At 40.8% G+C, this 144,179-nt stretch overlaps 1 protein-coding gene across 2 annotated transcripts; it reads left to right on the top strand.

Annotated features, from left to right (window-relative positions):
• Positions 1-25,511: 25,511 nt before the first annotated feature.
• Positions 25,512-129,985, top strand: plppr4a (phospholipid phosphatase related 4a). 2 transcript variants are annotated; one of them, XM_069936359.1, is made up of 7 exons: positions 25,512-25,589; positions 67,386-67,571; positions 84,008-84,137; positions 87,175-87,370; positions 107,716-107,773; positions 115,361-115,534; positions 128,635-129,985. In XM_069936359.1, exons 1-7 carry the CDS (start codon positions 25,512-25,514, stop codon positions 129,973-129,975), a joined length of 2,163 nt encoding a protein of 720 aa, XP_069792460.1. In that variant the 3' UTR covers positions 129,976-129,985. The 2 variants fall into 2 exon arrangements, with proteins under 2 accessions (XP_069792460.1, XP_069792461.1); XM_069936360.1 differs by lacking the exon at positions 115,361-115,534.
• Positions 129,986-144,179: the final 14,194 nt, after the last annotated feature.

The following is a 144,179-nucleotide window of genomic DNA, read 5'->3' as shown; positions in this document are numbered from 1 at the left end:
TGTACCTTTTCTTTGGTGCACCTCTGTCACGGTGGCCAGTGGAGAGCTCGCCATATAACACGATCTTGGGAAGGCGATGGTCCTCCATTCTGGAGACGTGACCCATCCAGCGCAGCTGGATCTTCAGCAGCGTGGACTCGATGCTGTCGACCTCTGCCATCTCGAGTACTTCGACGTTAGGGATGAAAGCGCTCCAATAATAAATCACAGAGGAACTCTAAAAGGAAAACCACTTTTATAAATGCCATGTTTAATGAATGTGGAATATGCCTTGAAATAAATAATTGATACCTCCAGCCATCAACCAATATCATTAAAAAAATTATTTTTTATAGATAATGCACAGTCTAGATACATGGCTGAACCTGAACAACATAACAAATAATTATTGCACACTTCTGGCAATTTATAAAAAGAAATAAAGTATTATTACACAGTGACAAAAAGACAATTTAAATAGTCTCATAAATTTCTTAGAAAACATGAGGAAATCTGAGAAAAAAAATGTAACAACATGTTAAGTTAATAATCATCCAGATAGAAATGTTTTAAAGTCCCAAGAGCAGAACTTGAGAATAGCATTCACTGATTCACGTCAGCTATGAGCTTTCTGGATTTTGACTTACAAAATCTGTTCAAGGACGCACCTGAACATTTTTTTTCATCACAAGGAGTCTTGCTCAGGCTTTAGCAGGAGGGAGAAATTAAACCAGAGATTTAGGGATGATCAGATATCTCCGATGTGCCTTGTGCATTATTAAATTACCAAGTGGAGAGTGTGCTGGGGGGGTGTACAGAGACCATACGATAAGGCTGACCTAGATCTATTTTACTTACACAATTCTATCTTGATTGGAAATAATTTCTGTATAGAAACCTACTTGGACCCTTATCTTTTTCATTTGGTGAGTTTATCATGAATCAGGAGATTTGCTTGGACTTGCTACATTAGTGCTCTAACCATTGACATTTTGCTTCCAGGCCTTACTTTTATTTCAGGACATTCTGCTCGCCCTGAATACAGTAAAACTCCTGTTATCCAGCACCTATGGTAAATGCTGGGTAAGTGAATTTTCCGGTTGTTTGAGACTGTGTGTGGTGTGATTGGCGAACTAACCACAAGGGGGATCCAATTTTAAGCATACATTTTTTAACCAATGTTTATCCCACAAATTCTTTGCCGGTTGCTTGAATTCCAGATAACAGGGATTTTGCTGTATTTGGAATTTAAAGGCAACAATCCAGAGAATCCACGACCTTAAGCTTAAAAATACCCCTGAGATTGCAGTTAATTCCTCACTGCAACTCATTATGCACAGGACTGCAGAGTTAGAAGAGGGGTGTGCAGTGACAAGTGGGAGAACAGCAGAGAGCAAGTATGTTTCTGCAGTTACTGTTGAGTTCTGAGCAGGGAGATGGCTTTACAAGTTCCAAGAAACTCATAATGCACAGTATTGCAACAGGATACAGAATAATGGGAGGGGAGTGACAAAGAAGTTAAATTGTAGAGTTACAAACCTGGTGTCCTGAATTAACAAGTAGAGGCAAGAATTTGAATCCTATTATAATAGGACTATTATAATAGTTGGGTATGTGAATTTAAATGTGGTTAATTAAGAGCGTGTAGTGGTAGCTACGATGAAAGAGACTCACAACCACCACGTTGCGGGCTCTCACTGACGTTTTTTTCAAAACTTGCGCACGCCCCTTAGAGGGCAGCAAGAACTCCTCCCCCATGTGGGCGATGATGTCATCACACCCCCCTGAGGCGTGCGCTGGATTCAAGCCACGAGGCAAGGAGGTCCCCTAACAGCGCCATCTTCTTGCAGCTGCCCTGCCATCCGGCGGTACAAGCAGGGCCGGTTCGCTTGGGCGGCCAGCCTTGGCGTTTGGGCTGGGCCATCTGAATTGGTTGATTGAGGTCCAGGTGCATCGCCTTGATGCGGTCAACCATGAACAGTTCGCTTTTAACCCCAATGTCCAACGTGAAAGTCTTGCCAGATTGCTGCAGGACTCTGTAGGGGCCTTCATAAGGGAGCTGCAGGGGCATGGTGTGCGAACCACGCCAGACAAAATAGTAGTCGGTCTCATCCAGCTCCTTGGGCAGAGGGGATGGTTGGCAACTGTGGTGGATAGGGGGAGGGGGAGCTAGCGAGGCGAGCTTGCTGTGGATGTCTGCCAACAAGGTTGGTTTTACGGTTGCTGAGTCTGTGTCTGGACCGAAAAACTCCCCGGGTAGCGACAGTGGCGAACTGAAACCCAACTCCGCAGATGATACACAGAGATCCTCCTTCGGGGCCGTCCTGATCCAGAGAGCAAGCAAGTTCCTGGCGCATGTTTTGGCGGAAGTGTCCTTGAGCGGGATGGCATCCGGCCACCTCGTAGTTCGGTCGACCACCGTCAGCAAGTAGTGTGCCTCCCTGAACACTGGCAGGAGGCCCACAATGTCTACGTGTATATGCTGGAACCTCTTGGCCAGAGTCAAACTGTTTTATCAGGGCCTTTGTGTGATGGTGGACTTTGGACACCTGGCACTGCGTACAGCTCCTCACCATCTGGGCTACCTGCTTCTTAAGCCTGTGCCACACAAACCATTCTGCCACTATCCGCACCGATGTCTTGACTGAAGGGTGGGCTAGGTCGTAGACCATGCTGAAGGCCCGTGACCTTCACTGTGGCAGGACTACCAGGCACGGCAAGCCAGTGGAAATGTCACAGAGCAGCGTGTCCGGGCTGCCCAGCAAACGGATTTCCTGGAGTTGGAGCCTTGTAATGGCAGTGAGGAGGGCCTGTGTTTCCATATGCTCCCTCTGGGCCTGCGCCAGCTGGGCGTAGTTTAAGTCAGGTTGAACGTGGTGAACAGTCAGCCCTCCAGGAAGTACCGGAAATGTCTGATGGCCAGGTACAGGGCCAGGAGCTCCCTGTCGAATGCACTGTACTTGAGTTCCGGGGGCCGGAGGTGCCTGCTGAAGAAGGCTAGCAGGTGCCACTGGCTGTTGACCCATTGCTCCAGCACACCCCCAAAGGGCGTGGCTGAGGCACCCACCAAGACCACGGGTGGACCAATTGCGAAAGCGCCCTCTACCTCTTCCAACTATACCAGGACCGTTTCTTTCACGGCGATCACCAAGAATAATGGCTGCATGATGTGGGCCACCCCGGGGATGAACCACTGGTAGAAATTCACCATGCCAATGAACTACTGCAGACCTTTGAGAGTGGTGGGTTTCGAGAACTTGGGCACGGCTGCGACCTTCTCTGGTGCAGGGATGGCTCCAGCCACTGAGATGGTGTGTCCCAGGAATTTCAGGATCTGCCTGCTGAACTGGCATTTGGCCACGTTGACCATGAGGCCAAACTCTGCCAAACGGGTGAACAGGGTACAGAGATGGACCTTGTGCTCATTGTGGTCTCGGCTGGCGATGAGGATATCATCAAGGTAGATGAACACAAAGTCCAGGTTCCTGCCCACCACGTCCATCAGGAGGTGGAAAGTTTGGGCCGCGTTCTTTAATCCGAAGGGCATCTGCAAAAATTCGAACAGTCCAACTGGGGTGAAGATCATGGTCTTCCCAATGACTTCAGGGTGCACCAGGATTTGATGGTCCCCCCGTACCATGTCGACATTCGAGAAGACCCAGGCTCCATGCAAGTTCACTGAGAAGTCCTGGATATGCGGGATGGGATATCGGTCCGGCATAGCTGCATTGTTAAGGCGACGCTAGTCCCCACAGGGGCACCAGCCCCTGGGACCATGTGGAGGGGGGTAGCCCAGGGATTATCGGACCTGCAGACGATTCCTAGCTCCTGCAGGCGGGAGAACTCTTGTTGGTCAGTTTTAGCTTTACCGGGGGCAATTGCCTGGCCTTGGCGTGCAGCGGGGGGCCCTGAGTGGAGATGTGATGGTAGACTCCATGTTGGGGCATGACGACGGTGAACTGTGGCTGCAGGATGAAGGGGAATTCATCGAGTATGCTGGAATACTCGTCCCCGGGAGCACTGATGGCAGCTATCTCCGGCTTGCAGGCTTCTGTGGCATTGACGCTGACGGGCTGAAAGGTGCGGGCATTGACTAATCATTTGTCCTTGATGTCAACCAGCAGGCTGTGCACTCGGAGGAAATCAGCCCCCAACAGCACCATGCCCACTGAGGCCAGCATGAACCTCCAGCGGAACTTGTCCTTCCCGATCTGGATCTGCACTCTGCGAGTGCTGAAGGTCTCGATGGCAGATCTGTTGGCTGCCCTTAGGGTGGGGCCCCGTGCTTGGGTGCGGGTCTCAAGGGCAGTCGGGGGTAAAATGCTCACCTCCGCTCCGGTGTCCACTAGGAAACTTTGGCCAGTGGACTTGTCGGTCACGAGCAGGAGATTGTTCGTGTGGCCAGCCGCCACAGCCATCAACAGCAGCTGGCTGAGTCATTTCCCTGAAAGTCATAGGACTGCCTGCACTTACGGGCTTGAGCCCCCCAGCGTTGGTGGTAGAAGCACAAAGTGGGGTGGTGTTCCTTCATCTTGTGCTTGGGGGCGCTTGCGGCTGACTAGGCCTTGGGCGGGTGATCTGGCTGAGGGCGGCCTCGTTCTCCCGCTTGGTCCACCAAAGGATGACTGCGCAAGTCGCAACTCACCGTGGATCAGAGAAGTCCTCGTCTGCCAGCAAGAGCTGTATGTCTTCGGGCATTTGCTCGAGGAAGATCTGCCTGAACAAGAAGCACGGCTTGTGATCCTCTGCCCGCACCAGCATCTCATCCATCAGGGCCAATGGGGTTCTGTCTCCCAACCCGTCCAGGTGAAGGAATCTGGAGGTGCACTGTAGTGCTGAAGAGGAGGTTCTTGAAGGTGGGGTATTTACCGACCTCCGGTGGATTGTGGATGAGGTCGTCCACTCTGGCCGCGGTTTCCTCGTCGAGTACGCTCATGACGCGGTAAAACATTGTGGCGTCTGAAGAAATATGTCAGAGGCACTTCTGCCTACCTGAACCACGTCTGTGGGTGATGTGTCCAGAAGGGGGGCAGTTTCACCACGACTACATTAATCTCTACAGGATCCAGCTGAGAGGCCAGAAAAACGTCTGGACTCGTCGGGGTCACCAATGTAGTGGTAGCTACGATGAAAGAGTCTCAGAACCACCACATTGGGGCCTCTCAATGACCGTTTTTTTTTTCAAAACTCACGTGCGCCCCTTTAAGGGCAGCTTGAGCTCCGCCCCCGCGTGGGCAATGATGTCATCATGTCTCCCTGAGGTGCGTGCTGGGTTCAAGCCATGAGGCAAGGAGGTCCCCCAACGGCACCATCTTCTCACAGCTGCCCCATCACGCGGCGATACAAGCGGGGCCGGTTCACCATGAGTATGGCCCTTTTACACAGCCTCTTCATTCTGGAATATTTGAGGCTTTATTACGCTGCTCCTCCTGTCTAAAAGGCACAGACACAGAATGGGGGGCTATTCCAGCCCCAACTTTTTTCTGGCAGCAGAGGTAATAACAGTGCCGGATCGCCATCAGTGTTAAAGGGGCGATCCGGCATTCTGGGACCATGACGGGAAAGGATGTGTATGTGTTCCGTATTTTATTTAGAGTATTTACGGGCAAGCACGTAAAGCATGGACAAAACATGGAAGTAGGACAACAGACAAACTCTTTTTAATAATAATACCGCTGTCCCGCTCTCTTCTGGCAGCCCGCTGTCCCGCTCTCATTTGCTGTGGGCTGCTCATGGAGAGGAGTGAGGGCAATCACCAATTGTGGCTGGGTACAACACCAGCTTGGCAAGGTATTATTCCCAGCGTATTACTGACTTGACACTAGGTGTGCCAGGTTGAGCTGCAATTATCCAGCAAAAGTAAAAGGCGGAGTCAATCTGGCTGACAGCGAGTAGTTCACTAGGGAATACCTGAGTAGCAGGCACTTGGGGGTTTAGCCCAGCTTGGATGTCTATGCATGCTATCAAAAATGCAGAGGTCTGAAATGAGCTGGAGATGAAATGGCTGGAGCTGGAGATGAAATGAGCTGGTGGTGAAATAGTGATACATCCTCTACTAGACTCAACATTTCGTTGAGTGGGTGAAGCATTGATGTGTTGCTGGGAGAAGAATGAGAGATTATTTAATTCATAAGTATATAATTTGTGGTTTTGACAGGATAGATGTGGGGTGGCTTGATCATTCATGAATAAGATAAAATGTATCAAAGGGTTACTGAATCTGGAACTCTACAAAAGGAGGGTGTAGATGCTCCATTATTGAATGTATTCAAGACAGTCACTGGCAGACCTTCAGATATTAAGGGAGAGAAGATTAGTGTTATGGAATGGAATTGTGATAAAAGACCAGCCCCCACACTGATCCCACAGCTCCCAGGTGTCTCGAGTCACGTTGTGCTGTGAGCATGCTCATCTGTGGGTTTGTCCTCAGTTTAAAGAGTCTGAAGCCCCCACCATTATCTTTCATTATCTGTCAACAGCCCCCAACGATAAATAGCAGTAGGTGAGTAGAAAGAAAAAGTTTTAAAAGTTTTAATCGTACCTAATTAACTTGTCATGTACACAGTTTCATAACTACAAAGGAAAAGGGCCAATGACAATTTTTCCTAAGCAAAATAATTCAGTAACAATTGGATCTAGAGAAGTGGTTCTCAACCTTTTTTTTTTCCTCACTCACCAACCACTTTAAGTAATCCCTTACTAATCATAGAGCACCTATGGCATAGGGATTACTTAAGGTGGTAGGTGAGTGAGAAGAAAAAGTTGCAAAACTGCTACTATAGATCAATATTTGCAGTAGATTTTCCCATGCTCTTTTGTAAATTGTGTGCATGTGTATTTTATTCCTGCTATGATTTTCGCATGCTCTTCTATTAATTATGTTAATATAAGTAACATTTGATTGCAAACTCTTGGGTCCAGGCTCATCTCTCTCTAACATCACACTTTCTCAACACAACAAAGACCAGTGGGGGGACTGAGAGCGAGCCATTGGGAGAGTCTCCTGACAGCCTGCCACCAACCCCCAGAATGATCCCATTGCCTCAATCCTTTCCCCCTCCGACAGGCCACCACTAGCCCCCAATGATAGATAGCAGTGATGCTACTGAGCCATGAAGAGACAATGATCACCGTTAACGTTACTCACCATTATCGTCCTAATTTCAACTTTGTATATAAGACTGGGAGAATATTTTTGAGCATTTTCTGGGAAAAAAGTGGGTCTAACCTGCCCTAAAATATGGTATGTATTATGTGACACTACACACTGATGCCAACGCTGTTGTGTTACACATCCTGCCTCTTTTGCTCCTGGAATGCCGGCTTGCTGTATAAAATGACACACTGACCCGCCATTATGCCTACTTTGTTTGGATCAGTGTAAACAACCAAAGCTGGCAATATTGCTGGATTTCCGGGTAAAAAGCATAATAGGCTCATGCAACACTGAAGCAAGCCATCAATCCACCAGTCTATGCCAACCATTAAGCATCCACGTACAGAAATCCCACTCTAATTTCATAACATAACATAATATAACAATTACAGCACGGAAACAGGCCATTAGGCCCTTCTAGTCCGCACTGAACCAAACACCCCTTTCTAGTCCCACCTCCCTGCACAATGCCCATAACCCTCCATCTTCTTCTCATCCATATACCTGTCCAACCTTTTCTCAAATAATACAATTGACTCCGCCGCCACTATTTCTCCCGGAAGCTCATTCCACACGGCTACCACTCTCTGAGTAAAGAAGTTCCCCCTCATGATACCTCTAAACCTCTGCCCTTTAATTCTTAACTCATGTCCTCTTGTTTTAATCTTTCCTCCTCTTAACGGAAATAGTCTATCCACATCCACTCTGTCTATCCCTTTCATAATCTTAAATACTTCTATCAAATCTCCTGTCAACCTTCTACGCTCCAAAGAATAAAGACCTAATCTGTCCAATCTCTCCCTATACTCTAGATGCTTAAACCCAGGTAACATTCTGGTAAACCTTCTCTGCACTCTCTCCACTCTGTTTATTCTCCTCACATCCCCGGTAACTCTCTCTAAATTCTACCACTCACTGACACACGAGCGGAAATTTGCTGCGGAAAATTAACCGAATAACCCACATGCCTTTGAAGTATGGGAGGAAACCAGAGAATCTGATGAAACCCAGATAATCACAGGTAGAAATTCCACACAGTCACCACTAGAGCCTGCCCCCTTACACTGTGGCAGTAAGTTCAACTCAAGACCAGCAAAGTGTCAAGAGGACAGCACTTTTCGAGGACAATTAATAAAAGGCAATAAATATTGACTGCATTTGCAAATGAATAAATAAATAATTCAATATAATTTGCATCCAATAAATGGACCACATACAACTGTAGTAAAACTGTATGCTTCTCAACTCAGTTAAAATGCTTTCATACTTGTCTCCCTTTCATACCTGTAAGCCTAAAATTAAAGCAATCGTAGGAAATTTAACAGTGCTGTTGTTTATCTTCAAGCAGCATGGAAGATGGGGTTTGCGTGCTTTTAAGATCATTTATAACTAAAATTAAACCTCCTGCATAAAGTTCAGAGCCAGCCTCTAAAACTTGTTGCTGCAGTTGGGACCCAAACACATTCTGCCGGTGGAACTCAACAGGTCAAGTGGCGTCAGTGGGAGAGGTAAAACAGGCGATGTTTCGAGCCAAAACTTTTAATCCTGAATTTCTCCAGCAGATTGTGTTTGGTTTGACATTTCAGCAGCTGAAGTCTCCTGTGTGTATCTGGTTTGAATGTGAGTTTGTGATGCATTAATAACAAAAGGCAAAGGAGGAAAAACCCAACACCCAACCCCAACCCACCAATTTTCCCCTGCAACCGCTGCAACCGTGTCTGCCTGTCCCGCATCGGACTTGTGAGCCACAAACGAGCCTGCAGATGACGTGGACACTTACCCCCTCCATAAATCTTCGTCCGCGAAGCCAAGCCAAAGAAGAATAAATGGGTAATATTTCTAAGTGTTCAACCAAAGGAGTTGAATATGAGCAATTATTTAGTGCCTACCATTTTTCCAATTCATCCTGAATATGTATTCACATCAAGCTTTGTCCTTTTCATTCTCATGTTATTAATTCATTGAAAATCACTGAGATGGCAATAAGGATGGACAAGGAAACTTAAGAAAGGAAGTAATAAAATAATCACATTTTAAAATTAAAATTTAGACATACAGCATGGCAACAGGTCCTTCCAGCCCACAAGCCCATGCCGCCCAATTACACCCGATTAACTTACAACCCCCGTATATATTTGAAGGGTGGGCGTAAACTGGAGCATCTGGATGAAATCCAAAGAAGCACAGGGAGAACATGCAAACTCTTTACAGACAGTGCCAGATTCAAATCTGGGTTGCTACTGCTGTAACACCATTGCTACACTAACTGAGCTGCCAATTTTAAGTTTTTGGAAACTAGCATCCAAAGTAAACAAGGTTACAGTGATGACTAGGATTTTGCACAAGGCAATGCAGAATGCTGAGCTTTGGATCAAAGATGGAGGCTGGGAGGCCAGCAAAATGTAGATTTGAATGGTGGACAATAAGATGAATGAACATTTTTGCATCTGATAATCTGAAGGAGAAAACAGAGATTATATATTTCCAATGAACATGACATTTTAAGCCTGGACCATAGCTTGAATGGAATGGAAAGACAAGTTTGGATAAAGTTCAAATGGTGGATGGAGACAGGAAGTGGAAACTATTCTTTTGAGTTGTTGGGACTTGACAGTGCAATGGGAAAGGTACAGGCTATATGTTCCTCAATCTCCAACTGGAGCAAAATTGCAACTCAGCTAGATTAAGATAGCTGAGTGGCAAAATAAAACTTATTTTTTGACACTTACCCCAGTGGCGCAGCTATAGGGGTGCAGGGAGAACTACAGCCCCCCCTCCCTCCCCCCCCCCCACAGACTATTCAAATTATTTGATTGGCAGGATATGATTCTTTGAGATTACTCCCAGAATGGATGAGCAGGTAATGCAAGAGGGAAATTCTTAAATCAATTAAAAAAATGTAAAAGATCCTCACAGATGCGCACAGTCTAAACCATCAAGTACAGACCAAGATACAAAAATTACATTAATTAATTGGAAAATAGTATAAAAAAAACAAAATATTCTGAGGAGAAGAGGGAAAGATTTTAATCCTGAAGGAGAGAAATAAAAGTTATAATATGAGAAAAGTTTAAAAAAGCTTCTAAAAAGACTCATAAAATGACATTTGCAGGATAACAGTTTGTTTTGTAGTAATACTGTATGTTTGCTGTGCAAACTTAGTTTACCCATGAATGCATCAGATCCTTCTTTTCCTGGCATGTTATTAGTTAAATAATAATTTATATCCTCGGATGGATTTCCTCAGTGTAGCAGTGTTTTAGGAACATAGGAAGTAGGAACAGGAGTAGGCCAAAAATGGCCCATCGAGCCTGCTCCACCATTCAATACGATCATGGCTGATCTAATTTATGACCTAACTCCACCTACCTGCCTTCTCCCCATATCCCCTAATTCCTCTATCATGTAAAAATTTATCTAACCGAATTTAAAATATGTTTAATGAGGCAGCCTCAACCACTTCCATGGTTAGAGAATTCCAAACATTCACTACTCTCTGGGAAAAACTATTTTTCCTCATCTCTGTCCTAAATCTACTCCCCTGAATCTTGAGACTGTGTCCTCTCATTTTAGTTTCCCTGGCCAGCTCAAAAAACCTTCCTACATAATCCTATATGTTTCTATAAGATCTTTATTGCTTTATTGCTGAGCAGAACAATTCTGGGTGTTGATGTTTATTTGTTACATGCAGGACAAAGAAGTTGATGTTCAGTTTACCATTTCATACTAGAAATATCTAAGAATTCGCGAAGAAAGGGTTAGCCTTCCTATGGAGGCTGCATGACTTGCTGAGCTTCTCCAGCATCTTTGATTATTGAACTAATTTGTATTATTTGTTTGGAGTCACAGAGGCATTCACCTCAACTCATCCATGCTAACCAAAATAGTTCCATTTGCCTGTATTATCCTTCTTAACTATCATCCTTCCGAACCTTTCCTATTCATGTACCTATCTCAATGTCTTTTGAACATTACAATTGTTCCTGATTTGGCAAATTCCACATACCACCCACCACCCCACCCCCCACCCCCCCCCCCACACCCGGTCCCACCATCCTCTGGGTGAAGAAAGCCCCCTCAGGTCCTCTTAAACCTTTCCCCTTTCATCTTTAATCTCTCACCTCTAAGTTTAAATTCCGCTACTACCCTGGCAAAAAAAAAAATTCTGACTCTTTACCTCATGATTTTATTAGCTTAAAGTCTCTCCTAATCTCCTCTGCTTCTGGAAGAAGAGTCCCAGCCTGTCCAGCCTCTCTTTTTTGAAAAAGCTGACCAGTCCTAGCAACATTCTCAAGAACATTTCCTGCACCTTTTCCAGCTTAATGCTATCCTTCCATAGCTTGATACCCAAAATTGTATAGTCTTCTAAGTACTGAGTCAACAATGTCTTGCATAGTTATAACATGGCTTCACTCCTCCCGTACTCAATGCTCTATCTGATGAATACAAGTGTGCCAAGTGCCTTCTTTACCATGTTAACCACCCATGTCACTACTTTCATGGAACTACAAGATTTTTCAGGACCCTACCATTTGCTGCATAAGCCATACCTTGGTTTACCCTACCATGATGCAACACCTTGCAGTTGTCTGAGTTAAACACCATCTGCCATTCCTTGACCTACTTTTCCACTTCTTCTGTATCATGTTATAATCGCAGATACTCTTTTCACTTCACAGCAACAGGAATCATCACCAACCAGGACACACTCTATTCTCGCTGCTGCCATCAGGAAAGAGGAGCAGGCACCACAAGACTCACACCACCAGGTTCAGGAACAGCTGCTGTTCCCCCACCAATGGACTCCTCAACAACAAACTCAATCAGGGATTCTTGCTTTTACACTTTATTGTTGTTTTAATTCTCTCCGTATTGCATGGTCAGTTGTTTACATCTCAATATCTGTTTACAGTTCTTTATTTGCTTACATGTGTACATTGTGCAGTTTTATTTTACACTATCCACAAGTGGTAATTCTGCCTCGCCCACAGGAAAAAGAATCTCAGGGTTATATGTGATGTAATGTATTTAATCTGACAATAAATCTGAAATCTGAGATGCTGCCTGGAATATTATTTCCAGCACTCTGCTTCTATTTTCATGTCAGTCTAATACATTCAAATTTGTGATCCTAATTAATAGGAAATGCCATGTTAATTAAATGCATCAAGTCTTGTGCTTTAACCAAATGTTAGATACAAGGCCATTCCTGCATTTTATAGTATTAGCAGCTCGTAATATTAGTTTACTTCAAAGTTTAAAAAAATGCATTTTTGGTGGTCAGAGTCCACAACTTGGTTTTTACACAGATTCACAGGGAACTTCAGAACAGTAAAAGGTCACATACTGAGCTTAATCTTATAATTAAATTTCCATAGTATGGCCTCTAAAGTACTGCCAAAGAGAAAAAAAAAGAACTGTGGGAGAAGTAGAAATACTAACAAAATAAATAGTTGAACATTGGTTGCCTGGGTTTAAGCATCTGGAGTATGGGGAGAGATTGGACAGATTAGGTCTTTATTCTTTGGAGCGTAGAAGGTTGAGAGGGGATTTGATAGAAGTATTTAAGGTTATGAAAGGGATAGACAGAATGGATGTGGATAGACTATTTCCGTTAAGAGGAGGAAAGATTAAAACAAGAGGACATGAGTTAAGAATTATGGGGCAGAGGTTTAGAGGTTACATGAGGGGGAACTTCTTTACTCAGAGAGTGGTAGCCGTGTGGAATGATCTTCCGGGAGAAATAGTGGCGGCGGAGTCAATTGTATTATTTAAGAAAAGGTTGGACAGGTATATGGATGAGAAGAAGATGGAGGGTTATGGGCATTGTGCAGGGAGGTGGGACTAGAAAGGGGTGTTTGGTTCGGTGCAGACTAGAAGGGCCTAATGGCCTGTTTCCGTGCTGTAATTGTTATGTTATGTTATGTTATGTTATGTTATTAAAACTGGAAAAAAGAGTTTTAACGAAGACCCAGAGAAATATGTAAAAGTTAAAATTACCCTGGTGTTATTGGCAGAGAAATTGTCATTTTCTGGGTAAAACGATCCTTTAAGAGAAACACGAACACAGCACGTGGTAGTGAAAACACAGAAATATTGGGGGAACTCAACAGGTCTTGCGGCATCCAGAGGAGGTAACCGGCGTTTCAGGCCTGAGGTCTTCTTCAAGGTACGAGCAAAATGCTGGCAGGTGCCTGAAGACAAAGGCTGGGGTGGGGGGAGGGGAAGGAGGAAAGGGCGGCGGGGTGAGGGGAGTGGGTGGTGGTGGTATGGGGAAGGCACAGTCAAACAGACGAAAGGCCATTAATGGATATTGTTTGGAGGAAAGGTAGGAATTAATTGGGGGGGGGTGGCTCTATTAATGCACAGCTAAAGGAAAGGAGACACAGGGAAAGGGAAAGAGAGAGAGAGACAGCTAGAGGAAAGGAGAAATAGGGATAGGAGAAGGGGAGAGACGGCAGGGGTGCTGTCAGAAAGCTGAGGTCAATGTTACTGTTACTGCCATTTTGTTTGAGATCACCTGCAAACTAGGGAACAACACCTAATATTCCTTCTGGGTACCCTCCAACCTGATGGGATTAATATAAACTTTTCCAGTTTCTCAGATCAGAAGCATCATTTATATATCTTTACCTCCCATGCATGATCTGCGATCAGGTGAGTTCAATCAGCATTTCTGAGTGTTAACTACTGCAAAGACTTTATTCCAGGAAAATTCATCAACATCTCATTTTTAAAACATTGTGTGATCTTATTTCTGTAAGGCAATTCAGAAGAAGTGCGTTGCCTTCTTGGGATTTGTTTCTCCAAAGAAGAATTAAATAGTTTGTAACTCACCTTGCGACAAATCTGATTGTGGTAATAGAGAAAAATGACCTGATATCTGCCACCAGGAAGATCATTTCCCTCCTCAACTGTCTCCTTCCAATTGCCAAAATATTCTTTTCAGAATTCTGCCCATCAAAAGACACAACATGCGTAATCTTTGCCACATCTTAATCCAAGAAGAAAGAAAATTAGAGCAACTACTGCACATGACCTTTTTAAATCTCATAAAATGCCTTCAGTTTTGCCAACAAGAGGGATTATTGAAGATTTTTTTCAGTATTAGCTCTCTCTAAAAATCTGGCAGTTACTTCTGTGGGCTCTATGATGAAATGCAAGCCATGAGCTCAAGCACCATGTAAATCCCAGAGCAGACTGGAATCAAGCAAGTCTATGTCATTGCACCAATTCCTTGATGGAGCCCAGGCCACCACCATGGTTGAAACCAGAAATGTGGAGGGAGAGCCAGGATCCAAACAAGACTGAAGCTCAGGGAACTGAGCTAGTAAATGTCCAGTCACTAGAGAATAAAATTGATGACCTGAGGGCAAGGCTGCTTTATCAAAGACAAATTTCAGTTGTTTCCTGCCCTAAGACCTGGCTAACAGAGAACACACTGGACCCTGCTATCCAACCAGATGGTTTCACCATTTGTAGACTGGATTAGAACTTGGATTCTGGCAAAGGGAGAGGGGGTGGTGGGTGCTTTATTGTTAATACTGGGTGGTGCATGGAAATTGGGGTTACATTGACCTCCTGTTCTACTACCTTAGAGCAAATCTCGATTAAATGCAGACCCTTCTATCTACACTAAGAGTTCTCATCGGTGATTCTCACCAGAGTTTATATCCTCCTGATGCCAATTACAAACAGGCACTTGCAAAGCTGCATGATGTGGTCAGTTAACAAGAGATGGCCCACTCCGATGCACTACAAATCTTAGTCGGTGACTTTCACCAGGCCTATGTCAAGAAAGCCTGCTGTACCAGAGGTCCCAGCACACTTGCTATGCCAAGACCGTATTTTAGCAAGTTGGATCCCCTAGCCATTCTCCTTCTGTCTTCATTCATACTGACGGAGCCTAAAAAAAGAGGCTCTGGAGGTCAGGACAGGGAGAAGGTAGTTGCAGGAGAGGCTGAAGAGAGGTTACAGGACTTCCTTGAATCAAGAGATTGGGTAGTGTTCAAGGACTCAGCTGAAGATCTGAATGATTACATCAAGGCTGTCACAGACTTTATCAAAAGAGCTGTGGACAAGTTTGTCCCCACAAAATTATTCAGGGTTTTCCCCCAACCAGAAGCCTTAGTTGAACAATGAAATCCAGAACATGCTGAGAGCCAGCTCTGAGTCATTCAAGTCTGGAGATCCAGATCAATACAGAAGGAGCTGGTATGACCCTCTAAAAACCATCTCCCAGGCAAAGGGAGACCGTGTGCCTCAGAACTGCATAACACTATGTACAAATTTGCCGACTATACCATAGTAGAAGTATGTATAAAGGAGGGAGATTGAAAACTTAGCTAAATAGTTCACCAATAAGCAATTTTGCACTCAATTTCACCAAAACCAAAGAGTTGATGTTTGATTTCAGGAAGGGTAAACCAGAGGGATACGGTTCCATGATTATTGGAGTATTAGAGGTGGAGAGGGTGAGCAAATTTAGGATCTTGGGAGTCACTATCTTGGAGGATCTTTCCTGGAGCTAATGGCACCATGAAGAAAGCACATCACCACTTTTACTTCCTCAGGAGTTTGTGGACATCAGAAAGCCTGGAAAATTACAACAGATGTGTGAAGGAAAGTGTGTTGACCTGCTGACCTGGTGCATAGGAAAACCAATTCCCCTGAGCATAAAGCCCTGTAAAATGTAGTGGACACAGCCCAGGACATCACAGGCAAAACCCTCCCCACTCAGGATCACTGCTGTCGGAGAGCAGCAGCAATCATCAAGGATCCATACGACCCAGCGTATGTTCTGTTCTCACTGCTACCATCAGGAAAGGGGTACAGGTGCCACAAGTTTCACACCACCAGGTTCAGGAACAGCTGCTACCCCTCCACCATCAGACTCCTCAACAACAAACTCAATGAGGAACTTATTTAATCACTCATACCTTTGCACTTTATTTACTTTTTTAAAAATTCTCTCTGTATTGCACAGTCAGTTTGTTTATAGTTCTTTATTTTTTGCATGTGTACATTATTCAGTTTATTTTTGTACTACCAATAAATGGCAATTTTGCCTCGCTTGCAGGAAAAAGAATCTTAAGGTTGTATGTGATATCATGCAGGTACTCTGACAATAAATCTGATAAATCTTAAATCAATCTGCTGGAATATTTCATTTTTTTTATTTTTAATGATAGAACACACAAAAATCCCATTCTGGCCAGTGTCACCCAATTACACTCAATTAATGTTTTGGAGTGTGGGAGGAAACCAGAGAATCTGGGGAAAACCCATGCAGGTCATGGGGAGAATGTGCAAACTCCCTAGAGACAGTGCTGGATTTGGGTCGCTGCTGTTGCAGTAGCATTGCACTAACAGCTACACCAACCAGACTTCTAATTATTAAGGGAAACTGTTCAAACTTTGTTGCTTGAACTCCAAATTCTATTGACACTCGTCCTTCGATCAGGCAATTACAGTGTACAGACAATGCTTAATATGTGCCAGTGAACTCCAAAACCATAATTGATTCCCTCATGAAAGCATTATACACAAACATCTGGAAAACTAAAGCCTGCCTCCACCTCAAAATTTCATTCGCTAACATTAAAAATCCATGATAAGATCCAGGTCAAATTGGATCACTTTCTACATAACCATCTCTCGAGGCTTACATCAACCATCTGTGAAAAAAGAAAGCCGAAGATCTTAAACTCAGCTACAAACTTGTGATGTTCTTCACCTAACCTAGATGATTGGAGTTTCAGTGAAAGAGCATTTTGTAAATGATGATCACAATTCAGGATCAGAATTTATTGTCATGAACAAGTCATGAAATTCAATGTTTTGCAGCAGTAATATTATAGCCATCTTACAATATTATTATATAAACAAAATAGTGCATGAAAAGTAAGGCAGAGCCTATCATTGATTATTCAGGAATCTGATGGCAGCGGGGAAGAAGTTGTCCTTGTGCCACTGAGTGCTCGTCTTTAGGCTCCTGGACCTTTTTTCCCAATGGTTGCAGAGTAAAGAGGGCATGGTCTAGGTGGTGAGGGTCCTTGAGGATAGAGGCTACTTTGTTAAGACACCACCTCATGCAGAGGTCCTCGATGGAGTGAAGTTTGGTGCCTGCAATGTCGCAGGGTGAGTTAACAACCCTCTGGAATTTATTCTTGTCCTAAGAATTGACGCTTCTATACCAGGCAGTGATGAACCAGCAGAATGCTCTCTCTGGTAGAAGTTTATGAGAATCTTCGGTGACGTACCGAACCGCCTCAGACACTTCACAAACTCTAGCTGTTGGCAAGCCTTCTTTGTGATTACATCAACATGGAGGCTCCAGGACAGATCCTCGGAGATGTTGACACCCAGGAATTTGAAGTTCTTTACCCTATCCTCAAGTGAGCCCATGTTCATCTGACTTCCTCTTCAAGTCCACAATCTTCTCCTTTGTTTAGCTGACATTGAACTCAAGACTGTTTTCATTACACTATTCAACAAGCTGATCTATATCCCTCCTGTACATTTCCTCATTGCCGTTTGTGATTCTGCCGACAACTGTGGTGTCATCGGCAAACTTTTAGATAGCATTGGGATTTTGCCTGGCCACACAATTATGGGTGTATAACAAATAGAGCAGTGGGCTAAGCACACATCCTTGGGGTGTGCCTGTGTTGATAATCAGTGAGGAGGAGGCACTATACTGACTTTTGTCTTCCAATGAGAAAGTCAATGATCCAGTTGAAGAGGGGTACAGAGGCCCAGAGTTTGTAACTTCTTAACCAACAGTAAGATAATAATGGTATTGAAAGCTGAGGTGTAGTTGATGAAGTGCAGCCGGATGTATGAATTGCTGTTTTCGAGGTGATCCAGAACTGAGTGGAGAGCCAGCGATATTAGATCTGCTGTGGAGCAATAATAATGATAGGTAATTGCAGCGGGTCCAGCTCTTTGCTTAGGTATGTGTTAATTCTAGCCATGACCAGCCTCTCAAAGCATTTCATCACAGTAGGTTAGTGATACTGGACAGTAGTCATTGAGGCAGTCCACTCTACTCTTCTTGGGTACCGGGATGATTGATACTCTTTTGAAGCATGTGGGAACCTCTGACCACAGCAGAGGGAGGTTGAAAATGTCCGTGAACACTCTGGCTAGTTGGTTGGTGCAGAATTTCAGTATCTTGTCAGGTACGCCATCAGGGCCTGATGCTTTGCAAGGGTTCACCCTCTCGAATGATATTCTGATGTTGCCCTAAGAGACAGATATCACAGGGCCCTCAACCTTTTCAGGGATTCTAGTCGGCACCATTTGGTTCTTTTCAAAGCAGGCATAGAAGGTGTTCAGCTCATTGGGTAATGAAGCATCACAGCTATCTATAGTGCTCATCCTTGCTTTATAGGGTGTAATGGCCTGCTCTCACTGCCATAGTCTCTGTCTCTAGCTTCTTCTGGAATTGCCACTTTGCTTCTGAGATGGCCTTCCACGGATCATGCCTGGACTTTTTGTAAAGATCTCGATCCTCGGTCTAAAACACCCTTGTTCTCAGCCTCAGCAGGTTGCAAATTCTTTGATTCATCCAGGGCATCTGGTTGGGGAACACAAAGTATGTGTGCATAGGCACACATTCATCCATGCAGGTCTTAATAAAGTAGTTGACACCTGTTGCATATTCAGTCAAGCCTATGGATGAGTTTTTGAATATGTTTACCGATTCAAACAATCTTGCAGATTCTCCTCTGCCTCCTTCAACCATACTTTTGGTGTCTTCACCACTGGTGCTGTGGTCTTCAGTCTCTGCTTGTACACCGGGAATACAGCCAGGTGATCAGAATTGTCGAAGTATGGTCGTGGTATGGCTTGGTATGTGTTCTTCACGGTGGTGTAGCAGTGGTTTAGTGTGTTGTTTCCCCTGGTCTCGCATGTGATGTGTTTGTGGTAGTTTGTCAGAGTCTTCTTCAGGTTGGCCTGATTGAAGTCTCCTGCAATGATTGGGAAGGCATCAGGATGTGTTATCTCATGGCTGTTAATCACAGTCCTCAGTCCCTCCAGTGCCATCTGATATTAGCCTGGGGAAGAATGTACACTGCGAGATCTTAAAATAGTTATGAATTAAGGTAAGCTTAGACCTCACAGGGAAGTAGTAAATTGGTGGACGGCAAATTACAGTATTATTAAACTGGAACATTGTTCATTGGGAGCAGGTCTCCACAATTGATATTTGGCATGGTTAATGTATCAGTTATCGCAATGCTGATACAGTGCCAGTGATCAGGTTTTGAATCCGGTGCTATCTGTACTTGTGGATTTCTTTAAGGTGCTCTGGTTTCCTCCCATCCTTCAAAATGTACAGGGGTGTGTGTGTGTGTGTGGGGGGGGGGGGGGGGAGGGGAGGGTGGTGGTTGTAGGTTAATTGGGTTTAATTGGGGCAGCACAGGTTCATGTATGAAAGGTCCTGTTACTACGCTGAATGTCCAAAATATTAAATTTAAATCTTAAAATGTGGGAGTTGTTTCAGGATAAAAGCTAATCAGAATCCAGGGCTGGCAATTTACAGGAAGGAGGAAGGACAGGAATGACAAGGCAGGAAAACTTTGGATGATAAGAGAGGTTGTGACCTTAGCTAGAAAAGAAAGCATACATAAGGGTTAGGAAATCAGACTGGGCCCTTGACATGGCTCAAACAGAGCATTAAGAAAGCCTAAAATGGGCATGAAATATTCAACTTTTACAAAGAATCCTAAGGAATTTTATACAAAAATAAAATGCTAACTAGGGAGAATGTAGGACCACTCAATAACAAAGGAGTGAATTTATGCTTGGAATCAGAAGAAGGGGTGAGGTACTAAATGAGTACCTTGCTTCTTTATACACCAAGGTGTATAGGAGGAGACCAAGAGCAGTGTGAGATATGCTAGATCAAGAAGGAGGTGATACTGGGTCTTTGAAGTGCATCGTGCAGAGACTGGAGCCATTCAATGGGAATAGCCAAGACAATATGTTCAGTTAAATATGTTCAATATGTCAGTAGACTTCTAGTACAAATTCTACAAAACAGTGGATCAGAAGGACTTATTCTTTTCACCAGAACATTATTAGTATTCTTTAAACTTCCAAAAAAATCCCCAAAAAATCAGCAGAATGCACAGTGGAAAAGTTTCTGCCCTGTGTGAAGAATGAGGGGTGGTCTCATTGAAATCTATTGAACACTAAAAGAATTGGATAGAATGGACCTGGAGAGAATGTCACCCATGATGAGAGATCCTGGGACCAGAAGGAACAGCCTCAGAATACAAAAAAAAGTCCCTTTAAAACACAAATAAGGAGGAATTTCTTCTCCCAAAGGGTTGTGAATCTATAGAAATTAGTGCTACAGATGGTTGAGGAGGCCATCATATTTAAGACAGAGGTAGATAGGTTATTGATCAGAAAAGGAATGAAGGGTGACATGGAGAAGGTATGAAAATGGGTTGAAATAGTATATCAGCCTTGATTTACTGGTGGAGCAGAGTTGATGGTCTTGTGTTTTTTTGGTCTTATGCTCTTCACTTGTCCAGATGAGTGGCACTGCAATTATATTAAATAAGCATTACATCATCCAGGGCCAAGATGTTTGCCTAATTGTCAGTCCATCCACTAGCCACATCTGTTATTCCCACCTCCATCATGGCAAAAAGGCTGAAGTGTGCATCATCTGTGAAATGTATTGCCAATAATCCTGTAGGTTTTACACTCTCCCACACCCATGGCCTTCATTCGCAGAAAGGACAAAAGCAGCAAATGCAGCTCAACACCACTCTCTCTGGGTACCCTTCCAACGGACACACCATCCCAAACTGGAAACGTAAAGTTTATTGTCAATGGGTTTAAATCCTGGGACATGCTACTCAATGGCATTATGCAAGTACATTCTCCAGAAGGACTATACTGTTTCATGAGGGTGGCTCACCACCACCTCCTCAAGCAATCAGGAATGGATAATAATTGAGGCAATGCCAACATCACCCAACCCCTTTTCCAAAGGTGAATAAAAATCCAAAGTTTTAAAAGAAAAAGTGTTGATTGATAGCTTTTAAATGAGAAACAGTAGAGTGAGTAGGAAGGATAGAAGAGTAATGTGCTGTGTGGATGCAGATTTTGTGGCACATCAGGAACAGATCAGGTCAAATCATAAAAGTTTAAAAGCACAAGCTTGCTTAGCTGAGATAATCCATTTGTCTGTGTATGGTCAATATCCCTAACCTTTTCCTCTCCCTCCACAATTTCCTCTGGCAGACTGCTCTATATACACACCACTCGTTGTCAAAAATGGTGCCCTTTAGGTCCCTTTTAAATATTTTCCTTTTCTCCTTAAATCTATGATTTGTAATTTTATGTACCTCTATCCTGGGAAAAAGGCCTTCACCATTTTAGAACAGAATCAGAATTTATTGTTATGAACAAGTCATGAAATTTGGTGTTTTGTTGCAGCATCACGATGTAGCCATCTTACGACATTACTATACAAAATAAAAATAATAATGCATGATAAATAAGGCTTAGGTTCATTGATTATCCAGGAATCTGATGGCAGCAGGGAAGAAGCTATCCTTGAATGCTCGTCTTTAGGCTCCTGTACCTTTTTCCTGATGGTAGCAGATTGAAGAGGCCATGGCCTGGGTGGTGGGACTTTAAGGATAGAGGCTGCTCTTTTGAGACACCGTCTCATGTAGATGTCCTTGATGGAGTGAAATTTGGTGCCTGTGATGTCGCAGGCCGAGTTAACAACCCTCTGGAGTTTATTCTTATCCTGAGATTTGGTGCCTCCATAACAAGCAGTGATGCAGCCAGCCAGAATACTCTCCATGGTATACATGTAGAAGTTTACGAGACTCTTGGGTGATATACTGAATATCCTCAGACACCTCACAAAATACAGCATCTGGTGATCCTTGTTTATGATTGCATCAATGTGGAGGCTCCAGGACAGATCCTCGGAAATGTTCACAACCAAAGAGTTTGAAGTTCTCCACTACTGAGCCCTCAATGAGGATTTGGTCATGTTCCCCTGACTTCCTCCTGAAGTCCACAAGCATCTCCTCATTGCCATTTGTGATTCTGCTGACAACTGTAGATGGCATTGGAATTGTGCCTGGCCACATACCATAGGTATATAACGAGTAGAGCAGTGGGCTAAGCACACGTCCTTGGGGTGCACCTGTATTGCTAATTTACCTTAATTATCTTGATTTTATATACCTCTTTCAGATCCCCCTCAGCCCTCTGAACTGCAGGGGGATAAAAAGACCCAGCCTATCTACCAAAGCCTTTTCTGCACCATTTCCTGCTAAATGACAGTTTTGTTTAATAGTGACGTGACCAGAACTGAAAACAATGTCCTTAGCATCCTGTACAGGTGTATCATAATATCCCAGCTTCCAAACTAGATTGGCATACAGATGTCAAGTGAGTCAAAGGTATTTTCACCATCTCTGTCACTTTCAGATGTACCTGTACCCTCCAAGACTCTCCAGGCTCCCACCATTTACTCTATCCTGCAAGGACACTACCTGAGACTTTGGGATAATTTGTTTTTTGGCAATGTCAATATAAACTAGAAATACCAAAATAAATAAAGTGAGTGTGAAATTAAGGGTCATAAACACCAGCTGGGACAATCTGGAGGGGAACAGCAGTGTGAACATGGAAAACACTGCAACCCCTTATCACTGCCTCGCAGCGAAGTGGATCACCAGAGGGATTCAGATGCAATGCTTCTCAATAAACAACATCAAATTAATCTACCTCAAGTGTGCAGACGTTCACTTTCAAAAGGGAACATCATGTTCTCAATAGAGCTATTATATTTCGATTCAAAATGAATGACAGATGAGCACAGATAAGCAGGCTGAAGCGTAAGATTGCGATCTACCTCAAGAAAGTTTAAGTGACAGAATGAGAAGACGAAATGAACTGACCCAGTGTGTAAAAGTAGATGACACAATTTTCTTGCTTATTTTGATTGTGTGATGACATTGTTTAATGGGTTTAATGTATCATATATGTTGAACGTTGAGTGGGTGGGGAGGGGTTGAAGGAGGGAGGGAAGGGAGGGGGGGAAGGGGAGAGAAAATGTCACTGTGTATATTCAATGGTTCATAGTATGAAAAATTAAAAAAAAATTAAAAAAAGAAAGTTTGTTCTGAAAGTCGTAACAATTCCCAAATAGGAACCTAAAAAATATTTCATGTACTCATGATATCCAAACGCCTCGAACAATTTGTTTCATGTCCGAGTCAAACTCAGTGGACACACTTAAGACCTGAATGAATAGCAAACGTTCCCGCTTAGTTTAATTCTGGAAGGAACATCTTTATCATGAAGTCTCAACGAAGCTAAACTTAAATAATCATTCAGGACTCGCTTGCAAGAACCAATCGAACACCTTTACATTGGAGTGTTTCAAAAATAGTACGAGTTCTATTTGCAGACTTTGACACGTGAATAATGGCAGGGTGGGGAAGGGAAGCATGTGGTTTTCAAAGCGTGTGTATTGGGACTTTAAAAAGAAAATCTCCCACTACTAACACGACTCATCCAAGTTGGGAGCCGTATCCATGAAGATTTATAATATACAGACTTGAAGAATGCCCTGCCTTGTTCTAGCACATGTAAGTCACTTTTTTAATTAAAAAAAACCGTTCTTATAAAATGCGCTTGTTGTATTTTATAAAGTATTTTGGTTTTTATTGGGCAGCAGTTCGATGTGTCCTTCCAGAGACACAGATAAGGACCTATGAGTTAGTGTGGGGTTTATTTTACTGTGGGCACAGCAATAACTTGGGTAAAGGTAACACTTTCTTTGGGCAATGTTCTCGTGAACAAAAAGTGATCTCTATTTCGATGGAAGAAGATTCTAAAAGACATGCACTCTTGACATAGCGCTGAGGACTCCATTCCTGCCTGAAGCTCTCACACCTTATCAGTGATGCTTCAGACAGACGCCTAACCTTACTGTTGTGAGGGATGTTTTGGTGTTTGCCCAGGCATGTAGTGGAAAATTATTGACTTTCGAGTTGAAGTTGTCCGTCTTGACCCCTTTTGAAGAAAGAAGGCGACCTGCGAAATGTGGAATCCAGTCCAATGGTTAGAATGGATGGACGCCAACGTTGAACGTATTGATATGCCCACGCAGCGAGTGGTTGGGGGGAGGGGGGGGCAGGAATGCACTGCCACCCGTGGCACATATAGCGATCAAAGGGAAGCTGAACTCTTTTAAGAAATATACTGTAGGGTGAAGACGGGAAGCGGGGCTGGATTGATTCTCCCGAAGTACAAGCGGTATGGACTCGATGGGCGAAACAGCCTCTTTCGGGTTTTTTTTAACAAAAAGCCTTGTCCTTATTCGCTGGAAGAATTAAATCGCAGCCTGCCACTCTTTAATAAAACCCCACCTCGATAGTAACTGAACGATAAAGTCACACCGACAGTCCAGGCAACTTAATATTGACTGGGCACCATAAGATCAATAATGCCTTGGCTTGATTTGAACAGGTTTGGTGTGTACAGCGGGAGTATTTACTGCTGTAAAAGGTGTCTGGAACACGTGGGAGTGAAATACTTGCAGGGCGATGTGGTTAAATCCGAATGGGTGCTTTGCCTTTACCTGACTGCATGAGACTTGTAGGAGATGTGAGGGCTCGGGAATACGAGCCTGAAGCGCCTGAGGATACTTTTGCTGTAGATGTTTTTTAAAAAAGACATAAGGCGGGTGAAAGAACCCTGAGACATTTCTATCTAGGAGTCTACGTGTCCTGTGATATGTGTGGCTTTAAAATCTGTCACGGTGGTAATGTGGCATTATTAAGTGTGTGTGTGTGTGTGTGTGCGTGCGTATGTGTGTCTCTGTGTGTGTGTGTGTGTGTGTGTGTGCGTGTATGTGTGTCTGTGTCTGTGTGTGTGCGTGTCTGTGTCTGTGTGTGTGCGTGTGTGTGTCTGTGTGTATGTGTGTGTCTGTGTGTGTGTGTGTGTGTGTGTGTGTGTGTGCGTGCGTGCGCTAAACCCTGGGATTTAATATGCACGTTAAATAACTGGAGCAGATTAATGCTGCCACACGCATACCAATCACGCAAAAATGGGGCAAGGTATCGAAACGTAGCAGTGTACAGCCAACCTCCTTTGGATCTCCCGAAATTTATTGTGTGGTCTGGTTTTTTTTTAACCCCTCTTTCTGCACAGCCTGAATATACGGGCACTTGGTTAACGGAGAGACAGCGAGGGTGGTCGAGCCACGGGAGACGTTGGGGATTGTAAAGCAGCGAGCAAGCCTATCGAGATCGTGGAGCCGAGGTGGGAAGTTCTCCCGTCCGCGGCGGTGTGGGGAGCACAGGTCTGACGGCCGGACATGTCTTCAAAGGAAAGGCAGAAAGCTCGGCTGACCAAGGAGAGCATTACCCTGTTGCCTTGCTTCTATTTCGTGGAGGTAAGTCGACGCCGGCTGGGCAGCCGCAGGTAAGAAGCAGCGATGCCAAGATGATGAATTTACCAGCAATGCAATTCCCACTTCAGTGATTCGCGACCTCGTCCCGCAAATCCCCTCCACCGTTCGTCAATCGAGAGACGACCATTGGTACTTCATTTTAGACCATCGCGCATGGAAGTGGTGTCCACTGTGACAACAATGTATTTATTCATCAAACAGGCATCGATCCAAAGTGGCCGAACCTCCAGTGAGTGCAATATTTCCAGTGTTCCCTTCCCAGTTGTTAAGGCAGTGGTTTGATTAACGATTAAAAACGTGAATAGGTGTGGGGGCAGGATTTGGCCATTGAAAGATTTTATTAGGAAAAACTGCAATATCAAGCTGTGTCCCATTTATATAATTTACATAAATCGAAATAGCATCATTTCTGGGTGGATTTTATATTCACCTCCCACGGGTGCCCTGCTGTCACTGTCAAGAAACATTTCTTCTCCAAATTGATGAAGGCACTGGAAACCAGCCCAAAGGCATTGTCGGGTGTACCTGGGTGGAAAAAAAATGCTTTCGATGAATTAGCAAATGATTCTATTTGACAGAAGGAGCATAGAATTCCCCATAGTGGTGCAAACCATTATTTTGCAGAGAAAATGAGGTTCAATTCATCATAAATTACTGCTTGGAATTATTTTTGTGTTTAGTCTTACCAAAGCAAAAGAAAATGCTACCTTCCCATTTCTCTGGTCTGGCTTTGGCTTGATTCGCCCACTCAAAGGATTGAAGGAACACAGAATTTGTGACCCTGACCTGCCATTTATTGGAGCACCCAGACAAATGAAGAATAAAAAGCGTGAAGTGTCACTCCTGTAGCATGAAAAAATATAGTTGTACCTTAGAATGAAAGTTAAATAAAAATCAGATGCTTGAAATGGAAAATGCTGGAAATGAACAGCATCTGTGGAAATCGATAAAGGATTAAAATTTCAAGTCAAAGACTCTCAGTCAACAATCCAAACCTTTGACCAAAAGTCTTCAAATTTAAACATTAATTCTCTTTCTCTTTCTCCAGAAGTGGTTCGCAATGTTAGTGTTCCTGTTACCAGGCTACTTTTCTTGATCTTGTTCTAGGGCAGTGTGGTGTGGTGGGGGAAGGTTGGATTGAGGATCTTGGCCTTGTGGATATGGAACAATTTCCATTAGTTCTGAAGATTAGCTCCATTCCCACAAGATGTTTGCTGGAGACAAGGAATGAAATGGTGGTGAGAAAGAGTTGGGGCAAAGACGCAGCTTTGTTCGACACAGGTGGTGGGAGACCCACTGGTTTGTGTCATGGTTTGTACGCTGCCGTGGAGCAAATGTAAGATAGGCACATAGCTGAGGCTTTCCACAACCCCTCCCAACTATTGGAATGAAGACAAAGGTTTTAGTAGCGTCATCGAATGCCTCGTGCAATGCCTTCCAATTTTCTTGGAGCTGTCATGGAACAAGGCCAAGAAGTATCTCTGTTTAGAAGGTTGTACATGATATCAGTAGGTATTAGGCAATAAATGTGGAATTTCAGCTTCCTTACTTTAGCCTAGTTTGAAGGACATCATCAGCGGATGTGAATTCTCGAATTTTATGTGACATTTGGAAGGAAAGATCTATTTACAAACACCATCTCAGTCTCTGCTCCTTTTTTTAAATATTTCTTACATTAACAAGTTATATATTTTATATAGAACATAGAAACTACATCACAGTTCAGGTCTGTTGTGCTAACATAATAACCTATATCAAATACCTAGAATTTCCCAACTGTGTTATCTTCCATTTTGCCCAGTTCCATGTACCTATCTAATAGTCTCAAGATATCCTATTGTCCCTGCCTCTACCACCATAGCCGACAGCACATTCCACGCACCCACCACACTCTGTGTGAAGAACTTACCTATTGTGTCTCCCTGTTCTTACTCCCACTGACTATACGGGCACTTGGTTAACGGAGAGACAGATGCCTGTTTGATGAATAAATACATTGTTGTCCCACTGGCAAGTAAAACTATGACCCCTGATGTTATCTCCCTCAGAGAACAGCCTCTGGCTATCAATGCCTCTCCTCACCTAGTATATCTCTATCTGGACCCATGCCAACCTCTGTTGCTCCAAGGAGAAAAGACCAAGCTTACTCAACCCATCCTCACAAGTCGTGTTCCGCAATCCAAGCAACATCCCTGCAAATCTCCTCATCACCCTCCCGGCAGATCCACATCCCTCCTGCAATCAGTGAACCAGTACTGAACACAACATTCCAGGTGGGTCCAACCAAGGTTCGACACAGCTGAGATGTTACATCATGGCCCCTGAACACTTGAATGGCTGAAACTTTAAACTGCAGGGAACAAAGGCCCCTTGTTTCTGTTTTGTTTTGGTGGGGGGGGGGGAGGGGGGTTAAAACATGAGCTCCACTAACAAAACCTGCATTCTTTTCCAAATGTTTCCCCTGAGAATATAAGAGCATGCACCCTTCTTGATTTGCTCTCCAAGATGCTCTTGCAGTAATATTTGGTTGGATTTAGATGCAGCAGTAACAAACAATATGAACCATGTATTTCCCTCTCATGATCATGTGTTACAAGGAATAAAAACTATGGATGCTGATGTTCCACTACACTTGCTGCCCTTGTCCCACCAGGCAGTGGAAGTCATAGGTTTAAGAAGTAGCTTTACAAGGTCACTGCAGTGCTCATTGAAGATAGTACACGTTATATTGGTGTTGCCCCAATGGAGGAAATAAGTATTTAATGGGGTGAATTGAGTTGTCTGCATTGTTAAGGCTGATGTTGACTTGCATTAGTGCACCTGGAGCCTCAACAATACAGCGTCATAGAGCATATTCCATTATAATACTGATTTGTGCTATGTGGATGGGGGTTAGGTTAGGAGGTGTCACTCGACCACTCAACATCTAATTAACTGACTTGATCTGGCAAGTATTATTCATGATGTCCTTAGGTTGCTGATAGAGGATACCATGGGGAAATTAGATCAGATCACAACAGACTTGTGTCTTCCCATTTATCTATTTTTGTTCAAAATCTCTTGATAGCCATTCCTCACTAAAAATCTATTAACCTCGATTTTTTGAAAATATCAATTAAACTGGCATCCACAGACTACAGGGAAGGGAGATCTAGATTTACATCATACTTTGAAAAAGTGCTGATATAATTCTTTTAGCCAAAATAGCCCAGCTCTAATTTTCAGGCAATTTCTTCTTGTCATTTCTTCAGAGGAAATAGTTTTTCCATTTCTCAAACTTTTGGAACACATTAGTGGATCAGTTTTGTAAGCCTTCAGCTCCCACGGGACTGATATCCTGATGCTGAGCTCTGTTGACCAGGAGTTTTATAGGGTTATGATCTACACATGATGCTTATTTGCCTTAACTCTCACATTGGGCCTCCCCTTTCTCTCCAAAGCCCCTAGAAGAGTTAGTGCCACAAAAACCTGGGTCTATCTTTCATAGTTATCAGTGTTTGCAATGATCTCATACAATTTTGCTCCAGCTACATTAACAGAAAAGTTAGTAACAAAGCTACCAATCACATCCATGTAATGGTGAGAGTGGCAATCTATCCCTCATCATTGTTTTTGACCTGCTTGCCTTATGGGTGGCTCAGTTAGCTTAACGGTTAGCACAATGCTATTATAGTACCAGTAACCTGGATTCGAATCCAATGCTGTCTTTAAAGAGGTTGTACATTCTCGCCATGTCCACATGGGTTTCCTCTCAATTTTTTTGTTGGTTTCCTCCTCCTCTTTAAAATAATTGGGATATTTGGACGGCATGGGCTCATGGGCCAGATGGGCCTGTTACTCTGCTCTGTGTCTAAACTTAAAAATTAAAATCAAATATGGTATGCTTAACTCCAGTATCATCATCCAACACATCCCACCATCTTAATCTGGATCAATGGTTTTCAATCTGCCTCCCTAAATTCACATTCCACCTGAAGCAACCCTATGCCATAGGTGCTCTTGCCATTGGTAAGGGATTGCTTCAGGTGGAATGTGAATGGTAAGGGAAGGTAGAGAATCACTGCTCTAGAGTGAAATATTTTGCTTGAGAAAAATTGTCATTGGCCCATTTCCTTTGGAGTTATGAAACCGTGCACATAATGAGTTTTTAAAAAATATTTTATTTGTTTAACAAAATATAAGACTCAATTAATATAATAACAATAATACATTGAAAATAAAATCATAGAAAAACATCCACTAGGTCTGAAAAAAAAGAAAATTAAAGTCCATCTTCTCCCAGCACCCTATATTCCCTGCTGTCTGTCCCCTTTTCTTTCAAATCTGGGGTGGGGGAGATAAAAAGAAGGAAAATAGAAAAGAAAAAGCAACAGGAGCAAGGTTCGACATCTCAGTTACATCATTTAAAAAGTATTACATTTCTAATAAGGAGTAAACTAAATGACAAATATAAAAATGAATTATACAATTTGGGCATTTAAGCAATCTATATAAGGCTGCCAAATGTTGATGAACAAATTATATCTATTCTTAGGTCTATAAGGAATCTTCTCAAGGGGACCTCAACTTTCCACTTCCATGTTCCAATGATCAATGTGAAGTAGGGAATCGGATTTCCATGTTACCACTATGCATTTCTGGAAATTTTAATACATTTGGATTTAGTTCTGGAGAAGTTAACTTTTTTATAACTGCAAAATTCCCCAGAAGAAACCATTCCAGGTCTAGATGGAAGTTCATCCGCACAATTTTTGTCAATGCTTCCCCCAATTAGGTACGATTAAAACAGTGGTTTTCAAACTTGTTCTTCCCACTCACATACCACTTTAAGCAATCCCTTATTAATCACAGAGCATTTATGGAGTAGGGATCGCCTAAGGTGGAATGTGAGTTGAAGGGGGCAGTTTGAAAATCACTGATCTAGGTGAAGTCACCCTTAACATGTTTCATTCTTCTCTATTCAGTAATAGTTAGACACCAGCATTGCGCTCTCTTTTCCTAATGGCATCCTTGCCTCTAGTGTCCTCCCCCAAGTGTCTGTCCTTCTTTCCTTCTCATCTATATATTGTCCCATCACATCATTCAAAAACTCAGCTTCGTTTATCAAATTCATGCTGATTATACACATCTCTGCCTCAGCATTGCCTTTCTTCATAGGACCATAGAACACTACAGCACAGATATTGGCTCCTTTGGGCTTTCTAGTCCATGCCAAGCCATTATTGTTGCCCAGTCCCACTGACCTGCATTCAGTCCATAGCCCTCCATACCTCTTCCATCCATGAACCTGTCCATGTCATTGGTCAGATTATTGCACTGCATGCCAACCATTCACTATGGGATTAAGAGAATTTTGGTCCAGATAAATAACTAATCTTTGCTGTCTCTATACCTACAGTAAACCATCTATTATTATCTCTGTGACATTGTCATTCCTCACTTCCATCTCAATCTATCTATTGTTGGGACCTTCATGCACATCTCTGTTCCCTCCTTAGCCCATATAAGCGTGGTAGGACAGATTCAGAGGCATCTGGTCCAGCTTATCCATGCCAAAAAACATCCCCTTTTGCATTAGTCTCACTTGCCCACATTAACCCCACATGCCGCCAACCCTCTCCCATCCAAGTAATTACCCAAATGTTTCTTAAAGGAAGCTAAGGAACCTGCCTCTACAACTTTGGCAGCTTGTTCCATCGACATGCCCATCACTCTCTGAGTTAAGATCTTTCCTCTCACATCCCTTCCAAATCCCATCCCCTCACCTTATGAATTCTAATTTGCAGTATTTATTAGGAAATATGCTCTTCCCTCTTTTGAAGTAACTACTTAAAACTTACAGCGGGTGAGCTATCAAAGCAACAGACTAATGCTAAAGTAAAATTGGAGAATTGTATATAATTTACAGCAAGAAACTGGTCAATTGGTCGAAGCCAGTGTTTATGCTCCATATAATCTTTCTCCTACATCATAACCAATCAACCACAATCTTCTGTTACAATTGGGGATTAACCTTGATTAATGTGTGTATATGCAATACATGTAAAATGTATAGTTATGGTGAGAAACCTGGATGAAAATAAATTACTTCTTTTGGATTGCTTATATTTGAATGATAATAAAAATATAACTGTTATATAAATTAAAACTAAATGATTGATACATTAAAAGAAACTAATATTTTAAAATAAATTCCTTTAATATTTAATGGATTGAATTGGAGCACCTAGTATTTAAACAATTTCAGTTATGTCCCAAGGTGCACACCCTCAAATATAATTCAACCGCATGATGGCAAATAACATCTTTAATCTTTAGAGTTAGGGAGCATTATTACCAGTTGGAATTTTATACATTGTACTTGTGCATGGGTTGTTTCAGATTGAGGAAGTAATAGAGTTAAAAAAGAGAGTTTAAGCTTACTTATCACAAAATACCTATAGTACCATGGGAAGTGTCGCTCTCCGAACAGAAAAAGATTATTTGTAATAATCATAGAGTTGTGTGAAGAGGCACAATTTACAGAGTAGAACATTACAATGAAAAAGAAGGTCAATGAGCACCAAGCAAGGGCTTCAAAGGAGGTTGCTGCCCGCCGAACTGTGAGGCGCCAAGATGCACGGTTGGAGGCAATATCAGCCCACTGGCGGAGGTCAATGTGGCAGGCACCAAGAGATTTCTTTAAGCAGTCCTTGTACCTCTTCTTTGGTGCACCTCTGTCTCGGTGGCCAGTGGAGAGTTTGCCATATAACACGATCTTGGGAAGGCGATGGTCCTCTATTCTGGAGACGTGATTAACCTGTCTCTAAACCACTTGTACATTCTCTCTGATGGAAGGAGTGAGAATCTTCTGGCTGCCTTTCCTAGACAGTGGGAGATGTCAATGGAGATGTCTTTGTTGAAAATGAGGACAAATAATCATTCACATGTGATGATCAGTGAGATGCAGGATTTTGTGAAGGAATCCTAAGATAGTGCCATTCCTTTGGATGTGTTGTATCCCTTATTTGTCACTTCAATACACACTAAACGCAAAATTAGATTTCAGATCAATCCAGTGGCACCAATTTCCTCCTTCCCAGTTGCCACTTTATGAGTGCTGTGGTATGCTAATTGCATCTTCAAATAATGAAAAACATGTAATGCAATGACATTTTTAACTATGAGAATAACCATATTGGAATAGAACATATGGTAATCAGTTAAAACATGATATATCACTGCAAAAGCGATTTACTGGAAGGTGCCAAACTGGCATTTTTCCAAAAGCAATCGCAAAGCCAGTCTGAAAATTTACATGATCCTAGAGAAAAATAACTATAACCCAATTCAAAAAACAAAACTGGAATGAAGGTGCTTTCATCTGTATTTGTTATAATGATGAAGTAGTGAATATTAAACAATTATATCTTGTCAAGGCGTTCTCTGACGACAACTATAGTAATTTTGACTCTCTTTGAAATATTGCGTGACCGAATTCAGGGAGAGCTCCAGCAATAGACTCTTAGTTTGCATATGGAGTGTGCATTAACACATATGAGAAGTATTTTTTATTTTAAAAAAAAAATTAATGTAAATGCCGATACTGGTAATTTAAAAATTAAATACTCTACTGCTAATATGTACAAAAATAGAAAGACTGAAGTACTTAAAAGAGAGCTTTTGTGATCATTATTCACTAAGAGAGTTATAGAAATTTAGGCAAGATTTTGCCACTTAAAGTAAAATATTTTTGTGTTTACGTATCAGATCTTCTATCATTGTCTGATCTTTCAAGTTCAGTGCTGGTACCGATTTTGGTTGAAGCTTGCGAGCTCTCTTCTCACTGAACATTTATTGATGGAGTCTCACGTCAGGAATGATTGTCACATTGTGCATTGTTGCGTGACAAGTGGACCGAGAACATGCAGAAGTCACAAGTAATCAGCAATGAACTAGAATGATTTTGTTCCTAGGACCTCATAATGTAGTTGTGAGCTGATAATGGATCTTGTCATCCAAGTCAAGACAATTTTATTTATCGTTCATACGTTGCTTGCATGTTAGGATGAGGTGGCGTTTCTCCAGGACCATGGAGCATATTTACATAGATACGTTAGGAAAGCAGTTAACACCTTAAAATATTAAGGTATTGAAACGTATACACTGAAAGTCCATGGCAAACTATCCACATTTGTACTGGGACTGCAGGAGCTTGATGGCTTGGAGGAGAAAGCTATTTCCCACACTGGATGAAAGGGCCAGAGTGCTTCAGTACCTCCTGCCAGATGGCATAAGGGTGAACAGTTTACATGCAGGATGTGTGGAGTCTTTCACAATGTTTATTGCTTTCTGACTGCATTGAGTGTATTAGATGTCCTCCATGCTAGAAAGAGGTTCCCCAATGTTATTTTCCACTGACTTCCCTATCCTCTGCAGGGTCTTGTGGTCTGAAGTGAACAACTTCCAAACCAGGCAATGATGCAGTTGCACAGGATGCTCTCAATACATCCTCTGTAGAATGTAGTGAGGATGGAGGGTGGGAGATAGACTTTCTTCAACCTTTGCAGGAAGTAAAGGCATTGCTGGGCTTTCTTGGCTATGGGGCTGGTGTTAAGGGACCAGGTGAGATTCTCTGCTAAGTGCACACCGAGAAACTTGATGACCTCAATGATAGAGCCATCAATAGTCATGGCGGTATGGTCTCCCCGTGCCCTCCTGAAGTCAACCACCATCTCTTTTGTTTTTTCTAGAGTCAGGAAATTAATACTTCATGAAAGATTTGCAGCAACAACTTAAAAGATCAGTGTATTAACAAAATTTTTTTTTTCAAAAGGATTGCCTCCTGAAAAAAAGATTGTATATTATGATAGACAACATCAAGATGGACATAAAAATAATTTCAGATTTTCTGTATCACATAGGAAGTTGAAGAAACATTAAATTAACTTTTATTGAATGTAAGATGTTTACTCCTGAGCCAAGCTATCAGGTTGACTGCACATGTTGACAAGAAATGCGAGCAGCCCACGGTTTGGTTAGCACCACTTTTAAAACTGAAGTAGAGCTCATAGGCTTTCTTAATGAGTGCATTCATGCTGCGTCTTTGAGCTTAAGTGTATACTCACCACAAATGTAACAGGAAGCATTGCAGCTGTTGTAACATTGCTGAGATATTTCTGCTGTATTGAATCTTCCTGAAGACAATAAATGCTATTGTTAGGTTCACTTACTACGCTATTGCCTGAAGAACATTTGCATCAACATGCGTTCAAATTATATCAACATAATGCAATGCATCTGAGAATGTGAGCTGATTTTATAGTCTGCCTGCATCTATCTTGACTAAGCATGTTCAGGCCTAAGACAATATTTGCACTGTGCCTGCACTGAGTGCTTGGACTTAACCAAGCAGCTTGCTTTGTGGGCAATATACCAGTAGAATTAAAATATGTCAGGAAATCACAAAATAGGCTATATCTGAAAAAACAGTACCTGATAGGAAAAAACTAAAGGTGAATTTTGTGATCAACAGCCCAAAATCCATAAAATACACCAAAAAATAAATGTTCAGGAAGAAGAATCTTCATTATCCAGTTATAAGTGCAGATAGTTCAACAAAAAAGACATTTGGCTCTAATTTGTCAATCAGTCATTTTATATCACCTTTTTCATTTGACTACAAATATATTTCAAATGGATAATCCAACCAGAAGCCCTGGATGAATCAGAGAATTCGCAACCTGCTGAGGATGAGAACAAGGGCATTTAAGGACGGGGATTGGGATCTTTACAAGAAGTCTAGGCACTACCTTTGGAAAGCCATCTCTGAAGCAAAGTTGCAATTCCAGAGGAAGCTTGAGACAGAGACAGATACATGCCAGCGATTGCAGAGAGTCTAGGCACTACCTTTGGAAAGCCATCTCTGAAGCAATGTGGCAATTCCAGAGGAAGCTTGAGACAGAGACAGATACATGCCAGCTATTGCAGGGAGTGCAATAGAACCTATAAAGCAAGGACGAACACTATAGATGGTTGTGGAGCTTCACTACCTGGTGAGCTGAAGACCTTCTATGCTTGTTTTGAGAAGAAGAACCAAACAGTGCCAACTAGAATCCTTGAAAAGGCTGAGGACCCTATGATGTATCTGAGGGCGACATCAGAATATCATTCGAGAGGGTGAACCCTTGCAAGGCGTCAGGCCCTGATGGCATACCTGACAGGGTACTGAAAATCAACACCAATCAACTAGCCAGAGTGTTCATGAATATTTTCAACTTCTTGTTGCTACAATCGGAGGTTCCCACCTGCTTTAAAAGGGCATCAATCATCCCAGTTCCCAAGAAGAATAGTGTGAGATGCCTCAATGACTACTGCCCAATTGCACTAACTTCTACAGTGGTGAAATACTTTGAGAGGCTGGTCATGGCCAGAATTAACACATACCTGAGCAAAGATCTGGACCTGCTGCAATTCACTTATCAACTCAATCACTCCACACCAATATGGCTGGCTCTCCACTCTGCTCTGGATCACCTCGAAAACAGCAATTCATACATACAACTGCTGGTCACTGACTACAGCTCGGCCTTCAATAACATTATTCTCTCACTGCTAGTCAAGAAGTTACAAACTCTAGGCCTCTGTACCCCCTCTTCAGCTGGATCCTCGACTTTCTCATTAGAAGAGCACAGTCAGTATGAATTGGATACAGGGTCTCCACCTCACTGATTATAAACACAGGCACACCCCAAGGATGTGTGCTTAGCTCAGTGCTCTAGTCCTTATGTATCCATGACTGTCTGGCCAGACACAATACCAGTGCCATCTACAAGTTTGCCGATGACCCCACAGTTTTCGGCAGGATCACAAATGGCAATGAAGAAGGGTACAGGAGGGAGATAGATTAGCTTGTTGAATGGTATAAGGAGAACAACCTTGCGCTCAATGTCAGAAAAATCAAGGAGATGATTCTGGACTTCAGGAGGAAGTCAGAGAAACATGACCAAGTCCTCATTGACGGCTCAACTTCAAATTCATGGGTGTGAGGATCTGTCCTAGACCCTCCATATTGATGTAATCACGAAGAAGGCTCACCAGCGGCTATACATTGTAAGGTGTCATAAACTAAACAAGTGTACGATGAAGAGTATTCTGGCTGGCTGCATCACTGCTTGGTATGGAGGCACCAACTCTCAGGACAAGAATAAACACCAGAGGGTTGTTAACTCAGCCTGTGATATCACAGGCAGCAGACCTCACTTCATCAAAGACATTTACATGAGGTGCTGTGTTAAGCCTCTATCCTCAAAGACCCCTACCACCCAGGCCATTCCCTCTTCACTGTGCTACCATCAGGATAAAGGTACAGGAGCCCAAAGACAATGGCATGAGGACAGTTTCTTCTCCACTGCCATCAGATTCCTAAATAATCAATGAACCATAGACACTCTCTTTCTTTTCCTGCACTATTATTTTTTATTTTTTATAGTAATGTTGTAAGATGGTTATAATATGAATGTTTGCGCTAGCATGCTGCCACAAAACACTGAATTTCATGAATTGTTCGTGACGATAAATTCTTATTCTGATTTCTTTGGAAATGTCTCTAAAGCCAATGTATAGAGATCATGTTGGAAGTGGGGAAGAGAAAGGGGTATAGTCAGTTGGAGGGGAGGTAGGGAGGAGTCTGAGGTGGCATTAGGATGGAGATTAGGAAAGGGGTTGGTAGATAGAACGTACGAGCAACAAGGATTATGGGATTGGGGGTGGAGCGGTACATGCCATAGACGTGGTGAAATAATTGCAGCTGAAAAAGAGCTGATGTATACATATGGAGTTCTGTTTCATATGGAGACTGTTGATGAACCTGGAAATCAGTCCAGAGAGGAATAATGCAAAATCAGCTTCCTGATCCGAGATGGACTAAAGTAGCATTGTTACAAATTGTCCCTGTTCTCTCAAAACCTAATTCCTTGGCTTCATATTAATTTTGTCCTTAAAACTATTACACGTGGCTGCATGAGAACTCGAATAATTCAACATGTAGGTGTTCCCTTGTATAATGTATAAACATTTTTTGCTATTTCTTCATGAATTATACACTGTTAACTATAATCAATAAATTACTTGATAATATGCTCAATCTTGTTAGTGCTTACATTTAACTTCTTCCCATTAGACACTTACAATCCCTCCTTTTGAAGAGCTGGGATTACTGAGGAAACCAATAGAAATATTGAGCATTGAGCATTGAATGATGTATGTAGAAATGACAATGGGTGGTGTAAGATAGCAACTTCTTGACTTACTGTAGATGATAAAACATGTAATTTGGCCAGCAGAAGTGATATAAAAGGATCAGTCATTGTTAGTAATCTTCAGACAACCAAGTAGTGGAAGGGTGTTGAAAGAAGAAATAAGTAAATAAATTACAGAAGTGAAATGGACAACTGACTGACCTTATGGTGAAAGACCTGAATCATTGATTCAGAGATACGAGTTTATATCCCCGAGGAATTAAAACTAAACTGGACTTGTACTGCAATAAAGATCATGAAAAAATATGCATTGTCATCTAAAAATCCATCGGCTACATTTCAGAAGAGGAAAATTGCAAGTTTGGCCTTTTCTGTGATGGCTACCTCCTCTTATTGAGGCTGTTTATTTTGGGAATCAATTGCGATTGATGATAAACGTAGGTCCTTTATTGGTAAGGACCAATATTTTTTGTCTATCTCTAATTGATTCTTGGGTGAATAAAAACAATCCCAGAAGAACACACCAAAAAGAATATTTCTTGCAATATGTAGATGATTAAAGATCTAAGACTAGCTGATCTGGGGAATAAATACCCTGCATTGATTGGTTGAGTTAAATGTTCTATATGTGTAATGTGGAAAATAGAAGCAAGAATAGACCATCATGACACGTCATATGGTCTTACTATGGCAATCAATAAGATAATGGATGATCCTTCATTTTCTCAGTTACCTTATTCTCCTCTGATTCTTGAAGTGAACAAAACTTTGCACATTTCAGCCTTTAATGCACTCATTAACTAAGCACTCACAACTCTTTCAAGTAAAGAATTCTCCAAAATTTTGCAACTCCTTGCTAAAGAAGATCGTCATGTAATAAAACAGAAAATGATATTACACTAAATTTTCTTTAGTCTACCATAAGCCAGACAAAGATTCATTATCAGCAGTAGTGACCCAGCCCCCTTACAGAGAAAGAGAAGTAATAGGGAATCCTCCCAGGGTCACTGAATGCTCATGACTTCACCTCCAGCGCTCTCACAGTCTCTGCAGCCACACAGACTTCAATCCAAACCATCAGCAACCCAAACTCCAGATGCACACCTCTGCCACGATCAGGAAGCCTCCAGCACCATCCACATGCTATCGCAGCTCAATTCCGATACCCGGTATATCTTCATCCAGTCTCCAGCCAGTCTCCAGCCTGGTGTGAGTCCCTTGACTGCAATCACCAGCAATCCTCAGCCTGCGAGGGTTCCTTGCCCCGATTCACCAATAATCCACCTGTATGTTCTTCAGCCTCAGAGACCCTCGCTGGCACAAAATGATTTGTCTCCTCTACTTCTCCATCTCAAATGGGGGGGGGGGGTCCTCCCTGTTAGCTTGTACCCTGAAAAAGTCGCTTTGCCGAGGTCGGCAACTCCTCACGGCCACTGCCGATGAGAGGCGCCACCATCTTGGGTCCAGACCCTGTGGTTGCGGGATTTTAAAATAAACCACCGTCAGCTCTTTTAACAGACCTTTTAAAGCCTGCACAGAGCTGACAGCAGTTGGACTGGGCATTTGTCCCTGCAGGGGAGCCTTGTGACTTTGCTCCCCGTGGTTCTGCACCAACAACAGCACTGCCGTTACAGCAACTCCAGCAGCGCTACCATTTTTATTCTTCATCTCTTGTGTCCACTGACTGGCTCCTTGTCACAACACTCTTCCCTGAACTTTAAATTTGTTGATGTCAGTAATAAATTCACCACAGTGTCCAATCAGTGATTTTATGATGGGATGATTTTGTTTGCTACATTTTTGATGGAGAAGAACATCTCATTGAATTGGTGTACATCATGATGTCTGTCAATGGGGATACTGATGTGATGTGTTTCTCAGTTCTATGCATTATCTTGGTCTTTGATATTGAGCATCTAGTCAGATGGGAACATTATTTTTTCATTCACTCTTTACATGATTCTTACAGCTTATTCTTTTAAATAAAATATTTGAAGAAAAAGTATTTCAAGGACTTCGTAATTCGCCAATGGAATTTTTCCTTTTTTAGTCTGTAAGGGACTCACATTGACGTTGCTATCTCTTCCTCTTTACATATTTATAGAGGTTCTTGCAATTTTGTTTTTATATTTCTTGCTAGATTACTTGCAGCTTCGAATTCCCCTTTCCCCTCTCAGTATCTTGAATCTCTTTTGACAAAACCAGCCATTCTAAAATGTTCACCCAGTTCCCTTTTGGGTCAAAGAAGTTTTGTGATCTTCAGATCAGAAGGATTGGAGGAGATTTGAGCAACTAACATTGACGGGCACCTTTGTGCAGTGTTGAAGCAGAAACTTAGGGCTGGAATTGTGGTCTTTAAGAAAATAAGTTTGATTGATAAAGGAATCATGCAGGAATTTCAAGAATGAGCGATCTAAGTCAGGTAGTCATAGTATATAGCATGGAAACAAGCTCTTTGAACGAACAAGTCCACGTTGACCTACAAGCAGCAATTACGCTAATCTTATCAATTCTTCCCACATTCCCATTAACTCCCCAAAATTCTACCAATCTCTTACGTATCTGGGGTATCCTACAATAATAAATTAACCTGACATCAATGGCTTTGGGTTATGAGAGGAAACTAGAGCACCAAGTGGATGCCTACATGGTCATAGTGCAAATTCCACTCAAATATCATTACTTCGCTGCCTCGAGTCCTGCCCAATCCCTTAACCTATGTCATAAATATGATGGAGATCCATTCATTTTCTCTTAGTTGCAGTTTACCAATTAGTTAGCAGGTTTTCAATGGTTCTGTGAATGGTCTTATCCCCTGCACCCTCTGCCCATTTGTTCCCCCACTTATGATGGGAGTTTAACAGAACAAATTATTTCTGAATCAAAACCTCACAGACAGCACCCTACCTGATTTCATAATTAGGTTGCATGGGTGAGCAAGATCTGCCAAAAACACCTTCACCAGATAACAAAGCCATGTCCCAGATTTACAGTCAGTCACAGCTGTGAAGATTTTTCTATAAGAGGTGTATGGAGGGCTATGATCTGGATGCAGGTTAATGGAACTAGGTGGAATAATAGTTCAGCATGGACTACATGGGCCTGATTCAGTGCTGTATTGTTCTATCTTGCTATCTCTCAAGAAATAATCAGCTAAATAACAGCCAAATAATAAAAACTACATCTGAAAGCATTTTTAAAAGGATAATACTAATTACAATACAATAGGTTATAGAATGCAACTTATCTTTATCATTTTTTTTACCTTATTGCCATATAATATCTTTCTCTCTATCTCTCTGTCTCTCTCTATCTCTCTCTCTCCATACTGTACATGTCTATATATTTATATAGGCAGTCCTCGGGTTATGAATATCTGGGTTACAATCAAATTATACTTATTAAGGGCTGTTCCCCAATTTGCACATGCACATAAATGATGCCCCCAATTGGTGCATGTGCATAATGTTATCTCGTGAACACTAAATAAGAACCGTAAGTACCTGTTGCGACTTGCGAACAAATTCAGCTTATAGATTTGGATGCTGTGAGAGTACCACATTATAGTAACATATGTCTATCAAGACATATATATATATATAGATAGGTTATAGATGTACTGTACCATTATACACCTGGCAGTGCAATCGCTTTGTATGCAAGAGAAATGAGATGCATGTGTTGAGTCCAGAAAGCTGCTACGTCCCGTTCTCCAATCAGGATTTCTGCTCTATTATAATCTTATGGGACCACAGATGTATTTCACTTGATGTTGCCTAAACGAATGTTATGCAACATATGACTATGCAAATATGTATACACACCAGGGCAGCAATGGGAAACCGGAATAATGTTGGTCCATCTTCATTTCTATCCTTCCGCTGCTCTGCAATAAATAATGGATGCTACATTTCACTATAGAGTCTATTATTATAAAGATTCTTATGCTTTAACTCTAAAATAACAAAATTGAAAGATTCATTTATTCTTGGAAAAAAATGTCTTAGTTTGCTCAGATAATTCCTATTGTGACCAGTTAAAGATCATTAAACGCGACATTAATCATGAAACAAGCGTTTAAGGGCCTAATCTAAACACCATTATGAATTTTCATACTCATTTATCATAGCAATGTAATCTCACCCATGTAGAATTAAGAAACCTAAAAGGAGTTGATAAAAATTATTTTTGGCTTGGTGGTGGGAGGCAGTCTCTGACTGTAAATTTGGGTGCAGAAACTAATATAATGCTTACAAGGCTTTTGAACATCTACTTGGATAGGAAAGGAATAAGGGGTTATGGACCAAAAGCTGGCAAGTGAGATTAGTATAGATGGTCAGCATAGACAAGATAGACTGAAAGAGCCTATTTCTGCTCTGTTTGTTTTATTATTATTTTATATATATATATATATATCTTTGGCTTGGCTTCGCGGACGAAGATTTATGGAGGGGGTAAAAAGTCCACGTCAGCTGCAGGCTCGTTTGTGGCTGACCAGTCCGATGCGGGACAGGCAGACACGATTGCAGCGGTTGCAAGGGAAAATTGGTTGGTTGGGGTTGGGTGTTGGGTTTTTCCTCCTTTGCCTTTTGTCAGTGAGGTGGGCTCTGCGGTCTTCTTCAAAGGAGGCTGCTGCCCGCCAAACTGTGAGGCGCCAAGATGCACGGTTTGAGGCGTTATCAGCCCACTGGCGGTGGTCAATGTGGCAGGCACCAAGAGATTTCTTTAGGCAGTCCTTGTACCTTTTCTTTGGTGCACCTCTGTCACGGTGGCCAGTGGAGAGCTCGCCATATAATACGATCTTGGGAAGGCGATGGTCCTCCATTCTGGAGACGTGACCCATCCAGCGCAGCTGGATCTTCAGCAGCGTGGACTCGATGCTGTCGACCTCTGCCATCTCGAGTACCTCGACGTTAGGGGTGTGAGCGCTCCAATGGATGTTGAGGATGGAGCGGAGACAACGCTGGTGGAAGCGTTCTAGGAGCCGTAGGTGGTGCCGGTAGAGGACCCATGATTCGGAGCCGAACAGGAGTGTGGGTATGACAACGGCTCTGTATACGCTTATCTTTGTGAGGTTTTTCAGTTGGTTGTTTTTCCAGACTCTTTTGTGTAGTCTTCCAAAGGCGCTATTTGCCTTGGCGAGTCTGTTGTCTATCTCATTGTCGATCCTTGCATCTGATGAAATGGTGCAGCCGAGATAGGTAAACTGGTTGACCGTTTTGAGTTTTGTGTATTATATAATTAAACACGATGGCATGGTTATTGCAGCAGTTAGCGTAACATTGTTATAGCTCCAGCGATCTGGACCAGGGTTAAAATACCTTGCTATCTGAAAGGAGTTGGTATGATCTCCCCATGTCTGTGTGAGTTTTCCCTGGGGGCTCTCATTTCCACCCACTGTTGTACTGGGGTGTAGATTAATTGAGTGTAACTGGGTGGTATGGGCTCGTGGCCAAAATGGCCTGTTACCGTGCTGTATGTCTAAATTTTTTTTAAAATTTAAATATCATTCAGTCATCACAGAGATTAAATACGCTATTTACTTCATTTCTCAATTGTACAAAATTCTTTCATTGCAAGAATTAACCTAAATTAAACAGACAATGCTTATAGGTCATCTGGCCAGTTGAGCATGAGCTGCCATTCTGGCTGTGGATTCAGTTCCATTTATCTGCTTGTTCTCCATAATTCTTAATTCTCCTACTCTTCATAAATCTATATTTCTGTGTCTTAAATACTTTAAATGAGTCAGTCTCCACCGTTTCAGTGGACAGAAAATTCCACAGATTCACTACTCTCTGGAAGAAGTAGTTCCTCCTCAACTCTGCCTTAAATCTATCCCCTGAATGTCCCCAGGCTATGTCCCCTGGTTCAAGTTGAGTGTTTATTTTAACCTGTAACAAACTCCAAGCCAAGATGGAAGTTTAGCTTTGACATTGTTATGAATGGTTTTGTCAGTGTTCTTGCCTTCTATTACTGTTGACTTGAGTTTACCAACAGTGCTGTGACAAGTTTAAGTTTAAATTTATTTGTTGCATTAGACCTGATAAACTAAAAAAGTTTCTTCTGCAAGCAGACTAAAAGGTTATCCTTAACATTCATTCAACTGTGAGAAGAGCACAATTTGAATTACAATATAAAGAAAGATTGATTAGGATCAACCAAGGGCTGCATGATAAAAGGGGTTCATTCAAAAGTCTGATGCTGTGGGGAAGAAATGGTATTTAAGTCTGTTAGTGTGTGCTTTCACACTTTTGAGCTTTCTTCCTAATGTGAAGAGAGTGGAGAGAATTTGTTCCAGGTGTGATAGGTCCTTGGCAGTGGGAGATGTTTGTATATATTTTATTTAATATAAAACCACTTACCAAATATATCACAATTTCAAATTTAATCCAAATACATGTGGTATTTTATTAAAAAAAGAAAAAAAAGTAAAGAAATACAAAAGAATGAAAAATCTCCTATGAATCCTCCCAACCCCTCCCCAAACCCTCTACAAACTAAAAAAAAGGAAAAGGGACAAGGAAACAGGATCATTTCACTTTCCGATACTTTTAAACATATAAATATTTATAGAGATCTATAAGAGAAAGAGTATGTTTGAGATTCATTTAAATTTTAATGCCAACAGTTTGTAAATATGGGCTCTATATTTCGCAAAATGTATGATATTTATCTCTTAAATTATAAGTAATTTTCTCAAGTCGAATACAACTCCAAACTTCTGCATGCCATCTATCCATTTTGAGCATGTCTTCCTTATATCAGCAGTGGGAGATATTGAGGGAGTCCACGGAAGGGAGGAGAGAGAAATTTGCATGGCGTGCTGAACTGCATTCATTACCTCTGCAGCTTCTTCTGATTTAGAGAATCAATCTCTATGGGGGAAAAAATAGTATTAGAGAGAGTGAATATGTGTTTGTTTTAAATTTCACCATGGCACTGGAAGTAGCAGGGTTTTTGGTATATACAGTTGCTAAGGGAGCCTAATCAGCTATTAATTCCAATTGAGATGGGCAAAATAATTTCATATTCACTCTTCCATCTTCAGAATGAGCTTCCATGGGTCAAAAATTGTTTTCTACCTTAGGTCATGAGCTCCTTTCCCCTTCAAGACAATTTGTTCCATTAATGCATGGAGGCTTGTCAAATGGATTTAACCCAGACAGACTCATCAGATTTAGATGCATAGGCATGGAGCAGTAACAAAACAGAGTAGATGTCTTTGTTTTTATTTGTTGCTTTAATCCTTATTTACGAACCAATGGAACATCACTGTTCTATTATAATAAAACCTCAGTTGTAAATTGTTGAACCCACTAATGGGTGTCAAGGTTAGCATAGTGGCTTAGTACAAAGCTGTTACAGCACAAGTGACCTGGGTTCAAATCTGGCTTTGTCTGTAAGGAATTTATACGTTCTCCCCATGTCTGCGTGTGTTTCCTCCAGGTGATGCAGCTTCCTCCCACCGTTCAAAAAATGTACTGGGATTGTAGGTCATTTCGGTGTAATTGGGCAACACAGGCTCATGGGCCGAAAGGGCCTGTTACTGTGCATTAAGTCTAAATTTAAATTTAAATTCTGTTACAGTAAGCACATATGTAAGAAAATAGTATTTGCATCAGAGTTTTAAAATATTTTTGATTTTTACTGATATATTAATTATAACATTTTAAGCTTCATGTCCCCCAGAAGAATGAGGAGAACCCTATCCAAAATGAACTCACACGAGGAGGTGGTTCTGGATGACTGCACAGACCAATTGACGGAGATCTTCATGGACATCTTCAACACCTCCCTGCAGAAGTCCATCATTCCCACAGGGTTCAAGACAGCCACCATCATCCTGGTACTCAATAGGGTGAAAATAATAGGCCTCAATGACTACCACCCTGTGGCATTGAACTTCAACATTATGAAATGCTTTGAGAGTCAAGTATGGAACGCCTCAAACCACTCCTCCCAGAGACGCTGAACCTATTAGAAGAAACCATGCTACAGATGATGCTATAGTCTTGACGTTTCACTTTGTTCTGGGCCACCTAGAGAACGATGCCTCTTACACTAAACAGCTGTTCATTGACCTGCTCGGCATTTAATGCAATAATTCCCAAGAGGCTTGTAGAAAAGTTGTCCTCTCTGGGACTCAACACCTCTCCATGTAATTAGATACTGGACATTCTCAGGGAAAGTTCACGGTCTATCTAGGTTAGTAGCAGAATGTCAAGCATAGACACTTTGAGCACAGCCGCACCTCAGTGCTGTGTGCTCAGCCCACTCCTGTTCATGCTACTGACCAACGACTGCATCGCCAGATCCAGCTCCAATGGGGTCATCATATTTGCAGATGATGAAACAGTCATCGGCCTCATCATCAACAACGATGAGTCCCACTACAGAGAAGAGGTGGAAAGTCTCATGAAATAGTGTGAGTGTAACAACCTGAGTCTCGATGTGGACAAGACAAAGAAGATCGTAAACCTCAGGAGGACAGAAATGACCACCCTCCACAACTCATCAACAATCTGTAGTGGAGAGCATCAAGTTTCTTGGAGTTCATTTAATTAGTGATCTATTGTGGACATTCAACAACTCATCATTTATCAGGAAGGCACAACAGTGATTGGACTTCCTGAGAAGAGTGAAGTGGATAAGGGTACTGGCCAACATTATGACAAGCTTCTATAGGAGCTCTATCGAGAGCGTCCTGGCCGGCTGCATCAGTGAGGTATGGTTTCTGTAGAGAAATGGAGATCAATCCACTGGACCATGAGAGTGGCAGGGAGAATCACTGGAGTCTCCATCTCCCCACCCACCCCCCCCCCCCCAATTCACGTAATCTACCGAGATTGTTGTCTGAAGAGGGCGTGTAAAATCACTGAGGACCCCTTTCACCCTGCACTCAGCATCCTTCAGCTGCTCCCGTAGGGAAGAGATACAGGAGTATCAGACCCAGCACCACCAGGCTGAGGAGCAGCTTCTTCCCACGGGCAGCGAGAATGATGAATGACCAAAGGAACTGCTCACACTAACAATTCAAAACTCATATGTACAACACAATATTTATTTGTATAGATAAAATATTTGTCCTTGCATATGTATTGTTTGTCTGTATGTATGTGTGTTATGTCTGGTTATGTGTCTGTATGTTTTTCCTTTTTAATCTTTTTCGTTGGTTTTTATAATAAGTACATTACAATGAAGAAAAGGAATTAAACTGAAAATATATATCATGTGTGTGTATATATAAAGATAAAACTGCAAACAGTTTAAACTTTGTCCCCCCTCCGTCCACTACAGTGGGTGAAAATAAAAAAAACATCAAAAATATTATATTTAAAAAAAAAACTCATGGAAAAAAAAACAACAAAAAAACAGCTGAGAAGCTTATTCTGAGGGTTACAAATATTTTGTAGTTTTTGGTTCCTACTTTAAATTAAAAAAACAAAGGTAAGACTATATCTCATCTGGAAGAGCGAGTAAATCTTAGCGTTTTTAAAACATTTACATTTTATGAAAATAAAGACATAAAAGTCTTTCAAATTTCACCAATGAATCAAATCTATTTTTTTCTCAGCTTAGACAAGACATAATATGAGAAAGCCATTGAAACACTGTTGAAGGTCTAGAGACTTTCCATTTGATTAGGATGGCTCTTCTAGCCAACAATGTAGAGAAAACCACAACCCATTGAACAGGTAAAGAGAAACTCCCTTCGTCTGGGTCAATAACCCTGAAAAGAGCAATTATTAGATTGGGTCATAGCTCCACCTCGAGTATAGGTAAAAAGATATTAAAAATTCTTTCCAATAGTTTTCTGAGGATGAACAAGACCAAAACACGTGTCAATGTAGCATCTGTCACAAATAAAGTTAATATTAGAAAAAGGTACTAGCCAATGTGCAGCACTTTGAATTGGATTCCATAGATCCTGCATGTTTTTCACTGAAGACTGGAGAAGACTGTTTTGTCAGGTTATCCTTGTACAATGAAATCACAATAAACTTGACTGGACTTCAGTTCTGAAAGAACTTGTCATTTCTTCGACCAATTAGCTTCTTCTGATAATTTAAAACATGGCAGTGCAGGCTTAGCAGGATGAATGGCCTACTTCTTATTTTGTTTATTAGTCAATAAATGACTGCATGTTGAGTTTGAATTAGCTGAGGCAATACATTCAATGCCATTGAAAATTCTGCAATTGAAAACAAGATGAATAGTTTTCTTTCTCTGGCTTGGCTTCGGACGAAGATTTATGGAGGGGTATGTCCACGTCTGCTGCAGGCTCGTTGGTGACTGGCAAGTCCGATGCGGGACAGGCAGGCATGGTTGCAGCGGTTGCAAAGGAAAATTGGTGGGTTGGGGTTGGGTGTTGGGTTTTTCCTCCTTTGTCTTTTGTCAGTGAGGTGGGCTCTACGGTCTTCTTCAAAGGAGGTTGCTGCCCGCCGAACTGTGAGGCGCCAAGATGCACGGTTTGAGGCGAGATCAGCCCACTGGCGGTGGTCAATGTGGCAGCCACAAAGAGATTTCTTTAAGCAGTCCTTGTATAGTACAATATATGTATAGATGAATAGTACAAAAGGGCTATTCAGCTTTTCATATTTGGTCCATTATAGCATGGTATTAATCAAAAAGGCACTGTATTCAGTGATGCAATAGTTGCTCCTGGCCCAGATGACTTTGTAAAGTCCTTCTCACATAGATATAGGGTTTGATGCCTAAACTTGTAAAATTGTTGCAGCCATCTGATATATTTGTGCTAATCTTCTAGTTTCTTTTTGGTGAAAATGCTGGGTTCCTCCATCAAAATTCTTGGGGTTCTCTTGTCTCACTGGTAGGATAGACTGATAATAGGTAGGGAACTCAGTTGGAGACCAAAGAGCTGAAATGAGAGTTATTGCTCTGGATATCAAGGCAGCATTTGACTGAAGTTGATGAAGTAGACAAAGACGATGTGGTCAAACATAATCATGGCTTTTATTAGCAGAAACTCATGGTACAATAATGAAAGACAATAGATGCATATACAGTTATATCCAAGGGGTGTGTCCTTAATAGTAGAGATAATGCACAGCCAATGTTAGTACAGCAAGGCTCGCCAGAGGGGAGACAGGCAGCTTGGCAGACATTCACCACAGTTTTCCCCCTGGCAGAAGAAGGGTTAAAATCAAATGGACAGCTGCTAGGAAAGATTGAAGCAAAGCGATACATGGATATCATGTTTGGCCAAAATACGCCAGTATCTAGCAAGCAATCGAAATATAATGAGATATTTTATGAATATGTCAGCCTATCAGGTTGTTTATGAATTCTGGTGCTTCGTCTCAAAACAGGTGGCTCCTTTGCAACCTTGGGAACAGGTACAGGTCATGGGTCTGTAGTGTGGGATGGACTGGTTTCTGGACCCGCTCCAGAATCACCAGCGTGAGGCAGTGGAGCCTCAGCATGGCCATCTGAAAGGTTACTAGGGGTTACAGGCTGGGGGGGGGGTGGGAGGTGAGTCCAACCTCTCAGGCTCCCTCTGAATAGGGGTGCGAGAAATGGGCGAACCAGGCGAGGCTAGATCTCTTAGGGGTAAAGTGTCAGCACTCTCATCTGGGAATTTAACATGAGCATAGTTGGGGATAGTATTTAGTAGCTGAACTGGTTGGACTAGGGGATCTGTTTTACGTGCCCGAGCGTGGCTCTTCAGTAGCATGGTTCTAGGCTCAGATAAACAGGCTGGCCAGTCCATCACTGTTCCTGATTTCCTAGCAAAGGCAAACTTACGTTCATGAGGTGTTTGATTTGTTGCAGTACACAATAAAGACCAAATAGAATGTAGTGCCTCAGGCAGCACCTCCTGCCACCGGGTAACAGGGTAACCATGTGTTTTTAAAGCAAGATTAACAGTCTTCCAGACTGTAGCATTAACCCTTTCAACCTGCCCATTTCCCTGTGGGTTGTAGCTCATGGTACGGCTGGTGGCAATCCCCTTTCATAGCAGGGCTCGCTGCTGTTCAGATCTCATGAATGCTGAGCCTCTATCGGTATGAATGTTATTGGGAAAACCAAAAATGCTGAAAATTCTGTCAAGTGACTTAATGACAGACGCTGACGAGACGTCAGGGCAGGGTATCGCAAAGGGAAACCTGGAATATTCATCAATTACAGTAAGGAAATATACATTTTTGTTATTGGAAGGTAATGGCCCTTTAAAATCTAAGCTAATCCTCTCAAAAGGTCGGGTTGCCTTGATGAGAGTAGCCTCTGGAGCTTTGAAGTATTGCGGTTTGCATTCTGGTAAACAGGACAGCTTTTAGTCAGTTTCCTGACTTCTTCCAGAGAGTAAGAAAGGTTGTTAGCCCTTATGTAGTGGGAAGAAGCTCATGACTCCTGGGTTGCACAGTCTGTTATGGATCTCTTTTAGCCCCTCCAACTGAGCACCAGCAGCAGATCGTGACAATGCGTCAGAGGGATCATTTAACCTGCCCGGTCTGTATTGAATCCCATAATTATAAGTTGAGAGTTCTATTTGCCAGTGTGCCATCTTATTGTTCTTGATTTTACTTTTGTGTTTAGTACTGAACATGTAGGCTACAGATTTCTGATCCGTGACAAGAGTAAATTTTCTGTCGGCTAGAAAGTGTCTCCAGTAGCGAACTGGGCTTCTTTTTCAATGGCAGGATGTTTAAGTTCAGGTCCGCGTAACGTGCGGGAGAAGAATGCCACAGGTCTGCCCATTTGACTAAGGGTTCCTACCAAGGCACAATCTGAGATATCAGTTTCCACTTGGAATGGGACATCCTCGTCAATGGACGAGAGTGCAGCTTTGGCAATATCACCTTTAATACTCTCGAAAGCCTTCAAGGCCATTGGAGAGAGAGGAAAAGATTTAGTGTCAAACAGAGGGCGTGCCTTCGTGGCGTAGTCCCGAACCCATTTGCAGTAGTAGGAAAAGAATCCCATACACCTTTTAAGGGCTTTTGCTGAGTTTGGGGGTGGTAACTTCTTAAGGGGGGCCATTCATTCCGGGTCGGGCGGATTTTGCCCTTGTGGACAATGTAGCCCAGAATGGGTAGCTCTGTTGCATTGAACACACATTTACCCTCATTAAATGTAAGGTCGAGTTCTTTAGCTGTTTCTAAAAATTTCTTCAAGTTGTTGTCGTGCTCAGCCTGTGTTTTCCCACAGATAGTGACATTATCTAGATAGAGAAACGTACCCTGTAACTCATACTTCCCTCTGAAACACGGACGCACCATTAGTGACTCCAAAAGGTACCCTTTTAAACTGGTATAACCCCCCATCAGCCTCAAAGGCTGTATAGGGTCATTCCTTTTTTTTAATGGGGATTTGGTGGTAAGCTGCTTTGAGGTCGATAGTGGAGTACACTTTGTATTGCGCTATCTGATTAATAATTTCATTGATGCGTGGCAGGGGGTAGGCATCCATGTTAGTGTACCGGTTGATTGTCTGGGTGTAGTCAATAGCCAGTCATTTCTTAGTGTGATTTTTCACGATTACCACTTGGGCTCACCACGGACTCTTACTGGGTTCAATTACTCCTTCTTTAAGCAATCTCTGGGTCTCAGCTTTGATAAACTCACGATCCACTTTGCTGTAAGAACAGCCCTTAATGGCAATCGGCCGACACTCGGATGCTAAATCACTGAAAAGGGAGGGAGCTTTGATCTTTAATGTGGACAGACTGCAGTAACTAGCGCAGGGGATGGTAAGTGTAGGTAGTGGCCCACCGAAATTTAACACTATTCTGTTCATCTGAGATTGAATATCTAACCCCAGTACCACAGGGGCGCAGAGCTCCAGCATAATAAAGAGCCACACATCAGCCAGGCAATGTCCCTGCAAATTTAAAGTAACTTTACACTTGTCCCATACAGTTTTTGTAAGTTCACTACAAGCCATCGATATCTTTTGGTTCACTGGATATCACCACAAATTTAAGGCTCTGGCAAATCTCTCATGGCTGTAACTCCCTGAGTCTATTAGACAATCAAGAGTCTCACCATTCACCTCCCACTTCATAGTCGACCGTTCCAGTTCGTAATATCTCCCAAGCTTTGGAATCAATTGAGCTATCACAGGGGATCTCACCTTGCCGTCACTTGAAGTCGATTCAGCCTGCTCATCTGAAGAATCCCCCATTTTACAGTTATCTTCCATTCCTGCAGCTCCAGGTCACATTTTCTTGGTGCTTCTCTTCTTATTAGTGGGAGTACTTTTCGCCTTACACGCTTTAGCAAAGTGGCTGAGTTTCCCACAATAGCTGCAGGTAGCAAATCGAGCCGGGCACTTCTGTCTGGGCTGCCAGCTCTTATCACAGAAGTAGCATTCATGGTGAAATTGAGGTCAGTGGGCTTGGAAAGGGAAGCAGTCAAGATGGAGTCATAACTTGCCCAAAGGAAGCAAGTTGTGGTTGTGAGTTCAATAAACTAAGCTGCAGGACATCTCTGTTGGAGTTTTTCAGGGCAGTGTTTTCAATTCAAATCATTTCAGCTGCTTTGGCAATGACATGCTTTGTATTGTAATGTCAAAAATGGGGATGTTCAATTCAATGTTCAAATGATACTGCCAATTTATTTATGAGCAAAGAAATGAGCCAAGAGGTAAGAAGCAATATTCACATCACAAAGCATTGGAGATGGAGGGATGTGTCACTTTGTGTCAGGATAAGAGCCTTTCCCTCACTGTTAGCAAGACCAAAGAGTTGATCATAGATTTCCAGAAGAGGGGCAGAGCTCACTATACAGTCCACATCAATGGTGCTGAGGTGGAGATGGTAGTCAGCTTTATGTTCCCAGAGGTGAACAAATCCAGTGATGTCCTAGTCCACCCATATCAATGAACTAGACAAGGAAGTCCACCATCACCTCTATTTCTTCAGAAACTTGAGAAAATTTGGCATGTCAACTGCATCCCTTAAATTCTACAGTGCACCATTGTAAGCATTTTATCAGGGTGTATCATTATGTAGTACAGAACATGCTTTACATGGGTTGTGAATGTGGCTTAATCTATCATACATTACACTCACACCCTCCCCCACCCCCACCCCCGATTAATTCCATCTATATCTCACACTGCCTCAAAAAAAAAACAGCCAATATATTGACTCATCCAAACCCAACCACACTCTCTTCATCCCCTCCTGTTAAGAAGAAGATTTACAAGTACAGGTATGAGCTCATTATCCCACCAGTTAAAGAACAGTTTCTTTCCCGCCTTCATCAGATTCCTGAATGAACCCCATAATAGTGAAATTATGTTACCCCTTTGTTCCTTAGCACTGATTTCTCTCTGTAACTGAACTTTTATAGTGTCCTGCTTGCATTATGCTTGAGATGTTCATTAGTCTGTTTGCAAAACAATCTCTAACTTGGTACAAGTGACAATGAGCACTAGTTTGAACTAAGATGGTCAGACCAGTATTATTTACAACAAAGAGGTATAACTACTTACCCTATTCAGTGGTACTGCCATTATTGAGTCTGCCACTAGCAATACTGAGTTAGTCATTGTGATAGTACAGATCTATCACCAATGTACATAGTGTATATAGTTACTGTATCTAGACTGTGCTTACAGCGATTGGCTGAGAGCTAAGCCACACCTATTGTCTGGGCCTTAAAGGGTTATGTCCCTAGCCAGGTCGGATCATTCCGGACTGGTCGGCCACCTGTGAAGAGCTCCTGTCTTTTGCTAATAAAAGCCTTGGTTTCGATCAACAAGTCTTTGATTCTTTCAACGAGCTCTACAGTCACCATTGACCAGAAACTCAGCTGAAATTGCCATCAGCACCTATGCTTTCTTTGGTGAGTAACTCAGCTCTTGCTATCCCAAGTCTTTCCATCTTCTACAAGGTTAAGTTGGCAGTATGATGGGATGATTCACCTCTTTCAAACTCTCCACTTCCTTCGATGATGACACAATTAATATATCTCAAGCAGTTTGACACCATCCAGGCTTGCTTTGGGGTAAAGCAGAGGTGTCCAATCTAGTGATCACTGGGGGATCAGATATGGAGAGAGAGTGAGCAAATTTAAATCCCTGTGAGTCATTATTTTGGAGGACCTTTCCTGAACCCCAACACCCATATGTCATAGAGTAGAAAGCACATCAGTGTCTGTTGTGTCCAAAATAGATTTGGTGGGTTCAAAGAGAATCAGTGCTAGACATATATTAACCAACAGTGGTCTTTATTTACACACAGGAGAATTCACAAAAGGATACACACCCACAAAGACAAACCCAGAATTATTCACAATAATTACACATCAGGTGCAAATAAATTGATACTAAACATTTTGAACTCCAAATTGGGAATATTAGGATTAAATGCACAATGCCCATCCACCCATGGGCATAATACACCAATGAACAGTAAATTAATTACAACTAAGAAGTATGTCAAATAAACCTGGTTTCCAGCATCAACTGTAGCATGGGATCTGGAGTGAGCTGTTTGCAGTTGTCCCTCTGGTGCCCACCCATGGTCGGCAGCCTGGACTTCAGTAAATGATTTGAGACAGCAGCAAAAAAGGAAGCAAACAGGCTCCACACAAGGATTTTCAATGCAGGGTCAACACACATTACCTTCTTAACGCATCAGGCTCACTTGTGGGCAGATCTAACAATTGATTGACACCCAGAGGACCAATCACACATTAGCTGAAAGAACCAATCACACATCAGTGTCACAGGTAGGCAGAACTAAACTTTTATTGGCAGCTGAGGTCACTTCTATTCTTAGGATCACTGGAGAGGTCACATGACCCTCCACAATCCACACTACAGTGCCTCAACTCTCTCAGGAGTTTGCAGAGGTTTGGTTTGACATTGAAAACTTTAGCAAACTACAGTTCTATAGTGGAAAGTTGTTGTAAATGTTTGTGATGTGCATGTGTTGTGTGGTATACAAGCTTCCACCTTGTTAGACTCGGAGAGAAACAACAGACATCAGTGTTTTCCAAAATTCAGAGAACAAACCCGTTTATTTACAATTCGATAACTTATACTATTTACAATGCCCTTGGTCCTGAGGGAACTCTCATGAGCCATCTCACACACATGACTGGATTAGTTAGTTGATGGCTCAAGTCCCAAGAACTGCTAACACCCACTTCTGGTGACAGTGGGGTCACTCTGATTAGGGTGTCCTCGCACCTCCCCCTTTGAGCTAGTTACTCATATGAGTGGAGTCTGGGATCCACTAAACTCTTTGAGACTTCCTTACAGGTTTGAGTGATGTAAAGGGTATAGGCTTGTTTCCGTTTGATTGGGGATTCAATGGTTTCTGAAGTTCAAATGTGTCCAACAAGGCATCCACGCTGAGTTGTGCAGGTATTGTTTCAGCGAGGTTGCATTCTGTTGGTTACAACTTGTCGGCACGTCTGGTCCAACTTCTACATGGTAGAGAACATCTCCAATTTTTCTTACGATTCTCCCCAGCTGCCATACATCTAACTTATCTCTGTATTTTCGTTGAGTATCATAAAATGTGCTTTCTTTGGATCCATGCCTGCAATTGTACTGTTGTTCAATATCATAATCCCTTGGTCCAAATTCTAGTCTTTGTGGGAATATGATGTCATATGGTGCTCGTATTTTCCATGCAAAGAGGTTTTCAGCAGGTGAAATGCTACCTAGAGTTCATGGGTTTGGAGTGATCCTGTAATTTAACAATAATGTCTGCAGGATCTCCTCCGTTGGACTCTCCCCCTTGGCCTTGTTCAGAACTTATTTGAACATATCTGCAAAACGTTCTGCTTGACCATTGGACTGAGGATGATATGGAGGCGAGTGAGTAAGCGTGATGCCATATTGCTTGAAAAAAAATTGAAGCCAGCTGCAATGAATTGTGTCCCATTGTCTGAAATTAATGTTACAAGAGAACCAAAATGATTGAATGTGGACTTGGGTTCCATGATTGTAGCCGATACAGTTGGCCAGACTACTTGGATGATCTCAGGCCATTTGGAGTATGCATCCACTATGATTAGGTAGTTCTCCCCATTAATAAGAAGACAATTCCATGGCCCGCTTGGTTGAGGCCAGAAATGTAGATTCGTCTTAACTGGGAATTTCGCAGCCGAGATACATCGGATACATGAATATGCCAGTTGTCCAATCTGGTCATCCATCAGAGGCCAATAAACATAGCTTCTTGCAAGTGCTTTCCCTTGATTCATTCCAGGAAGTCCACTGTGAAGCTGTTTGAGAATTGTAGATTGCAGAGTTGTGGGAATCACAATCCTTTCTGCAAAAAGAAGACGGCCATTAGTGTTTGCCCAATGATCCTCATCTTTTGAAGAATGGCTGGATTTCCCTTCGTGGACAAGTTTTTGGCCACCCCGAATGATGATAACGCATTATCTCTTGTTGGAGATCATCTTCGCTTGTTGCTTGTCTGACTCCTTCTGCTGTGACAGGCAGTGTATTAATAACATCTTTGAATACCTGGTTGGCCTCTGCCCCTACAGAGAGTTCAGCGACAAGAATATCTTTCAGCTCTGTTTTCTGCTCACTAATGAATCATGACAATGCATCAGCTTGCCTGATACCTGTGGTTGGCAGGTATTTAATTTAATTTAATAACCAAGTAGCACGGTTGCCCATCTTTGCAGATGGATTGCTGTATAAATTGGAGTTCTTTTCTTTGAACCAAATACTGCTAGGAGTGGCTTGTGATCTGTCAGAAGAGTGAATTGCCATCCATAGAGCCTTTTATGGAATTTTTTCACAGCAAAAATGATTGCTAGAGCTTCCTTTTCAATTTGTCTGTAGTTACACCTTGCTGATGTTAGAGAACATGCTGCGTGTGCCATGGCCTTTTGATTACCATCTGGGAATATGTGTGAAATGACTGTACCCACCCAGACTGTGATGCATCTGAAGCTACGACACGTAGTGCATCAGAAGAAGGTTCGAGTTTAGCATTGATTTAACTCAATTGAACGACTCTTGACGTTTTGATGTCCATTTCCATTTGCTACCCATGGTATGGATCTTGTGGAGTGGATCATGGAGTTTATTCATCTCCAAGTGAAATGAACTGTAGAGACTGATAAGACCCAGAAATGAACGTAGCATTGTCACATCTGTAGGTGCAGATATGCATTTGATAGTGTCAATGTTTTGTAGAACTGGCTGTCATCATGTTCATCGATGATGAAACCAAGATATTTCACTGACTTCATGAAAAATGTGCATTTTTCTGGATGCACGCGAAAACCGTAGTCTTTGATGTGGGACAAAACCCAATCAAGATGATCAAACAATTTTCAAGCGTGTGCTCATCTAGGTACACTGCAATTCCCGGAACACCATTCAGCATTGTGTATAAGATCTGTTGAAAGATAGCTGGAGCAGTCTTCAGTCCAAATGGTAGACGGGTGTATCTGAACAATCCATTGTGCGTGTTGATGGTTAGCAATTCCTTGAATTTGTTCTCAATGTACACCTGTAAGCTGATTTTCGCAAAGCATTTGTCACCATTTAGCTTAGCGAAGAGGTCATCAGGCAATGGCAGTGGGTATTGATGGGTGTCCCATGCTGCATTCGGACCAGTTGAGAAATCTGCAGAAACGTATGGATCCATTCGATTTCTTCACCGCCACGATAACAATAAGTGCAGCCCATGATGAGTAGTTGACCTGTTCAATTGTTCCTTCATGTTGCAGCCATTCCAATTCTTGCTCCACTTCTCGAGGTGCTGCGTATGGGTCAGGTCATTTGGGCTTGAAGGTCGGTTTCACATTTTGCAAAAAACAGAATTCCTCCTTCATTTTCTTGCACCATCCGCGGCCTTCGTAAAATACCATTGCATGGCGTTGCTTTATCTGTCCCAGCAACACTTATGGGGTATTTGTCGCTTGTGGGGTGTGTCACTTGCAACGTGAGGCAAGTATTATTGAGTGGCTGGTCCGGAAGGTTCAACTTTCGATCGAGCCAAGACCCATGAGATTGAGGTTAGGACATTTTACCAGATAACATGTTCCATTTTCTTCTGTGCTGTTTAAACTGATGGAGCAATTAACTGAACCTAACAACTCCAGGATCCCCCCTTGGAAGCATTTCGTGCTGAGTTTTCGGTTGGAGTCACTTCTGGCTGACCAATCAGTTTCCACGTTTTCTTTGAAATTATGGTAATGTGAGACCCTTTATCAATTTGAAGCCTCACTGGGATGCTGTTAATGTGCACTTTCTCATATTTCCTGCATTTGAGGGTGAAACAAACTTATCAGGTGTTTTCTATCTTCCAGCTCTACAGCATTCTGGTTTATGCCCCAGGCGCTTGCATTTACTGCCTCATTGACGTTTGTATGGGCAGTCACAAGCGTAGTGCCACTCATTGCAGTTCCAATAGGCACTGGGCAGTTTGGCTGAGTGGGTCACACCTTTATTTTGATAAGTGGGGTCTACTGACCTGACTATCTGGACACAACTGCTGGAAGATGAGTGTGCTGCTTCCACCATTTTGCTGTCGTGTTTCAGATTAATTAAGCTTTATCATTCGGCTGTTAATCCTTGAAGAGTCGTATTTGACTCCTGCTCAGTCTTCACTAGCAAACTCGTTCTGAAGTTGGCGTCTTGGTGCGAATGCATTCCCGCTACAAAGACTAGAATTGCTCTTCAGTCAGCGTACGGAGTTTAAAATGCTCACACTGTCGATTCACCATACTCACGTATGTCACAAAATCTTCAGTACCTTTTTTAGTCATTTTGAGGCATTGATACCAAATGTTGAACAGTGATGTTTGCTCACCGAATATCTCTGCCAACACGTTATGTGTTGCCCTGAAACTGAGCTCACGGGGAAGTTTTAGCAGAACGAAGTTTGTGTTGCACTTGTGTTCTCGAGTGCCTAACTTCCGCAACAACAGCCTAATTTTCCACGCATCACCAAACTTGGCAAAGTTGTCTGCAAATAAGTCTTCATACTTTTTGAACCAAGTTTCAAATGAGCTTAACTCTGGGTCCAATGAGAACTCAGTGCTAGAGCTCATTAAAGCATCTGCAGAATTTGAATTAACTTCAGGCTCACCTTCTACAACAGCTGGAGTCCCAATGGACATTTTCTCTGCCAAATGGTCAATTAGCCTCGCTTGTATTTCCTCAAATTTTTTCTGCTGCTGCTTAAGGACGGACTGAAGCTGTTCCATTGTGACTGGCATTGTCACCTTGTCGCCAAAATGTTGTCAATGTGCCAAATTTTTGTGCTGTTCACACATTGTGTGAAATTCAAGCTTCCACCTCGTTTAACCCAGAGAGAAACAACAGACACCAATGTTTTCCAAAATCCAAAAAATGAATCCCTTTAATAACAATTAGAGAAGTATTTATAGTATTTACAATGCCCTTGGACTCAAGTTATCTCTTGCGAGCCCTCTCGCACATTTGTGATTGGATGAGTTGACTGATGGCTCAAGTACTGAGAACAGGTAGCACCCACTCCTGGCGACAGTGGGGTCACTCTGTTTAGGGTGTCCTCGCAAAAGTGTGCTGACCGGCTATATCACAGCCTGATATCGGGGCATCAGTACCTCTGGGCAGAAAGCTCTTCAAGAAGGTAGTAGATTCAGCCCAATGCATCACAGGCAAAATTCTCCCCACCATCATGAAAATCTACCTGGAACACAGTCATTGTAGAGCAGCAGCAAGCATCAAGTATCCACACCACCCACAACATGCTTTGTTCTCGCTGCTGCCATCAGGAAAGAGGTGCAGGTGCCACAAGACTCACAGCACCAGGTTCAGGACCATCTGTCACCCAATCCACCATCCACCATTCAACAACGAAGTCAATCAGAGACTCATTTAAGGACTCTATTGAATTTCTTTTTGTTCTCTCTGTCTTGCACAGTCAGTTTGTTTTAATTCGTGATCTGTTTAAGTTCTTTGTTTGTTTACATGTTTACGCTGTGTACATTTTTTTTTGCATGACCAATTAATGGTAATTCTGCCACACCCACAGGAAAAAGTATCTCAGGGGTGTTTGTGATGTCATATATGTACTCTGACAATAAATCTCAACTTTGTTTATTGGCCTGTCTAAACATTCATTCTCTCCACTACTGGCTCAGAGTGATTGCAGATGGCACTTCTGTTACTAGTCTGGCTATCTTGACAGCACCTTCCAGATTCAGCATCTACAACAAAGGAGAGCAAAGATAGCAAGTACAAGGGAACACCACCACCCACATGTTCCCGTCATTATCACATATCTTGGAAATATATGGCTAGTACGTCTTTATCGCTGTTTTGAAAGCCTGCAACTTCCTGCTGATCTCCATTGTTGGAAAACCTTCATCAGTAGTTTAAGAAAGCCACACACCAGCCCCTTTAGGATCATTAGGGAAGGGTAATAAATGCTGGCCTTGTCTGCGATGCTCAGATCCATTTGTTTAAAAGTTTATCCTTGTTTTGAAGCCCCCCCCCCCCTCAATGGCACTGCAGAACCTTACCCCTGGAACTCATTCTCCTTTATCTCTAAGCCCCCACACTATCTATTGTAGTAATCCATGCAGGTCACAAAACATCCAGAAGAATGAAAAGGCAGTCGAACATTTGTTTTGGTGATTACAAAGTCATAGCGTTTGAGAGCAGTGGGAATACCTGTAATAGAGGGGAAGCAGTGAGTTGGATCCTTACTGAACTCCCTTAGAAGAAATGAGAAGAACTTGAGGGAAAGCACAGGCATGAAATATTGACTGCCTTTAACTTTCTATTGATGCCCGTTTGATTTGCACTTTTGTGTATTTCACTGATCCTCAGCATCTGCAGACTTCTTGCTTAACTTAGACTCAGTGTTGAATTCCATTGTTCCACCATCAAATAATTTGCTTTTGAATGGCTCTCCATATGGTTCCTGACTGACATCTCCTTCAGTAGTTGGGTGTCAAATATTGCCAAAGTTTGTTTCATTTCAAAGCATTTAAGTCAATTATCCTACTCTATCTATTGTTGTACAACTGCTAAGAGGTTGATTTTAATTTTTTGTTAGTCAAAATAGTCTTTTCAGAACACCAGGAAAGCTGCTTCACATTTGAACAACCAGACTAATTTACTTTATGTTGACTGATAGGTATTGTGTATAAACCATGCGACCATAAGATATAAGAGCAGAGCTAGGCTTACAGTTTATCGAGTCTGCTCCATCATTCCATCATAAGCTGATCCATTCTCCTACTCAGCACAACTCCCCTGCCTTCTCCCCTGTAAAGGTTTAAATCTTGAGTTTTTGATTTGTAGTTAATTTTGTGACTATCCATTTAAGGAAAATTGTTGTTTGCAGTGTAACCATGGTTACTATAATGTTGTATGTCCTAATATCTGTGCAGACTCAGAGTTTGTATCTCATTCTTCGAAGAACCATGGAAGATAGATGAGCTTGAAATATTTTTCTTTGAATTCATCTTATTTCATTTTATTTTATCTTATTTCATTTTAATCATCTTAATTTTGGTTTAACTGTTTAAAGAAGAATGTAGTTATCATTATACAATATGCTTATTTACTCAAATCATGAAAATCTCAATGCGAAGTTCTGCAAAGTGTTTTATTAACCAATTAAAGGCTACATAAAGAAGCAAATACAAAGTTTGATTTATTGGAAATACGATAGTAATTCGGAATATTGTCGCTTCTGTTTCTGATGACATGTTTTGAAATTAGGAAATATGGGAGATTGGAAAGTGTCACCTACATCCCAATAATCTTTTATTCCCTGACTATGAATCTCTACTTGAGATATCCCCAATAATCTGGCCTCCAGAGCTGTCTGTGGCAGCAAATTCCAAAGCTTCATCACTCTGTGGGTAAAGAAATTCCTTTGCGTCTCTTTTTTTAAATGGGTGCCCTTCAATCTTGAAGTTGTACCCTCTTGTCCTCTACCATTGGTAACAATTTTGCCACATCAGCTCAATCGAGGCCTTTCAACATTCAAAATGCTTGTATGAGGTCCCTTCTCAGTGTTCTGAATGCCAAAGGGTATAATCCAAAACCTGTCAAATGTTCCTCATGTGTTGATTCCTTCTTTCCAGGAATCATTCTTGTGAATCTTCTCTGAACTTAGCACATCCTTTCTTAAATAAGGAGCCCAAAACAGTACCTCTTTCTCTAAGTGAGGTGTCATGTAATGGATTTAATGTTAAACTATATTTCGTATGTCTTCGTAAAGTTAGTTATGGTGGACAGGGTCACACAGAGGTCACATCACATTTACAGAGACTCAAAGAGAGACTTCATCTCAGAGTCTGAAGAACAAGAGCATAAAGGAACTGAAGTGGGTCTTAATTGATTCCAGGACAATGGATGTGTATACAGCATTATGCTGGCAGCTGTGCAATTAAGTAAGTTCTTCCTGTATTGGACATGTTCTCAGACTTTCCAGTGTCATAAACCACTTAACTCTCTTGGACAGAGATGAGCTCAGATGTATTTATGGTTGTGAAGTGATAATTTGAATGAAGTTTTGTGTTTTGGTAAAATGAAACAAACATGGTGATGTTATGATACATGATTCCAGAGAAATGTAACTGAAGGGAGAGAGACATTTTGAAACCAGACTGAAGAGAATGACCATCCTGTGAAATACACAGGGGGAAAACAGTAGTCTCTGGAGAGAGAGGGAGATGCTGTTCTGTATTGTATTGTCCTTATTATAGGAGATACTCAAAATAAGTCATATGCATTAAATGGTAGGCTATTGAGATGGGCAGAGCAACAAAGGGATTCAGGAGTTGTGGTAAATAGTACCCTCAAGGCTGATACTCAGGTAGATGATGTGGTGAAGAAGGCATTTGGAATGTTGGCCTTCATAAATCGGAGTATTGAATTCAAGAGTAGGGAGGTTATGATGAAATTGTACAAGGCATTGGTAAGGCCAAATTTGGAGTACTGTGCACAGTTTTGGTCACCAAATTATAGGAAAGATATAAACAAAATAGAGAGAGTGCAGAAAAGGTTCACGAGAATGTTAACAGGATTTCAAGGTTTGAGTTACAGGGAAAGGTTGTGCAGACTAGGGCTTTTTTTCTTTGGAGCATAGAAGATTGAGAGGGGACTTGATAGAGGTGTTTAAGATTTTAAAAGGAACAGACAGAGTAAATGTGGATAGGCTTTTTCAATTAAGAGTGGGGGAGATCCAAACTAGAGGGCATGGTTTAAGATTGAAGGGGGAAAATTATAAGGGGAACATGAGGGGAAATTTCTTTACGCAAAGGGTGGTGGGGATGTGGAATGAGCTTCCGACAGACGTGGTCGAGGCAGGATCGTTGGTTACATTTAAGGAAAGACTGGAGAGGTGAGGACTGGAGGGGTATGGACCGGGTGCTGGTCAGTGGGACTAGGAGGGTGGGGATTTGTTATGGCATGGACTAGTAGGGCCAAACTGGCCTGTTCTGTGCTGTAAGTGGTTATATGGTTAAAGTGAGTAAGACCATCTTGCTCTTGATTAAGAAATAAATCACCTTGAAGATCAGAATCTGTAACCCTAACAAGATAATGAAAAACTTGGGAAGACACTCATATGAAGAATATCTCTCTGAAAGACAACTCATCAAAAGACTCATGAGTTTAAAGAGATCTAAAGTCATGATGTTTAAAAGTGCCTCATAGTTACTTCAGAACTGCAATTTAAACATTTTCAAGCAACACAAGATGTTTAGTGCTGAAGTTTAAAACTGACTTTTTAGACTCAAGTTTAAGCTTTAATGGTTTGAATTTTCTCACACACACACACACACACACACACACACACACACACACACACACACACACACACACACACACACACACACACACACACACACACACACACACACTTACTTGCATATAGTGGGAATTAAGGTAGGGTTATGTTTAGAATTAAGTAAGAAATGTTATGTTATGTAGTTTAATACTAATCCATTGTTGTTCCTTGTTCATAACACCTCACCAGTGCCTCTTCAAGCCTCAACATCACATCTTTGCTCTTGTATCCTATTCCTACAGATATGAATTCCACCATTGCATTTGCCTTCTACACCACTTTCAGGTATCGTCCATGAGGGCTCCAAAGTCCCTTCGCACCTCAGAATTTTCTCCCAATCCAAATAATAGCGTGCATTTTTATTCCTTCTACCAAAGTGCATGACCGTACACTTTACAACATTATATTTCGTTTGCCACTTTGCTCATTTTTTCTAATCTATCTAAATTTCTGTGCAGCCTCTCTGAGTCCTCCTTACTATCTGCCCCTCAACCGATCTTTGTATCATCTGAAAACTTAGTCACAAAGCCATTTATTCTGCTATCTAAATTATTAAGATACAACGAAAAAAGAAGTGGCCCCAAAACTGGCCCCTGAGGTAGACCACCAGTAGCCAACCAGAATAGGATCCCTTTATTCCCATTCTGTTTCCTACTCATCAGCCAATGCTCTACCCTTGCTGGAATCTTTCCTGTAATTCAATGGGCACTCATTTTGTGAAGCAGCCCTATGTGCAATACATTGTCAGAGGCTTTTTTGAAAGTCCTAATATATCACATTCACTACGTGTCCTTTTTTTAGCATGCTTGTGGTTTCCTCAAAATAATTGTGGTAGTTTGCCAGGCAAAATTTACCCTTAAGGAAACCATGCTGACTTTGTTCTATCTTGTCATGCACCTCCAAAAATTCTGTGACCACATCCTTGACCATTGACTCTAAAGATTTCCCAACCACCAATGTTGGGCTAACATCTAAAACTTCCTTTCTGCTGCCTCCATCCTTTTATAAATAGTGGAGTGAGATTGTGGTTTTCCAGTCCTCTGGAAGCATGTGAGAATCTATTGAATCTTGAGAGATAATTTCTAGTGCCTCCACAATCTCTATAGCTTCTTCTTTCAGAACCCAAGGGTGCATTCCATACTGTCCTCAAGACTTATCTACCCTTAGATACTTCAGCTTCCAAGCACCTTCTCTGTGATTATTGTGACTGCATGCACCTCTCTTCTCTGACACCCTTGAAAGTTCAGTACTCTGTGCACATCTTCCCCAGTGAAGACTGCAAAATAAGCATTCACTTTCTCTGCTATCTCCTTGTTTCCCCTTATAATTCTTCCTCCAGCATCATTTTCTATCTGTCCTAAACCTACTCTTGCCTCCTTTTTACTCATAATATACTTTAAAATGCTTTCAGTATTCTTTTTAATATTATTTACTAGCCTCTTTTCAAAGTTCAACTTTTTCCTCATAATGACATTCTTAGACTTAGTTGCCTTCTGTATGTTTTTAAAAGCTTCCCTATCCTTTATCTTCCCACTAATTTTTATTTCCTTCTATACCCTTTCTTTTGCTTTTATTTTAGCTTTGATTTCTACTGTCAGCCACAGTTATGTCATTTTTCCATTCAAATATTTCTTCTTTTTTGGAATATACCTGTCCTGCTCATTCCTTATTTCTCTCAGAAACTCGAGCCATTGCTGTTCTGCTGTCCTCCCTGCTAGTGTGCCTTCTGATATTCTGATTATTGCCTCCTAAGGATTCCCTTACCTTCAGCTCTCTTATCAACTGTGGTTGATCACATAATAATATACCAGGTAATGGAGTTTCAACGGGTTGTACTTGTACAATCAGATGACAATACACTGACTTTTAATACCCAATCCAGAACTGCCATTTCATGGATCAAGTCTGCCATTAGCTGTTCTAAGAAGTAATCTTGTAGGCATTCTGCAAATTCTCTCTCTTGAGGTCCAGTCCTAACCTAATTTTCCCAATTGGCCTGCATGTTAAAATACCTCAGGAATACATTGCCCTTCTGACATGCCTTTTCGATATGCTACTATAATTTGTGGTCCACATCCAGGATACTGTTTGGAAGTTTGTTTGTAACTACCAACAGTGTCATTTTACCCTTGCTATTTCCTAACTCAACCCACTTGAATACCATAACAATGGCTTTCTGACATGCCTTTTCTATTTAAATTGGTAATACAATTGAGTTTTTTTTTGTTTCATTCTTTGACACTAAATAATAAATAACCAGTAAAAAGCTAGAAATATTCAGGTTGGTATTATCAGGTCACCAATTTCTCAACAAAATTTTGAAAACTTAGAGATTGAGAGTTATTGGTGAGGGGGGAGGGGGGGATTTGGTGGGAGGGGAAGGAGTTATCCAAAGTAGAAGAATGGTCTCTCTCTCAATAACCATTTAAAAATTACAAGATCATGCATAGATTTATCCCACACGCATATATATACCTCCCCTCACCCCCCCCCCCCCAACACGAGTCAGTGTAAGTTCCTAAACACACCTCTGGTTAGAGGTGGAATAAATTTGGTGCCATGAAATTAGTGGGAAAGGAAGAGGAAAGATTAAAAATGGACTGTTTTCAGTGTGAATTCTGAGAAATATGTGATTCTTGTCCACTGAGAAAAACTAAAATGATCAGGTCAAATAGCAGGGGTGGTCGATGTTTCAGGTTGAGACATAAGGTAGACTTTTAGATCTGAAACATTGACTGTTTCTTTGCCTCCACAGATGCTTCTCAAACTGCTGAGTCTGCAGTTTCTTTTTATCTCTGTTTTAAACATGGCAATGTCTCAACGCACAATTGATGCACCATCAATTCCACTAAGACTGAAGTATGGATGACATCCCTGTATTGGTTGCTCATACTGACCCAGACTCAAATTTGTAGCATGACAGCCTTGATGGAGAAGAAAGGGGAGGAGTCACAACCAGCCAGTGAGAGAATGGTCAACCAGGAAAGGACACATAATTTAAATATAATGCATATGTACAATAGCAGTTTCACCTCAATAATCCTATGTGCTCTTTCAATAATACTCTACTCTTATGCTTCCCAGCCAGAGAAAGTTATTTTATTTGATGATTGTTCAAAAACTCTAAATAAATTTGAACCCTTTGATAAAACCATTCCTTAATATTCTACTGAAAAAAGCTTCTAATACTCTATATCAAATCTTTTAATTAGTTTTGCCTGCCTGTCCTGAAATTATTCTTGAAAATCTCCACTATATCTTTTCTGCTGAGAATGAAATGGCCTGTTAGGCATTGTTATTGCTGGTAAACTCATGAAATCAAAAGGTCAAATTTCTGCAACGGGTCACTGAATTTATGAGTAGTTTTCCGAAGAAAAAATTTTGTGTTTCAAAAAGTTGCATGTTTGTTGTTTTAATGCTCACTCCATATACAGTATTAGCACATCTCATTTATTTCAATGTATTATAATGGGAGCTTATTGCATAACTGGAACATTATTTCTCAGTACACTGAACAGTGTATTACATCATCTGTCTGACGAAAGGCCCAAGCGCTGGACGTGGGTTACCCTTTACTACGTAACCTGCATGTTTGTGTATTGCATTCGACCCCAGCATCGGCAGGTTTCTTGTTTAATCACACTCTACTTTATCTTAAATTATTAATATGATGAGTCCAGAGGATGGCAAATAACTAAACCTTTAAGCTATAAAAGCTACAAAATGTTGTTTCCAGAGCAAGTTGTTTGGTAAATCTTGATATCTTCTCTCATTTCCTTTCCTCAGCTGCCGATACTGGCCTCCTCAATTGTCAGCCTGTATTTCCTGGAGCTCACAGATGTCTTCAAACCAGTTCGCTCGGGCTTCATCTGTCGTGACCGGACACTCAGCATGCCATACATTGAACCGTCTCAGGAAGTCATCCCCTTCCTAATGTTGCTTAGCTTGGCATTTGCTGGACCTGCAGCTATGGTTTGTACTTTGAGATAATAAAAAAATGTTTTTAATTTGAAATGTGATATTTAATGTAAGATTTGTTTTTAGAGAGTAATTCCTTTTCAATTCAACTGTTATTCAAGATTGAATGAAATTCCTTGTTATTCTTGATCTTGTGTTTGCTGCATCTGAGCCTATGATTTCTCATGCAGTAAATCCCCTGGTATCAGACACCTATGGCGACAGGCAGATGGTAGATAAATGATTTTTCTGGTTGCTTGAGACTTATTCTTACAATGCCTAACTAATATACCAGCATTAAGAATAAACAGTTTAAAAGACGAAAGACAAAAACAAAAATACTATTTGTGCGTACACTGAATAAAACTTCACTTGCATGAATATATAAACCTTAAAGCATTGTATTTTATTTTCAGTCACATTCTTTGAAAGCATGGAACTGTCGCTGCATCTCCAGGTTGCTCTTCCTCCACAGAGCCGCCCAAAAGATACACAATAGCATCATAGATAATTAACACCACCCCCCCCCCCCCCAAGTTTACAGATAAAACCTCTAACTGGGGTGACTCTTACTAAGCAGGAATAAGGAGACACTCTTTATCTTTACCTTTTGAGTGAAGAGGTCCATACCTGACCCTGAACATCAAACCTTAAACCTAAAAGAAATAGGAAAAATAGTTAAAGGTGAGGACAAATTCTGCCCGGTGAAAGAGAGTGTTAATTGATTGGGACTGAATGACTCTTCATTCAAGAAGGAAGTGGAGCATTTAACCCCCTCCCCCATTCTCTTCCTAGTAGTTTCTCTCCCTGTCTGCACTTTCCACACCTTCTATCTATTGCCCTATCACTTCTTGGAACTTCCCTAGCTTCTTCCCCTTTCATAAACATAATATCATCCTCCTTTTACTTTAGACGATAAAGTTTTTCGAGCTGAAACATCGACTTACCTCTTCTACCTATGGATGCTACCTGACCTGCTGGGTTTCCCCAGGAAGTTTGACTTTCTACAGCTCATTTTAGTCCTACTGTTGAAAGAATGTCTTCCCCTGTAGAGGGAGTGTCCACTGAGTCGTGGTGGGTGGAAGTCATAAATAAGAGGGAGCATTCACAGTGCTGGGAGTAATCTATAGGTCCCCAAATAGCCCTCGGGACACCAAGGAGCAGATAAGCAGGCAGGTTTTGGAATGGTGCAAGAAATACAAGGTTGTAGTTATGGATGATTTCAACTACCCTAATATTAACTGCAAGAGGGATTTGTCAGGTGTGTCCAAGATTCCTGATATAGTATGTGGAGCGGTAGACAAGAGGAGTGGCCATACTAGATATAACTCTGGATAATGAACCTGGTCAGATGGTGGACCTTTTGGTAGGGGGGGGGCATTTTTGTGAGACACCCTGAGCTTTAGCATACCTATGAAAAAGAATAGAAGCAGACAAAATAAGTAAGTGCTTAATTGGGAAGGGCTAATTATGATAGGATGAGGCAGGAACTAATGAGAGAAAACTGGAAACAGATGTTCAAGACAGAAAGCACAGAAGTAATATGCAGGAAGTTTAGGGACCATTTGGGCTGGGTTCAGGATAGGTTTGTCCTACTGGGTCAAGGAAAAAATGGTAGGAAAAGGGAACCATGGTTGACAAAGCAGGTGAGGCAACTAATCAAGTGGAAGGTGGAAGGATGTGTCAGTAAGTTTGCGGATGATATGAAGGTTGGAGGAATTGTAGATGAAGCTGAGGGTTGTCGAATGTTTCCAAATGATAGAGACAGGATCCAGAGTTGGGCGGATAAGTGGCAGATGGTATTCAATCCGCATAAATTTGAGGTGATGCATTTTGGAAGGACAAACCAGAAGGCTGAGTAGAGGGTTAATGGTTGGTTACTTGTGGATGAACAGAAGGACATTGGGATCCAAATTCATGCATCCTGCAAGGTCGCTGCACAGTTTGATAGGATATCTAAGAAGGCCCATAGAATGCTGGGCTTTATTAAGAGGAAGATTGAGTTCAAGAGTAGACAGGACATGTAATTCTACAACTCTCTGGTGAGACCACACTTAGAATATTGGGTTCAGTTCTGATCACCTCATTACAGGAAGGATGTGGAAGCTATGGAGAGGGTGCAGAGGCGATTTACTAGGATGTTGCCTGGATTGGAAAATAAGTCTTAGCAGAGCTGGGACTTTTTTCCTTTGGAGTATAGAAGGAAGAGAGGAGACTTGATAGAGGCCTACAAGATTAGGGTGGATAGCCAGTGCCTATTTCCCAAGGTAGTAATAGCAAACACCAGGGGACACGACTACAAAATAAAGGGAAGTTTAAGGGAGACATTAGAGATTTTTTTGTTGCAGGGATGGTGGTGGAGGCTGAAACATTAGGGGCATTTAAGAGATTCCTAGACAGGCACATGGATGGAAGAAAAATAGAGGGTTATGGGGTAGGGAAGCTTTAGTCCCTTTTTTAAACTAATATTTAGGTCGGCACAACATCAATGGCCATAGGGCTTGTACTATGCTGTAGTTTTCCATCATCTATCTTCTATGAAAACACTGTTAACTTTAGGATTTATTTCATTTCCCACATCAGCTGTGAGAGAGACAAATAGCATTGAAGTAAGACTGATTTAATGGTCACACGAGAAAGTAGTAAAACCAATTTTGTAATGGACAATTAAATGCAACTTGAAGGTTCAGTGGGGTAGAGGGGTAATGATCTATGTCCAGAAATCACACTCCAAATTGAAAGTGACTTTCAATTTCCTCAAGGATTTTACCTGACTAGCCATAATGTACAATCTACAGCACATTTCTGCCAATTCCATGAATTCTTAGAGACCTAGCTGAAGATAGACTCTTAACGGCTATCAAAGGCTGGGACTCTACCCCTTAGGAGGCTAATTTTACAAGGGATATTGCCAAGTTTTGAGAGATCAGGGTACGAAACACAATGGGAATTGGCATGGAAAATGGATGAAGCCTGGGGCAAATAAACTGTCATCATATTGAATAACAGGGAAAGCTTCTGAATGGTGTGAGGCTGATCCAATGTTCTTAAATAAGACACAAGAGAAACCTTGCTCAGCAACTTGGAGCAACATCTTGTATTCCACTTGGGCAGTTTACATTGTAATGGGGTGAACACTGAATTTTCCTATTTCGGCTCCTGTGTTTCCTCCCTCCCTCTCTCCTCCTCATCCACCTCTGATCCTCTCATTCTTTGTTTCCTTTCCTGCACCCTTTCCAATGCAATATCACCCATTTTGGCCCCTCCTCCTGCTAATTTCATTCATCTATTAGCCACAATCTTCACCTACTGGATTGATCATCCATCTAGTTCTGGCTGCTATTTATTTCTCCTTCAAAAACTCCCATTTTCACCTTCCTTACTGATCAAATTCCAGTACTTGTAGCCGATGTTCTTTCATCTTGTTTTCGTATGTGTGAGTTCTTAGATAACACATGGATGAAGGAAAAGGTTCATTACTTTAAAGTTGTAAACAGCACCATGATGAGGCATGCCATGAGGCTGCAAGCCCCCATTACAGATCTTAAATACTGTCTCTTGCTCTGTGTCAGCCCCCTGCTGGCAGCCAAGTATAATCCTTAAGGCATTGCTAGTTGCATTGCAACCATGATCACTATCATTACATCTCCCTTTCTTAAAACAAAAGTAGTTTACTTTTAACCAACATGTTTTCTTTGTATAACTCTGCAATTTTAACACCAAGAACTTAAATTTTCATTTTTATCAACATCGTTAACATTTTTTAAACTTGTTTTGTGTGTTCATATTTACATTAAAACTTGAAGAGCAAATAAGATAGCACTACTTCATTCTGTAACAGGAGTCTTTAAATTTGCTCAATGAGTCTCTTAGGAGGATTCACATGTTTTGACAATCTACTGATTGAATGTCCTTGAATATGTGTTGTTGCCTCAGACGATGACTTCTCAGCTGTGTATTCAGGTTATTCAACAGTATCCACCTTTCCATCTATTGTGGCTGGTCCCATTTAAAGGTCTTGACGATTTCTTCGTAGAACAGCAACTTTATCTGTTTGAATGGTGTATGATCTTGGTTGGACTTCGCTAAGGACAGTTCCCTTCTGAGTCCATAAGTTTGTTTTGTCTTTTAGCCTTACTTGATCACCAGTATAGATTTCTGGTAGGATATTTGTTCCTCTGACAAAGTAATACTTTTGCTTTTCTTTCTGTTCTTTTAATTTCCTCACTTTCTCCCCCTCTTTTGTTTTTAGGAGGTTCTCCTAAATGGGTAGGTTTGATCTTAGCCTACGTCCCATAAGGAGTTGTGCTGCTGACATACCACAGTCGAGAGGTGTTGTACAGTATACTAGCATGCTCTGGTAGAAGTCTGTTCCACTGCCTTTTGCCTTGTTCATCAGTTTTTTCACTGAATGTACTGATTTTTCCACTAGACCACAGGACTATGGAACTGAGGATTTGAAATGGCGTGTTCAAAGCCCCAATCTTTGGCAAACTGTCGGAACTTTAAATTGCAAAACTGGGGTCTATTGTCTGTGAAAATATGGCTTTCATACCTGTTATTACAGCATCTGCAGTGGTGGTGTTCAATTTACACACCTCTGTAGAGAGGGAGTAATAGTCTGTGACCACAAGATAGTCCTTCCCTTGACATTTGAATAGGTCAGCGCCAACCTTCTGCTAAGGTCTGTATGGTGCTGGGTGTGGCTTTAGTGGTTCTGCAGGATTGCTTGCTTGATATTTCTGGCATATTGTACAGTTTGACACATCATTTGTTATATCATTGTTGATTCTAGGCCAGAACATCACCTCTCATGCTCTTTTCTTACACTATTCAATTCTGAGATGTCCTCCATGGATCCTTTTTTAACATCCCTTTTCTCAGACTCTTTGGGATAAGAATTTTGCTTCCTTTATAGATGATAGTTCCACCCTGCAGTTCCAGAACTCTGAAATGTCAGGTGAGCAGTCCTGCCTTAGGTTGGGCCATTCATCCAAGATGTTTTTCTCAGTTGTCTCAGTGTTTCATCTTTGTTTGTCTCTGGCTTTATGAGCTCCATTTTTGCATCTGATAGGGCAGTGCACTTGTGATCATGTCCACGAAGGCATTCACATCTTCATCCACTTTGGTGTTTGTGGGCTCTGTCGTGTCAACAACTCTAGACAACGTGTCTGCTGTGTACATGAGTTGACCTGGAGTGTACACCACATTCAATGTATAGTGTTGCAGCCTAATCATCATTCTTTGTATTCTAAATGGACATTCGTTTAATGGATTTTGGAACAATGCAATCAAGGACTTATGGTCAGTATCTACACAGATTGCTTGTCCTGACGCAAACTGATGAAATCTTTCACATGTATATGTGATGGTGAGCAGCTCCTTTTCAATTTGAGTGTATCGCGTCTCTGCGTCTGTCATTGAGCGTGATGCATAGGCAATGGGTTGCAATGGGTTGCCAGACACCATATTTTTGGCAAAAGAACTGCACCGAGCCCACGATGTGATGCGTCTGATGTTATCTTGATGGGTCATGCTGGATCGTAAAACCTCAGAACTGGTTCCTCTGTGAGCAGTTTCTTTAGTTCGCTCCATGACTTTTCATGCACATGATCCCATTCCCATTCAATGTTCTTTTCTGTTTGTCTTCTCAATGGAGCCATCTTTTCTGAGAGGTTGGATATGAATTTACCCATATAGTTGACCATTCCATTAAACATAACCATATAACCATTTACGGAGCAGAAACAGGCCATGTTGACCTTTCGAGTCCGCATCGGTTCACTGATTTTGTGCGCTCTCTTCAGGCATTGGTCCCGGTAGATCTTCATTCAATAACGATGGGCGAATTCAATGCAGGTGGAATCAGTCGTAGAAATGTTTGTGAATTGATCTCTTTAAAACATATCTATATACAATATAACATAATCTGTCACACTGTCCCCTTTTTAATTCAACAAACTAGCTGCTGTTTAGTTGTTTGTTCACTCTGTATGTACTTTTTGTATTGTGGCCTTGGCATGTTCCCAATTGTGAACACCTTTCAGGGATCTGGCATGATGCCCTTACAGCCAATAATATCTCCTACAAATGTTAGTTCTGTCACCCCGAGCTGGCATTTCTCTCTATTCAGCTTCAGATTTGCTTTCCTTGTTGCTTCCTGCACTTTCCTTAGTCTCTCATCATGCTCCATTCTTGTGGTTCCCCATGTCATGCATTGAGATATCAGCTCCGTCCAGGTGCTCATAGAACATATGGATAATTTTGTGATACACTTCAGGAGCTGAGACAATTTCGAATGGTAATCTTAGGAATCTGTATCTGCTAAATGGACTATTGAACATGCACAGTCTTGAACTTGCTTCATCCAAGTTTAACTGCCAAAATCCTGATGATGCATCCAACTTGCTGAAAAACTTTGCATTTGCAGACTGTGACATGATTTATTGGATCCAGGCAAATTCTAAGCTTTCCATTCTTTTTGTCCACAACAATGAGTGAACTCACCCACTCTGTTAGCTCATCTATCTTCTGAATCACATTCAGGCTTTCCATCCTGTCCAACTCTACCTTTAGTTGCTTTTGAAGCGCAAATGGAACTTTTCTGCATAGATGTTTGATCGGTCGCACGTTTATCCACTCTGATTGTGTTTTCTCCTGGAAGGCAGCCTAAACACTGAAATAGGTCATTGTTCTCTTTCATGAGTTCATCATAGACTGTCTCTCCTTTGCTTTCCACAATGAGGACTCTTTTTACCAGATTCAGTTTCTCACAGGCTTTTAAACCTGCTATGGTCTGTACATCCTTTGGTACCACGATGAATGCTAGCATCTGCTCTTTATCCTTGTGTTTCACTTTGACCAATCATTCTCCTTGCACTGGTATATCAGTATCTGAATATCCTGTCACCTTCACTTTTGTTCCACACATCTTTGTTCTGGGTCTAATCTTCTTAAAATCAGTCTCTGATATTACATTAATTTGTGCTCCAGTATCCAATTTTACTGAAATGTATATGTCATTCACTTTTAATCTCAATATCCCATCTCTGTTTTATTTCTTGTTTCAGTCACAATGTCTACATAGAATTCCTCTATCTCGCTTTCATCTTCTGCATGAACCTTTCTTTGTTGCACTTGGTTCCGACAGCAACGGGCATAATGGTTGATTTTGTTGCACATTTAGCATGTTTTACCATATGTTGAATACTTTTTTTGGTAGGTGTGGTGTACCACATCAATAACATAGCTTTCAATAGTCCTTTTCATTTTTGTTCACTGACCACAACTCTCTTTCCACTTTGGCGTGCTTTTTGTTAAATGGTTTATGTCTGTTCTTGCTCACTGAATCTTCGTTGCAGCCAGTTTCAGTGAACAGCTCTTTTGCCTGTGTTTTTACAGTTTCTGTAGCTCTACAGAGTGCTATGGCTTTTTCAAGGTCTAGATTTTGCTCTCTTAGCAGACTTTCCCTTAGACTATTATCTGGAATACCACACATTTCTGTCTTTTATCATTGAGTTGGTCAGTCCACCAAATTCACACATTTTGCTTCTGTTTCTTAATTCAGTCACATACTGATCAATACTTCTATTTTCTGTACACATATGAAAAATTTCTGCCTCTAAAATGTCATGTTACATTTAGATATGCTGTATGCCTCAAACTATTCCATTATTTTTTCCAATTTTATTTTGTCTCCTTCAGCAGCAAATGTAAGTTATTATACACCTCCAGGTCTTCATCACCCTTGACATGTAAGAAAACTGACACTTTCACTTTATCACTTTTCTCATCAGTTCCAACTGCCACGAAATACAATCCAAAATGTTGTTTAAATCTGTTCCAATTTTTAACCACATTACCTGTCAGCTGAATTTTCGCTGTTGGATGTAATCCTTCAATTTTTCACTGTGTTGGCTTCTCTTCACTGGTCATTTGCTGACTTTAGATTTTATCTTTTAAAGTATTTCCTTTTAATTTCCTTCATCCCACCTCTGATACCATGTTTCATCTTGTATTCGTATGTGTGAGTTCTTAGGCAACACATGGATAAAGAAAAAGGTTCTTTACTTTAAAGTTGTTGTAAACAGCACCATGAGGCTGCAAGCCTCCATTACAGATCTTATGTAATGTCTCTTGGTCTGTGTCAGCTCCCTGCTGGCAGCCTAGTATAATCAAATGGGAGCTATAATCCATAATGCATTGCTAGTTGCATTGCAACCGTGATCACTCTCATTACATATGTGTCCCCACTTAACATGCATTGAGAGTTGATGGGCAAAGGTTTAGGAGTAACATGAGGAGAAAAATCTTTACTCAGAGAGTGATTACTGTGTGGATTGGGCTTCTGGGAAAGGTGGTGGAGGCAGGGTCAATTTGATCATTTAAGAAAGAGTTGGATAAGTATATGGATGGAAAGGGAATGGAGGGATATGGGCAGAGTGCTGTTAAGTGGGATTAGAGGAGGGTATTTGGATCAGTGCAGACTAGAAGGGCCAAATTTGCCCGTTTCCGTGCTGTAATTGTTTACCAGCTGTCTCCTCCTTTACACTCTCCTCCCCCTCAGTTCCATTTTCCTTTTTTTTCCTTGTCTGCTTGCACCTCTTACCTTGCTGCCTCTATTTCCTAACTCCACACCCCACCTTTCTCCTTTTGCCCAATGTCCATCACCCCTACCACCATTCACCTACCATCCTTCATACCAGCTATTTCACCTCTCCCTCTTCAAAACCTCTATTTTCCTTCTCCACTGTCAGTGCAGATGCACAGTGCCGGATTAAAGTATTGTGGGACCCATAGCATTTATTTTAAAGGGGGCCTAAATTGAGCCAGCTGGAGCATGCATGGTCCTAAATAGTGCCAGCATGAAGTGCTGGTTGGCGAATGTGAAATGAGGGGAAGGTTTGACTGAATGCCTCCCGCCCCCACAACCGAGAGAGTTTCTGACGCTGACCCTACATGTCCGTTTTGGTAAGTTTGAAATAGTCTTAATTATTCTTAACAAAATTATGTTGGCTTCTCAGATCACTATATATTCAATGGTGTATCTTGGGAACATAGCGCCTATGGCAAGTACTGAAATTGCACCCCCTCATCAAAACGTACTTACACATTTTGAACTTGCACTGAAATTGTGCCTCCTTTCCCCTCCCATCTCCTCCCCAGTTAAAACTTACACATTTCATTAAAAATCCTAAGTGAGGGTGGCTGGTGGCTGGCTCGATGCGGGATCAATCCCTGTCTTAGTTACCCATATTCCTTGGTATTTCACTAGCCCTGGCAGAGTGGTTCCAGCTGCGTGGGGGATTATGGGTAACAAAGACATTGAGCTGTTGCTGCGAGCTGCCAGGCTGGCCCCAAAGCAGCTCAATCAGAACCCAGAGTAGAGCTCCGGCGAACACCAGCAGCTCTGCTGCATAGGGAGTTAGATGGGGGAGGGGCCACAGATGACCAGGGCTTAGAGTCAGGTGGTCGGGTGAGGCAAGGACAGTGGGGGCCCCCCTTAAGGTTAGTGATTTCAGCCAATTATCACCTTTAATCTGGGTTATTAACACAGACAATGTGTGGCATCTCATAGTCACTACACAAAGATGAAAATGAAAATGTTTCTCATAATTCATAGTACATAAACACAGGGGCCCTTAAAACTCCAGGGCCCTTAGCCTATGTTTACTTTTGCTTTTTCGTTAATCTGGTCCTGCAGATGCAGGCTCTTGTCCAGAAACCTTGACAATTCCTTCCACTCCACAGAGCTGCTTAACCCATCAGGTTCCTCCAACAGTCTGTTTCTTGCTCATGGAAGTTCTATGTTTATGGACTGTGACTGATGCTCTGTCCCAAAGTGATCCAATTTCAAGTGATTTATTATCAAATCAAACTTCTCCACAGACTTTATATCAGGGATAATACTGAGCACTTGAAACAATGCCTTAAATTTATTTCAGTGAAATTTAGGGTTGTTAACATGGCCACAGATTTAATCTGTTTATTTATTTCGATGTACAGCACAGTAAACAGGCCCATCTAGCCCATGAGCCCGAGCACCCAAATACACCAATTAACCTATAACCCCATACAAGCTTCGTATATTTTGAATGGTGGGAAGAAACCAGACAGAGACATAAGGAGAATGTACACACTCAATACCGAGTGCACCAGATTCAAATCCGGGTCTCAGACGCTGTAATAGCGTCAAGCTAACTGCAACTACATTAACCATGCTGCCTATTGGGTTATACTGAATTATATTGGGTTGGAAAGGACATTAAATTCACAGCTTGGAGGTGTAATCTTTTGTTTCCCAACAAAATCACAGCAGACAAATTTGCTGCATTTAGGGTGTTAAAATGGCTTTTCTTGATGCAAATGAAAATAAGCTAAGGCCTTTTCTATGACTATCTTCTGAAGCAATGCCAATGGCATTGATAGCTTTAATAACTGATAATGTAAGTTGAATTAAGTAGTTTTAATAACATATTAACACAAATTGATGTAAGTATTTGTCCTTGGGAAATCAGAAGACATTCGATGATCTAAAAGCAGCAACACACAGAGGGTGACACTTTTTTTTTGCCACATGATTTTGTCAAAAACACAAATCATTACAGAGAAAAAAAGCAGCAGATTGTCTTGTATTGGTGTAAGTCTTCCATACCAGTGGGTGGAACCACTACAAACCAGGAGTCTGAGGAGTCCCTCAACTGTCAGGGACATCTTCCTTTAAGTGGCTTTCTCAATATTGTCATTCACTCTTCTTGTCTTGTCTTCACTGCCAGCAAGGCCTCTGTTTTATTCTCTCACTAAACTTTGCCCACAAACTTGCTCCTCACTTCGCTGCAGCCCTAATTAGCTGTCAGGCCACCCATGATGCCCGATTCAAGATTCTTTTATCATCATGTAATAAAACACAAAATTTCCTTTAGTCTACTGTAAGGCAGTCAAGATTCGCCATCAGCAGAAATTGCCCAGCGCCCATTACAGTCAGAGAAAGGGAAGCAAAGGTGAGTTTCCCCCCCCCCCCCCACCTCCCAGAGTAACAGAGTGTCCCTGGATTTGCCCCTCGGCAGCCCAAACTCCAGATCGAAACCTCTGATACGATCAGGAGGCCCTCTCACCCTTTCACGCAGTCCTCTTAATTACCTTTCAGACTGATCTGTTAATTCCTCAATTACCTCTCATAATTCATACCACCACCCACCATTCCATTGATTGCCTCTCCGCTCAGTGCCTCACCTGATCCGCCTGATGCCAATGTTGTTTCTGCCCCTCTATTCCTGCTCCCCAATTTTGGCTTTAATCCTCAATCCTTCAACTTTCCACCCTTTCCAGCCCCTGCAATTGATTTCCTTCAATAGCGTCCAACAGTCATTGTATACACAAGGGGTTCTCACACACGCCTTCAATAAGAAAGTTAAGTTTTTGCTCCTCAAAATCAAACCTGTTAATTCATGCCCATGTATTATTATTTTTATTCTGTTGAACAATTGAAAAGCTCACTCAAATTATTTGCAGCAAAATTAAATGTCTTTTCACTTGTAATGCATAAAATACATGTCCCTTGAGAATCAGATGAAGGATTATGCACCTCATACATTATAAAAGTTAAAAGGACAAAGACATAAAAAATAGGAATACTGTACTGTCATTCTGATCAACTGTATTCCTTATAGAACAGAGAAGATAAAATTGCAAGATAGTCAATGCCAAATATTGACAAGATTGCTTTGTACAATCAATAATTGGAATCAAGCAGCTATGAGAACTCCTCTGTTGGCAAAAGACATGGAGTGTCACACTAAAACTGATTTATGGTGTCCATTCTGGTCAACACATTCTGGTAAGAATGTAACAGCACTAAATAACGGTAAAGGAGTTTAGCCTGATTTACCCTAAGGAGTATTTCAAGTTTCAGATGTTCTTATTTCAATTTGAATTTTCCACCTAACCCTTTGGCAGATTTTAATGTGTTTGTTCCATCCATGCAATGTAAGGGTCATCTATAAAATCAAATGAACACAAAACAATGCTAGTTATTTGTTGTTCTTATTTATTTACCTGTATAACTGGGCTACAATGAAGAAAATCAGATTTAACCTAAAATTTTTTACCAGTTGTCCTATTCTGTTAATTCACCAATAATATGGAGAATGAATCTTTTCTCTGTCACAGCAGTTTACCTCAGTCCCAACACAAAAAAAAAATCTTCCCATCCATTATTGTTCTATAACTCCAAAATTTGTTTCAGATTAGGGCAACTATATTGTGCTAGTCAGGGAGGGGTGATGGTGGTTTGGAATAATACCGGAAGACATCAGCAAGTGATAATTTGCCAGCAAGGTGAATTTAAAGAAGTCACCTTCCTGGGAGAAGGGTGGAAGCTGGCCAGTTATAGTTGGATCCTTCACAACATATGGAAGCAGACCTCAAATGCCTGATTGCAACCTGCTTTTGTATTTGAGGCCCACAGCCCCACTGGCTTTGTTTGCTCAGTACAACTTCACACAAGCAATCTCAAAACCAGTAATATTTTCTATTTGATGTTATGGCCAGTAACCTCCTTGTGTATGTATGTCATGTATAAGGATGTCACGGCTTGTGTACAGATAGAGTTTTCAACACCATGCACGAAGCAGTAGAATATCTGCACAATTTCCTTTGTGAGCTGCATTTCTCTTTTACTACCATTAGTTAAGCCCCCCCAAAGCAAGAATATCAGTACTATTCATCTGAACCTAAGCTAGCATTGGGTTGAAACTAAAACTAAAATGTAACTATTTCTGCAGCACTTTCAACTGTAAAATGCAAATAATAAGGTTTAAGATTATTTCTATTTAAAGCTTAAGAGATGTCATTTTACTTGAGTGAAGTTATATAAATGTCATTGTTCTTATTAGGATTTGCATTACATGGTGGGTAGATTCTTGCATTGTAAGTCTTTTTGTGATAAAAAAGACAGTAATTCCTGGACATTTTGACAAAATGGGTATTCTGAATGTAAATTAGCTATTGAAATCTCTAGTTGTATATGTTCTTAACTCCACATTTTGCACTAGTAAGAGGTGATAAAACTGTTGTTACAGCAAAAGTTGAATTGTGCTATTTTGTTCATTCTAAGCATGGTCTTCCAGTATAGATCTTATGAAATGTCTGCCATCTTCCACCAACGTGGTTTCTCCTCCACCACCATCAACTCAGCCCTCACCCACATCTCCTCCATTTCCCACTCATCTGCCCTGGCCCCCTCTGGCTCAAGACACAACAAACATAGAATCCCCCTTATCCTCACCTACATCTCCACCAGCCTCTGCAACCAACACATTATCCTCAAGAATTTCTGGCACTTACAACAGGATCCCACGACCAGACACGTCTTCCCCTCTCTGTAGGGACCGCTTTGTTGTGCACTCATCGCTCCCCACCAATCGACCCAACCGGAACCGTCCCCTGTGGCTGCAGGAACTGCACACCTCCTCCCTCACCACAGTCTGGGGACCCAAACAGGCCTTTCAAGTGCATCCGCAGGACTGATTTACTGCATCCAGTGCTCCCTTTGTGGCCTTCTCTACATCGGACAGACTGGGCGCAGATTGTGAGATGGCTTCACTGAGCACCTTCACTCCATCCGCACCAGTGACAGAGACCTCCCAGTAGCCAACCATTTCAGTTCTGTGTCACACTTCCATACTCAATTTATGTACTATCCCACCAAGACCACCTGCAAATTGGAGGACCAACACCTCATTTTCTGTCCGGGCAATAAAAGGAAGGAGGGATGACTAGGTAAATAGAGAGGGAAAGGGGGAGGAGATTCTATTAACATTGACATTTCCTGTTTCTTCTAACCTGCTCTCCTCTCCCCCTTCCCCTACTCCTTCCCTTCCTTTTTCCAGCTCTCCTCCCCCTTCCCTCTCTATTTACCTAGTCATCCCTCCTTCCTTTTATTGCTCTGTCCCCTACCTCCCTTCCCCATCTATCATCTCCTGTCTTTGCAACCATGTCTCCCCCCCTCTTTTGTTCAAATGCCTGCCAACATTTTTGTATACCAAGCCCAAATCGTCAGTTATATATTTTTACCTTTGCTATATGAAGGACACTGTTTGACCTGCTGAGGTTTTCCAGCATTGTGTTTTTACTTCAACCATGGTGTCTAGAGATTTTTGTGTTTTATTTCTAAACATGGTTTGCTCCTTTTTTTTTAATGCAATGCACAAATTCCTAAATTGCATTTTGATCAGTGGTTCTCAACCTTTTTCTTTCCATTCACATACCACTTTAAGTAATCCCTATTCCATTGGTGCTCTGTGACTAATAAGGGATTGCTTAAGGTGGTATGTGAGTGGGAAGGGAAGGTTGAGAATCTCTGCTCTAGACCTAATTGTTACTGAAATATTTTGCTTGAGAAAAATTGTCATTGGCCCATTACCTTTGGAGCTATGAAACCGAGCACATAACGAGTCAATAAGATACAGTTAAAAGTAGTTTACAAACCTTTTTCTTTCCACCCACATGCCACCTTAAGCAATCCCTTACAAATCACAGAGCACCTATGGCATAGGGATTACTTAAAGTGGTCTGTGAGTGGAAAGAAAAAGGTTGAGAACCACTGGTTTAGAGCATGAAGGGCGGATTTTGGGCTTTTACACACGGTGCCCCTGATTTCAGCCTGGAGAATTTGATGACTGCGGTACTCATGGGTATCAGCTCAGTCCAATTCCATGCAAGTAATATCAAAATAAGCATGTCCACCAGTCTATGATCTGACTATTAGGAATTTTAGACTGTGACTTACAAGAGGGAAAGCTTCCACACTTTGGGAGGGTTAGAAAATTGAACTCAATATACTGGCATATGTGTTTGAAATCCAGGGAACTGTAACTTAAATTGGCTAGCTGCTAGCATGAACTTGGAGAACTTCTTATGGATGCATATCTTCCTTGATTCTTAACATGTCAATGAGTCAGTAGATGTGTGGGGAACGATGGAGCAGACTGCAGTGATGTTTCAAGTCGTGCCTTCTGATATTGTTCCGTGTGGATGAAATAAATACTTATCAACAATGCATACCGAAACCTGGCAACAGCAGGGATATTTAACAGTTAATAACAGCGTTATAAGACCAACATTAATGATTATTATGTCCCTGAAATATTTGTGTTGCCTCAAGGGTCAGACTGTCCAGCTGCCCTTCACCACCAGCCCTTTACCTCCTTGAAGCTCCTGTTTCAATATTCCTAACCTTTTTTTCTTTTATGATGTGCACTTTTATTTTTTTACTTTGATGAACCACTGACGAATTTTACAAGGAAAGGTTCTACAAAATTCTCATTGAGTTCCCAGCGAAACTCTAGGATGTCAATGTTAAATCAGAATCTTGATTGTTCAGTAATCAGCAAGTGGTATTCCCCCCCCACTGCTAAAGTTGCATTTGCTGGCAACCTAAACTAAAACAGAACATGCTAGTGTTACTGGCAAACGCTGGATTATTTTAAACTGTCGACTTGCCCACATTTTCTTTTCTCAGAGCGGAGGCTTTATTGCATTAGCCTTGGGCCCAGATGCAAAATATTTAATGGTAAGCCATTTTCATGTGTAACCACATCTCGATTAATAAAAAAACCCTGCTTTTCAGTGTCTATATTTATATGTCATGTTGAACTGCACATTTCTAAAATAACAATAGCTAAATGATCAGAAATGAAAGACATAATTACAATTAAAGAACAAGTTTTTAACTTGTATCAGTGGTGGTAAGATTTTAATTTAGTTTAAGTGAGCCCATGCCACTCAAATACCCCAACTAACCCACAACCCCCATACGACTTGGAGTATGGGAGGAAACCCACACGGGCACAGGGAGAACATACAAACTCCCAGTTGGTGAAGCAGTAATATAGCACTGTGCTGATGGCTATACTAACCATGCCGCCCTCTCAGTTCCTCAAGACTATTCTGTAACTCAGTAAGAATGTGACTAATTTGTGATTTAATTCTATACAAGTGTATTTTCCCTTAACATCTTTGATCTGTCAAGCTCAGATTTAAAATGAACAATTGACCTGCCATTAGTTGCTGTTCCTTAAGGTCAGTGAAATTATCTACAGAGGAGCTGAGCCACATATCCGGGAGATGCGATACTTTTCTCATTACGAATCATCCACCTCACTTGTGAAAGCACACATGAGGACATTGGGCAAGGTCTTCCTGAGGTTGAATGGTCTGCTAACACCATTTGACATGGTTCGTGCATGGTCGTCCTGTCATATTTTGCATGGTGTCTCATATCTAAAGATAAATCAAGTACTAAATGGGTTTGAGTAAAACTCTTTATATATAATACGACAGTGAAACATAATTTTGAGAACACACGGGGAATGTCTTGAAAGTATTTTCAATTTCTGTGTGCAATCTGATCACAAGGGCAATCTGTTTAATGATCCTTCTTCTTGTTGCAGATTATGATAGGTGAAGGCATTCTTTACTGTTGTCTGACAAAAAGAAGAAATGGATTAGCACCTGAGGCGAACATCAACGCCGGAGGCTGTAACTTCAACTCGTTCCTCCGACGTGCTGTCAGATTTGTTGGTGTGTTCAAACACTAGTTAAAGTATTTAGGTTCACTGAATAATCGAATCTGTCAGAGATATGAATTTATTTTTACTTATTTGCAGCAAATGAAAGTGCTGTGAACCATAATGTTCTCCAATTGATTTGACTCAGGAAAGGATTCCATAGATGTTCAAACTCTACAAGCAGTAATACATTTGAATTCAGCAAGCAAATCGATTAGATGGACTAGCCTAGAAATTGGATTCATTTGCATCTGTTTTTCATTTGTAAATAGTGAACAAAGACAATCATTTATCGGTGAAATAGGGGAAATTGGCATGGACATATCTATGTGCAAATCACTCATGTAACTGACATTTTCTGATGTGAATTTAACATTAGTTATGCTGTTACAAGTTGTGTGCTCTCAATTTACTGAATTGTGGCCCTGGGTTAGAGCTTTTGCTGGCAACCTATATCTTTGCACACTCACACAGGGTTCTTCATGTATGAGAGGGGCCAGCAGTTGTGGGTTGCCTGAGCTCTATCTTTTCTTGTCTTGATATCTTGAACCACTCTTTCCAGAAGTGATTATTATATAGGGGCTAAAAAGAAAAAAAAAAGGACACTGCCTAATTACTTTTCTCTCTGCAGTGCAGGTGTGTCGAGACAAATAATTTAAAAAAAACTTTTCGGAGTGCCATAACCTTGGTTTATATCTGCTAATCCAGCATGATATAAGAAATGGATATAAAGGTTAGGTGTCACTGCCTATAATGTCAGGTGATCAATGGAATCCATTAATGTTTTAGGATGCATCACTTTGGAGGGTTTCATTGCGACTTGTTTTCTTTATAGTGTTCCAAACTGAGAGACTTGGTGCCTTCTTTGACTCTTACTGAGCCAGAGACCTCTCATTATTCTGCACCCCAGGTGCAGGTTGGCAGAGACGGAGGCCATCAGCTGAAGCAAACCAGGAGATCCCACTTAGGCGCTGAGCCCTAGAATGAAGAACCATGCAACAACATTCAGATGTTAGGCTTTCAGAGATGTGCATTCCACCCCACAGAGCTTCCATCTTCTCACTGCAAGATCCAGGAATGTGCTAGCAGATCCTGCTGTAGCTGCTGCCAGTCCCATCGTACAATCTAAAATATTAGCTTTGGGATAGCATTGGTTAAGGAAGGAGAAAGAATGGAAATAAATGGGTCAACTTGGCAGGATTGAATTACCCACAAAGAGAGGTTCTGAGAGAATCTCCACTGATTGGAGTTCAGAAGAATGAGAGGTAATCTCATATTCCTAAAAGATGCTAGGTTGGACATTTCTAGCTCGGAGAGCTGTGAGTGTCCAGTCATCACTGATTATATCCAAGCTTGGGATCATTTAATAACATGGACGCTGTGGTTCAGAAAACAAAGGGACCTCAGGCAAGGTATCACCCATGATCTTAAGAATAGTGGAAGCAGGCTCAAAGGGTTTTATGGCCAACTTGTATTTAGTTTCATTGAAGTCAATAGAACCAATTGTTTGAAAGCAGAATAATAATCATGGAGCCAAAGTTGCATTCCTATTAATGCAAGTGATCGAGGATAAATCTCTACCATAACTGAGGATTTAGGAAATATTCTTCAGGGCTAATCATAATAAGTTACAGAGTGGCTAAAAAAAAAATACTTGTACATCTATCTTTGTGGAACAGATAGAATTTTGTGCTTGGCAACATTTTCTTTACCTGAGATTTTAAATCCCAATTCAAACATTTCATCCAATAATAAGCTATAGCTCTTTAGAAGAAGAACAATGTGTCCTAGTGCATGGATTGAGTGCAGCAACTCCAGGATTAACAAAGATCACAAATATTTGTTGACTATTTACTTAAATGTTACAAGTAATGTTGTGATTTTTTAAATTTAAGTTCAATGTGCATAGTTAGAAACACCATCTGAATCAATAATTTACAACATTTTAAACTAAATAATGCAAGGAGATTAGTTGCATCCCTCTTGACAGCACTCAAGATTAATTAATGTAAAGACCTAACATTATTTATTTGGAGTTGCTATAAACATCACAAGTCTAACTTAATTTTTCCTTTTGCAATTTATTTCAATAAAATGTTACTAATAATACAGTTATAATGTTTATAGTCCTATTTCCATTTTCTAAGCGTACATTGCATTATGAAAAAAATAATTGGCTCAAATTATTGTGCTGTACTTCATCCCTTAGACTTTGAACCAGTGTTCAGTGTAGAGAACCTGTGAACCAAATTGACATCTAGATGATAAGATGTGAATACTTAAATAAAAAATTGTTTCAGTAAAAAATTGTTTCATTTGTGTTTCCTGGAGAAAACTTTTTTTTTCTGGAATTCTTAATGCAAAAAGAAATCAGTAGAAGATATAAATGTGGACAGTAAGTAAAAGTAAATCTTTGTTTTGCTTATTCGTAATATAATTTAAGTTTATTAGCTGAGTTTAAATAGAGGATCACATTTTAATTACAGTAAAGCCCCTGATATCTGGCATCTGTGGGGATTGATAGATTATCGAGAAGTCACAAAATCAGAATCAGAATTTGTTGTCATGAACAAGTCACAAAACTTGTTTTCTGGTTGCTTGAGTTTGCGTGTTGTATGATTGTCGAACTCATGGCAAGGTGCACCAATTTTAAACTTCTGTACTTTTTACCAATTTATTTTCCATAATTCTTTTGCTGGTTGCTTGAGGGCACCAGTTGCTTGAATTTGGGATAATAGGGGTTTTACTGCATTATTTTTAATATGAAGAATCCAACAGTTATTAGTCCTATTAGTTTTTATTAATAATAATCTTTATTAGTCTTAACACAAAAATGCTACTTTGCACCATTTATGATCGACTTTTACATTTTTTCTGGTTTAGTGATTAGATTGGACCTTCCCTATGGTATTTTTATAGCTGTGATATTTTTGGCATTAATTCATTGCTATTTGGGAGAAAGATTTATGTACTGTATGATTTTGAATTAGCAAATGGAGATAAAAAAAATGCTCATGCTAATTACTTTTGATTTCTCTTGAGTGTTCCAGGTGTTCATGTCTTTGGCCTTTGTGCCACTGCTCTCATCACTGACATTATTCAGCTGTCAACTGGGTACCAGGCCCCATATTTTCTGACAGTGTGTAAGCCTAATTACACGTCGCTAAATACCTCCTGCGAAGAAAATCCATATGTTGTGGAGGATATCTGCACAGGATCTAACCCTTCTATCATTAACTCTGGCAGGTTAGACCTTATATTTCATTTTATTTATTATGAAGCTGCTTATTTTATTTCGGACTTTGATTTGCGAATATGTTTAATTAATGATCCAGTATTTTGCATCATTTCAAAAGATGGTTCAGAAAAATAAAGTCACCTTTGACGTATTAATATCTCAAATCACATACCTCACTGCTGGGTCATCTATAATGAAAAATAGCCTCAACTTTGTCTCGATAGAGCGGCTAAACTGTGATGAGAAATTCTTTACCATTTGGTTTCAATGGCCCTAACATGTATTTTGACCTATTGTCCAGAAAGAAGACAGAAGAGTTTACTTATTCTAAACCAGACATTCTCAGTGGAAGCCATACGATGCCCCCCACCCCCCTCTGGGGGCCATAACACATTTAAAGGGGGCTGTGGACTGAAATCATAATTTTTTTTATATATATAGTCACGAGGAGAGAAGTTTGGAAAAAAAAATACATAAACTTGACTGCTTCACAGAGAAGGGGGCCCATAAACTTTGAGCAGAATCCTAAGGGGGTCATAGGTTAAAAAAAAAAGATTATGAAACATGTAAGAGTAGCAGCAAGGGATGGTTTCCAGCAAAAATGACTGTTTTACATCCAGATTCCTCTCTTGAAAAAACAAAATCAATGTGATTCTCAGGTTATTCCTGAAAGCCCCTCCATTGTATGTCAAGTACTCATCAAACTAACCTCAATTGCAAATTGAGATCTTCACTAAGTTGAAGGTAACCCTTGCAAAGGCCAACTTCCGAGTGTACAAGGTGAACAATGTCTCCAGCGAGAATGTTTCGTACGACTTTCTGGAAACCAGTGGGCATAAGATCAGGTGGAAATCTTACAAACAGATTTTACTAAAATGTTTCCCAGGATTTTGCATCAGTGTAAAATATTTGCTGGTGTGCGGGACACATCTGCAAAAAAAAATTAGCATTTCTTGACACCAAAGCACAAAAATATTGGATTGACTTTGTGTTCATTGATGATTCATGAGAGCAGAATACTGAGAGTACCATCCACTTCACATTTATTTCGAACCGTCTTCATAGATTAGAATGTGCGGAGGTGACTGCAACAGGTGGCCATATTCATCTATATGTGCGGGGCAAGCAAGAGTTGACAAGCTTCATAACAATAACTTGACATTATATCAATCAGTAGAGCCTGAATTTCTTATTGATGCAGGGAGTAAGATGATGCTAATGGCTGTAACTATCTCTAAAGGAACCATTTTTCTTTTGCATTGTCATCATTAACCACAATTAGTGACAATAATGTCGTCAACACAATTATAGTTCAAATTTTGAAAGAAAAACTCTTTGCTTCATTTTCTTTTCTGTTATCTTTAAGTCTGGAGATGAGCAATGTTAACAACTACTGTAGAAAATTATTATTGCAGCAACATTTGTTCATATCTGAATGTGAAACTCTGTAATTATTAGACTGCAATCAAACCTTTTAGTCAATAACCAAATGTAAGTAGCTAATTTCTAACTGAATGGATTAAATCTTTTAATCCTGATGATATTATGTTTCTGAGTGACTGCTGCATTCAGGCTATCAAGGCTGGAGACTAAATGTACTCCCTTAAATCCTTCCACCTGCAGGATAGGGTTTCTGCTTTGCTGCAAGTCACCATTTTTCTCCTCATCATTGCTGGCTAATCCTGCAGCCAATGTTTCTAATTCAGCACACCGTGAATAGCACTGGAGGTAGATCTGTGCAGATGAGACTGCTTATTGACCCCTAAAATGTAACATGGTGAGAACCCTAAAACTTGATTTCCATCATAAAGTGGAGAATGTACATCGGTTTTTGCTCCATTGGATGAGAGCAACTTACTCTGGACAGATGCCATTTTCTAGATCTTCTTTACGTGTATATCCTTAAGACCAGTGAAAGACCAGTGGTATCAAAATCATGTGATTTAATTCAATGCTAACCAAGTAAACCACATGAGTTTAATATCTCATCAGATAATGGTGAGTTCACTTTGCCTCAGCTAATAAACTATTTATCAGTACAACAGTGAATTGCAATGTCCTTCCTTGGGTGCCTGGAGACTTTAATAAACATTCTCAATTTACTTAGATATACTCAACCAGTGGAGGAAGAAGTCTTGGTTCGCAAGGTTCACACTGTTCTAACACAGCATCCCCAAACATTTATAACCTAAAAATCAGATTGAAAAATCTCCCAAATCATAATGCAACTAGATATCAAGTGTCTGAGGAGAGATGGGTAACATTATAGTAAGAGCATAGCAGAACCCATGAGAATTTTGTTTTGATAGAACATGATCTGACATGGTGTAATTCAAATCCAGAAAGCAGCTAAAATTTATTTCCATTAAATGTGAATAACACCAAGGATCACCTTTTGTTGATCATATTTTAATTCTTTTCACTCCCTGAATTTATTATGTTTAAATAAACTTGACATAGATTCTGTCTAAGAGTACTGTGAAAGGATGAAAACAGATTCAAGAAGTTTTCCTAGAATGGTACAAGAATGATGGATTAGCATGTTTATTTGGCTCTTGGATTGTACTCGTTGAAGTACAAAAGGATGATGAGATATCTCATAGGGACATTTCGAATGCTGAAAGGCCTGGGTAGAGAAGATGTGGCAAAGTTGTTTCCAATGGTAAGAGGGCACAATAACAGGATAAAAGTGATTTAATTTAAAAGAGATGTGAAACATTTTCTTTAGGCAGAGGGCCATGAGTCTTTGAAACTTGTTGCCACATCCAGCTGCGGATGCAAGGACGGGTGTATTTAAGGCAGGGATTGACAAGTATTTGATTAGTCAGGGTTACGGGGAGAAGGCCAGGGAATGGGGCTGAGTAGGAGGATGGATCAGCTCAGAGCAGACTTGATCGGGTGATTGGCCTACTGCTGTTCCTATATCTTGTGATTCTGAGAGACTGGCATGCTAATTGACAATATAGCATTACAAGGTGCTCTCTAATCAGCAATAGGACAGGTTGTGGCAGTCTGAAGGAAGCTGCTTGATGCACCATCAATTACACAAAGACAGAAGTTACTGGAAACTGAAGGCTGTTATTAGCAAGAGACGGACAGCATCCCTTGTGTTGCTGGTAACATTGACCTGGATTCAAACTGGGGGCAGGCTTGTGGCATGACAGCCTTTATGGGGGAGAAAGGGAAGAAAGGCCAATGAGAGCAGGGTCAAACATAAAAGGTCATGTCATTTCACCACACCACTCTCCTAATATAAACAATTTGTTCTTGTCTGCAGAAACATTGTTCCAAAATTTTCCATTCGGCTTTTTCAACAATAACCTATACCTTTATTGCATTTTAATATTGCAATCATCCTAAGAAATTAGGAAATTGGTAACTAAGCAAAAGAAGGCAAATTAGAGGGTCCCCATGAAAATCTGTTTGAAGTTAGATTTTTAAGATGTAAAAAATCATGTGAGATTGAATGAATGCACCAAGTTGTTTGCCCAGAATAGGGAAATCGGTAACCAGAGGACATAGGTTTAAAGGGGGGAGACAGGAAGCTGAGAGGTAACATTTTTTTTTACACAGAGGCTGGTGAGTGTATGGGGCAGGCTGACACAGCAGGTGGCTGAGGCAGGGACTGTTGCAATATTTAAAAGAAAAATGGGCAGATACATGGATAGGATGGGTTTAGAGAAATATGGGCCAAACACAGGATTTCGTTGGGTGGGTCATTCTGTTGGGAATGGGCAAGCTGGACCAAAGGGCCTGTTTCCATGCTGTATGACTATAACCCTGAGTAATTATTCAACGTAAAAGTTAAAAGGGTAAGAGTGCTGGCAATGGATTTTAGGTATTTAAGATAAAGGTATAAGTTGTATAGATTGCATGAGGGAGAGACAGAAAAGGCCAGAATGACACAAAAAACAAGTCTCTGGAGAGAGAACTTGGACTAGGTTCCAAAAATACATTAACCAACATTTGGCAGAGTAAATTATTAAACTACGTTCAGTGGCAGAAATTTGCTTTGGCTTAAAAATATGATGATAAAACATATGCAAGAATGATAGAATAGCAGAAATTCGGAAGAGCAAAGAATTACAATTAATGAAGGTTGGAAAGTGGTAAAAAGATTATGGCTCTTCCTAACAAGCACAACATTTTCACCAATTCAGAAATATTTTAGGAAATATTTTGTAGAAGTACAAAATTTGTCACGGTCAAAAGTCAGGCCATAAAACTGTATGGCAATTCTGTGCAAATAAAGTTTTGCTGGAGGATCTCAGCAGATCAATCCATGAGTCAGTCAATATTTTTTTTTAAAATTCAATGTTCATGCAATCAGGGCAATCCTGTGATCTGCTCCCCACAACTTACCTTAATTACTTTGAGAGGGAAATTTGTCTTTGATCACTGAGGCTAAAGTTAAGGAAACCAATTAGCTGACACTTGTGTATGATTGGGAATATGTGGAGACAAATATGCCAGATGGTCTCATACTAGTGACCAACAATGTGTCTCTCTGTAAAATAAAGATTGTTCTGTGACCCAGTAGCTGGCAGTTCTAACAAGGGATAAATCAATCTTTTTAACATAATATGTATAAAACTGCAGCAACTCTCATCTCATCAATGTTTGTAACAGCATCATTCAGTCTAATGCTACAGCAGCTGTAAATACATTTAATTAACACTGCAGCAATCATCATGTCACTGAGAGTACTATAAAATTAATCTGGAGAGCTCAGTATCAATATTTAACCTTTTGTCTGCTTCTACTTCTCAAGTTGGGGTGGTCTCCACATTTTCTGGTGCCATGCACCAGTCCTCTACTTCCCTGGCGTCTGTAACATCTCGAGCCTGCTGCTGCACACTGCAATCACAGAATTTTAAAATAAACCACCGGTGACTCCTTTAACACCCAATTCAATCCCTGTATGGAGTTGTCGATAGTTGGACTGGTGGTAGAATCCTGCAGAGGAGCGCTGTGTCTCCGTTCCCTGCATATGGGAGATAAGAACATGAGAATATAAGAAATTGGAGCAGGAGTAGGCCACATGGTCAATTTGTCCATTCATCATGGTCGATCTTCTACCTTAATACCATCTTTCCCGCACTATTTCCAGATCTCCTGATTCCCTTTATATCCAGAAATCTATCAGTGTTTCTCAAACACAAAATTCTGCAGACACCATAATTGAAGTGAAAACACAATGCTGGAGAAACTCAGCATATATAACAATGTACTTTATGTAGCAAACATAAAGATACATCACCAGCTTTTTGGGCTTCAGCCCAAGATGAAGGTCTCAAGCCCAAAAACATTGGTTATGTATCGTTATTTTTGCTACATAAAATACACTGTTTGGCCTGCTGGGTTTCTTCAGCATTGTTTTCACATATATCAATGTTGGTTCTGAATGAACTTAATGTCTGGGGGCTATCAGCACCTGGCAGAGAGTTTCAAAGATTCACCACCAGTTGTGTAAAGGAATTTCTCTTCACAATGCACACCACTTATTCTGAGACAGTAACTGCTAGTTCTAGATTCTGGAGCAAGGGAAATATCCTTTCTGTATGCACTTCATCAAGCCGTAATTTCAATGAGATCTTCTCTCTTTCCTCAACATTTTAAAGAATATGGAAGTGGTTTACTGAAACCCTGCTCTTATGCCAAATGAGCCATATCAGAATCAGAATTTATTGTCATGAACAAGTCACAAAGTTTGTTGTTTTGTGGTAGCAACACAGTGCAAACATTCATATAAACTACCTTACACAATAAATTAAACAATGTAGTGCACGAAAAGTAAGGCAGTGTCCTTTGTTCATTGACCATTCAGGAATCTGATGGCAGAGGGGAAGAAGCTGTCCTTGTGCTACTAATTGCTCGTCTTCAGGCTCCTGTACCTTTTCCCTTATGGTAATAGACTGAAGAGGCCATGGCCTTGGTAGTGGGGCTGTTTGAGGAGAGAGGTTAATTCTTCAAGGCACTACCTCATGTAGATGTCCTCGATGAAATGAAGTCTGGTGCTGTGATGTCACAGGCCAAGTTGACAACCCTCTGGAGATTTTTTTCTAGTCTTGTGTGTTGGCACCACCATACCAGGCAGTGATATAACCAGCCAGAATGCTCTCCACAGTACACCTGTAGAGGATTTTGAGAGTCTTCAGTAACATACCAAATCTTCTCAAACACCTCACAAAGTATAACTGCTGGTGAGCCTTCTTTGTGAAGTCCACAATCATCTCCTTGGTTTTTCTAACGTTGAGAGCAAGGTTGTTGGCCTCCCTCCTGTAGGCTTCCTCATTGCCCAGGAACCAATCTGGTGAATCTTCCCTCACTCCCTCAATGATATGGATGTTCTTAATTTTAGGTAAGGAGACCAAAACTCCATATAATATTTCAAGTGGAGTTTTACCAAAGTCCTTTCATAATTACAGTAAGATATATTTAAACCTGTATTCAAATCTTCAGATAATAAAGATGATCGCTTGCCATCCTAATCACTTGTTACATCTGCATGTTGGCTAACAGTGGCTAGTGTACAAGGACACCCAGGTATATTTGAACATCTATTCTGTCTCTGCACCAAAGTGGATAACTTTATATTTTTCTATATTGACATTAATCTGATTTGCTCTTGCCCACTCACTTAACATGTCTATATCCCCAGCAGTTATTTGCATCGTCCACTCTCTCCACTTACAATTATACCTTGAGTCATAAAGGCCAGTTCTGTGCCCTCAGCAAAACCGGGAATATTACATTTGGTCCCCATAGTCCAATCATTCTTTTAATAGCTGGAGCACGAGCTCTGATCTCATCTCCCATCAGCGATGTGAACAGCACTGTTAATCCAAACATTTGTTACCATTCTGTAATTTCCTTTTAATTTGCAAGAGCATTTCAAACAGTTAAAAATCACTTTGTTGCTTTTGGGAGGTTTTCCTTCTCAATGAACCAGATGGACTTTAATGGTCATCCAATAGTTCTGAGGTCAGAATTTGCTTAATTAACAATTTAAATTTTCCATGTCACTGGACCAGACCTTTGGATTAAACTAGTGGTTCTTAACCTTTTACTTTCCACTCACATACCACTTTAAGTATTCTCTATGCCATAGGTGCCCTGTGATTAGTAAGGGTTTGCTTAAGGTGGGATGTGGGTGGAAATAAAAAGTTTGAAAACCACTGTTTTAATCGTACCTAATTGCCTCATTAATGTGCACTGTTTTGTAACTCCAAAGGTAATGGGCCAATGACAATTTTTCTCAAGCAAAACATTTCAGTAACAATTGGGTCCAGAGCAGTGATTCTCAACCTTCCCTTCCCACACACATACCACCTTAAGCAATCCCTTACACATCACAGAGCAATGATGGCATTGGGATTACTTAAAGTGGTATGTGAGTGGAAAAAAAAAGGTTGAGAACCTTTAGATTAAACAGCCAAGGAATTCTGATACATCTTACACCAACAGTTATAAAGTTTTTTAAAAGGAATATACGGGTCGGCACAACATCAAGGGCTGAAGAGCCTGTACTGTGCTCTAGTGTTCTATGTAACAGTTTAGATAATCATTAGGACTTTGTCATATATAAACTTGTTTGGTAATTTCCCACATTGGAACAGTGATTACTCTTCAAGAACACTCGATTGTGTTGATATGTTGTGAGGTAAAAAAATGATAGAAGTTGTATGTTATTTCTTTTCGGTTCAGATATAGGATTAATTTTGAATGTGTTGAAAAACAGAGGTGCTTTAAACCTTTCTTAACTGCCATATTTAAGAGATAATAATCTATGAATTATGAATCATTGTGAAGTCCACAATTCAGTTGAGTCATGGGTCATTGCAATGACTGACTTTATTGCCAAATCACAAATAATCCCTGATGTGCTCGTGTTTTAGTACTAACAAAGGAATAGCAATGGAAAATTCACCAGACAATCGTAAGTCAAAATAGTGGTTTTAATTAAACTAATAATAACATTACTTACTTATCTCCAAACTTTACTTCAAAGTTAACCCCACTCTAAGTGGGTGCGTTTATTAAAGTCCAAAATCATTACAGTTTAAACTTGATTCTGAAAAAGTTGGTTTTATAAAGTTCAGTTCCAAATATCTTGTTGACTTAAGGATCCTTTTAAAATGCCATTCAGAAGTAATTATGAAGCACTTTTAAATATTATATTTTCAGATCTCTTTCAACTCACGATTCTCTTGATGAGCTGTCTTTCGTAGAGATCAAACAGGAGTGACCATTTTCTGGGAACAATTGAGAAGTGGTCTTACTTATTTAAAAGCCACTTACGTTGCATCTCTTGAGAATATACAAGTCCTGTCTTTCCAAGAGGTCAAGTTTTCTTCTTCAGTTTTCTTCTTAAGAGTCAGAGTTTCAAAAGAGCAGTTGGAAAATGGTTTTGCCTTTGAAATCCACTTATTTTCTGTATTCCCCTTTTATCAGGAGTAACACATTACAACACCTGTAATTCAACCCAGTCTTTCACAAGGTTCCAACTCCTGTGTGTGTCACAGGGTCTTGACTTCTGAACTGATCCAAAAATGTCTGAATTTGATAATATATTTCTCCAAATCATGTGACATTTACATTATCAATGAGGTCAGCCTCAATTCTTGGAAACTATATAACCATGAACTGGAATCCTTAACAGTTTAGTTTCATTTCTACAAAACCTCTTGCCTTTTCCAAAGCCACTCCATAACAACCTCTGACCTCATCTCTGTTCAGGAAGCTTAATTGCTTTCTGGTACTTGAGTTTCAATTAAGAACACTTCTGTTCCATTATGGCTTTGCTTTCCAGATGAATCAACTCTACGAATGAACTCTCTTTCTCTGAGTATAATGGTTCTCTATAAATGTGTTGTGACTTGTGTGTGACCCTGTACCAGTCCAAACTAACTTACTAAAAATACATATACAATATTTTAACTTGGTAACTTACTTTATTAAGCCATTTTATATAAATATAGCTTAACATTAACCTAAATATTAATATCAACACAAATCCATTGCACATGTTTGAGTCCAAAAATAACCATGTTTCCTTATATCCATTGTATAATGCTCATAGTTTACAAAGTTGTTTTTACTTCTTAAAATGCCAAAAATATATATTACACATTACATGGTAACCACACGACCTTTGCTTTCTTTGTTATCGTACTCTGGACTCAATGATAAACTGAATTTTTGCAACAAAGTAAATCACCAGACAGCACAATCATTGGGTATGTACATGTATTAACCAGATTTCAGATTTGTCAGAGTAATTCTCTATACCTCAGGCTTTATTGGTATTGAAAAAAAATTGTACGCAGTGTATACATGTAAACAAATAAAGAAATGTAAATTGGCAATTAATGTAAACAAATTGAGCAACACAGAGAGAATTTTTTTAAATCAATAAAGTGCAAGTTTAAAAGTCATTAAATGAGTCCCTGATTGAGTTTTTTTTTGAGGAATCTGATGGTGCAGGGATAGCAGCCGTTCCTGAACCTGGATGGTATGAGGCTTGTGGCACCTACACCTCTTTCTGATGGTGGGAGCAGTAACAGAGTGTGTGTTGGGTGATGTGGATCCTCGATATTGCTGCTGATCTCTGACAGCAACATTCCTTGTATATGGTGGGAGGGTTTTGCCTTTGATGTTCTGGGCTGCGTCCAAACTTTTTGGAGGGCTTTACACTCAGGGGTATTGGTGACCCCAAAGCAGACCATGATGCAATCTATCAGCACACTTTTCAACACACATCTGTAGAAATTTGCCAGGGTTTCTGTTGTCAGGATAAAGCTCCACAAACTTTTGAGGAAGTAGAGGCACTGACGTGCTTTCTTCATGATGCCATTAGTTTGTTGGGTCCAGGAAATATCCTCCAAGATAGTGACTCCCAACAACAAACTACATCATTCTCTCCACCTCTGATACCCCAAGGACCACTGTATTGTATACCTCTGGCTTTCTCTTCCAGAAGTCAACAAACAGCTCCTTTGATTTGGTGACATTGAGTACAAGGTTGTTGTTGGTGCACCATTCAGCCAAGTTTTCAATCTCCCTCCTTTATGCTGACTTATCAGGCACATCAGGGTCTCTACTTCCTCAGGAATTTGCAGAGGTTTGGTATGACATCAGAAACCTTGGCAAGTGTCTACAGAGGTGGGTTGAAAAATGTGCTGACTGGCTGCATCAAGGTCTGATATGGAAACACCAATATCCCTGAGCATAAAGCCCTCCAAAAGGTAGTGGATACAGCCTAGGACAACACATGCAAAACCCACCCCGCTATTGAGTACATCTACATGGAATGCTGCCGTCGGAGGGCAGCAGCAATCATCAAAGACCCACACCACCCAGCACTCGCTCTGCTCTCGCTGCTGCTATCGGGAAAGTGGTATAAGTGACATGAGACTTGCACCACCAGGTTCAGGAACAGCTCCTACCCCTCCACCGTCAGACTCCTCAATGACAAACTCATTCAGAGACTTTATTGATTTTTTTTGTTCTTTTGTATTGCACAGTTTGTTTACTTTCACTATCTTGTTTTGTTTACATGTTTTCTCTGCATACTGTTTATATTTGTGGGAATTCTGCCGCACCTGCAGGAAAAAGGAATCTCAGGGTTGTATGTTATGTCATGTATGTATTCTGACAATAAATCTGAATCTGAAGAAGGTGTGTGATGGGAAGAGGGGTGGCACAGTTAACACTGCTGCCCTATTGCTCCAGCAACCAGTTTGCATCCTCACCTTGGAGACAACTTCAGCTGTCTGTGTGAAGTTTCCATTCTCTCCCTTTGATGATGTAGGTTTCCTCCATTATCAGAATCAGAATTTAATGTCACGAATCGTGTCATAATTACAGGTGAAAAATTGCTACAAATTACATCTTGTTTTCAAAAATAAACAAACTGGTGTAAAAGAAGAGAAACTGAGGTAGTATCTGTTCACTCAGAAATCCAATGGCAGCAGGGAAGGAGCTGTTTCCATACTGTTGAGTGTTCAGTCTCTTGTATTTCCTTCCTGAGGGTGGGAGTGTGAATAGGCCATGGCCTGAGTGGTGAGGGTTCCTGAGGATGGATGCTGCTTTCTAGAGGTGCTGCCTCTTATAGATGACCAGTGAGGGGCTCTGCGGCTGAAAGACCAATGCACGTGGCGGGCTGCAGGCGACTCCAGGTGATGAATGCACGGAGGCTGCGGGCTGCTGGAGAATGCCGTCGGGAGACTTGTGCTGGGCTGCGGTCTACTGGAAACTGGCTCAAAGCTGATTGAAGGTGTACCAGGTGTCGGAACCGGGATGCGAGGGTTCCTGAACGTGTCGGAGTTTCCGACTTGGAACTTGAGTTGCCAGTGATTTAGACTCCACGGGACTGCTGAAACTGCAGGAGCGCCGAAGGTGAATCTACGTACGCCCGGTGACCCCGGGGGGACTGTCTTTTGCTTCTCTTTCTCTGACTGTAAGACGCACTTCAGGCAATTTCTGCCAGTAGCAAATCTGTCTGCCTTACAGCAGGCAAAACCAATTTCATGTAATGTGACACTGTTTTATTACAATGACAAGAAATTGAATCTTGATGGAGTGAAGGCTAAGGCTAAGTTCACCTGTCTTGTGCATTGGCACCTCGATACCAGACAGTGATTTAACCAGTCAGAATGCTTTCCACAATACATCTGTAGAAATTTGCAAGAGTCTTTGGTGACATACCAAATCTGTACAAACTACTCACAAAGTATAGCCATTGGAAACATAGTCATGATTGTATCGACATGGAGATTTTGAAGTATTGAAGTCCTTAGACCTTTCCACTGCTGACCCCCTCAATGAGGATGGTTTGTGTTTTCCTGATATCCCCCTCCTGAAGTCTACAATCAGTTCCTTAGTTTTGCTAACATTGAGTGCAAGGTCGTTTTTGTTACACCACTAAACCAGAATAACTATCAGAATCAGGATTTATTGTCATGAGCAAGTCATGAAATTCAGTGTTTGTGACAGTATCATAGAGCAAACATGCATATTATAACCATCTTATGACATTACTATAAAAAAATAAAATAAAATAATAATAATGCATGAAATGTGAGGCAGTGTCTTTGGTTCATTGATCATTCAGGAATCTGATGGCAGCAGGGAAGAAGCTGTCCTTGTGCCGCTGAGTGCTCGTCTTTAGGCTCCTGTACCTTTTCCCTGATGGTAGCAGAGTGAAGAGGGCATGGCCTGGGTGGTGTAGTCTTTGAGGATAGAGGCTGATTTTTTAAGACACCGCCTCATATAGATGTCCTCGATGGAGTGACGTCTGGTGCCTGTGATGTCGCAGGCTGAGTTAACAACCCTCTGGAATTTATTCTTGTCTTGAGAGTTGGCACCTCCATACCAGGCAATGATGTAACCAGCTAGAATGCTCTCCATGGTATACCTGTAGAGGTTTATGAGACTCTTCAGTGACATACCAAACCACCTTAGACACCTCACCAAGTATAACCACTGGCGAGCCTTCTTTGTGATTGCATCAACGTGGAGGCTCAAGGGCAGAACTTTCAAGACATTGACACCCAGGAATTTGAAGTTCTTGACTCTCTCCACTACTGTTCCCTTGATGAGGACTGGGTCGTGTTCCCCTAACTTCCTCCTGAAGTCCACAATCATCTCTTTGGTTTTGCTGATGTTGAGCACAAGGCTGTTGTTGATCTATCTCACTCCTGTACACTTCCTCATTCCCCTCTCAGATTTTACAAATGACTGCGACGCCATCGGTAAATTTGTAGAATGCATGTGAATTGTGTTTAGCCACACAGTTACGGGTGTAGAGTGAGTAGAGCAGGGGACTAAGCACCCAGCCTTGAATTGTGCCGATGATGTTGTCAGTGAGGAGGAGATGATGTTTCCGCTTCGTACTGCCTGTGGTCTTCCGACGAAGAAAGCAAGGATCTAGTTGCAGAGGGAGGTCCTGATGCCAAAAAATTTGAAGCTTGCTGACCACTACTGAGGATATGATGGTGTTGAAAGCTGAGCTGCAATTGATGCAAAGTAGACAAGCAGCAAAATGTTCATCAGGCTAAGTGATCCAGTGCTGAGAGGAGAGTCAATGAGATTGCATCTGCTGTGGAGCATTTGTGGTAGTAGGTGAATTTCAATGGGTCCAGATTTTTACTGATTCTGGCCATGACCAATGTCTCAAAGATTTCATTACTGTACATTTGAGAGCTACATAGTATTGTCATTGAGGCAGCTCTCTCTACTCTTCTTGGTCATTGGGATGATTAATGCCCTTTTGAAGTAGGTATGTACCTCTGACTGCAGCATTGAGAGATTGAAAATGTCCATGAGCACACTACTTAGTTGGTTGGCACAAGTATTTCAGTACCCTTCCAGCTGCACATTCAGGGTCTGACACCTTGCAAAGGTTTACCCTTTGATGTTCTGTCATTGGCCTCAGACACAGGTGTCACAGGGTCGCCAGCTTCACAGAAATTCGCAAAAGTATCATTGAGTTCTCCTCCTCAAACCGTGAATAAAGGATGTTCAGCTTATTGACACTTGATTGGCAGATGTTCCATGATGAATAACTGATGATGCAAATGCTGCTTCTTCTGCTTTTACTTGATGCTAATGTCAGGTTCGTATGGTAGAGGTTATGCCATCGGGCTTTAGGCCCTCATCAGGCCATATCTCAGTGAACCACATCATACTACAGTTACTGATATCTCTGTGTCTGCCGTAATTTGGCTCTTAGTTCATCCAGTTTATTTTCTAAAGATTATCTCCTAGTTCCCAAAAACATACTGTTAGTGGGTGAACTGTCTTCTGCAATCCAGTACTGAAAAATAACTTTTTGTCACTCTAGATAGGTGGCAGGAGAATTGGCAAGGAGTCAAAAAGGTGGTAAATGAGGCAAATCTGCAGATGCTGGGGTCTAGTGCAATACACAAAATGCTCCAGTCCAAAATGTCAACTCCCTTTCGCTTTTTATGGATGCTGCACGACCTTCTTAGTTTCTCCAGCAACTCGGTGCATTGCAGGAATTGATAGGTATATGTGAGAGCGCATGGTTACAAGGAAATAAGTGAAGGAATGTAATTGATGAGATTTTTCTGCAAACCGACATAGACTCAAATAGCTGGATGGCCCCCTTCTGTGCCAAAAGCAACAAAAAAAAAAATTCAAATCCAGATTTTCCATGTTGAAAAGCTCCAGTGAGTGAATCATGGACCATTCCTTGCCATTGCTATCTCGTCCCTTTGTCAATGCAGTCTATTTTAACTTGAACACATCTGGCTGGCTAAAGAGGAATTTAGAGGTTTTAAGATGAAAGCAATTTTTTAATTGATGTGGCATCTAAGGAATAGATAACAACCCTGACAACTTCAAAGTTATATCAGTCACTGTCTGAATGAAATTGAAGTAGAAGATTGCAGAATTTAGTATTGTATGATTTGATTAGATTAACATAGTGTATTAAAAGAATGTTTGGATGCCACAATTTACTTGATGGGTTGGCAAAATTTTCTTCCTAGATTATGCAATTAAAGACAAGAGCGAGAGATTACTTTGAGTGGCACAAAAACGGCTTCCTTTTAAAATTAATGCATTTATGCAATTATTATGTACATATATTCCTTTCAACAGATTTTGCTATGTAACTTTATTGCTAAAGTCCACAATTATATTTTGTAGCATCAATCTTTCAGAATATTGTTGATGAAAAAGTGGTGATTGTTCAAAATTCAGTATTTAGTGTAAGTAGGCCGTAATGCTGACAGGGTTGTGTCGAATAGAAAAAACAATCTGCTGAACAGTGCAGAAGAGTAGATCATGGAACTGGATACAATCTAAAATGAAATTAAAAGCCAGGGTTTTGTTATGTAAGAGAAAAGGAGCCAACAAATTCATCAATAAATTGTAATTGAAAATGTCTGATCATTAATTCATTACTTTATTTCTTTGTAGAGATTTTTAAAATGTAATCATTAATAATAAGGATTTTATTGAATGACTAATTCGAATTGTCTTTAAAATAATGATCTATAAAATCTGCTTGTAACTGGAAAATAGTAACAGCACATTTTAAAATAATTTTATATTTTTCATTTTCTAAAAAAGTAATTAATTATCACAACAAATAACATTATTGCCATCCATAATATGCACCCTAAGTAATTTATATCTTTAACAACAAAAAAAATCAAACATCTAATTAAGAAAGAAATCTATGCTTTTTAATAAGAAAACAATTTGTATTTCTATGCTATCCAAAAATGACAGTTATGGTAGGAGCACCTTTGATTTTGTCTTTATTAAAAACACACACCAGTTTCGAAACTGGGGCCAGAGAGAGCCATGTGCTTACTGGGCATAAGCACATCCCAGACAGGCAATTAAAACTAATTATCACATCTTCCAAGGTCACCTGTATTAATTACTTCTGCCGTTTCCTGGGTGCACAGCACGCAAACAGGTTTACAGAATCCACAATGCCTTTTAACCTAGTAGCGCTAACTGCTAGTCGAGTCAACATCCTGTCAACGAGCAACCCACTCATAAATGGTTTCCCACACAAATGCAGCTAATTGAACCTTACAACCTGTCAGTCACGATTTGAGTTATCAATAGCCGTAGGGTGCACACGACAACACTGAGGGCACCAGCTAAGCCTAGAAACCTCTCTCCCCATTGATGGCTTAATATTATTGTGAGACCATGTGATAATTAAAGACTAAAGATCAGGCATACAGAACGTGTATGTTACTGTGCATTGGAAACAATCTTTCCAGACTTCTGCCAATTTCCTATGCAGGAAATTGTGTCTTTTAATTATGACTTGCACATGCAAATAACTGCTCAGCTATTTTCTTGTCTTTGGAATCTTTGGCTTGGCTTCACGGACGAAGATTTATGGAGGGGTAATGTCCACGTCAGCTGCAGGCTCGTTTGAGGCTGACAAGTCCGATGCGGGACAGGGAGACACCGTTGCTGCGGTTGCAGGGGAAAATTGGTTGGTTGGGGTTGGGTGTTGGGTTTTTCCTCCTTTGTCTTTTGTCAGTGAGGTGGGCTCTGCGGTCTTCTTCAAAGGAGGTTGCTGCCCGCCGAACTGTGAGATGCCAAGATGCACGGTTTGAGGCGCTATCAGCCCACTGGCGGTGGTCAATGTGGCAGGCACCAAGAGATTTCTTTAGGCAGTCCTTGTACTTCTTCTTTGGTGCACCTCTATCATGGTGGCCAGTGGAGAGCTCGCCATATAACACGATCTTGGGAAGGCGATGGACCTCCATTCTGGAGATGTGACCTGCCCAGCGCAGTTGGATCTTCAGCAGCGTAGAGCAATGGAAAATGTAAAACAAAAGCTTGTAACAATAAGTTCAAAGAGATACCTATCAGATTTGTATGCAAGAAAATGCCTTAAATACTGCACTGTTTCACTTGAATCTTTGAATGAGGCTCTGGTATTAACAAGGGGGACATTGGGTCTACCTGACATTAATATCACTCATTCCCACTGGCATGACTCAATAAAATTTGTGTTCTCTACTTCGTGAATCTGCTGTGTATTTTTGTACCTTGACTATCACAAAGTCCTGGTAAATTTAAGATAATAAATCTTCTTTGGCTTGGCTTCGCAGATGAAGATTTATGGAGGGGTAATGTCCACGTCAGCTGCAGGCTCGTTTGTGGCTGACAAGTCCGATGCGGGACAGGCAGACACGATTGCAGCGGCTGCAGGGGAAAATTGGTGGGTTGGGGTTGGGTGTTGGGTTTTTCCTCCTTTGCCTTTTGTCAGTGAGGTGGGCTCTGCGGTCTTCTTCAAAGGAGGTTGCTGCCCGCCAAACTGTGAGGCGCCAAGATGCATGGTTTGAGGCGATATCAGCCCACTGGCGGTGGTCAATGTGGCAGGCACTAAGAGATTTCTTTAGGCAGTCCTTGTACCTTTTCTTTGGTGCACCTCTGTCACGGTGGCCAATGGAGAGCTCGCCATATAACACGATCTTGGGAAGGCGATGGTCCTCCATTCTGGAGACGTGACCCACCCAGCGCAGCTGGATCTTCAGCAGCGTGGACTCGATGCTGTCGACCTCTGCCATCTCGAGTACTTCGACGTTAGGGATGAAAGCGCTCCAATGGATGTTGAGGATGGAGCGGAGACAACGCTGGTGGAAGCGTTCTAGGAGCCGTAGGTGATGCCGGTAGAGGACCCATGATTCGGAGCCGAACAGGAGTGTACATCAAATTAATCTAAAGATAAATTCCACATAAATTATACTTTACTGAGCTTTAATCTATCACTCTATACAGAGATTAAGTAATTGTTTCTCTACACCATACTTTAGCCAACTCTGGGCAAATTCAGGGGGAAGCTACAATATGAACTATTTCAAGAAGAATACATTATTTGAATCACTTGGGTTGAAAATATGCTGCAATAAGTCAAAAAGAGGCACAGCACATAAATAGGCCTTTGGCCCACCATAACCCATTTACTCTCATTAGGTCCGGAGTCTTCCATGCTTTGGTGACTCAAGCATTTGTCTCGATTCTTCTTGAATGATTTCATTCAAAGCAAATATCAAATGGGAAGTTTCTATTGATTTTATTTCTTAAAAGAATGAAATGAGTGTTGATCCTGGAGAAAGTGAGGCTGGGAAAATTAATGGAAAACCAGGAAACAGCAGATGAATTAAACAAGTATCTTATATCAATCTTCACTATAAAAGGTGCAAATAACATCCCAGAAATAGATGATAATTGGGAAATGGAGTGGAGAGGAACTCAAGAAAACCTATAAGCACCAAGGAAATGGTTCTGAGTAAATTGCTGAGACTGATGTGTCTCGGTAAACAAAAAGGATGTAGTAGGCATGAATTGCTCTTTTGTTTTCTGTTTGTCTTCTACTGATGTGTCAAAGGATCTCAACTTTTTACTATGTATATAAATGACTTGAATGGAGGCTAATTTAACTGATGACAAAAAGGTTGGTAGGAAAGTATTTGGAGAAGTACAGTCCACTCAAGGATAGCCAGCATGGCTTTGTGAAGGATAGGTTGTGCCTCATGAGCCTAATTGAGTTTTTTGAGGATGAAACAAAAGCAATTGATGAGGGTAGGTTGGTAGTTGTGGCCTCTATGGAGTTTAGCAAGGCATTTGGCAAGGACTCCCATGAGAGACTCATTCAGAAACTCGTGAGGCATGAGATCCATGGAACTTTGGCCACCTGGATAAAAAATTGGCTTCCAGGTAGAAATCAGAGTAGTGATGAATGTAAAGTATTCTGCCTCAAGGTCAGTAACTCGTGGAGTACCAGAAAGATCTGTCCTGAGACCCCTGCTCTTTGTGATTTTTATAGATGAGCTGGATGAAGAGTCAGAAGGATGGGTCAGTAAGTTTACAGATGATACGAAGGTGGGTGAAGTTGTGGATGAAGTTGTCGAAGGTTACAAGAGGATATAGACAGGATGCAGAGTTGGACAAAGAAGTGGCGGATGGAGATCAATCTGGATAAGTGTGAAGTGATGCATTTGGGAAGGACAAACCAGAAGGCTGAGTACAGGGTTAATGGTTAAGTTAGCAGAGCTGGGACTTTTCTCTTTGGAGCATAGAATGATGAGAGGAAACATCTATGAGAGGCATAGATAGGAGGGGGAGAGCCAGCACCTGTTGTTTCCTATGGCAGGAATAGCAAACTTCAGAGGACATGAATTCAAAGTGAAGGGAGGGAAGTTTAGGGGAAGCATCAGGATTAAGTTTTTTTTATGCAGAGAGTTGTGGGTGCCTGGAATGCCTTGCCGGAGATGGTGGTGGAGGGTGAAACATTTGGGGCATTTAAGAGACTCTTAGGGAGGCACATGGATGGAAGAAAAATAGAGGATTACGGGGTAGGGAGGGTTTAGTATTTTTTAAGGGATATATGGGTCAGCACAACAGTGAGGGCCAAATGGCCTGTACTGTGCGGTAGTGTTCTATGTTCTATGCAAGTTGTAAAGAGAACATAAGGAGGCTACAAAATTATATTGAGGGGTTAAGATTTGACAAATGGAAAATGTTGTGAATATGTCAGTTTTGGCAAGAAGAGGCATATTATCCTAGTGGTGAGAGACAGCATTGCTCTGAGAGGCAGAATCTGTATGTTTAGTGTATGATTCTAAAAATTTAGCATACAGGTACTGCATGTAATTAGGAAAATTATCCGAATGTTAAGGTTTGTTGATAATGGCATCCATTGGCAAGACCGACTCTCCAACCTGGAGGGCTTGTGTCGTGCGAAGTCCACCAACATTGAGTCCCTGATCATCAGAGCCCAGATGCGGTGGGTAGGACACGTCATCAGAATGGATGATGAGCCAGCTGCTCTATGGTGAACAGAAGACTGGAAGGAGACCTCAAGGTCGCCCACGCAAGCGCTATAAAGACACTGTGAAGGAAATCCTATGCTACTGTGACATCCTGCCAAGATAAGTAGAAGCTGTGGCTACTGACAGATCACATTGGTGAGCCCTGTGCTTTGAAGCCTTCACCAGTTTTGAAGACAGACCGTGCCAAAAATTGATGGAAAACCGTGAATGGCTTCATAAAGCAGTAGCCATGGTTTGTACAAAAACGGACTTCCAGTGCCCCCATTGCGCTAGACTCTTCACTTCCAGACTGAGACTGCAAAGTCACCTTCATATCCACAGATGAACTGCAACAATGTGTCTCCTTCAAACTGAAGGATGACCAATAGATAATGGAAATTATTGCAAAAGTAGGGATAATCTGATATGGTTACATTAGGGATTAATGAGAAGGCATTTGTTTCCTTCTTGAGAAAGGGCACTAGTGCATTGGAAGCAGTTCAGAGAATGTTTTCAGACTAGTACCCAGAAGAGTGGTGTGTTATTTGATTGGCCAAGTTTTGTTTGTGTCCGTCAGAGTTTAGCAGAGCGAGAGAAGAATTAGCTGAAACATAGAAGATCCGGGTGAGTCTCGACAGGGTCCATGAGGAGAGAATTGTTTCTTGTGGAAGAATCTGGAACTACTGCTCACTAGTTAATCATCGCTGTTGGATGGTTGTCCATCTCACACAGAGGTGAGAGGAGGCTTTTTTCTCAGTGTCGCAAGTTATTTGAATTCTCTTCTTCAATAGGCAGTGCAAGCAGAATCTTTGAATAAATTGAAGGCACATGTAGTTAAGTTCTTGAAAAATAACAGGTTGAAGGTTACGGTAGGGTAGATAGGAGTGCAGATAAGCTTACAACAGGTCAGTGATGATCTTATTACGTGGTAGAGCAGGCTTGAGAAGGTGATCCTAAGTCATAAGCAAGTCCATAGGTAAAATTCAAAGACATCAGTCGTCTAACTAATTTATTTTCTGATCTCTTTGCAGAAAATCCTTTCCATCACAGCATGCCACACTTGCAGCCTTTGCAGCTGTATATATTTCAGTAAGTAACCAGAGCTTTCATGTATGATTCACAATGTCATAGGTGATACAGAAATTAATGCGAATGAATTATTAATTGTGAGTACGATCTTTATCTGCTTGTGAAAATATGTTGCTTGCTTTCATTCAAGGAAGAGATGGTGTTAAGGTCTCTCGAAGAGCATTAACGTGCACGACCCCAGAACCTGAAAGGATATATCCAATTGAAAGTAGCAATGGAGAGATGCTGGTCCTTGAAGGGGATATTTGAAGCCTCACTAGCAATGGGCAAGGTTCTGTAGGACTGGAGAGTAGCCAATGCTGTACCTTCATTCTAGAAGGGAAATAGGCTTAATCCAGGTAATAATAGGCTGGTGAGCCTCACATAAATGAAAGGGGAGCCATTGGTCAGGACATTCAGGGATAGGATTTACACAAATTAGGAAAAGCCTGGTCATTTCTGGGACAGTCAGCATAGAATTATGTGGGGAAGGTCAAGCTTTTCAAATTTGATTGAGTTATTTGAGGAGGTGACAAAGGTTGTTGATGAGGATAAGGCAGTGGATATAGTTTAAATGGACCTTAACAAGGTCGCTCATTACACGCCTATCCGGAAGATACAGGTGCATGGGATCCATGATGAATTGCTGCTTTAGATTTGAAATTACAGTCCTATAGAAGACTGAGGGTTGTGGTGGAAGAGTGTTATTCTGGCCAGAGGTCTGCGACGAGTGATATTCTACAAGATTCTGTGTTAGGATCCTTGTTGTTGGTGAAATATATAAATGAATTGGATGAAAAGATAGATAGGTGGGTTAATAAATTTGCAGTGGACTAAGTTTGGTGAAGCTTTGGACAGCAAAAGGAGCAATCTAAGAATACGACAGGGTCCAGTGATCAAAATGTCATTAGTTCCAATTTAATTATGGAGAAGGATATGTCTTGGCACCAGATCGAGATTTTAAATAGGAGAACGGCCAATTTTCAGGAAATGCATGAATGGAATAGGTTATTTTTGAGCAAGGATGTGCAAGGCAAGTTCAAGATCTTTAAAGGTAACATTTTGAGAGTATAGAGTTTGTATGTTCCTGTTAGGATTAAAGGCAAGTTAGCGGGCATAGGGAACCTTGATTTTCAAGGGATATTGGGGAACTTGTTCAGAAGAAGAGAAAGGTGTACAGCAGGTGTAGACAATATGGAGTAAATGAAGTACTTGAGGACTGAGGAGTATAAAAATTCAAGAAAAACCTCAAGAAAGAAATGAGGAAGGCAAAAAGAAGACATGAGGTTGCTTTGGCAGATAATGTGAAGGAAAATACTGTGGGTTTCTACAAGTATAGTAAAAGCAAAAGGATAGTAAAGGACAAAATTGGTCCCCTTGAAGATCAGAGTAGTCGGCTTTGTATGGAGTCAAAAGAGATGGGGAGAACTTAATTTTTTCATCAAGAGTCACTTAAAAAATGAGCACAGAGTTGTGGGAGGTAGGTAAATCAAACAGTGGGGTCATGGAATCTTTTCAGGGGCTGACAAAATATTTCCTTGGAACTTGAGGGAGGCTAGTATAAAAATTGTCAGGGCACTGGCAGAAATATTTAAAATATCCTTAGAGGTGGTGCCGAAGGATTGGAGGGTAGCTCAAGTTGTTCTGTTCATTTAAAAAAGTCTCCAAAAGTTAGCCTGGAAATTATTGGAAGGTGTTCTAAAGGATTGGATGTACAATTATTTGGATAGCCAGAAACAGATTAGGGATAGGCAACATGACTTTGTGCTTGGTAGGTTATATTAAACTAATCTTACAAAGTTTTTGTGATGGTTACCAGGAAAGTTGATGAAGGAAAAGCTGTTGTCTCCATGGACTTTATTAAAGTCTTTGACAATGTATCACATGGGAGGTTAGTCAGGAGGGTTCAAATGCTAGTTATTCATGGTGAAGTAATGAACTGGCTTTGACCATAGCTGGATAAGAGAAGCCAATTATCTACTGGAGGCTTGTGACTAGTGACTAGTGGTGTGCCTCAGGAATCGGAGCTGGGTCCATTGATGTTTGTCATCTACATTAATGTGGTAAATTGGATCAGAATTTTGCAGACAACACTAAGATTGGAGGTGTTATGGACAGTGAGGAAGGTTTTCAAAGCAGAGGGATCTAGACCAGCTGTAAAAATGAGCTAAAAAATGGCAGATGGGATTTAATGCAGACAAGTGTGAGGTGTTCCATTTTGGAAGGACAAACCAAGAAAAGAATACAGTACATGATAAATGGTAGAGCACTGAGGAGTGTGGCAAAACAGAGGGATCTGAGAATACAGATATATAATTCCCTAAAAGTGGTGTCACAAATGGTTTGTAAAGAGAGTTTATAGCCTTCATAAATCCAATTATTGAGTACAGGAGTTAAAATGTTATGGTAAAGCTGTATAAGACATTGGTGAGGCCAAATTTGGAATATTGTGTATGGTCACCTAACTACACAAAAGATATCAATAAGATAGAATAAATGCGGAGAAATTTTACTAGGATGTTACTCGAACTTCAGGAACTAAGCTAAATGGATAGGTTAAACATGCTCAGACTTTAATCCCCAGAGTATAGAAGAATGAGTGGTGATTTGATAGATGTATTTAAAATAATGAGGGGGATAAACAGAATAAATGTAGATATGCTCTTTCCACTAAAGGTAGGTGAGATACAATCCAGAGGACATGGGTGAAGAGTGAAATAGGAAAAATTTAGGGGGCAATTGGGGAAATTTCTTCACACCAAGAGTGGTGGGAGTGTGGAATGAGCTGCCAGCAGAAGTGGTGAAGGCAGGCTCAATTTTAACATTTAAGAAGAAATTGGACAGGTACATCAATGAGAGGTATGGAGGGCTAGGGACTGGGTGCAGGTCACTGGGACTAGACAAAGAAAATAGTTTGGCACAGACTAGAATGGCCAAAGAGGCTTTTTTCTGTCCTGTAATGTTCTAATGTTCTATAAAAGTCAGTTACAGATATGGGTGAAGAAATGGCAAATTGAGTTTAATCAGGAGAAATATGAGGTGTTGCACTTTGCAAAATCAAATGTAAGGGAAAAATATGCAGAACTCTTAAAAGCATTGTTATGCAGAGGGATCTTGGACTCCATGTTCATAGCTCATCAATAAATAATAAGTAAACACTTGGATTCATTGGGCGGGGCATTGAGTATAAGAGTAAGGGCGTCACATTGAAGTTATATAAAACTTTAGTTAGGTTACATTTGGAGTATAGTGTACAATTCTGGACATCCATTACAGGATGGTTGTAAAGACTTTGGAAAAGCTATTGCTGAACTTTCCCAGGATTGGAAGGTATAATCTATTAGGAGACGTTGGATAACTTGGATTGTTTTCTCTGGGCTGTGGAGGGTGAAGGGAGACCTGATAGAATTTTTATTAAAATTATGAAATGCATTGAACAGATAGACAGAATCTTTCTCCCAGGGTAAAAATGTCAAATACGAGAGCGCACAGATGAGAAAGAGAAAGTACAAGGGAGACAGATGGCAACGGGGAAGAAGCTGTCCTTGTGCCACTGAGGGCTCATCTTTTGGCTCCTGTATCTTTTCTCTGATAGTAGCAGAGTGAAAAGGGTGTGGCCTGGGTAGTGGGGGTCTTTGAGATAGAGGCAGGTTTTTTAAGACACTGCCTTGTGTAAATGTCCTCTATCATGTGAAACCTGTTGCCTGTGATGCTGCAGGCTGAGTTAACAACCCTCTGGAGTTTATTCTTGTCCTGAGAGTTGGCACCTCCATACCAGGCAGTGATGCAGCCAGCTAGAATGCTCTCCACGGTACACCTGTAGAAATTTACAAGAGTCTTTGGTGACATACCGAACACTGAACTATAGCTGTGTAATCTCCCATGAAATTTTAACCCATTAACAGCAAGTTAATCCCATTCCTTTTCTCCTTCCCAATCACCCTGCAACATTTTTTATTCAGGAATTTAACCAGTTCTTCTTTGAAAATTAATGTGGAAAACCATTAAGATCCATTAAAACAAAACTACACATTACTTCTGATTTCCCTTTAGTAACCAGGACTCCGCCAATGAAATCAGTTTCTCCAAATTCACTCTACCTGTAATGATTTATAGCTCTATCCTATCTCTTCTCAACTTGTTCACTCTTTAATTATGCCATTTGTCCTCATGAGATTTAAGAAATGATTTGTACTGACAGTCAAACCCGAAAGAGGTAGCAAGCTACATTACTGCAACATAACATTGTTGTTAAGGTTCATGTATATTTAATTATTTAATCCCAATTTGCACCAGTGTTAGTATCTTTGACATTGTTGAGCTGTGAAAATGGTCTCTAGGCTTAAAGCCAGATGTTGTGGTAGGAGTGCATAAATGTCTGGGCATTTGTTTCCATCTGAAATTTCAGGGATAAAGCAGTCTAAAATAATTGGTCTGAAACATTTGCAGTGGAAAAATTGAATAATGAAGTATTCATACAATACCAGCATATATCAGTTAAAAAATCTGTTGGGAACACTTGGAAATGAAAACAGCTACTAGATAAGTAATCAGATATTGAACTTTATGTTATAATGATATTTCTGTCCTCCTTGACCAAAGAGGAGGTGCTGGAGGATGGGAGAAAGGCAAAAATTTTCCCCTTGTTTAAAAAAAAAGATAACAGGGAGAATCCTGAGAATTACACACCAGTAAGTCTTAAGTCAGTGGTGTGCAAACTATTGGAGAGGATTCTGAAGGACAGAATTTATGAACCTTTGGAGAAGTACAGTCTACTCAGGGGTAGTCAACATGGTTTTGTGAGGTGAAGGTCATGACTCATGAGCCTAAATGAATTTTTTTTTTGAGGAGATAACAAAAGAAATTGATGAAGGTAGGGTGGTAGATGTGATGGAGATGGATTTTAGTAAGGTCCCCCATGAGAGACTCATTCATAAAATCATGAAGCTCAGGGTCCATGGATCTCTGTCTATGTAGATTCAGAATTGGCTTTCTGGTAGAATGCAGAGTAGTTATGAACAGAAAGTATTCTGCCTGGAGGTCAGTTCATAGTAGAGTTCTGAAGAAATCTTTTCTGCAAACCCTGCGTATTGTGATTTTTAGGACTGTCCCAGCTGAAGAAGTGGAAGGATGGGTCAGTAAGTTTGAAGGCGATACAAAGATTAGAGGAGTAGTGGATAGTGTTGAAGATGATCATAGGTTACAAAAGGATATGGACAGGATGCAGTGTTAGGCAGAAAAGTGGTAGATGGAGTATAATATGGATAAGTTTCAGATTATGTATTTTGTAAGGTCAATCCTGAAGACAGAGTATATGATTAATGGTCAATACATAACAGTGTGGAAGAACAAAGGGACCTTGGGATGAAAATCTATACACCTCTTAAGGTAGCTATGCTGGGTGTCATTAGTCAGCAGAATGAGTTCAAGATGTCAGGTGGCTATGCTACAAATCTCTGATGAGACCACATTTAGAGTATTGTATTCACTTCATTATAGGAAGGACGTGGAAACTATTAAGAGGGTGCAAAGGAGATCTACCTGGGTGTTCCTTGGATTGGAAAATATGTCTTATGAGGCAAGGTTAGCGGAGCTTTCACTTTTCTCTTGGAGAGAGGAGGTATGAGAAGTAACTTGATGGAGGGCTACAAGATTTGGAGACTTCACCAAACTTAGCACCTTTTTCCCAGGCTGGGAGTGTACAAAGTGAAGGGAGGAAAGTTTAGGCAATACCCAGAGAGTTGTGGGTGCCTGAAATGCTGGAACAATGGGAGCACTTAAGAGACATTTAGACAGACAAATGAAAGAAAAATAGAGGGTTATGTGGTAGGAAGGATTTAGTATTTTTTTAAATGTATATAGTGGGCTATAGCATTCTATGTACATTAATTCTGGTTGCTACTGGGTTAGCTTCCATATGCCAGGAATTCAACTCAAAGCAAATTTACCCAGTTTTACAGGTAGAGGATTCATGGGCTGGTATGGAGGCACCAATACCTCTGAGTGGAAAGCCCTGCAGCGGACCCAACCAGTATACATCACAGGCAAAACCCTCCCCACCATCATGAATATCTACATGGAATGCTGCTGTTGGAGAGCAGCAACAATCAAGGTTCCATACGACCCAGGACATGTTCTGTTCTTGCTGCTGCCATCTGGAAAGAGATACAGGTGCTACAGGATTTGTACCTCCAGGTTCAGTAATATGTGCTATCCCTTCAACATCAGACCCCTAAACAATTGACTCATTAAGGATTAATTTAAGGACTCTTAATTTGCTCATTGCTTCCTGCCGGATATTTATTTTTCAGTATTTGAAAAGTTCATTTACGAGTAAAATTTACAGTTACCGATAATTAGAAATTCTCCCTGAATAATGCTAAGTAGCAAAACAGGAAGGATAGGAAGATACAGTCATGTAGATACATTTCGATCGTGGATGTTTTTGTTGCTAAGGTAAAAAAAAAAATCAAATTTTATTCCAAGTTTTTCCAAAGAAACATTGAATCAAACAACACAAAAAAATTAAGTTAAGAGCAGGGAGTGGAATCGCAGCGTTCCCGTGGGGTCCAATTGCCCAGTCTGACGGCTGTCGGCTTCGTCCAGGCTTTAAACGGCTTGTAAATGGAGCTGACAGTGGTTTTATGTAAAAATACTGCAACCACAGGATCTGCTCCCAAGATGGTGGTGCCTATGATCGGCAGCAGTAAGCAGTTGTAGTCTCCATTAAAGCAGAGGACTGGCACAGGGCACCAGAAAATGAGGAGACCACCACCCCCCCCCCACCCAATTTGAGAAGGAGAAGCAGAGGAGCTGACCACAGGTCAGTGACCATGGGGACAGACTAGTTAGGGGTTCTGAGGCTGAAGAACACACAGGTAGCAGGCTGCTGGCTGCTGGTGACTGGCTCAGGACTGGTTGAAGAGGTACCATATATCGGAACTGGGAGGGTGCCGAGGGCACTTGAAGAGTTTCTGATTGTGTCGGAGAATCTGGAGCTCCAGCTGCTGATGGTTTGGCCTGGACTCTGTGTAGCAGCTGGTTCTGTGGGAACACTGGAGGTGAATCTATGTACACATGTGACTCTGAGGAGACTTCTCTTTTGCTTCTCTTTTTGACTGTAAAAGGCATTTCAGGTCATTTCTGTCAATGGCAAATCTGTCTGCCTTGAAGCAGACAAAATGCAATTTTACGTAATTTGATGCTTTTTATTGCATATCAATAAATTGAAACTTGAATCTTGGTTTCCTCAGGGTACTCTGGTTTCCTCCCACCTTTGAAACAAAATGTATGAGAGATGTAGATATTTGGGGTATTTAGGTGGCATCAGCTCATGCTATATGTCAGAATTTTTAAAAAAAAACTTTATTTGGATATTTGTTCTATATATTTATATGTGTTATCTGGTTTTGTGATTGCATCGTGGACTAGAGAACACCATTTCATCAGATTGTACTGATGTAATTGGATAATAAATAAATTTGAAATTAAAAAAAATGCCACAATATCTAATATGAGAATAAGTCATTGTAGTTGATGACAGAGGATAGTTTGCTCAGTTAATTTCACAGATAAATTAGTCCTTTTATTTTCTTGTTTTTCATTTAGATGTACTTTAATGCAACACTGACAGACTCTTCCAAACTTCTCAAGCCACTCCTGGTCTTCAGTTTTATCATATGCGCAGTGATCTCTGGTTTAACACGGATTATCCAGTACAAGAATCATCCGATCGATGTTTACTGCGGATTCATGATCGGAGGAGGAATTGCTGTCTATTTGGTAAGTGGGTCATCTCAGAGGAAGTTATGAAATTGAAATTCCTCATGTTCTTAACAAATTATTTTACCAGAAAGATGAGAACTTTAGAATTCTCTCTCCAGAAAAATAGAGAAACACAAAAACTAAAGATGTGGAATCTTGAGGAAACAAAGAATTGCTAGAAAATCTCAGCAGGTGTGAACGCTTTATCAAAACATATAGAATAGGCAAAATTACATAGAGTATATAATTGGGGAAAGAATCTGGGGAAGGAACAAACAGGCCTAAAGATTTATTTTTAGTCTTGTCTGCCAGTGGCATTTGACCAGTTATCTCTTTACCTTTGTAATTCATTTTTAAGTACCTTCTTGCACATTCCATACACCTGAAGGGGCTTGCATCTTCAGTACTCTATAACTACTGCATATTCCATTTTCTTCTTCATCAAACCCTCTGCAAACACTAGATATTCAGGGTTACACACAGAGACCTCCTTTACCTTTCACCTTTATAGGAAGACACTGAACCTGAACTCTCACTATTCCATTTAAGATATAAAGTTGGCCATATCCCAGTTCAGAACCTCAATTGTAAGACCACTCTGATTTTTTTTCCATAGCCACCTTGAAATTCGCTATCCTCAAATTGCTCACCCATCAACACTTCCAGTTGTCACCCAGTTTCATTCCTTAAGATTTTATTTTAAATTTGGTCATGCAGCATGGTAACAGGCCCTCCCAGCCCACAACCTCCTGCTGCCCAATACCCCCCAATTAACCCACAATCCCTGTACATTTTGAAGGGTGGAAGGAAACCAGAACTCCCAGAGGAAATCCACACATACACCGGGAGAACCGTGTGCACTCCTTACAGACAGCGCTAGATTCAAACCCAAATTTCTGGTGCTGTAATAGTGTTGAGCTACTGCTAAGAAATACTGCCTCTTCATTATCATTTCTAAAGAATCGTTGGAAACATTTTAAAAATTCCACCCCTCTGTGCTGTTCATACTAAGTTAATAACGGGGGAAAGTAAAATCCCCTACTACAATAATCATATTGCTCATTATATCCTGCCTTCCAGGGTTCCCACACATACCTTCTTTACCTTGAAAATTTATAGGAAGACATTGACCCCCGACTCTCCCAATTTCCTTGTGAGAGTTGGGAGAAAATTCTGAACGCCAAAACGAGCGCATCTTTATGATAACACTCAAATGACACTAATTTTCTTGCACTAACTAAATACAGTAAAACTCTGATTATCCAAAATGGTCAGATAAACGATATTTTCGGATAACTGGTCATTTTTTAAAGATGGCCCAGTAGCAACAGCAAATCACTTGGTCATAGTGTTTAAACAACAACCAACAACAAGGGAAGGCATTTAAAGGATGAAATAATGTTTAATTCTCACTAAAAAAAACCAACCTGAACAAAATAAGATAAATTCAACACCAAAAACTCGAAATTTTACTGTGAGTTTTTTCCAAAATTCCAATTTTTTTTTTCCCCCTGTGATATCAGTTTAGCTCTGGGGAAAAAAAAAATGGGATAACTGAGGATTTCTGATTATTTCGGATATTTCCTCTTTGATCTGAAAATTTTCTCAGGCGAAATGACATCATTTTAGCTTTGAACATTTTCTGTTAAATGAGGATTTCTGATTTTTCTGAAATTCTCAATTATCCGAAAAAATTTTAAGAGCTGAACAGATGTCATTTCTGTGTCCAAAAAATTTTGGATAATATCATTTTGAATAATTGAAGTTGTATTGTATTTATTTATCCATTTTTCCATATTTAACATAACAATTTACAGCACGGAAACAGGCCATTAGGCCCTTCTAGTCCGCACCGAACCAAACACCCGTCTCTAGTCCCACCTCCCTGCACAATGCCCATAACCCTCCATCTTCTTCTCATCCATATTTATCATCTCTTTTTCTGTCTTGCCACATTGTGGTCATGTAATTTATGCTTTTCTAGTCAGTGTATATTGGGTACACATTTGCTACATAAATGCATTGTCTCATCCTCACCATTGCGGTGTTGTCTAAAAATCCAAAAAAAAAGCCAATTTCAGAAATCTGAAATAAAAAGAGAAACTGTTGGAAAAACTTAGCAGGTCATTTTGACGAAGGGCCACAAACATTTTAAAAATTTTATTTATTAATCAAAATAAGTCATACAATCAAAATCAAAATGCAAGCAAATGCATAATATTTGTCCCATATGATCCCCTCCCAACCTCCCTCTAATCTACCCCCCCAAAAAAGAAGAATAGAAAATAGAAGAGGAGATCAACTTACATAACAATCATCAACTATTGGTATAACCCCAACAACCATGGGCAAAAAACTGATTACAAATTCAAACCTATATATCTCATATACGGGCTCCAAACTTTAAAGAAAAAAGGATAATTATTATGTAAATTATGTTATCTTTTCCAATGGAATACAAGACCTCATTTCTGAATGCCACCATTAAATACTCAAATCATTCTAATTTTTCCAAGTCATTGTCAAACATTATCTTGCCACAGCTAATGCCAATCTCAGAAAAGCAATTTGAGACTTATCTAATTTCAATTCCAAACTCAATTTCTTAATATAACTCAATAAAAATATCAAAGGATCAAGCAAAATTTTTAATTTAAATAAAACTTTAAAAGTTCCTTAATTCTATTCCAAAAAGGTCTCACTGTTTCACATAACCAAGTAAAATGTAAGAAAGAGCCAACTTGCTGATGGCACCTAAAACATAAATCAGAAGAAATAAACTTATATTTCCTTAATTTCTCAGGAATTAAATATAACTGATGTATAATATTACAATGAACCAATCTATACCTTAGATTTACAATTTTAGTCACACTATCGTCACATATAGTCATCCAATCATCCTGAGAAATAGTTATAGATAAATCTTTTTCCCATTTTAACTTAGATTTATGAATCTCTGGCTTAGGCATTCTGTAATAAAGCGTACATCTCAGATATAAATCCTCTCTTACCCCCTTCAGTAAGTAAACTTTCAAATTTAGACCGCCTGGGCAACCGTAGCGTACGCCCAAAGTAATCCAACAGTAACCTGATAATAAGTGAAATGGGTATTTGAAGAAATTTCATATTTCTCCTTCATTCTTTGTAACAAAATCAAATACCCAGCTTCATAACAATCCTATGAATTTCAAAAAAAAAATGCATCCGGCCACATGAATTGATATTTTCAGAAACTGTTCTTCGAAGTGTACACATTATTTTGTGAAAATCATGAATGAATTGCAGATATCCTTTCAGAATTCGATTAACCAGGTATTTGGTTAATTGTGATAGTGAGAGGAGGTGACTCAGCACTGTTAACCATATAACCATATAACCACTTACAGCACAGAACAGGCCAGTTCGGCCATACTAGTCCATGCCGTAGCAAATCCCCACCCTCCTAGTCCCACTGACCAGCACCCGGTCTATACCCCTCTAGTCCCCTCCTATCCATGTAACGATCCAGTCTTTCCTTAAATGTAACCAATGATCCCGCCTCGACCACGTCTGCCGGAAGCTCATTTCACATCCCCACCACCCTCTGCGTAAAGAAATTTCCCCTCATGTTCCCCTTATAATTTTCCCCCTTCAATCTTAAACCATGTCCTCTAGTTTGAATCTCCCCCTTTCTTAATTGAAAAAGCCTATCCACATTTACTCTGTCTGTCCATTTTAAAATCTTAAACACCTCTATCAAGTCCCCTCTCAATCTTCTACGTTCCAGAGAAAAAAGCCCCAGTCTGCACAGCCTTTCCCTGTAACTCAGACCCTGAAATCCTGTCAACATTCTCGTGAACCTTCTCTGCACTCTCTCTATTTTGTTTATATCTTTCCTGTAATTTGGTGACCAAAACTGTACACAGTACTCCAAATTTGGCCTCACCAATGCCTTGTACAATTTCATCATAACTTCCCTACTCTTGAATTCAATACTCCGATTTATGAAGGCCAACATTCCAAATGCCTTCATCACCACACCATCTACCTGAGTATCAGCCTTGAGGGTACTATTTACCATAACTCCTAAATCCCTTTGTTGCTCTGCACTCCTCAATTGTCTGCCATTCAATGTATATGACCTATTTAAATTTGCCTTTCCAAAATGCAGCACCTCACATTTATCTGTATTAAATTCCATCAGCCATTTCTCAGCCCACACCTCCAGCCTTCCTAAATCACCTTTTAATCTACGGTAATCTACCTCACTGTCCACAACACCACCAATCTTTGTGTCATCCGCAAACTTGCTTATCCAATTTTCTACCCCTACATCCAGATCGTTAATATATATAACAAATAATAGTGGACCCAGGACCGAACACTGAGGAACTCCACTAGTCACCGGCCTCCAATTGGACAAACAATTTTCTACCACTACTCTCTGACATTATTTATACCTAATGCTTCCACCTTTTTTCCTAACCTCCTGTGGGGAACTTTGTCAAAAGCTTTACTAAAGTCCAAATAGACAACATCCACAGCTTTCCCTTCATCAACCTTTTTTTTAACCCCCTCGAAGAACTCAATCAGGTTTGTCAAGCATGATCTACCCCTGACAAAACCATGCTGATTACTCCCTATCAATCCTTGTACCTCCAAAAATTTGTAAATAGTATCCCTCAGAACACTTTCCATCAACTTGCCCACCACAGACGTCAGACTTACAGGCCTATAATTCCCAGGTTTGCATTTGGACCCTTTCTTAAACAGAGGAACTACATGCGCCACCCTCCAATCCTTTGGTACTACTCCCGTGGCCAGTGACATCCTAAATATCTCGGTTAATGGCCCTACTAACTGTCCACTAGCCTCCCTGAGTGTCCTAGGGAATATTTTGTCCAGTCCGGGAGATTTATCCACCTTTATCTTTTTTAACACAGCCATCACTACCTCCTCGGTTATCCTTATATGCTTCATGACCTCCCCACTATTTTTCTTTACTTCAACTGGTTCAACATTTTTTTCCCTAGTGAATACCGAGGCAAAGAAATCATTCAAAATTTCTCCCATTTCCTCAGACTTCTCACTCAGCCTACCCTCGCTATCTACAAGGGGTCCAATTTTATCTCTCACTAATCTTTTACTTTTAATGTACTTATAGAAACCCTTTGGATGTATTTCTACTCTGTCAGCCAAAGCCTCTTCATGCCCTTTTTATGGCCTTTCTAATTTCTTTCTTAAGATTCCTTCTACACTCCTTGTAGTCCTCCAACTTCTCAGCTCCCTGCTCTTTATACCTCTTGTACACCTCCCTTTTTCTCCTAACCAAATTTCCAATATTCCTCGAAAACCAAGCTCCCTATGACTTCCAGCCTTTCCTTTGATCCAGACTGGGACATAACTACTCTGTACCCTCAAATTTTTTTTTTTAATATCCTCCATTTTTCATTAACATCCTTACCTGAAAATATCCTGTCCCACTCAATACTCCTCAAATCCCTTCTTATTCCTACGAAATTTGCTCTTTTCCAATTCAGAACCTCAACTTTAGGCCTCTCCTTGCTCTTCCTTAAAACTACCCCAAAACTAACAGAATTATGGTCACTAGACCCAATTGGTTCTCCAACATTAATGTCTGCTACCTGATCTAGCTCGTTCCCTAACAGGAGATCCAGTATTACACCATCCCGAGTCAGTTCTTCTACTAACTGATTTAGAAAACAATCCTGAACACATTTAACGAACTCTAGCCCATCCAGCCCTCTAACTGTATGGGTATCCCAATCAATGTGTGGGAAGTTAAAATCTCCCATGATCACTACCTTATGATTCTCACACATATACGTTATCTTCCTACAAATTTGTTCCTCTAATTCCCTTGGCCCATTTGATGGTCTGTAATGCACCCCTATTAGCACCCTCTTGCCTCCTCCACCCCTCAATTCCACCCAAACAGCCTCACTGGTCGATCTCTCCATACCATCCTGCCATCTCACGGCAGTAATGTCCTCCCTAACAAGCAGAGCAAATCCTCCTCCTTTTTTTACCCCCTGATCTATCACATCTAAAACAAATGTATCCTGGAACATTAAGTTGCCAGTCCTGCCCCTCCTGTAGCCAGGTCTCACTAATTGCCACAATATCGTGACCCCAAGTATCTATCCATGCTCTCAACTCATCTACCTTGTTCACTATGCTTCTTGCATTAAAATATATGCATCTCAGAGAATGACCCTCACATATATTCTCTTTTTTACCTTCTACCCTAATCTCCATCCTACCTTTCTTATCTTTTTTTATTCCTAGCTAGGTGGCCATACTCCCTGGACACTGCTCTCACCCTCTACCAACTTAATTCCTTTCTGTTCCCACATTTTCAAAAGCTGATTATTGAATGAAAAAGAAAAAAGCTTATTTTGAAACAAAGGAGTTTTGGCCGAGATTTTGCATTCCGTACCTATAATTCCATTCTTCCTAGTCCATTACTAGACTTTGTAGAGTGTGTTCAGGATTGCTTTTTACAGCAGTATGTTGAGGTTCCTACTAGAGGGGAGGCAGTTTTAGATCTATTGTTAGGGAACAGAATAGGACAGGTGACGGAAGTGTGCTTTGGTGAGAACTTTGGATCCAGTGATCGTGGGACCATTAGCTTCAACTTAAATATGGAAAGGGATAGGTCAGGTCCAAGGTTGAAGGTCTTCGAGTGGGGGAAGGCTAGATTTGAAGAAATGAGAAGGGATTTGCAGAAAATTGTATGGGCTGATCTTTCTTCTGGAAAGGATATCGAGGAGATTTGGAGGGTATTTAAATAAGAGATATTGAGAATACAGGATCTTTACGTGCTAGTCAGATTGAAAGGCAAGGCCAAAAGTTCAATGGAACCATGGTTTTCTGGAAAAATTAGGAAGTTTGTTTGGGATGAGGGGGGAATATGTTAAAGTTAAGAAGCAAAAAATGGATTAGATATATGATTATTACATAGATTGCAGAAAAAACCTTAAGAAGGAAATCAGAAAGGCAAAAAGAAGGTATGAGGTGTCAATAGCTGATAAGGTAAAAGTGAATCCTAAGGGTTTTTACAGATATGTGAATAGTAAAAGGAGGGTTAAGGCTAGAATAGGACCGCTGGAAAATGGAAGCGGTGAACTGTGCGATGAACCATATCAGATGGGAGAAATATTAAATGATTTTTTTTTCTCATCTGTGTTCATAAAGAAAAAGGACATTGGACTATGTGAGATAAGTGAGGCAAATGACTTAGTTATGGAAAAGATAGGGATTAGTAAAGAGATGGTTTTGGAGCTTCTAGGGTCAGTAAAAATGGATAAGTCTCCTGGTCCTGATGGGAATTTCACCAGGATGTTAAGGGAGGTCAGGGAGCAAATAGCGGAGGCACTGTCAGTGATTTTTCAATGATCACTGAAGGAGGGTGTGGTGCCGTGGGGTTGGAAGGTTGCTAATGTAGATCCATTATTTAAAAAAGGCACAGGATGTCGCCCAAGTAATTATAGGCCTGTAAGTTTGACTTCTTTGGTAGGGAAAGTTATGGAGGGTATTCTTAGAGATGGTGTGTATAAATATCTGGATAGGCAGGGATTGATCAATAGCACCCAGCATGGGTTTCTGAAGGGGAAGTCATGTTTGATGAACCTTGTTGAGTTTTTCGAAGAAGTGACAAGAAAGGTGGATGAAGGTAGGGCAATTGATGTAGTCTATCTGGATTTTAGCAAAGCTTTTGATAAGGTTGGAACCTTGAATGTTAGTAAGGAAGGTTTAGTCACTAGGGATTAATAGAGAAGTAGATGGGTTCAGGGTGGCTGGAGGAGAGACAGCAGAGGGTCATGGTGGACAACTGTCTGTCAGGATGGAAGTCTGTGATGAACAGCATGCCTCAAGGATTGGTACTAGGTCCCCTGTAGTTCATAATTTATATTAATGATTTGGATGATGGGGTGGTTAACTGGGTAAGTAAATACGTAGACGATACAAAAGTAGGGGGAGTGGTGGATAGTGAGGAAGGTTTTCAGGAATGACAGAGGGATTTGGTTTGTCTGTAAAATTGGGGTGAAAGATGGCAGATGGAATTTAATATAGAGAAGTGTGAAGTGCTTCATTTTGGAAAAAAATAATCAAAATAGGATAAATGTAGTAAAGGGAAGGACATTGGGGAATGCACAAGAAGAAAGAGATCTTGGAGTTATGGTGTAGCATTCCTTGAAGGTGGATTCCCATGTTGACAGGGTGGTTAAGAAGGCTTTTGGTATGTTAGCCTTCATAAATCGTAGCACAGAGCATAGGAGCTGGGAAGTGATGCTGCGACTATATAAGACGTTGGTGAGGCCAAGTTTGGAGTATTGTGTTCAGTTCTGGTCAAATTATAGGAAGGATATAGATAAGGTGGAGAGGGTGCAGAAAAGATTTACAAGGATGTTGCCTGGCTTAAAAAACCTGGAGTACAGAGAAAGATTGAAACGGTTAGGACTTTATTAATTGGAACACATATGATTGAGAGGGGATTTGATAGAGGTGTCTAAAATTATTAAAGGAATTGATAGACTAGATATAAGTAGACTCTTCCGCCTGAGAGGGTAAGGGGGCAAAATTTTAGGAGAAACGTGAAAGGATGCTTCTTCGCTCAGAGAGTGATGACTGAATGGAATAATCTTCCAGAGGAAATAGTTGAGGCAGATTCAATTCTTTCATTTAAGAGGAGGATGGATATACACATGGATAAGAGAGGGTTGGAGGGTTATGGGTGGAGAATAGGTGGGGGGATATAGCAGAGTTGTTTGAGTGAACCGGTGTGGACTTGAAGGGCTGAGATGGCCTGTTTCCATGCCATAAACTGTTATATGGTTATAACTCCATTAAATGTTTCAATACCGGTAAATTATAACTCTGTAAAAGCTCAGAATTCCATTTATAAATAAAATAATCCATCCTTTTCTCATTAATCTGAGACAATTCAATCTTGACCAAAACCAAAGGTTTATCCACTTCAAACATTCTATTAATAAATTTCAATTGCGTCAATTCATCATAATTCTGAAAATGAGGAAGTTGCAAACCTCCTAAAGCATATTTTCAAATGTAATTAGTGAGTCGTATCTAATAGCATTTATTGTCCTAGAAGCCTGATCAGTCTTTAATTGCCATGCTAACACTTTATGGGCTCTTTCACCCAATTCATAATAATGCTGTTTAGTCCTCTGCAATAACTTCTCAAATTTATGTTTGTAATGAATTATGCCATAGTTTCAAATTAGTTAAACAAGCTTTTTTAGCTTCTGTAGAGTCCTGCTGTAATTCTTTTTCCAAAATCTGTATCTCCTTCTCTAATTTATTAGTCTCAGCCAGATGTTTTTTTTTAATTTTAGCTGTAAAACTAATAATCTGTTCCCTCAAATAAGCTTTCAAAACATCCCATAAAACAAATTTATTACCAACTGAATCTACATTTATTTTCAAAAACAACTGTATATCATCCCTCATAAACTTAATAAAATCAGGATTTTTTAACAACATAGAATTAAATCTCTATCTATACACATTCTCCACTATTTCAGAACCAGTACAAATAATTAACAAAGAATGATCAGACAAAATCCTATTCTTAGATTCAGCTTTAAAAAATTATTTCTTGTAATTGCGCTGATCCTAAAAACAAATCTATTCTAGAATAAGAGTCGTGTCGAGATGAATAAAAAGAAAAATCTTTCTCGTTAGGATTTAATTTCCTCCAAATCTCCAAGTTCATATCTTTCATTACTGTCATTAACTGTTTTGCCATTTTTGTTCAAACTACTGTTTTTGGAGATTTATCTAACGATGGATCTAAACAACAGTTAAAGTTGCCTGCTACCAATATTTTATCATATGCTTGATTTAAATTAAGAAAGCAATAAATTGTTCATCAGCTATATTAGGAACATAGACATTCATTAAAGTCCAAGAATCTGAAAAAAAATTGCAATTAACAATCAAAAGCCTACCAACGGCTTCAAAAACTGAATCCAATTTAAAAGATGAATTAAAATAGCAACACCCCTTGCTTTAGAATTAAAGGAAGATGCTATAACCTGTCCAACCCAATCTCTTTTTAACTTTTGATGTTCCTTTTCAGTCAGATGAGTCTCTTGCAAAAATGCAATATGAACTTTCAACTTTTTAATATAAGCTAATAGTCTCTTTCTCTTAATCAGATTATTAAGCCCATTAACATTAAGAGTAGCAAAATTTAAATTAGCCATAACAAAGGTCACAGACTTAAAACATTAATTATTTCCCTCTTCAGAAGTGCTGCCTGACCAATTGAATTTTTGCAGCATTTTCTGTTATAGTCTGTCTCTCAACTTCAATCCCACTCAAGATAATGTCCTAAATTTCTGAGTTTATGGCTTCCTGTCAAATACTATAATCAGAATTGAATTTCTAGATATATGCCCCAAAAAATAAGATTTGGTACATGTGGCAAAGACTACATGACAATGTTCATGATTTGAACAGGTAGAGTTGATAATTCATTTGTTAAATTGGGATCAATCAAATGAGCCTTTGTTGCAGCTTGCAGGCACTCATTCATCTTATGAAAGGTATCATAATTTATCAAGTGACACATTAGTGCCTGAACAAGATATTTGACACTTCAGTCTGACAGTGGGCTGAGTGTTATAATATCGTGACATGACATTTCATGGGCGAGTTAGTGCAGCTCCACCACAGTCAATTTTGAAGAGACAGATCTGCCCTTTTGATGTAGTGTTGTTGTTAAAAAAGCTGTTATGAAATCCATCATATTTACTGGTGTATTTTACTAGCATGAGGCAAAGAAAAGTAATGAAACGAGGCTTCATTGAGACCCATGTATTTTCAAATGCCCTGCAATATTCACAGTTGTCTGCTTAATACTCAAGGATTAAAATGTTTTATTTTTAATTTCCAAGTGCTGCAAATTAAAATGACATGCCTATCTATACTTTCTGATGACTTTTAATTTTACTTGGCCAGTCATGGGAAAAAAAATCTCATAAGCCAATGAATTTTGCCATCATAAAGCACTTAATGATACAAGTTAAGATAAAACTTTAATGCATATTCCAATTGAACCCAAGGTGGGTTGAGCACATAGCAGCTTGGCAATTGCTGTTATGACTTGACTTACTTTTCTAGACATCACATGTTACATGGATCAAAACAGGTTCGCTGGTATATCTGCTGCGCGTCTTGCTCAGAGAAAGCCGATGAGAGGCAGAGTTTGTAGCCAGGCACTGGTTTCATAAAAAGCTAAACATTATTTTCTATCAATATAAAGGAAGATCACAAGGAATAAAAGTACATTGCATTTAAATTGAAAATAAAATGCAATTAAGCAATGCAAATAAAGCACCAGACTTCACTCCATCGAGGACATGAGGTGTTGTCTTAAAAAAGAAGCCTCTATCCTAAAAGACCCCCCTCCCCCACCACCCAGGCCACACACTCTTCACTCTACTACCATCGGGAAAAGGTTACAGGAGCCTAAAGACGAGCACTCAGCAACACAAGGACAACTTCTTCCCACTGCCATCAGATTCCTGAATAATCAATGAACCAAAGACACTGCCTTACTTTTCGTGTACTACTTTTTATTTATTTATAGTAATGTCATAAGATGGTTATATTATGAATGTTTGCCCTATGATGCTGTCACAGAACACTGAATTTCATGACTTGCTCATGCCAATAAAATTCTGATTCTGATAAAAGACAAAAGGGAAAATTATGCCGTGAGCTGATGTCATCTGGAATAGATTGCCCAAAGAAAGAATGGTGGATGTTAATTCTATATCGGTTTTAATTTAGACATACAACGTGGTAACAGGCCCTTTCGGCCCATGACCACATGCCGCCCAATTACATCCAATTGACCTACAACCCCCGGTATGTTTGGAATGGTGTGAGGAAACCAGAGCCCCCAGAGGAAATCCATGCAGACACAGGGAGAATGTGCAACCTCCTTTCAGATGTTGCCGGATTTGAACCTGAATCATTGGAATTAAAGCAGTGTGGCACTAACTGCCTGAGTAACTATGCCTCCCATTAGATTAAATTAGATATTTTCTTAATACAAGAAATGAGAGAAAAGAAGTTTATGTCATCTCAAGTAAATTGGACTTTAGAATTAAAATGATCTTTCGTGATCTTAATTTGCATCCAAGCACTTTTTAGCCAATGAAGTATGTATAAACTGTGGCCTAACAGAGAGGAATAGTGGTCAAATTGGCTGCTTCCATTAATTCAATACTTTACCATTCCATTGTGTACTTGGCTAACATTAAGTTGTCCAACCTCAGTTGATTTTAATTCAGCTAAAATTCAGCTCTTTGTCTTCTATCTCAAACTAATTCCTACTCGTTATCCCACCTCCCTGATCTAGATTTGCTCATATGCCTCAATTATACAAATTTCACTCCATTTTACAATTTTCCTCCATATTCTCACACTTCCTTTTTTTTGCCATTTCCTTCAAGCCTCCATTACTTGTCTTCCTGCACATTGCCATTTAGAGATAATTCACCACGTCTGGTCGTGGGTCCCAAAAAATATGTAATTCCTTCTCCATGTCTTTATCACCAGTTTGTTGCTATAAACTACACCAACCAGAAGAGATGGGATAAGGGTGAAAGAGAAAGAGTTTTAGGGGAACATTATAGGGTACATCTTTTCACAGAGACTTCTTTTCTCACAAACCTGGAACAAGCTACCAGTTTAAGTGATGAATGCGGGCTCAGTTTTAAAATTTAAGAAGAATTTGGACAGGAATATGGATAGGAGGGTATGAGAGATATGGACTGGGCTCAGGTCAGCAGGACTGTGCAGAATCATAGTTTGACACAGAGTAGAAGGGCAAAGACTCTGTTTCTGTGCTGCAATGTTCTATGGTTCTAACTGTTCTAATGTTTTACTTTGAAGCCCATTGGGATGTTTTACGATAGTAAAGTGACAATATAACATTTTTATTTTACAACTTCATGAGCAAAATGGGCCTGAATTTCACAACATATGTATAACTTCTACTTAGAACATTTAGTACCAATGATTGGAGCTGAATTTCGAGATGAAGTTTTAACATGCATTTTATGTTTTACATCTAGGGACTTTATGCAGTGAGCAATTTCCAACCCAGTGATGATGGCGTAGCTCACCAAACCCATCACAGAGAACCTTTGAGATCACTGACAGACCTCAGTCAGGAAAGCAGCAGACAACTCCAAGGAAAAACTCCCAGTAGTATTGATGGAATTTCATCACATCATTCTGAAAGTATTCTGAATCGAAACCACAGGGAATCTAGCTCCCTTACCAACCTGAAGAGGACAAGCGCAGACGTTGAGATCATTACTCCTCGCAGTCCAATGGCAAAAGAGAACATGGTAACCTTCAGTAATACACTGCCGCGTGTCCACACATCATCAATGGATGAGACTGCTCGAAGGAACGCATCAATTCATGCATCTATGGACTCTGCCCGTTCTAAACAGCTCTTGTCACAGTGGAAGTCCAAGAATGAAAGTCGGAAACTGTCCCTGCAAGTTATGGAGTTAGAAACTGGTCACTCGCCACCAAAGTGCATGGAGATACGATCCAGTTCAGAACCAGTGGGAGTAGGCCTCAACGGAGACCATCAATCCCAACTCAATCAGTATTTGAAGATTCAAGCTGGGACTATTTCAGGAAGCAACAACACCAGTAACATTGGGGGAGGAGCAAGAGTCTGCATGCAGTCACGGCCAGGCTCATCGCAACTTGTCCACATACCAGAAGAAACACAAGAGAACATAAGTATTTCTCCAAAAGCCAGTTCCGCGAGGTCAAAATGGCTGAAGGTAGCTGAGAAGAGTGGAGTGGGTAGAGCAAGCACTCAGCCAAGAATTATGCAGGTCATTGCAATGTCCAAGCAGCAAGGAATGTTACAGAGCAGTCCAAAGAGTACAGACAGTAGCACAGTGAGTTGCACAGGTTCTATAAGGTACAAAGCCCTGACTGACCATGAGCCCACTAATATTGTCAGGGTGGAAGCTCACCCTGAGAACAACAGGCCCCTGGTGCAATTACCATCAGGCAGCGAGGAGAGTGGATCATGGAAGTGGAAGTCCAGTGAGAAGAGCAGTCTCCGCCAAGCATTTGAGTTAAATGATCTGAACAGGGATTCTGAAAGCAGTGATTCACTCAAGGATAGCTATGCTTCATCGGATAGAAAGAAAACCAATCCAGACAGTGGCGATCACCATCACCATGGAATCACCACCATAAGGGTGACCCCGGTGGAAGGAAGTGAAGCTGCTTCTGAGACGCACTCGGTGTCCTCCAGTCGGGACTCGACCCTCAGGCGGAAAGCTAACATCATTCTAATACCTGAGAGAGGAAACAGCCCAGAAAGCACTAGGAACATCTTCTACAAGGGAACATCTCCCACCAGAGCTTATAAAGAATGAGACTTTACCCTGGAAGCCCCGCTGAAAGACAATCCTTTCAAAAAAGATTAATTATATCTGGACTTTCTCATTATAAATTCATCCATTTTAATGTGGTATTCAGCTGCAAAACTAATTGAGATGTTACCGCTAGTTAAACATGTTTGCATGAGTAAGATACTTTTACATCCTAATCAAAAGCACACAAGCAAAGCCCGACCCTAGTGTGTAAAAAAAATGATTTGCTCTATTGCTATTTCAATAAACAGTGAATGCATTTTTCTCATATTGAACCTCATTCGTAGATTGAGCAATTTTATATATTTTCAGTGAGCTTTTTGCTGTCCAGCCATATTCTGCAACAAGCAATTTGGAATTTCTCTGCTGTCTACAGCTCTAGATGGTACTTGCATATCTAACTGTTTAGATGAATTGTGGCACCTTTGATGTGTAAAAATGTTATTAGGGTTGCCCATGACTACATGGTCACACTTTTAATTCCAGAAGTATCATTAAAGGGATCAGATAGATGACAAAACCATGTAGCCTTTATGAAAATTACACACAAAGTGTATTCAAATAGATAGAAATATAGGCCACAACTATTACAAATAATCGATTTTTCTCACCGAATGTAAAATGAACAGTAATTGATTACTGACAATTATTTATATCATAGATTTTTATACTTCTAGCTGTCTTAGCATATTGATACATACAAGAAAATGTTTTTTAAGTAATTATAGATTGCATTTTTTTTCTAAGCTTACATAGCTAGTACTTCAAATATTGCCTTTGATCATGTGGTTCGGGCTTTGTACCAAGGTCTTTTTACATTAATTAATGAGGGGTAGTGTCCAATACAACAACGTTTGATGACCCTTTCCTCCCCCAAGTGGTATGCAATCCTTTACAGTCCTATTGATTTGTTACTGGAAGATGTTTTGGTATTTATTACAAAATCCATATTGATAGAAACATGTGCAGCTTTTACTAGGTATGTGTTGTTTTGGATACAGTTTATATGTAGAACCAACATCAGAAGCCTTTAAACAGAAGATAAATAGTATAATATGAGCATTGTCTTTCAGAATCTTTGTTAAACATTTATTCGTGTAATGACTTCGCTTAAGGAACCATCACATTTCGAAGAGCCACTGGCTTGAATGATTCCAGTGGTTAAAGTACAAATTTTCCTCCTATTGAGTTATAATATACTACATTTTATTACGGTTATTATTTATAATGGACAGAGAAATTGAACTGTTCCTGTCACTGTAGGAATGGCTGTAACACTGAAGAATGGAGAAAAGAAATTCCAAGCAACTGCATGTTCTTTTTATTAAAGTCTCACCTGTAAAAATGAAACTTTATTTTCAGTGCAGCCAGTTCATCAAATATTTATTATGGAATTATTTAACAAGTGATCATATTTTTTGTTATTGTATATATTTACTAGCTGGTACCATTGTAATACCTTGTTGAAGGTTGTTTACTTGCCCAGTAAAATTATATTTAAGTGGTTTGTTTGTTAAAATGAAGACAATTTAGCCAAGGTATGCACAAGATATATGTAGTTGCATATGTGTTTAACATGTTCTGTTAACTATTTTTTCATGAAATGTTTTCCAAAAAAATGAGCACTAGCTCATTAAATGAACACAAAACATAATTTGTGCAAGTTCCTAAACTGTGCTAGACAAGAGTCTTGTGGAAACTGATCGAGGTTGGGCTGATTTCTGTTAAAATAAACCAGTGGCATTATTATCATGTGAGATTTCAGCCGCACTTTTACCTTTCAAAAAGTATGTTGCTTATTTACAAAATAAATGTTTCTTAATTGAATTGGATACAGTATTTTTTTTCTTTAGCGTACAAAAGTAGAAATTGAAGAATAATTTATCTTTGCTACTGGAGCAAAAGCAATTCCATTAAAATGCCAGATACCCAAAATATATATATTTTTTAAGTTAAATTAAAAAATTTATATTAAGACATACAGCATGGTTACAGCAGTAAAAAACGTGAAAATATGCACACACTGTGGTTGAAATAAAAACACAATGCTAGAGAAACTCAGCAGGTCAAGCAGTGTCCTTTATACAGCAAAGATAAAGATACATAACCGACGTTTCGAGCTTGAGCCCTTCATAAGGAAATGGAAAAATGTCGGCAGGCGTCCGAACAAAAGAGTAGGGTGGGGAGGGGTGGTCGCAAAGGCAGGAGGTGATTGGTGGAGAAGGGAGGGAGGGGACAGCAGTGATCAAGGGGAGGAGTGATAGCGAGGTGAAGGGAGTGGGGAGGGAGGAGAACTGGAAAGGAGAAGGGAAGGGAGAAGGGTAAGTGGAGAGCAGATTAGCAGAAACCAATAAAGTTGATGTTAAGGCCATCTGGCTGGAAAGTGCCCAGATGGAAAATAAGGTGCTGTTCCTCCAATTTGTGGGAGGTCTTGGTGGAACAGTATGCACACAGTCATGTGAGTGTGGGAGTGTGATACAGAACTGAAATGGTCGGCTACTGGGAGGTCTCTGTCACTGGTGCGGTCGGAGCGAAGGTACTCAGCAATGTAATCTCCCAATCTGCGTCTAGTCTCTCTAATGTAGAGAAGAACACAGGCACAGTAGCACTGTAACGGGCACTTTCAGCCCTCGAGCCCATGCCGCATAAATACACCCAATTAGTCTACACCCACGATAAGTTTATAAACACTGGGAGGAAACCAGAACACTGGAGGAAACCCACACAGACTTGGGGAGAACATACAAACTCCTTACAGAAAGTGTGTGGTTCGAACCCCAGTCCCAGTCACTGGCACTATAACAGCATTGTGCTAACCGCTATGCTCACCATGTCACCCCTATACCTTGAGTTTTGCATTAGTCCAAATCGTTTTTGATATTTTAAGTTTTTTAAATGGTAATGATTCATATTGTCACATTAAAATAAAACAGAAGTGTTCACACTATTAAATCTCACAGAACATGATAATATCCCAACTAGAGTGGCTCTGATAGCTCAGTGATTAGAGCACAGGTCTTGTAAACCAGGGTCATGAGTTCATTCCTTTCTGGGGCCTCATTTTTGTAAGGGGCACTGGACAAAGTGATGACTCTGTGTCTTCCTTACGGTGGACAAATTAAGGAATTTCATGTATGTTATATTCTAAATGTAGTATTCCGTGACAAGAATGGAACCTTTACCTTTAGAACATGGACTTTGTCAAAAGAGTCCAATGTTATCCTACTTTCTGTCATCTTTTCAGCCATGGTTTCTGCATTGACATTTTTTTTTTGGTGAAATAGTGAGAGTTCAAGGTTAATATTTTCTTGTAAAGGTGAAAGGTAAAGGTCTGTGTGGGGAACCCAGATGAAATGAGTTTGTTGAGATGATGATGGTTTGATGAAGAAGAGAAGAGAACATACAATAGTTATAGACTGCTGAAGACACAAGGAGGTGCTTAAAAATTAATTAGGAAGATAAACAGGGGCTACAAATATTACTGGGAGACAAAATTCATGATTCATGAAAAATAACCCCCCAAAGCATATTGCAAGAAATAGGTAAATAATTCACACCATTGGGGACCAAATGGGCAATATGCAGGTGAAGTTAGAATATGTGGATGGTTGAAATCAGGTGCACATTGCTTGAGAATATGGGGGATACCTAGAATCCCTCGGACGTGTTTGTGTATACATACGTACAGGTACAGTACACACATAGACACTAACTGCCTATTCCCTTTCCATCTCGTAACATTAACCTAGTTACCGGCCTCTTGCCTCTTCGATGTGACTGTCTCCTTATAACTTCTGTCTTTCACACCCTCTGCCTCTTGAATGATCCGGAATTCATCCAGTTCCATCTCCAGTCCCCTAATGCAGTCGGTGCAGAGCTGCACAGGTGTAGTCATAAGGGCACACTTGTGCTGTCCCAAATTTCCCTCATCCTGCAATTGGAGCATTGAACTGCCCTAGCTTCCATCTTTACTATTTTTATTTGTCATTAGCTCTATCTCGAACACTCCCACTAATCACCATTCCGCTTCCCTTTCAAATGAAATACAGCTCCCGGCCCTCGCCAGTTGTCGAGGTCTCTATTGCTCTGTTCCTTGGTTTTGTCCTAACTTCTAGTACTCTGTTGTTGTATTTTGTTGTGGCCTCTAATTGTTCTCCTCCTGTTGCTCTGCTCCAGGGTTGGGCAATTTCTGCTGATGGCAAATCTTTGTCTGACTTACAGTAGACTAAAGGAAATTTTGTGTAATATATTTTCTGTTCTATTAGATGACAATAAAATAATCTTGAACCTACTCCTGGGTTTATTTCCTGTCCTCTGGTGGTCTGCTCCTGCGATTAGACCTGTCTTCTGGTGTCCTGCTCCTATTTTTAGTTCTGTCCTCTGGTGGTTTGCTCCTGGGTTTAGTCCTGTCTTCTGGTGTCCTGCTCCTGTTTTTAGTTCTGTCCTCTGGTGGTCTGCTCCAGGGTTAGTTCAGTCCTCCGGTGCTCACTGTGTGGAATCTGTGCATTCACCCCATGATCATGTAGGTTTTACCTATGTGCTTTAGTTTCTTCCAAAATCCCAATGATGTGCTTAATTGTTAGGTTAATTGGAGATTTGAGAGTTGGGGTTGTTAATGTGAGAATGGATTACAGGGAAGTGAGAGAATGGGATTGATCTGAGATCTCCGATAGACTCAGAGCCAAATGGAATACCCACTTAGGGAAAATGAGAAATAAATATGAAATAATCTGAATATTCCATATTGGTAAATGATGTGTAATAGAAGTAAAAATTAGCAAGTCATTTTTCATTTTCTTTGGCTTGGCTTCGCGGACGAAGATTTATGGAGGGGGTAAAAAGTCCACGTCAGCTGCAGGCTCGTTTGTGGCTGACAAGTCCGATGCGGGACAGGCAGACACGATTGCAGCGGTTGCAAGGGAAAATTGGTTGGTTGGGGTTGGGTGTTGGGTTTTTCCTCCTTTGCCTTTTGTCAGTGAGGTGGGCTCTGCGGTCTTCTTCAAAGGAGGCTGCTGCCCGCCAAACTGTGAGGCGCCAAGATGCACGGTTTGAGGCGTTATCAGCCCACTGGCGGTGGTCAATGTGGCAGGCACCAAGAGATTTCTTTAGGCAGTCCTTGTACCTTTTCTTTGGTGCACCTCTGTCACGGTGGCCAGTGGAGAGCTCGCCATATAATACGATCTTGGGAAGGCGATGGTCCTCCATTCTGGAGACGTGACCCATCCAGCGCAGCTGGATCTTCAGCAGTGTGGACTCGATGCTGTCGACCTCTGCCATCTCGAGTACCTCGACGTTAGGGGTGTGAGCGCTCCAATGGATGTTGAGGATGGAGCGGAGACAACGCTGGTGGAAGCGTTCTAGGAGCCGTAGGTGGTGCCGGTAGAGGACCCATGATTCGGAGCCGAACAGGAGTGTGGGTATGACAACGGCTCTGTATACGCTTATCTTTGTGAGGTTTTTCAGTTGGTTGTTTTTCCAGACTCTTTTGTGTAGTCTTCCAAAGGCGCTATTTGCCTTGGCGAGTCTGTTGTCTATCTCATTGTCGATCCTTGCATCTGATGAAATGGTGCAGCCGAGATAGGTAAACTGGTTGACCGTTTTGAGTTTTGTGTGCCCGATGGAGATGTGGGGGGGCTGGTAGTCATGGTGGGGAGCTGGCTGATGGAGGACCTCAGTTTTCTTCAGGCTGACTTCCAGGCCAAACATTTTGGCAGTTTCCGCAAAGCAGGACGTCAAGCGCTGAAGAGCTGGCTCTGAATGGGCAACTAAAGCGGCATCATCTGCAAAGAGTAGTTCACGGACAAGTTTCTCTTGTGTCTTGGTGTGAGCTTGCAGGCGCCTCAGATTGAAGAGACTGCCATCCGTGCGGTACCGGATGTAAACAGCGTCTTCATTGTTGGGGTCTTTCATGGCTTGGTTCAGCATCATGCTGAAGAAGATTGAAAAGAGGGTTGGTGCGAGAACACAGCCTTGCTTCACGCCATTGTTAATGGAGAAGGGTTCAGAGAGCTCATTGCTGTATCTGACCCGACCTTGTTGGTTTTCGTGCAGTTGGATAATCATGTTGAGGAACATTTTTCATACGTTGAAACTAAATACTATAGCTGGGGTTAAATGTTACTCACTGTTGGTACAACCATAAATAACATGCATTTAGAATACACGCTGCAAGACAAAGCCAATGTTGGAGCAAACAGAAGAGCCAGCTGTTGTGTGGATTGTGGAAGGTCATGTGACCTCTCTGTCTAGTACCTGGTCGGATTGTGGAGGGTCATGTGACCTTTCCAGCTGGAACTTACTCTGAAGTCACCTCAACTGAAAATCAAGGGTTAAATGTGCCCATCTGTGAGACTGGCACACATTTGGTCCACACAGGTGACGTACATGGGCTCTGCATTGAAAAGCTATACATGGAGCTTGCTCATCCTCTTCATCTGTTGCCTCAAGACCATCACTGAAGTTCAGCTGCTGCCTATGGGCACCAGAGTGCTGACTGCAATGGGCCTATCATGGATCCCAAGCCATGGTCGATGCTGATATACTTGTTCATTTGATACACTTGTTAATTGTAATTAATTTACTATTCATTAGAGTGCTGTGCATGTGGGTGAATGGGGATTGCATGTTTTAACATTGTATTCCCAATTTGCATCCATAGAACACTACAGCACAGAAAACAGGCCATTCAGCACTTCTAGTCTGAGCTGAAAACATCATTCCGCTAGTCCCATTGACCTGCACCCATTCCATAATCCTCCAGACCGCTCCCATCCATGTATCCATCCAATTTATACTTAAAACTTAAGAATGAGCCTGCATTTGCCCCATCAGATGGCAGCTCAATCCACATTCCACCACTCTGAAGAAATTCCTCCTAATATTCCTCCTAAACCTTTCCCCTTTCACCCATAAGCCATGTCCTCTCGTATTTATCTCTCCTAATATAAGTGGAAAAAGCCTACTCGCATTTTCTCTGTCTATATGAATGGAGGCCAAGATGCTAAAAGCTCTCTTTACAACCCTGTCTACCCATGACACCACTTTCAAGGAATTATGTATCTGTATTCCCAGATACCTTTGTTCCTCTGCACTCCTCAGTGCCCTACCATTTACTGTGTGTGACCTACCTTGGTTTGTCCTTCCAAAATGCAACACCTCGCCTAACTTCCATCTGTCATTTTTCAGCCATTTTTCCAGGTGATCCAGATCCCTCTGCAAGCGTTGAAAGCCTTCCTCGCTATCCACAGTGCCTCCAATCTTAGTGTTAACAGCAAACGTGCTGATGCAACTGACCACATTATGATCCAGATCATTGAAATAGGCAACAATGGTCCCAACACTGATCCCTGAGGCTCACGACAAATCACAGGCCTCCAATCTGAGAAGCAATCATCCACTCCCATTCAACCAATTTCATATCCAGTTTACAACCTCTCCGTGGATACCTAGTGTCTGAACCTTCTGAAGTAACCTCCCATATGGGACATTGTCAAAGGCCTGATTAAAGTCTATCCACAGCCTTTCCTTCATCTACTTTCTTGGTAACCTCCTCAAAAACTCTACAAGATTTGTTAATCACAACTGACCATGCATAAAGCCATGCTAATTAACCTTAAACAGCCTTTGGCTGCCCAGATACTTCTATGTCCGATCTCTCAGAACATCCTCCAATAATTTACCTACTATTAATGTCAGGCTCACCAGCCTGTAATTTCCTGGTTTACTTTTGGAACCTTTTGTAAACAACAGAACAACATGGGCTACCCTCCAATCCTCTGGCACCTCACTTATGGCTAAGGATATTTTAAATATTTCTGATGGGTCCCCTGCAATTTCTACACTAGTCTCCTTCAAGGTCTGAGGGAATATCATGTCAGGCCCGAGGGATTTATCCACCTTTATTTGCTGTCAAGCAGAAAACACCTCCTCCTATTTCACCTTTATATGTTCCATGACACTACAGCTTGTTTCTCTCCCTTCCTTATACATTATGCCAGTTTCATGAGTAAGTACAGATGCAAAAAAAACTGTTTAAGATTTCCCCCATTTTGTGAGGCTCCTCACATAGCTTTTACTCTAATATACTTGTGGAAAACCTTCATGCTTACCTTCATGTTATCTGCCAAAGAAAACCTCATGACTTATTTTTGCCTTCCTAATTTCCTTCTTAAGTATTTTCTTACCTTTTCTATACTCTTCTAGTACCTTATTTGCTCCTCGTTGCCTATATTTGCTATACGCCTTCTTGACCAGATCGCCAATATCCCTTGAAAACCAAGGATCCCTATGCCTGTTAACTTTGCCTTTAATCCAGACAGGAACATGCAAACTCTGCACTCTCAAAATGTCACCTTTGAAGGTCTTCCATTTACTGAACACATCCTTGCCAGAAAACACCCGAAGAGTATTTATTTATGTGTTATTCTGATGCATCTATGAGTGTGTGCTATTTTGTGAGTTCCCCTGGGTGTAAATAATGAAAACTGTTGATAACACGTGTCCAGCCTTTGAACCCATCATACCTGTTGTTGACCACAACACCATCACACAATTTATTTCATGATGAAAGATTATTTAAATCAGAATCAGGATTTATTGTCATTAACAAATCACAAAATTCATTTTTTTTAATTCACCAGCATTGCAATGCAAACACTCCCAAAAAATTACATTTAAAAATAAATAAATCAGTACAAAAATAAGGGAAAGTGAGGTATTGCTTGTGGTTCATTGTCCATTCACAAATCTGATTGCAGAGGGAAAGAAGCTGTCCTTGTACCACTGGACAAACGGGTCAGTCATATGTGCCACTGGACCAATGGACCCAGGTGACAAATTGATATGTTTTCTGCAGGAAAGGAAAAGTGGCTGTGATTGCCTTCGATGGTGTTTCATGGTTAATGTACACAAAGTCACAATGCTTGTCCTACAGTGCCGTAGGCAGGAATGCCTGTTAACTTCAAACCTAATTGATGGAAACATAATTTTGACAAATGAGTGGTCAGTGTATGGAACAGGCTCCCCGGGGATATGATGGAAACAGATGGTGTTGATTCATTCAAATGCAAATTAGATGGATTCTCTCTTCATAAAAGAGCATTCAGTGTTTGAATAATTATAGGGGATGCCGTGTATAAGTGCAGCACACTTGACACGACAATGGTCCTGGTTATGATAGTGGGCTTAATTATTCCCATTCTTATTTACAAATTCATCACGGAATCTCTCTTCCCTATCTCAGTAATCTTACAACCTTGTTTGATATTGTGAAGCAGTGTTGAATTTTGCCTGATAATGATTTTCCAAAGTCCCTCGGGACTTTATAGCTAGCGTACAAAATGAAAATTTTGAATGCCATCATCAAATGTTAAAGAGGATTTCACAGGACCAGTAACAAAATGGAATGGAAAATCTACATGCTGTCCTGAGGTTACAAACGTCCGATTTACAGACAACTGTACTTACAAATGAATTGGTCCCAATTCGCAAATGCGCGAATACCTCATGAATGCCCTTTCCTGTATGCAAGACATCGATGGAACGAGAGTAAGTGTTAACTTTTAATCATGATCTTTTTTTTCCCTTTTTTGCATAAAAAGGTAAAATATAAACACTATACCAAGTGTCTGTACTATATACTTTGATTAACTGACTTTAAATAATATACATTCTGACAAGCACAAATTTGACTTAAAGATAGACTTAGGAAGAGAACTCATTGGTAATCTGGGGACTGCCTGTACTTCCATTCAGAACAGAGAACAGTATAGCACAGAAAGTCCCTTTGGCCCACAAAGACTGTACTGAACAACTAAACTCTATCTTCCCTGGCCTCGCATGATCCATATCCCTCCATTTCCTGCATGCTCATGCGTCAACCGAAAAGCTTCTTAAATGCTACTATCATATCTGCTTCCACCTCCATCTTGGAAGCATGTTCCTGGCACCTACCACTCACTATTTAAAAAATTGCACACATCTCCTTTAAACGTTCCCTCTCTCACCTTGTATGCCTGCCTTTCTACAGATGTGTAGTGGAACGTGTGTTGACCAGCTGCAGCACAGATGGGTAGGAGGGCACCAATACCTCTGAGCAGAAAGCCCTGCAAAAGGTAGCGGATGCAGCCCATTACATCACACGCACAACCTTCCCCATCATTGAGAAAATATGCATGGAAAACTGCTGTCAGAAAGCTGCAGCAATCATCAAGGATCAACAAAACCCATGTCACACTCTTTTCTCACTGCTGCCATCAGGAAAGAAGTGTAGGTATCACAAGTCTCTAACCACTAGGTTCAGTATCAGTTGCTACCCCTCCCCATCAGATTCCTGAACAACAAACTCAATCAGAGACTCATTTAAAAACTCTTTTACTTTGCACATTATTTATTATGGAATATTTATTTTCTGTACTGCACAACTTATTTATACTTCCTTCTTTTTTACATTCCCCTCTTTTGTATGCATATCTTTTCTTCAGAACAGTTTTTTTGCACTACCAATAATTCTGCCTTGACCACAGGAAAAAGAATCTCAGGGTTGTATGTGATGTCATGTATGTACTCTGTCAATAAATATGAACTTTAAACTAACATTCTTCTATTATCCTGTGATTTTATTTGTGCTTGTAAATCTATAATTGCCAAAGACCATTCAGGATTCTTCTATTATCCTGTGATTTTATTTGTGCTTGTAAATCTATAATTGCCAAAGACCATTCAGGATTTTGCTTGCCGCATACGTCAATGGATATTAACTAATTGACTATGTGGTTAGTCAACCATCCTTTTTCGGTGATACGCCACTGCTATGAAGCTAAAGGAAAACTAGAATGGACCATAGTATTGTGTGGTATGGGATCTGCCTCTGCCCAAGATCTCAGGAAACTGCAGAGTTGTGAACGCAGCGCAGACCATCATAAAAACCCCCTTCACTTCCATTGACTCCTATCTTCTTTGTTCCTGCCACCTTGATAAAACAGGCAGCACATTCAAAGATTCATCCTATCCCCGCCACGCTCTCCTATCCCCGCCACCTCCATCCCACATCCCCACCCACCCATTGGAATCAGAATCAGATTCAGAATTTATTGTCATGAACAAGTCATGAAATTCATTGTTTTGTGGAATCATCGCATTGCAAACATTCATATAAATCACCATACAGCAATAAATAAAAATAGTACACAAAATGTCAAAGCAAGGCAGTATCTATGGTTCATTGATTATTCAGGAATCTGATGGCAGCAGGGAAGAAGCTGTCCTTGTGCCCATCTTTAGGGCCCTGTTCCTTTTCCCCGATGGTAGTGGTGAGGGTCCTTGAGGTTAGAAACTGCTTTCTTCAGACACTGTCTCTTGTCGATGCCTCATTGGGGTGGCGTCTGGTGCCCATGATGCCATAAGCTGAATTAACAACCCACTGGAGATTTTTTCCTGTACTTCTCGAATGTGTGGTCCTGCTTTGCCAGATTCAAGTACAGTTTCTTTCTGCCATTATCAGATTCCTGAATTAACCTCACACCAGCAAGCTAATGTTGTTTTTGTTCAGTGCTAACTGATCTCTCTCTGCACTCTATAATAGTGTTTTATTTGCGGTAAAATCTAGGAGAATTTATTAGCAGGATTGCTTATAGAACACATTTTTTCACTACATGTGAATATAAAATTCTAGATTCTTTTATTGACATGTCACAGAGATTGTAATATTACACAAAATTTCCTTCTAGATCCTGTAAGGCAGACAAAAGTTTGCCGTCAGCACAAATTTTCCAGTGCCCCTTACTGTCAGACAAAGAAAAACAGAGACCCCCAGAGTCTCTGAGTGTCCAGGGATTCACTTCTAGTGGTCCCACAGCCTCTGCGGTCAAACCTTCGGCAATTGGAGCTCCAGGTGAAAACCTCTGACAGGATCAGGAAGCCCTCAGTGCTCTTGGACTCTCTTGTATCCCCGTTCCAATACCTGGCACCCCTTCAGCCAGATTCAAGCCAGTCCACAGCCTGGTACGAGTCCCTTAACTGAAGTCACCAGCAGCCGATAGCCTACTTGGATTCCTCAGCTTGAGTCACTGACACCCCATTGCCTGTGTGTTCTTCAGCCTCAGAGCCTCTTGCTGATCCATCAACCCTTCAAAATTGATTAGCAAACTCTAACACCTGGGATTCAACCACCCACTGTGTAATTGGATTCTGGATTTCCTCGCACCTAGACTACAATCAGTGAGAAGTGGTAAGAACATCTCCTCCACAACCTCCATCAGTATCGGAGCATCACAGGGCTGCATTCTTAGAGAACCACCCTCGCCGCTCTACTCACTATACACTTATGACTGTCTGGCTCAGTACGATATCAGCACCATTAACAAATTTACTGACAATACCTCAGTAGTGTGCTGTATAAAAAGGGGCGATGAGTCAGCATTTAGGATGGAGATTGAAAACTTGGCTGAATGGTGCCCCATCAACAATCTTGTACTCAATGTCACCAGAAGCAAGGAGCAGATTATTGACTTCAGGAAGTGAAAGCCAGAGGTCATTGAGGCATCGGAGGTGGAGCAGATGAGTACATTTAAGTTCTTGGGAGTCACTATCATGGAGAACCTTTCCTGGACACAACACACAAATGGCATTGTGAAGAAAGCACGTCAGTGCCTCTACTTCCTCAGAAGTTTCCAGAGGTTTGGTATGACATCGGAAACCCTGGAAAATTTCTACAGATGTGTGGTAAAAAGTGTGCTAACCAGCTGCATCACAGTCTGCTATGGGAACACCAATGTCCCTGAGCATAAAGCCCTGCAAAAAAAAGTGGACACGGCCCAGGACATCACAAGCAAAACTCTCCTCTCTATCAAGAACATCTACAGGGAACAATCCCATCGGAGGGCAGCAGCAATCATCAAGGATCCACACCACCCAGCACATGCTCTGTTCTTGCTGCTACCATCAGGAAAGAGGTATAGGTCCCACAAGACCCACACCATCAGGTTCAGGAATAGCTGCTAACCCTCCACCATCAGATTCCTCAACAATAAACTCAATCGCGGGCTTATTAAGGACTCTTACTTTTGCACTTTACTGATTTTCTTTTTCTCTCTGTATTGCTCAGTTTGTTTACATTTCTATATTTGTCTACATTTGCACATTGTATAAAGTTATTTTGGACTGTCAATAAGTGCTATAATTCTGCACTGTCTACAGGGAAAAAAGAATCTCAGGGTTGTATGTGATGTCATGAGTGTATCCTGACAATAAATATAAAACCTGAAACTGGGTCATTTCCTCTGCTTCTCCTTCCAAAATGGCGGTTGGTCTCCCCATTTTCTTGTGCTCTATACCATTCCTCTGCTTCCCCAGAGTCTGCAACCCCTCATGGCCACTACCAAACATAGGCCCAGACCCCATGGTTGCAGGAGTTTAAAATTAACCGTCATCTCCTTTATCGGGCGATTAGATCGGTACAGTGCAAATGGCCACCAGATTGGGTGGAGTGCTGTGCCTCCGCTTCCCGTAGGTCCTCACCAGTTGTAATACTGCCTTTTCAGCAGCTCTTTTGGCATCACATTTTTTTTTTTACATTGAACCTGAGCATTCCTTTGTTTAGGAATTCCCATGCTACAAACGGGTCAGCTAAATTTACACAAGTGAAAGGAAAAATATTGAACACAAGCAAATTTGTAACTGTTCATTGTATAAGTTACATATGCTTCCAAAACAAGTGGACTTCCACAATAGATCTTGTTTGATATCTTCCAAATTGATTAAAATATTTCAAATCGTTTTTAGTATTTTATTTAAAATTTTAAATCACATAACATTGATTATAATATATTGATACAAACATCACATGATTAAATAAAAAAAACTCCCTCAAACACCCCACTAATTCCCTCCCTCCTCCCTTATCCACTTACAAAGAAAAGAAAATGGAGATTATCAATAAAAATATTCAAGCTTTTTAGCTGTGGAAGCAGAGACATCCACCAAAACAGACCGAGAGATCAAATTTTAACACCAATAGTTTTTAAATATGGGCTCCAAACTTTAACAAAGAAAAGGTATTTATGTCTCAAGTTATACATTATCTTTTCTAAAGGAATACAAGCTTTCATTTCAATATTCCATCTTTTAATACTTAAAACCAAATTAGATTTCCATGTTACAGCTAAACATCTTTTAGAAACAGCCAGAGCCAAACATAAAAATTCAATTTG

Source organism: Narcine bancroftii, chromosome 5 (assembly GCF_036971445.1).
Source record: "Narcine bancroftii isolate sNarBan1 chromosome 5, sNarBan1.hap1, whole genome shotgun sequence".
Classification (NCBI taxonomy): Eukaryota; Metazoa; Chordata; class Chondrichthyes; order Torpediniformes; family Narcinidae; genus Narcine; species Narcine bancroftii.
This window is presented reverse-complemented; position numbering and strand designations above follow the sequence as displayed.

What these genes read in the sequence shown, in the direction of transcription:
- plppr4a (XM_069936359.1), top strand. Translation starts at nt 25,512, where the DNA reads ATGTCTTCAAAGGAAAGGCAGAAAGCTCGGCTGACCAAGGAGAGCATT. An exon ending in CTTGCTTCTATTTCGTGGAG is followed by an intron (nt 25,590 to 67,385) that starts GTAAGTCGACGC and finishes TCCTTTCCTCAG; the next exon opens with CTGCCGATACTGGCCTCCTC. An exon ending in TCTATCATTAACTCTGGCAG is followed by an intron (nt 87,371 to 107,715) that starts GTTAGACCTTAT and finishes ATCTCTTTGCAG; the next exon opens with AAAATCCTTTCCATCACAGC.